Source organism: Salvelinus fontinalis, chromosome 33 (genome assembly GCF_029448725.1).
Source record: "Salvelinus fontinalis isolate EN_2023a chromosome 33, ASM2944872v1, whole genome shotgun sequence".
Taxonomy (NCBI): Eukaryota; Metazoa; Chordata; class Actinopteri; order Salmoniformes; family Salmonidae; genus Salvelinus; species Salvelinus fontinalis.
In genome coordinates, this window is record NC_074697.1 from 49,406,981 (window position 1) to 49,510,431 (window position 103,451).

The following is a 103,451-nucleotide window of genomic DNA, read 5'->3' on the forward strand; positions in this document are numbered from 1 at the left end:
TTTCAACATAACAATAAACAGATGTGGCTGTGGAGAACTATGCATAGCCTTGTCAGTAGAAGTGTAGTATTCAGGACCCATCGTAGGCAACAATAGCACCCGCGTTAGTAGCAGAAGCACATGACTGGCTGCCTCTGCCACACGCACAGCCCACCAGTGAGGGGTAGAGCACTGCTACCAAATAGGATACTGCATTGCCTTTGACATCTATATTAGTAGCCTACACATCCCTGACATTGTGGTTACTCCTAATATTATACATTGAATTCGCGTTTTGAATTCAAATCGACATGAACAGTCTTTGCTAAATACAAAGAAAGACCAATTGGTAAGAAAATGTTGTTATAAACATTAAGTTTATTATAATTGTGTTCCAGCTCTGACCATACAAAATGATTTTGGACCAATGTAGTTGCAGTCCCTGGTATAAAATATTAATGAACACTGACTGATTAAATGAAACTATCCACAAGAGGGAGTGTTAAAATTACTGTCGTCAAATTCTTAACCTGTTTGACCCGGGAGCCCTGTTCTCCATAATAACACATAAAAAATGTGTCCTTGAAAAATATAGCCTATCACAAGAAAACACAACATTAATGTTGCCTATAATCTTAGGGCTGTCCTTTCCTATGTGATATTACTTGGGAATATCATCAAAACCATAACTGATATGATTTTAAGCACAATTTCGCTTCTCCATCTTGCACAGTTATACAATTTTCCTTAGTTAGTAGCTACGGAATGTTCAACTCCGTTCTCTTATCGAGGCGGAGTTTAGAAGGCCTATTGATAACTGGCCGAGTGATTTGATAGCAACACCATTGCGTGACCATCAGTTGATAGTGTAACGGTTTTCTAAATTAGAACCCAGAAGCAGACCAGGACAAGGAGAGTAGGACAAAGGTGAGTATTTATTTACAAGTTTAAACGTAGAGGTAGAATGATCCAGGTGGCGGAGCGGGCAGCGGAGGTGAGTTGATGGGATTGAATAGGCAGATCCAAGGGAGTAACAGAAGCCACCGACGACCAGGCAGGGATGGGGTGAGTGTTCCGGGTGAATGACTGTAGACAGAACAAACGGAGGTAAGTTCAAGGCAAGCAAGACGTACAAAACAACAAAACAAACTCTATCAAACTGGAGGCTGATACGCTGGCACAACATACTGTTCATGGCTAACGATCCGGCAGGGAATGGATGTCAGGTCAGTGCTTATGAAGTGGAGGGGTGATGATCAGGACCAGGTGTGCAGATAGCTGATGGGATACAGGTGCGGGTAATCAGAGATCTCCCAACTAGCTACGTCGCCCGGCAACCAGACAGGGTGCGTTCCAGGACACCGGAAAAACACTCCAGGACAGAACACAGGAAGCGGGAAGCGGGATTCGTGACAGATAGGCCTAACCCACTGGGCACGGTATATTCCACGTCGGTTCAACGTAATTTCATTCAAATGACGTGGAAACAACGTTGATTCAACCAGTGTGTGCGCAGTTGGTAGGCCTACTTGTAAAAATGTAAATTCTGAAAACCCTAACTAGGTTTGTCCTGTACAACTGCAGTCCTTCTGCGGGGAGCTGAAATTCATACTTTTAATATAAACTTTTATCGAATACAACCACCGACCTTTCCCTAATTTGTTTTGCTCAACTGGAGATGTAGAGGCCTTGACATACTATTGTAGTGATCTGACTAGATCATAAAGGAATAATTGTCCAGACAGAGGATTGAGTTTACGAATTGACGGTTTATTAACCCAACTTTACACAGGCTACTGTTTGGCCGTAGCCCACGCCAAATACAAAAGATACCCCGCAAGCCAACCGTGACCTTCTCTTGTGAAGGCCAGACGTAAGAGAAAGAACAATGGCTAAACCTGGTCTTAACTTCCAATGCTCCATCCCCCTGCCCGACCCCCCTCCACGCCACTCCGCCAACCACCAGGATGCCCGGCGTCAGAACATTCCAGGCATTCCCGTGATTGGCAGATAGCAGGTTGATTGGCATGTCGGACCCCGCGAACACTACCCACGCTTCGAACACACTGACTGTATCATTGCGTTTTGATACACCAGAAGTACAATCATTTCCAATGGAACGCTGCGTTTGCCTTGCAGCATTGCGTTGCAGAGGCAGTAGCAGTGCGTTCTGTGTGGTGAATCGAACGTATGCATCAAATTGTATGCGTAGACTTGACAGAAAGTAGCAAAATATGAATGTCGATTTTTTTGCACACATATTCAGTAAAAAAAATGTGGGATTACAAAAACAGTTTGATTGCATAATTTCTTTACATTTTTATTCATTTATTTGCCAAGTACATTATTTATTCGATGACATCCACAAATGAATTGTGAGAGCCTATAACATAATTTCCCCCCAAATCCAGTTTTGGAGCGAAATGCAATAATAAATAGTCAAGATAGCAGAGTAGGCTCTTTCAACAATGAGACCAACGTTGAGGAAGGTGGTCTTGATCACGCTGTTGGGCCGGGACCAGCCCCGCCGAAAGCGCAGGTCTGTGTGGGTTCAGAGATGGTTAAAGTCCCGAAAGCAGGCAGGGGAGTTCCACCGTCTCATTCAAGAGCTTCGACTGTTTGGAGAGGAATTCCGAAGTTATTTTCGGCTGGACCGAAGCCAGTTCGATCACCTGCTCCAGATGGTTGGAGCCAGGATCGCCCGGATGGATGCCAACTACCGGGAGTCCATCAGCCCAGTTGAACGCCTGGCAATTTGTCTCCGGTAAGCTACATTCTAGTACATTTTTAAAGCCTTTGGTACCATAATTGATTGATATTTGATACATTGTTTTTATGTGCAACCTAGCTAGCTAAAGGGCTCTCTAGTTAATAGTCCCTACTTGACATCAGATGTACTTCTACAGAATGTTCATTAGGACTATAACTTTTCCCAAAGTTGGTTTATAATCCTTTTTTAATTATGCAATGTTACCAAATGAAAAGAATGTTGAGGTGCCTTCTGCCCTGATGAAGGCAGGCTAGTCTTCTCCAGGACCCATTGTAGTTTAAGACAGTTACAGTCATTCATTACATTCTTATTGGACTCACATACACTCGTTACAGAATCACCCACCAACCAAGGACCAAGCAGCGTGGGAAAAAGCAGCAGCAGCGATAGCAGGATTTCTGCTATCTGCCGATATTCTCCAGGTTGTGCCCAGGGTCCTTTACCGTCCAGTATTTCCTCCCATGTCCAGAAATCCTGCGATCGCTGCTGCTGCTTTTTCCCACGCTGCTTGGTCCTTGGTTGGTGGGTGATTCTGTAATGATTGTCTATGTCGTCCTCCTCATCGGACGAGGAGAGGCGAGAAGGATCGGACCAATATGCAGAGTGGTTCGTGCTCATGATGATTTTTTAAATCCGAAACTGAACACTGAAATACAAAACAATAAACGAAGTGCAGAAAACCGAAACAGAAAACCGAAAACGTGTGGTGAAAACACTAACACGGAAGACAAACACCCTCAAAACACACGTGAAACCCAGGCTGCCTAAGTATGATTCTCAATCAGGGACAACGATTGACAGCTGCCTCTGATTGAGAATCATACCAGGCCGAACACAAAATCCCAACATAGAAAATCACACATAGACAACCCACCCAACTCACGCCCTGACCATACTAAATAAATACAAAACAAGGGAAAACAGGTCAGGAACGTGACAATGTAACACCAATAATGAATGCTATCCTAAGACTTTATAAACAAATGACTTTATGAATTGACTGAATTTAAACAGAACTGACGTGTGTGAAAAGAAAGGTACAATGAAGGAGGTCAAAACAACACCCAGACAACTCCTCTTCCTGTCCTTCCTCTCCTCTTCCTGTCCTTCCTGTCCTCTTCCTGTCCTTACTCTCCTCTTCCTGTCCTTCCTGTGAGCTGGTTGGCTAAATTGACTCCATCTCTGGAAGGAAAGAGAAAAACAACACATACAAGCTTAACATAATAGAACACCATAAAAGGTGAGATTTATTTCCACTAAATACTGCTTGTATAGTGTAGTTAGTGGCATAAATATTGGAAGTGCGATAAAGTTGGTATTACTTGCTGTTTACTCATGGAATTTGTATTTCAGAGATAAAGATGAATATGTGTTAGGAATTTTATGAATAATGACTAAACAATGTCTACATTTAGATAAAACTATAATTAATTGAACTCTACACTGTATTATTATATCTGATTAAAAATGTTAATTCATAAGGAAGGGATTATGTAGCATGAACAAGGAGTAATTAAAACATAATAAACACCATTCCAACTTAGTTGGAGAGGTATGTGCTGTGGGTTATTAAGTAAGCAAAAAGGATAGTTAACCTATGGTTGAACCGACTCAACTTAGCCCTGGGATGTTTAGATAAGGCAGCGAGTGACTCCCTATGTCTTCCATTATTTTGAGCTGTCTGCTAAAGTGGTAATAAATTATGGTGAAACTTCAGGAGTTCATCTAGTTATATTGTGTGTCATGTGTGTGCGCTGGTGAGTTGGAATGAACTTTTGAACCTGTTTTGTCTTGGTTGAGAGAAGGAGCTTCATTTTGTGACCAATGACGTCATATTTTGTATATAAACTGTGGTTCGTGTTTCAATGGGAGCGCGCTCCGAGAATAAATACTATTATCTCATTTTAATAAGACTGTCTATTTTATGCTAATAAGAATCTTACAAATTCTTAGAAACAGACAGAGTGATTTTAATTAATGAGCACATAAAGAAATTATTAAATTCCCCTAACAATATGACAGGCAAATATTTAGACAGTAAACTTGTTTTGGGATATTATCTAACCTAGAAACAACAGCTATACATTTGCCTCATATTAATACTTTGATCTGAAATACCAATTAGCCTACATGAGTATACTGTAAAAATGACCTACTTTACTCCACTGTCGCAACACTTATGACACAACCTGTGATGTGGAGAAAAAAAAAACGTATCATTGAACTCAGCTTTGAAAGCAGCTGATACATTTTAACATTGACTGCTGCTTTTCTTTGCTGAGGCAGCCTCTTCAGGGTTGGCACCAGGCTCATGGCAAAGAGGGTCTCTTCATCCTCCTTCCTGTGAGCATCAGGTTGTGCTGCATCCCTCTCCACGGCTTGGAGGAGCCTCTGCTGAAATGAGTTGAGTGGCTCTGGGGGCTGGTACCGCCGATGACACCTGGTGTGACGTTGTTCCTCTTCGTTTCTCTGTGTTTCTCTCCTCGTTTGTCTCCACGGACACATCCTGTTCAACGAGGTCCTCAGTGGTCACTTCCGCGAGGTTCATAATAATCTCAGGTGGTCCTAGATCCAGAGGTGCTTTCACCATTTCATCATCTTCCATGGCTGCACCGGTGGTGGTCATACTTGTGGATGATGTAGATGTTGTAGAGGGTCTCGCTGCACCGGTGGAGGCGATGGTCGCACTTGTAGATGACGTTGAAGGTCTTGATGCACCGGTGGCGACAACACTTGTGGATGACGTAATAGTGGGTCTGGCTGTAAAATTGCCACTCGTTGCCATAGGCACAATAAATGGACCCAGAAAAGAAAGAATGTGGCCAAGGCTGCTGGCCTGAAGCTGCTGACTGTGGTGGAATATTTCTGCTTTACCAAATGAGGAGAGTTACACACTTCACACACCAGTCAGAGTTATACTTAAACTACATGTTTTTTAATAAGAGCTTTGCAATAGCCTTTTTGACTTTCAATGATGCGCTATCTCTAATGAAACATTGAAAAACACCAACAGAAAAGTATAAAGATCTTTTATAGCCAAGATACACCCCTCTCAACTTACACTGACGAACCACAGATCTTAGGAACAGTTCACAAAGGTTAAGATTTGTATGAAAGATATCTATAAAACATAGCAGACAGTTACTGCTGTGTCAACAGTTTTCATTGTTAAGACCAGTGTCTGGCCCTCTTACTCCAAAAGTGAACCGTCTCTCCCTGGTACGAAATAGAACAGAACCATTAGCTCATGTTCTCTGGAATGCTCTTTAGGTTTTATCACCGAAAGACATCGTAAATCTCCTCTGTCAGTGTTATCTCCCAGAAGCCCATCCTCAGTAGAACACACACATACACAATAGTTAACAGAATATTCTATTCTGTCGAATGAAACAACCATTATAATGCAATACAAGCATTATAACATAATCTTGCAATTTTCCACGACATTACCCAGACCTCTTATTCTCTTTCTCTGCCCTTCTCTCTCTCTCTGATACCTGTACCTGAGTCCTCTCCACTTCCTCCTAAAATCTTCTTCTACATAGACATGAACATGATAAGCCAAACCATTACCTAGCATAACTATAGTTATTAGATAGCTATCATGAACATGTCACCTACTGTACACTCAGACACACACACACGGTTATCTGACCAAATTATCAGGGGTACAGTAGTATCTACCATTTCTATTGTTATTTATCTGACATACACACTCACACTCTTTCAAACATAATTATTTGGTATTGTTGATAAAACGTTTACTGGAGACAGGAGAACAAGAGGAGTCATAGGACGAGGTGGATAATTTTATAATAAGGCAGATTTATTCAAGTGTAAAAATATTAGGCAAAGCGTGCGGCACGGCTCTTTCTGTCTGATTCGTATGAAATCGTCCGGAAAAGAGGCAGTTTAAACAGTTGTACAGTTTTATATAGACAACAAGCAAAGTAGGTTGATCTGGAAGTCTGGCCTTCCGATTGGTCGATCTGGGTCTTGGGTAGTCCTGATCAGGCCTGGTGTCAACGTTCCATTGGTTCCTGAGATAGTTCTTTGTTTTGTGCTCCAACCTTGAGTTGTGTGTGTCTGTGATTGTCATGGGGGAGGGGAGTTGTGTGTGTCTGTGGTTGTCATCTTAATAAGTCCAGCATATGTCCAAGAGAAATGAGGAGTATGTGTATTTTGTATAAAAGATGGCTTATGTTGAAATGTTGTTATTACTAGTTTCCAGTCTCTTTTACAATTTCTTACAGTATGAGGCGTAGTAACTAGAATAATTTATATTACTATTTCTTTCACACACCTCATTGGCTAGGTTAGCAAGCTACGTTAACTAGCTAACGTTAACTAGCCACATCTAGCACAAGCTCACTACTAAACTGACCTGCCAATCCTACTATCATGGACACTTGTCTCCAAGCAGTATTTTTTGTGTTTATGTCCCTGTAGCTGTCAGCAGTTGTGTCAAAAAGACACGGTTTTGAGGATACTGCGAAAATGATTCTCTCCTCCATGTGTCCAACCACATGCGACCACCTGCAAAAGATACCTGCATCAGTATAGTTGCCTAGCTGCGCAAAATGTTATGCAGCAGTGATGCAAACACAGTCGGTGTGTTCGAAGCATTAGGGTTCAAACACACCAACAGCTTTAACCTGTCTAGGATCAGCGTGGCGCTAGCGGCACACCCCCCCCCCCCCCCACTGAAAAACCAGTGCCGCGAAATTCAAAAAAAATATTTTTTTAAAATATTTAACTTTCACACATTAAAGTCCAATACAGCTAATGAAAGACACAGATCTTGTGAATCCAGTCAACATTTCCGATTTTTAAAATGTTTTACAGGGAAGACACAATATGTAAAGATGTACATCTATTACCTAAAAACACATTAGCATAATCCACCATCTTTTATTTGTCCACCAACACCAGTAGCCATCACCAATTCGGCTAAACTAAGATATTTATAGCCCCTAACCAACAAAAAAACTCATTAGATGACAGTCTGATAACATATTTATGGTATGGGATAGGTTTTGTTAGAAAAAAGTGCATATTTCAGGTAGATGGCATAGTTTACAATTGCACCCACCATCACAAATGGACTAGAATAATTACAATGAGCAACGTGTTTACCTAACTACTAATCATCAAACATTTCGTAAAAATACACAGCATACACGAATCGAAAGACACAGATCCTGTGAATACAGACAATATTTCAGATTTTCTAAGTGTCTTACAGCGAAAACACAATAAATCGTTATATTAGCATAGCACATAGCACATAGCAGCCCAGCATTGATTCTAGCCAAAGTGGGCGATAACGTCAACATCGCCAAAAATATATTAATTTTTTCACTAACCTTCTCAGAATTCTTCAGATGACACTCCTGTAACATCATATTACACAATCCATATAGAGTTTGATCGAAAATGTTTATATTTAGCCACCAAAATCATGGTTAGACAATGTGAAATGTAGCTCAGCTGGTCAGAAAATGTCCTTGCGCCACTTAGACAGTGATCTACTCTTATACATAAATACTCATAAACGTGACTAAAAAATATAGGGTGGACAGGGATTGATAGACAATTTAATTCTTAATACAATTGCGTTATTACATTTTTTAATTTATCCTTACTTTTCAATACAGTTTGCGCCAAGCGAAGCTACGTCAAAAAACATGGCGTCCTAAGCCACTAAAATGTTTCGACAGAAACACGATTTATCATAATAAAAATGTCCTACCTTGAGCTGTTCTTCCATCAGTATCTTGGGCAAAGGATCCTTTCTTGGGAGAAATCGTCTTTTGGTGGAAAGCTGTCCTCTTGCCATGTGGAAATGTCAACTGCGTTCGGGATGAACTGAAAAGCGTGCCCAACTTTTCACATCGTTGCAAAAATAAATGTCCCAAAATCGCACTAAACGGAAATAAATTGCTATAAAACACCTTAAATTAACTACCTTATGATGTTTTTAACTCCTAAAACGAGTGAAAAGATGACCGGAGAAATATAACAGGCTAAACTAACGCTTGGAACAGGTGCGCGCCGGTGTCCTCTAGGCTCATGACGCAGCTCCCAAAGAATGACTAGCTTCAGGGTTTTTTCATTTGTAGGGCCTGTGAACGCGCAATCGACCCCGTTGGAATCGTCATCACGTAAAGGCATCCAGGGGAAGACGTAAGAAGTGTCCGTATAGTCATAGCAACGACAGTGCCCTTTTAAATGACTTCAGAAGAGTGGCCAACATTTCTCAAATCTGACTCCATGTCAGGGAAATTGCTGTAGAATGGGCTCTGTTCCACTTAGAGACAAAATTTCAACTCCTATAGAAACTATAGACTGTTTTCTATCCAATAATAATAATAATATGCATATTGTACGATCAAGGATTTTGTGGGAAGCCGTTTAAAAAATTAGCCAAATTAGCATAAATAGTCTAAACAGCGCCCCCATCCCCAACAGGTTAACACCAGAATTACATTAATTTCCAATGAAACGCTGCGTTTGCCTTGCAGCATTGCGTTGCAGAGGCAGTTGCAGTACGTTCGGTGTGGTGCATACATTGGATTTATCGAACATATGCGTCAAACTGTATGCGTAGACGGCTTGACAGAAATAGTAGCAGAAGGTGAATGTTGAACTTTTGTTGCATTCATATCCAGATGATGCAGAGTATTATTTTGCGCAATAACACTGTCGGTGTGTTGGAAACGTTATGCTAACAACAACATTGATACTTGTAAAAATGTCAATTCTGAAAACGCTTACCTGTACATATGTTTGTCCTGTACAACTTGGGTGCTGAAATTCTAATGTTTAATAAAAACTTGTATCAAATACATCCGCAAAACGAATGGGTTTGTGCCAATTGGGAAAGGGGGCTACCTATCCAATTTATGCACTGCAACTTCCTCTGCAACGCAATGCTGCAAGGCAAACGCAGCGTTTCATTGGAAATGAATGTAAGTCTGATGTACCAAAATGCAAAATCACTGTCGGTGTGTTTGAAGTGTAAGAGAACGTAATCTCAGCTCACCTATTTAGCCTACTATAATGTTTGTATTGTAGGCCTACATCGTGTCTGGCAAATTGAAGATTAGATGCGTATTGTGCAATTCGACGAACAACAACCTGGAGAGAGGCGAGCGTCTTTGTCCATGTATGCTCCTTCAACCCATACACCTCCAGTTGCCGCCGGTCCAGTCTGTGACGTCACATTCTAAACACTGTGGTTGGTTGTGTGCTTGTAAACAAATAGGATACTGATTTCGTCCTGGGCACAAGGCAGGCAAGACACGCGGGAAAGAATAGAACTGGAGAGAGTGAACACATTTTTTTTATGAGCGCAGTGCACACGAAGCGGCGATGCAACAGATGTGTGCTGGTTATTAGGTGGGATATTTTTGTCCTTTTATTGGAGAAAAAAATTCTAGGGGGAATGGAATGTGTTATGGCAGCCTTTTCTGTTAATAACGCCACTGTCACTAACTCCATCATAATGGTAAGAAAACTCTTATTCATTAAACATGAATAACGTGATTGTGACAATGTATTGTGATAATATTGATGGCATTTTCTTTAATGACATATTTTCATCCTTTTATTAAACCTTTATTTAACCAGGCAAGTTGATTATGAGCAAATGCTTATTTACAATGTTGGCCTGGCAAGTTGTGCATTTCTTTCAATGCATTTCTATTAATGAACATGTCTGATCAGCATTTTGCTATCAATCCAATTTAAATCAATCAAATTTATTTATAAAGCCCTTCTTACATCAGCTGATGTCACAAAGTGCTGTACAGAAATCCATCCTAAAACCCCAAACAGCAAGCAATGCAGGTGTAGAAGCACGGTGGCTAGGAAGAACTCCCTAGAAAGGCCAGAACCTATGAAGAAACCTAGAGAGGAACCAGGCTATGAGGGGTGGCCAGTCCTCTTCTGGCTGTGCCGGGTGGAGATCATAACAGAACATGGCCAAGATGTTCAAGTGTTCATAGATGACCAGCAGGGTCAAATAATAATAATCACCAGGTGCAACAGGTCAGGACCTCAGGAGTAAATGACAGTTTGCTTTTCTTAGCCGATCAGTTCTGTTCATCCCAAATTGTTCATCATAATAGGCAGCCTAGACGAGAAGATGAACTGTGATAACCCCTCTACAAATAATGGAAACGCATTATGATTGTGTCAATACTGTGGGAAATACTTTAATAGATGTTTTGCCTTTTCAAATCATGATAATGTCAACATTGATAACAATATTTGTTGATTATTAGGCAACATGACTATATAAGTGTGTGAGTTTCTCATTTAGGCTTTTTGTTTTAATTTATGGCCATAAAAAAAATGCTGGCTTAAAAAGAACCCAATTTGGGTTGTTTGGTAACCCAGGGCTGGGTAAATATTGGAAAGAGCATATGCTGTGTTATTTTGACCAAGACAGGTGGGGTGCGTGAATAACTCAACATGTTGGGTTGTTGGGATTACCCAAACATGTGTTAATATAACCATCAATTGGGTATTTTTAATTTCATGCTGGGTTGACCTAGCAGCTGTGTGTTTTTTTTATGTAACTAGGTTATTTTCAGGAGGCGTGGCTTATTAGGGTGTGGCTTTCTGATAGATATTATTAATGAGAGTAAATGTCATTCCTTCTCACCATGTTATGTTTAGATACTGCAAATAAAATGTTTCCTTAAAATCTTAATTATTTTCGCACATTCTTCTAGAATATTACGATTATTTATTACATATTATAATAAGGTGGTATCTATCCCGACAATGGGATTTGTGTAGGCTTTAAGGGAACTTGTACACTTCTGTAAGGCTCATTGAAGCTACAAAAATGTAAATGTTCTACCATAACATGTGATAACTATACAACAGAACAGATGAACAAGAATGACATTTACTCTTACAACAATCTGAAAGCCACACCCCTACTGGACTACATATAGTACATATCTACACGTCTCAATAACCCAGCACCAATAACCCAATATCAACAACCCAACCTTGCTCTTTTTAAAGAAAACAATCCAACTAAGTGACCCAGTGCCTCTAACCCAGCAGTTGGGTCAACCAAACAACCCAGCATTATTTTGTGTATGAACCATAGATAGAATGGCTGCCCTCATTCTTCGATAATCAATATTGAATTACTCAATTTGCACATGTAGTTAACACATACCATGTAGTTCATCAGTATCAGGCTAATTATTGCATGGCTGTTGTTTTTCTTTGCGCTCAGAGTAAGCTAAGCTTTGTCCGATTGTAACCCCGGCACACTGCATATAGATAGAAACAGATTAGGCGACTCTGCAGTAGCCTACAGTAGCCTATGCCAATATGCACTTTGCTTAAATCGTAATCTGAAAGGTGAAATGAGCAGATATGTACATGTCGTATCAATTAATTGTTTTTTAAGATATCTTTATTGTATTCAAGTTTGATTGTTGTCTGGGATCTGTTCAGTGGTCAAATTACAATTATTGACATTGATTCTTGAAGAATATAACTTATAAATGCCTCTCAGGCTTAACAAAACTGTCTTGGTCTATAATAACCTAAAGTTTTTTTACTCAAATTTTTTTTTATAAGAAGATCGTAAACAAACAATGTATAGCCTCAAATGTTTGAAACTATCATTTAGATGTCATGGACTGTCATTCCTTGCATTACACAAATTGTCTTTGATTGTTATCAAAACAAGTGGTGAGGTGGCCAGTGTAACCTGCCGCACTTTGTTTGCTAACTTTTTGATAATTCAATCATTTTATCCCCCAAACCACCTATTTTACCTCTCTCTCCATCATCACCAGAACACCAATGGGCCTCCTGATCTGATGCTGGACCCCAGAACTGTATGCGTATCTATCGATGAGGTGGTATCCAATCATGTGAGAAGTCAACAGACTCCATTATTACATGGGCATCTCAAGAAAGTGGAGAACAGTCTAACTGAAGCCCAACGTTTTTCCTACCTGCCACGTCGACCAGCAGTTAACATTGAATTCAAAGATGTCTGCTACTCAGTTCCTGAGGGACCATGGTGGGGAAAGAAAGGTGGGTGCATTATAGGTGTTTCTGAGGAATCTTTTCTTTTTTTAATCAAATCAAACAACAGATGTAGACTAACAGTAAAATGCTTATGGGCCCTACCCAACAATGCAGAGAAAAATAGAAAAACAATAAAAAGATAATAACACAAGGAATAAATACAAAATGAGTAACGATAACTTGGCTATATACACAGGGTACCAGTACCGAGTCGATTTGAAGGGGTATGAGGTAATCGAGGTATATATATACATATAGGTAGGGTTAAAGTGACTAGGCAACAGGATACATAATAAGCAGTAGCAGCGGCATATGTGATGAGTCAAAGCTATTTGGTTAAAGTTGCACTATGCAGAAATCCATTCGCCATTTCCTGGTTGCTAAAACTCTAATAGGTCGCCTAATTTCAGTTTATGTGACAAAATAAGCTAGTATAGTGTAGAGAATCATTGTACCATCTGAACCGCTGTGAAATATATTTCCCATAAACCAAAATATTGTTGTTTCAGTTGTTTGAAACTGGTATACAAAATTGAAAGTAAAAGATGCAAAAACAAAACTTAAGAAAGGGAAGCATTGAAATAGTGCTCATAGAACTGATCTACTGCTTCTTAGAATGATATATCTACAATTCACATTTCTATGTGAATTTGGTCCGGTCGCCCAAAAAGTTACATATTGCCACTTTAACTATTTAGGCAGTCTTATAGCTTGGGGGTGTAGAAGTTGTTCAGGGTCCTGTTGGTTCCAGACTTTGTGTATCGGTACCACTTGCCATGCGGCAGCAGAGAGAACAGTCTATGACTTGGGTGGCTGGAGTCTTTGACAATATTTAGGGCCTAAGGTCCTGGTATAGAGGTCCTGGATGGCAGGGAGCTCGGCCCCAGTGATGTACTGGGCCATACGCACTACCCTCTGTAGCGCCTTGCAGTCAGACGCCTAGCAGTTCTCATACCAAGAGGTGACGCAGCCAGTCAATATGTGCAGCTTGTAACGCACGTCATCGGTGGAAGGAAGAGTGGACCAAAGCGCAGCGTGGAAATTTTCATGATATTTATTACAAGAAACACTCAAACAAAAATAACAAATCCAAAAACGAAAGCGAACAGTTCCGTTAGGCACAGACACTAAACAGAAAATAACACCCCACAAAACCCAAACGGAAAATCACAACTTATATATATGATCCCCAGTCAGAGACAACGATAGACAGCTGCCTCTGATTGGGAACCACACTCGGCAAAACCACAAAGAAATAGAAAACATAGATTTTCCCACCCGAGTCACACCCTGACCCAACCAAACATAGAGAATAAAAAGGATCTCTAAGGTCAGGGCGTGACACAGCTGTAGAACCTTTTGAGGATCTGAGGGCCCATGACAAATCTTTTCAGCCTCCTGAGGGGGAAGAGTTGTTGTTGTGTCTTCTTTACAACTGTGTTGGTGTGTGTTTGTGTGGGCCATGTCCTTATTGACGTGTACACCGAGGAACTTGAATCAAAACCCCCTCCACTATAGTCCTGTTGATGATGTGGATGGGGGCGTGCTCGGCCCTCCATTTTCTGTATTCCACGATCAGCTCCTTTGTCTTGCTGATGTTGAGGGAAAGGTTGTTGTCCTGGCACCACACTGCCAGGTCACTGACCTCCTCCCTATAGGCTGTCTCATTGTTGTCTGTGATCAGGCCTACTTACCACCGTCATGTTGTCAGCAAACTTAATGAGGTGTTGGAGTCGTGCACGGCCACGCAGTCGTGGGGCCCCCATGTTGAGGGTCAGCATGGCGGATCTATTGTTGCCTACCCTCACCACCTAGGGGCGGCCCGTCGAGAAGTCCAGGATCCAAATGCAGAGGGAGGTGTTCAGTCCCAGGGTCTTGAGCTTAGTGATGAGCTTGGAGGGCATTATGGGATTGAATGCTTAGCTGTAGTCAGTGACAACAATCTCACATAGGTGTTCCTCTTATCCAGGTGGGAGAGGCCAGTGTGGAGTGCAATAGAGATTGCGTCATCTGTTGATCTGTTGGGGCGGTATGTGAATTGGAGTGGGCCCAAGGTGTCTGGGATGATGGTGTTGATGTGAGTCATGACCAGCCTTTCAAAGCATTTCATCGCTACAGATGTGAGCGCTACTGGGCGATAGTCATTTAGATAGGTTACTTTGGCATTCTTGGGCACAGGGTGGTCTGCTTGAAACATTACAGATCGGGTCAGGGAGAGGTTGAAAATGTCCGTGAAGACACTTGCCAGCTGATCTGCGTAAACTCTCAGTATGCATCCTGGTAATCCATCTTGCCCTACGGCCTCGTGGATGTTAACCTGTTTAAGGTCTTATTCACATTGGATACGGAGAGCGAGATCACACAGTAGTCTGGAACAGTTGATGCTGGTTCAGTGTTGCTTGCTTTGAAGCGAGCATCGAAGACATTTAGCTTGTCTGGTAGGCAGGCATCACCATCAATAATTCCCGACTAAATTTACTGAGCTTGAGCAGTTTTGACAAAAACAATCAATAAATGTTGCCCTAAGAGTTGTGCAAAGTTGGTAGAATCTAATTTGAAATTATTCACAGCTGTAATGGCTGCCAAAGATGCATCCACCAAGTATTAACTGTGGGGTGTGAAGACATACGCAATCAAACATCTTAATATGACTTTTTATTCATTTGAAAAATGTTCTATATTTTCTCTTTCACTTTGAAAATCTGGAGTAGGTTGTGTAGATCGGTAGGAAAAAAAAAAAAGATATTGCCTCTTTAGATGTAATTTTAAGGCAGAAAAATATGAAGATTGTGCAAGGAGTGGGTAAACTTTTACCAGCGACTGTATATCTAGAAACATTTTTACATGGATTCGCAGAGCTGCATGATGTTACGCAATGATTGTTATGTCTAGTGGATTATCATATATAAATGTGGATTTGCCTATTTGTAGGCAGAAATAGCCACTAGATTGATTTTGCAGGGATCTTATTTTAAGGTTCAATGAAGCTTGTAACATCTAGTGTTCAGATAACACATAACACGTATCAGCTCCAGTCAGGGACCCCACATCACCTTTTAGAGGAATAAGCTGCCCGACAACACTCCATCCCACTGACCATTTTAAGAATCACCAACCATTATAAAAGTTGATTTGATGTTGAGAGGGCCGGAAGGCTATTGCTTCAAAGACGCGCCATCATACAAATTACTGTAAACAAAGTAAGCTATTACGAGTTAGCCTTTGAATAGGCACATCCTTACTCCCTCCGGGTAAGTGATTGCTCTCCCACAAGAGCTGAGAGAGAGAGAGAGAGAGAGAGAGTTGTTAGCGAGGTTGCTTTGCATTTGGAATTGGGTGCTGGTGGTACTGTTTCTGGGAATCCGTGTTGACGCGACTGCACAGCTGGCTAGTAGCTCTGGCACTTCGTTACTGGAGGGGCCCTCCTCCCATCATAGCGAGGCACTGTTGTCTTCATTAGCACTCTCCTTCTGGATGTTCATTGGCATGCAGCCCTGCACCTTCTGTCTGTCTGTGCGTCTGTCCGTCTGTCTAGGTCAGAGAAACATACAGACAGCATTAAGATATAGAAGTGAAGAGAATACAAACATGTAACCTAATCTAACATGTAACCTAATCATTAAAAGGCAGCCTACAGTAAGATGCAGTGGCGCACATGTATTCTACTTAAACAAAAAACGCATCAACAATGAGCATGAAGGAGATGTAGGTAATCTAAATTGAATTGACGTTTGATTCAGATGATGGGCACTTCTGTCTGACCTCATGGAATTGACCGTTGTCCCTGCTAGGCTTTAGGCCTCAGCAACATTACAGCCTGTATTGTCCCTGCTTGACGGAAATGGAAACTGGGCCATCAAGCTGTCCAGCAAATATTTGTTGTCAATACGAAAAGGAAACTGACTGCCTGTCTGTCTCTATCTCCTTCTCAAAGCCTAAAAGTGGCAGTGGCAAAATCAGATTGGACAAATATATAGTATCAGAGTTGTATGGTCGAGTTTCTCTGACTAGTCTGTGTGCTGTAGCATCATGTCTGTCATTTTTCTCTCTCTCTCTCTCTCTCTCTCTCTCTCTCTCTCTCTCTCTCTCTCTGTCTCTGTCTCTGTCTCTGTCTCTCTCTCTCTCTCTCTCTCTCTCTCTCTCTCTCTCTCTCTCTCTCTCTCTCTCTCTCTCTCTCTCTCTCTCTCTCTCTCTCTCTCTCTCTCGAGGGATTCAAGACTGTAGGATAATCTGTGCCTCTCATCCAAAATGAATTTGTATCAGAATTGTTTGTGTAATTCATTTAAACGATAAAAGCTAATTAACCGACATTTCTGAAAATGGATATATATTGTTCTGGAATGAAACTCTTCAATTGTCATTTCACTCTCAATATGAAAATACACTATTTTGTACCAAAGGAATCAAAAGTAGTGAATAGTCATTTGTTAAATCATCAAAGCTATATCAAAGCTATTTTTAGTGAGAGGAGGTCCTAACCATGTCCCCTGACAGCAGGTTTAGTCTTCATGTATCTTTCATGTAGAAAGAGATCTGGGCCCGTATTCACAAAGCACCTCAGAGTAGGAGTGCTGATCAAGGATCAGGTTCTCACGCTCATTCATTATGATTTAAAAGGCAAAACTGACCCTAGATCAGCACTCCTACTCTGAGATGCTTTGTGAATACGGGCCCAGATCTCTTTCAATGACATACACGTATTTGTTTAAAATCTATCTCTTGATGGTTTCATTTCAGAGAGACAAATATTCATGTTTTTTATTCAAAATTATACAGTTGAAGTTGGAAGTTTACATACACCTCAGCCAAATACATTTAAACTCAGTTTTTCACAATTCCTGACATTTAATCCTAATAAAAATTCCCTGTCTTAGGTCAGTTAGGATCACCACTTTATTTTAAGAATGTGAAATGTCAGAATAATAGTAGAGAATGATTTATTTCAGCTTTTATTCTTTCATCACATTCCCAGTGGGTCAGAAGTTTGTATACACTCAATTAGTATTTGGTAACATTGCCTTTCAATTGTTTAACTTGGGTCACATGTTTCGGGTAGTCTTCCACAACCTTCCCACAGTAAGTTGGGTGAATTTTGGCCCATTCCTCCTGACAGAGCTGGTGTAACTGAGTCAGGTTTGTAGGCCTCCTTGCTCGCACACGCTTTTTCAGTTCTGCCCACACATTTTCTATAGGATTGAGGTCAGGGCTTTGTGATGGCCACTCCAATACCTTGACTTTGTATTCCTTAAGCCATTTTGCTTCAACTTTGGAAGTATGCTTGGGGTCATTGTCCATTTGGAAGACCCATTTGCGACCAAGCTTTAACTTCCTGACTGATGTCTTGAGATGTTGCTTCAATATATCCACATAATTTTCCGTCCTCACGATGCCATCTATTTTGTAAACTGCACCAGTCGCTTCTGCAGCAAAGCACCCCCACAATATGATGCTGCCACCCCCGTGCTTCACGGTTGGGATGGTGTTCTTCTGCTTGCAAGTCTCCCCCTTTTTCTCCAAACATAACGATGGTCATTATGGCCAAACAGTTCTATTTTTGTTTCATCTGACCAGAGGACATTTCTCTAAAAAGTACGATCTTTGTCCCCATGTGCAGTTGGAAACCGTAGCCTGGCTTTTTTTATGGCGGTTTTGAGCAGTGGCTTCTTCCTTGCTGAGCGGCCTTTCAGGTTATGTCGATATAGGACTCGTTTTACTGTGGATATAGATACTTTTCTACCTGTTTCCTCCAGCATTTTCACAAGGTCCTTTGCTGTTGTTTTGGGATTGATTTGCACTTTTTGCAGCAAAGTACGTTCATCTCAAGGAGACGGAGCACGTTTCCTTGCTGAGCGGTATGATGGCTGCGTGGTACCATGGTGTTTATACTTGCGTACTATTGTTTGTAAAGATGAACGTGGTATCTTCAGGCATTTGGAAATTGCTCCCAAGAATGAACCAGACTTGTGGAGGTCTACAGTTTTATTTCTGGGATCTTGGCTGATTTCTTTTGATTTCCCATTGATGTCAAGCAAAGAGGCACTGAGTTTGAAGGTAGGCCTTGAAATACATCCACAGGTACACCTCCAATTGACTCAAATTATGTCAATTAGCCTATCAGAAGCTTCTAAAGCCATGACATAATTTTCTGGAATTTCCCAAGTGTAACAGCTTTGGTCGGTGGAAGGAGGAGAGGACCAAAGTGCAGCGTGGTTAGTGTTCATCTTAATTTAATAACAATCAAAATGACAGAACACTTCAAAATACAAAACAACAAAAGTGAAAACCGAAAACAGTTCAATCTGGTGCAGACACACAAAGACTGAAGACAGCCACCCACAAAACACAATAGAACCCAGGCTACCTAAATATGGTTCCCAATCAGAGACAATGACTAACACCTGCCTCTGATTGAGAACCATATCAGGCCAAACGAGAAACCCCACATAGAAACAGAAAACATAGATACTACCCACCCAGCTCACGCCCTGACCACACTAAAACAAAGAAAATACAAAAGAACTATGGTCAGAACGTGACACCAAGCTGTTTAAAGGCACAGTCAACTTAGTTTATGTAAACTTCTGACCCACTGGAATTGTGATACAGTGCGTTAGTTATAAGTGAAATAATCTGTCTGTAAACAATTGTTGGGTAAATGACTTGTGTCATGCACAAAGTAGATGTCCTAACCGACTTGCCAAAACTATAGTTTGTTAACAAGAAATTTGTGGAGTGGTTGAAAAATTTGTTTTAATGACTCCAACCTAAGTGTATGTAAACTTCCGACTTCAATCTGCCTTACTCTCAGGTAAATAACTAGTACTGCTAGGTTTTACACAGTGAAATGTAACAAATAACTAAATGTTTTATACATAAATGTCAAATCAGTATTTAAATCTGAAAAAATTATAATAATTAAGTACTGTAATATGAGATCTGTGTATAAAACATTTATATTTTACATTTTTGTAATTTAGCAGGTGCTCTTATCCAGAGCGACTTACAGTAAGTGCACTCATCTTAAGATAGCTACGTGAGACTACCACATATCACAGTCAAATACACAAATTGTATCGAACATTAGGAACACCTGCTCTTTCCATGACATAGACTGACCAGGTGAATCCATGTGAAATCTATGATCCCTTATTGATGTCACCTGTTAAACCCACTTTAATCCGTGAAGATGAAGGCGAGAAGACAGGTTAAAGAAAGATTTCCAGGCCTTGAGACAATTGACAAAGAAAAAATATTTAAGTGCCTTTGAATGGGGTATGGTAGTAGGTTTGAGTGTGTCAAGAACTGCAACGCTGCTGGATTTTTCAAGCTCAACAGTTTCCTGTGTGTTTATCAAGAATGGTCCTCCACCCAAAGGACATCCAGCCAACTTGACACAACTGTGGAAAGCATTGGAGTCAACATGGGCCATTCCCTGTGGAATGTTTTTGACACCTTGTAGTCCATGCCCCAACGAATTGTGGCTGTTCTAAGGGCAAACGGGGTGCAACTCAATATTAGGAAAGTGTTCCTAATGTTTTGTACACTCTGTGTACACAGGATATGAACATTCCATTCCAGCTAAACAATGGACATACACTACCGGTCAAAAGGTTTTAGAACACCTACTCATTCAAGGGTTTTTCTTTATTTTGACTATTTTCTACATTGTAGAATAATAGTGAAGACATCAAAACCATGAAATAACACATATGGAATCATGTAGTTACCAAAAAGTATTAAACAAATCAAAATATATTTTATATTTGAGATTCGCCAAATAGCCACTCTTTGCCTTGATGACAGCTTTGCACCCGCTTGGCATTCTCTCAACCAGCTTCATCTGGAATGCTTTGGTGTGTGAGTGTGTGATTGCAGAGTGTGTGATTTCGACCTTTCTGTATAGCCTCCTCTGTCATTATTTTGCCAAAGGGCAAGAGCATGGGTATTTCAGTGAATGCAACCAATTCAATGAACGGTGATTAATCCTATTGTTTAGATGTGCTCATTGGGTGTAATACAAGTCTTTGCAGAATTTGGTTAGCTGATTTGTTTTTATCAGGTTTGTTTGTAAAACATTTTTGACAATTTCTGTCCGATACCATGCAGAAATGGACATCGACAACTGTGACGTTTCATGGGGTCATGCTTTGGACTCAAATAATTGAAAGGAATTGACTTTGTAAATACATGATATTTGTTTTCCTCCAACTCCCTTTCCGAGTAGGATAGATCGATGGAACTTGAATTTGTTTCTCACATCTTTGTTCAGTTCTCTTGCTGTAACATGCTGACAATTGTCACGACTCAAACCATGTTAGCCTGCTGAGCTAAAGACTAGGCATTAGCTTTAGTCTCAGACAAAAGGTTACTCATCACATGAGTGAACCCGGGTTTGGATATATTTTCACTTGTCTGTTGAAGGATGCAGCTACCATTTATAGTGGGATTTAACACCAACTAGGCATACAGTAACAGTCAAAAGTTTGGACACACCTACTCATTCAAGGGTTTTTCTTTATTTTTTACCATTTTCTACATTGTAGAATAATAGTGAAAACAGCAAAACTATAAAATAAGTGTGCAAAGCTGTCATCAAGACATCTCAAATATATTTTAATTTGTTTAATACTTTTTGGTTACTACATGATTCCATATGTGTTATTTCATAGTGTTGATGTCTTCACTATTATCAATGTAGAACATAGTTGAAATAAAGAAAAAACGTCAAATGAACAAGTTATGAACATGCCCTTCCTTAACCAGTCAATTACTGTCTATGCGCACACTGCATGGCTTACATGCTGTGTCCTCACAAGGGAGAGGTTACTAAAGTGCATCCTCTCCTCCTAGCAGGGAACACTAGGTTCCATTAAAAGAGGACAGAAAAGGTCAGAGGTATTTGTGTATCGCTCTGAAGGATTATAACAGAAAATCCAATTAAACTGGCAGCCACCGCAATCAACTGGATTAGCGTTCAGCTAGCTGTGTCCATTAGGTGAATAGCAGGTTAATATAGGCCATTCCACTCTCTTCTGCATGCGTATGGCTAGGGGATGATTTCATTTCCATTTTATTTACAGTGTTATCGTATATGATTGATTTAGAGTGAGGCAATGTTTCTCGACTCTAGTACTGAGACCTTGGCCACTGGGTTACACATTTTTGTTCTAGCCCAGCACTAACACACCGGATGTAAATAGTCAAGGTCTTGAATCGGGTGTGCTAGTGCTGGGCGAGAAAAACAGTGTGTTCACCGTTGACACAAATGGGCTGTTCTAACGGAATAGATAAGCAGCTCGTGTAAAAAGGGAATGAATTCCAAAAACGTATAAAAATAACTTCATTTATAAAGCATATTTTATAAATGCAGCACAAAAAGCAGCCCAAAAAACGTTACTCCCACAGTGTGGGTTGATTTGAATCACACCATGAGCATGTTTGGGTGGGAACCCTTGTAATACCAAGCATGTTCTGCGGTCTGAAATGTGAGCATGAGGAGATTACAATGTAATAGACACCCATGGGTGCATTCACTCAGAAAATACAAGTACACCCTTTTAACCCGAAACACAGAGGGTTTTATTCGAGGAGGAGGGAATACATGGTTTGGAGACAGATTTAAGTAGGTACTGTGTGAAGCTGAAAGACTGAAGTGCCATTGTGAGGCTGATGGAGGGTTTTATGTGGTTCTGCTTTCTTTTGTACCCGGCTTTCAGGTTACAAGACCCTGCTGAAAGGGATCTCTGGGAAATTTACCAGCGGCTGCCTGGTGGCCATCATGGGTCCCTCAGGAGCTGGGAAATCTACGCTGATGAATATTCTGTCCGGCTACAGGTGAGCTACAGGCCTGACACTTAACACCCAATAGGTGTAAAGGTCGCTGATAGATGAGTAACTTACAAGAATCATGCCACACCTACAGTTCTGGGCATTAAAAAGTTGTAATTATAAAATGCCTTTCTGCAGCTTGGTGTTACCTTGCTGTGACTCTCACAGGGTGACGCCAAGCGGCACGTTCATTCGCAATCATTTAACATTGACCCATGTCATGAAATACATTTTTGAGAACGATTGCTGTATGTATTTTTGTATATATTCCATTTTTATTTGATGTGTATGTTTTCATGTTTGAACTGGTTAGTCCTCTTCCAATCGATGACCACTTCGGAAATAAGTGTTGTTCATGTTGACGTTAATATCTGTTCTCTGTTGTTTCTATTTCTATTCTTCACTTCTTTTTTAAACACAGATATAAATCAAGTGGATCATATGGTTCAAATGCATAACCCAGGTACGGCTTTGCCCTCTGTCTGTAGGGAAACAGGGATGAAGGGGGAGATCTTGATCAATGGACAGCCTCGCGACCTGCGCTCTTTCAGGAAGGTCTCGTGCTACATCATGCAGGACGACATGCTTCTGCCTCACCTCACAGTACAGGAGGCCATGATGGTAATTGTTTTACATTTTATTGAACCTTTATTTATCCAGGAAGTCCCATTGAGGTCAGAATACCTGTTTTACAAAGGAGACCTGGCCAAGAGGGCAAGTCAATAGATCAAATACATTACAGTGCACACACAATGGAAATCCATGCTCCGGAAGTAAACAATAAGTTAAATGGGTGGAACGTTTAGAACGCTGCAGATAGAAATGCTATGTATTAGAGGCATCAGAATTCCTTATTCCACATGATGCCTTTTCTACACAATGCATTTATATGTAACATTGTGTACTCCTAAACTTGGGCTTTCTTTACATGAATAAAATGCATCTTCTCTGCATGGTTGCTTCTGAGACATGAAAGATTGCATGCACCTGCACACGTAGGCTTTGTTTCTCTTATTTGGGACAAAGCCAAAGTGTGAACTAAATCTTCCTCTCTGTCTCCTAGGTGTCTGCTAGTCTGAAGCTCCAGGAAAAGGATGAGGGCAAGAGAGACATGGTAAGAGAGTTGTATGGGAACTGCTTCAGAATCCTCCCTCACCTTATTAATCTCCTGCATGTTTCCTGATCCTCAAACTGGAAACTAGGATCAGTTACTATTTCAGCACTGGGGTGTTGCCACTAGTGCAGTCAGTACTGGCTTTAAACAGGCTGGAATGGATGTAAAGTGATATGATGAGGGTGGCTGGGAAGGAGTTTAAATATGTTGCGACTAACCACTGATACAGGGTCAGATATTATGCCCTCCCCCTTATGCTTAAACAGATTCTTTGGGATTTTGGCAATGAAGCCCTTTATCTACTTCCCCAGAGCCAGATGAGCTAGGAGATACTATTTTTATGTATCTTTGACTCCTTGCTGTCCCCAGTCCACCTGGCCATGCTGCTGCTCCAGTTTCAACTGTTCTGCCTGCGGCTATGGAATCCTGACCTGTTTACCGGATGTGCTACCTGTCCCAGACCTGCTGTTTTCGACTCTCTAGAGACAGCAGGAGCTGTAGAGATACTCTGAATGATCGGCTATGAAAAGCATTTACTCCTGAGGTGCTGACCTGTTGCACCCTCGACATCCACTGTGATTATTATTATTTGACCCTGCTGGTCACCTATGAACATTTGAACATCTTGGCCATGTTCTGTTATAATCTCCATCCGGCACAGCCAGAAGAGGACTGGTCACCACTCATAGCCTGGTTCCTCTCTAGGTTTCTTCCTAGGTTCTGGCCTTTCTTGGGAGTTTTTCTTAGCCACCGTGCTTCTACACCTGCATTGCTTGCTGTTTGGGGTTATAGGCTGGGTTTCTGTACAGCACTTAGAGTTATCAGCTGATGTAAGAAGGGCTTTATAAATACATTTTATTTTATTTGTTCCGTATGAAGGACGTTAGAGGTAGTTTCGCTTGCCAATGCTAACTAGCGTTAGCACAATGAGTGGAAGTCTATGAGTATATGCTAGCTAGCATGCTAGTAAATACCATAGACTTCCAGCTTGCAAAACTACCTCTAACTTCCTTCCTACTGGACACAGAGACATAAAAATAGTATCCACTAGTTCATCTGACTCTGGGCAGTAGAGAAAGGGCCTCATTGCCAAAATCCCAAAGTATTCCTTTAAGGTTTGCAATAAGGGTTGGGTATCTGACCCTAGATCTGTGATTAATGTAGACGTATACGTTAAGTTGCTGAGAGGAAGGAATGTGGTTACAGTGCTTTCGCAAAGTATTCAGACCCCTTGACTTTTTCCACATTTTATGTTAGTCTTATTCTAAAATGGCTTAAATAGTTTTTTGCCCTCATCTATCTACACACAATAGTACATAATGACAAAGCAAAAACAGGTTAGATTTTTTTTGGCAAAAATAAAAGACGGAAATATCACATTTACATAAGTATTCAGACCCTTTATTCAGTACCTTGTTGAAGCACTTTTGGCAGTGATTACAGCCTCGAGTCTTCTTGGGTATGATGCTACAAGCTTTGCACACCTGTATTTGGGTAGTTTCTCCTATTCTTCTCTGCAGATCCTCTCAAGCTCTGTCAGGTTGGATGGGGAGCGTCACTGCACAGCTATTTTCAGGTCTCTCCAGAGATGTTCGATTGGGTTCATGTTCGGGCTCTGGCTGGGCCACTCAAGGACATTCAGAGACTTGTCCCGAAGCCACTCCTGCGTTTTCTTGGCTGTGTGCTGTGGGGATTTTTCTTTATTATCAAATGAGGAGACAAATGTATCACAAGTCAGAGTTCTACTTAAACTAAATCTTCATTCACTTATTAATAAGGAAAGCAGGTCACACCACACACACAAGTGAATGATGTGAGTGCTCTGCAATAACGAGGCTGGTCAACACAACACTCTTGACTGTTGGGTTGAGAGCCCCGACACAAAGAATACCAAGATCTTTTATATGGCAAAGATCAAATCAAACTTTATTTTTTAGATTTTTTTAAATTAGATTTTTTATAATTATTTATTACAAAAAACACAAGGAAGGGGTAACATTAAAGTATTAGAGCATGAAGGACAAACAATACAGCATCAAGACACTATCAAACATGTATCAGTCTTTCCACAACAGAGTCATCCTTATGTGTGAGGGTGCGTGTGCATGATAGTGATATAAAATATGAATATGTGAAACCCAAACCCTCCAAGATCCCCCACAGTTCCCCAATAGCTGTCCCTCAACCATTCGAGATCCCTCCCACAGCCCCCCCGGAAGAAAAAAAATACAATTAATTCCATTCCCCACCCCCAATGCACCAACAACCAAGAGAATGAACTAAAGAGAAAAAAGGAAAAGACAGAAGAAAACAGCAAACCGCAATGCAAAAAATATATATAAAAATAATACATTTAAAAAAAGGACATCAAGGACAACTGAAATCATAACAGTAATGCCTACTTTATATGTTAGTGTGCATGTCTGGCACTATTACATGTATGTGTGTGTTCTTGTATGTGTTTATTTGAATGAGAGTGTGTGTATATGCATGTGTACAAACACCTGCACCTGCATGTGACAGGGACCTCCCGGTCGCGGCCGGCTGCGACAGAGCCTGGGCGCGAACCCAGAGACTCTGGTGGCGCAGTTAGCACTGCGATGCAGTGCCCTAGACCACTGCGCCACCCGGGAGGCCGAACTGTGATGTTTAGTTGTCTAAACGAGATCCTGGTAAGTTCTAATACCTTGCCTTGTATTGAGCTATGCCCCAGGGAACCCAGAGAGCATGTCATAAAGGCAGAAACGCCCCTTTGTGACCCGAGGGTATAAAACATGTAACTAAGTTGACCGTGTGCTGCAGCCGATGTCCACGACTAGTTGTGACCCCAAAACACAACATGAGGTAGAGGACAAAGGAACCTATTAACAATCAAGACTACGGTTGATTACTATATCTAAGAAGGTGAATTCAAGAAGGATCAACCGGTTATTCTCTTCAAGTCATTGGTTGTCTACATGGCCCTCCTACCCAAGCTGGGAGCGTCTACACGGCTGATTAGCCTCCTCAGAAGCCCACTCTCACAGAACGAGGGCAAGGAAACAGACAACCAAGAGAAAGGACATTGTGACATCGGGTGGACAATCAGAGATTTACACCCGGGAACAAAGGAGACGCAGCCATCGAAAGAAATACACAATGGAGACCTTCAATAAGTAAATACATTCATTATAATTCTGACCCATAAGAGCGGCAGTTCGCGGCAGTTCTCTCTCTCTCTCTCTCTCTCTCTCTCTCTCTCTCTCTCTCTCTCTCTCTCTTTAAATCTCCATTTTGTGTAACATGTGTCATATTGTGTTGGTCCGCTAGAGACCTGTTGCCATTGTATGAAGTTCTAACCAATGACCTAGACTGTTTGTGTATGTGTATCTTATATTATCATCTAGCTTGTTAGTAAATAAAGTATCAACTCAATTGGTGTGGTACGGAATGATTTAGTGAGACCTGGTTTTGTGCAGATTTACGAATTATGCGACGTTCAGAATGAGACTGATTAGGAAATTAATTAATTAGTGACTGCTATGATATCGATATTCTCAAATTATTTTAGCTAATTTGGGAAACAGTAACTCATTAAACAAACTTTTCCCATGGTGCACAAGGTTATTGAGTTAATGGTTACCTGATTAATTTAATCAAGTAATTGTAAACATAGTTCATTATTTGATGAATAGCAGTCGTCACATTAATAATACAAACGTCATGACAGTGGTTCGAAACTTTTTTCTTCTAAGAATGATAGAGGCCACTGTGTTCTTATTTCGGAATTCCTTCGACCTCATGGCCTGGTTTTTGCTCTGAAATGCACTGTCAACTGTGGGACCTTATATAGACAGGTGTGTGCCTTTCCAAATCATGTCCAATCAATTGAATTTACCACAGGTGGACTCCAATCATGTTGTAGCATCTCAAGCATCTCAAACATCTCAAGGATGATCAATGGAAACAGGATGCACCTGAGCTCTATTTCGAGTCTCATAGAAAAGGGTCTGAATACTTATGTAAATAAGGTATTTCTGTTTTTCATTTTTAATACATTTGCAAACATATCTAAAAACCTGTTTTCACTTTGTCATTATAGGGTATTGTGTGTAGATTGATGAGAGCAAAAAAGTATTTTAGAATAAGGCTGTAACGTAACAAAATGTGGAAAAGGGGAAGGGGTCTGAATACTTTCCGAATGCAATGTAGGTGTTTGTAACCTTCCCGTGTTGTTTTTAAGGTGAGGGAGATCCTAACGGCCCTGGGCCTGCTTGAGTGTGCGAAAACTCGAACGTCACATCTTTCAGGGGGGCAGAGGAAAAGGCTGGCCATCGCCCTGGAGCTTGTCAACAACCCTCCCATCATGTTCTTTGATGAGCCCACCAGGTCAGAAGGCCGTATTGTACATCGTATAGAACACACGCATGTGTGTCAGTGGCAAGGAAAGTCCTGATGTGACAATGGATTATAACGCCCCACGGTCTAAGCACACTGCAAAGTCCATATTTAGAGTCAATGCCTATTCTTTCACGAGATGTACAGGCAATACAACGTCGTTGTTGAGTGTAGGTGTTAGTTGTGTTCCTTTTTGGGTGTTTTTTTATTCTGTCTTGTTTGTGTTTGTGTCCCCACTGAAAGAAAAATTACAAGGTTAACCTCTTTTGGAAAAGAGGATGCAATTGAATATCGTTTCTCCCAGTTGGCTTCTGATTAGGAAAGACTGTATCTCACCAGGGGCACAGATGAGTCCCAAAGTCCTTAATGGCCAAAAAACAGCCTTTTGTCTTCCTTTGATTTCGATTTGTACAATCTTTATGGATTTGCCTACTCCTGAAGCTCACACTAACTTGTCTCTTGGCACTGTGATAAATCGAGGGTGAAAATGACCTTAGAGTAAAGTACATTTGTTGTTTTTGGTTGTCTGGGATTAGGAATATGATTTGATGTGATTTTTGAATGACTACCCCTCCCTCTGTCCCCCATACATACAACATCTGTAAGGTCCTTCAGTCAAGTATTGCATTTCAAGCACAGATTAAACTACAAAGACCAGGGGTATTTTTTGAAAGCCTAATAAAGAAGGACACTGATTGGTAGATGGGTAACAATAACAAATCAGACATTTGAATATATCTTTAAGCATGGTCAAGTTAATTATGCTGTGGATGGTGTAGTAACCACCCAGACGCATTAAAGATTCCGTCCTCCTTCTGAACTGAGCTGCAGGACAGGAAGGAAACTGCTTAGGGATGTAACCATGAGGCCACTGGTGATTTTAAAACAGCTACAGAGTTCAATGGCTGTGATTGGAGAAAACTGAGGATGGATCAACAACATAGTAGTGACTCCGCAATAATGACCTAAATGAGTGAGTGAAAAGAAGAATGGAAATATACTGAGTAAAAATATTCCAAAACATGCATATGTATGCAACAAGGCACAAAATGAATACTGCAAAGGGATACACTTTTTGGCCTAAAAGCAAAGCCTTCTGTTTGGGGCAAACACAACACATCACTGAGTAAATGCTTCCTTATTTTCAAGCATGGTGTTGGCTAAAACATGATATGGTGAGACTTGACATTGGCACAGACAGGAGTTTAAGCTATGGTGAGACTTGACATTGGCACAGACAGGAGTTTAAGCTATATGGAATTGTTTTAAGATCATACCAAGGATTTTTGCTATTGGATAGCCCTTTGCTATTGGATAGCTACTCACCTGCTCAAAATCACTGACATGATTCATATCAGTGCCCAGTGATAGGACCATTAGATCACAAACAAGAACGTGTGAAGGTGTGCAGAACAAACAATGTCAACTTAAGTAGCTAATGTTAGAGTCATTGTAAAAGCCCCCTTTGTGCCCACTCCGAGCAATTGTTGATCGCAGGCTCCTTGAAACAGATGTAGAAAAAAAGATGAGGGGTAACCAAACACTGGCCATGGAAAGGACTGTACAGGATTCTGTACCAACTCACATTAGTTGTCGGTAACGTTTTCCCCCAAGAAACAGTTCTTCAAGAAAGACATGGACAAGAGGGACTGTTTGTTGCTATGTCATTAACGTGCCAAATAGTGCAAGTTTATGCAATGTTCTTCTCCCAGTTCACTTCACTTGTTTGCTTCTCCTCCGCATTGATGATCTAAGATGTTACTTGAGGTGTGCAAAAGCCAATCTATTCTTTGCTTTGACATTGTCCACCATATACTAACCTTGGCCCCTATACCCTGTTTTGCAGTGGCCTGGACAGTTCCTCCTGTTTCCAGGTGTTGTCTCTGCTGAAGGCCCTGGCCCATGGTGGCCGCACGGTCATCTGCACCATCCACCAGCCCAGCGCCAAGCTCTTTGAGCTCTTCAACAAGGTCAGCCTCCAACCTGGCCTACTGCTAGCCTGAGTTCCAGATCTGTTTGAGTTGTCTTACCAACTCCTACGCCACTGGCATGACAACATAAACAGATCTGGGATTCAAGCAAGCCTACTGCATGGGAATCTATGAAAGGCACAATGAAACCACAGGATCACAGTTAGAAATGTATGGAGGAGCTACACATGTGGCGCAATACTTATGGTCCCTAAATGGATGGTCTGCTAAATGAATGTACTGTATCCTGATTTCTTTGTGCCCCTGTGTTTCCCTCTCTAGCTGTACGTCCTTAGCCAGGGCCAGTGTATCTACAGAGGGAAAGTACCTAACCTGGTCCCTTACCTTAGAGAGCTGGGGCTCAACTGCCCAACATACCACAATCCTGCAGACTTTGGTGAGAAACTCTTACCAGTTTAATGAGAAACAAGTCAAATGTGTTGTCATCATTGTTGTTATCCCCTTATTTCAGTGTATTCAGGAATCTGCATTATTTTCTTACAGTAACTGTCCCAGGAAGTTATTTTTCAGCATACTTTGGTATAAAGCGTTCTACTAACTATTCTATCTATTAGTTCATCCGAAAATACATTTTCTCAGAATAACTTTACAGATGGTTCGTGCTTCTACACCTGCATTGCTTGCTGTTTGGGGTTTTAGGCTGGGTTTCTGTACAGCATTTCGTGACATCAGCAGATGTAAGAAGGGCTTTATAAATAAATGTGATTGATTGATTGATTGAGGGATTGGTTCCTCATGCAGTATTCACTGGGGTTTCTGTGACATGCGTACCCCTTTCTCCATTTGATCCCAGTGATGGAGGTGGCGTCTGGGGAGTACGGAGATCAGACGGCTCGTCTGGTGAAAGCCGTGCAGGAGGGGAAATGTGAGCAGGTCTACAAGACAGACATGAACGATGGACCCCTCAAACCCTTCCTGTGGCACAAATCTTCTGAGGAGGTAAAAGGGGGATTAGTGTATTACTACAGCTCTCAATGGGTTGAAATGAAGAATCTCTCGCTCTCACTCTCTCTCTCACTCTCACTCTCACTCTCACTCAGGACTCCCCTTCCGGTGAGGGCTGCCACAGTTTCTCGGCCAGTTGTCTGACTCAGTTCTGCATCCTGTTCAAAAGGACGTTTCAATGCATCATTAGAGATACAGTAAGACATACTGCCCCCCAGTGATTTGATTTTGTACTGCAACAGCTTCCGCCTCCCTTTAAAAACAACTAAATGTTACATCATGAACCCCAAAACACTTTAATAAAATTCAAAGCATATGAAAAAAAAAAAAAAAAATCTATTCATACTACACTCTGCTCATCCTCGACTATTACATCCACTCCATTTTCCCTTCTCATCTCCTCTTCTCCGCCCTCCTCCTTTCTCTTCCTCTCAATCAAATGTATTTTATAAAGGCCTTTTTACAGCAGCAGTTGTCACAAAGGGCTTTACAGATACCCAGCCTAAAACCCCAAAGAGCAAGCAATGCAGATGCAGAAGCACAATGGATAGGAAAATATATAAACCAAATGTTTTTTTCTCCTCCTCTCTTCTCCTCCTGTTCTGGTCCTACAGGTGCTGACTCACCTAAGAATCACCTCTCACATTGGGATTGGGATTCTGATTGGCCTGCTCTACCTGGGCATCGGCAACGACGCCAAGAAAGTGCTCAGCAACTCCGGCTTCCTCTTCTTCTCCATGCTCTTCCTCATGTTTGCTGCCCTAATGCCTACCGTTCTGACGTGTGAGCATTCCCAGCTCTTCTGAACGACAGACATCTGCATGCGTTGATTTAGTGCATGAATTCACAACAGTCACACGCCATCGCATACAGTATGTTAGGAGTGGACTGTGCCGAGATGTACAGTACCTTGCACTGTTTCTGATTTCCGAAATGAGATTACTATGCGCCTGTTTTCTCCATCTCTCCAATGCAGTCCCTTTGGAGATGGGAGTGTTCCTAAGAGAGCACTTGAACTACTGGTACAGTCTGAAGGCGTACTATCTGGCCAAGACTATGGCGGACCTCCCCTTCCAGGTAATAACAATGTCACAAAGAACCCTGGAGGGTCATTTTTAGTAGTGTGTTGTGTCCCAAAAAGTCTGTAAGTTGGTATTTCACCAAAATGCAAGAATAGAGGGAAAAAACACACAAAAAAAAACATTACGATTCTATCATTTACTGAAAAGAGCAAAGGTATTGTATCTATAGAAACCTGTTATAGGAGCTCAAAGGGGCTTTAGCGTCGAGGTCAAAAAGTAATTATGTTTCAGATTTAGACAAATCCCACAATAACATTACATAAGGAGGCTTTTGGGGCGGCAGGTAGCCTCGTGGTTAGAGCGTTGGGCCAGTAACCGGAAAGTTGCTGGATCGAATTCCGAGCTGACAAGGTAAAAATCTGTCGTTCTGCACCGGAACAAGGCAGTTTTTATTTATTTATTTTTATTTCACCTTTATTTAACCAGGTAGGCAAGTTGAGAACAAGTTCTCATTTACAATTGCGACCTGGCCAAGTTAACCCACTGTTCCCCGGTAGGCCGTCATTGCAAATAAGAATTTGTTCTGAACTGGCTTGCCTAGTTAAATAAAGGTTAAATACATTTCTTTATAGTTTACGCTTCACCAGACATCCCCTGTGCTCTAAATCAAAAGTTACAGAAAGGTTTACTGCATGTTTTCATTTATTGTATTGAATTACATCTAATTTGGCTTTTTTAAACAATTCAAAATTATTATTTCAAAGCACAAAAAGCTTGGCTTTGTATTTAAGTTTTATGCTTCCATGGTGAGGTACTGTTGGCTGAACATGAGGAATGTGATGTGGCCATATCACAATCCTAGACAGCAACAGCTTCTCCTGCTGTTGTGCCCTTCAGCAAGGTACTTAACCACCTACACGACCCTGGGGGTGCTGCACTGACACTGTCCTTCCAATCTGTCAATGTGTAGTTGGGCGTGTATGCAACTGTGCATGCATGTGTTGGTGGTCGAGAAAATAAAGCTGACAAGACAATTTCTGTGTCCACAAATACACAATCAAGGATTTGTCTTATTTTGCTTCACAGATAGTGTTCCCAGTCGCCTACTGCAGCATCGTCTACTGGATGACGTCCCAGCCGCCTGACGCCGTGCGTTTCATCCTTTTCTTGGCACTGGGAGTCCTCACCTCTCTTGTGGCCCAGTCTCTGGGCCTGCTGATAGGAGCGGCTTCCACCTCGCTACAGGCATGTCCTCCATTCTCGTTGGGGAGTTGCAGCGATGAAAAAAGATCGAAATTGGGGAGAAAAAAGGGGGTCAAGTAAAAATATATATATTTTGTCCTTGGGGCTGGTTTAAGCATAGTGCCGCCCCTGTACCACATACTGTATGCCCCTGAAGGCAGCGTTTTGATCCCCTGTTCCACCAGTCACACTCTCCGCTGTATCCCTCTCACCTGTCCCCATCTACATTTCTAATTTGAATCTGTATATACAACTTTTTAAAATTAATTCAACAAATCTTTATATATTTTTTACTATATTTCATATTTACACAGTACCAACCTATAATATATGCATATAATTATGTTTCTCAGGGTGGTACCCAATTGTATTCTAAGCAGACGATTAACCTCAATATGCACATGTAAGATGGTTACAGTGAGTCACGTGCTGCCTCTGATTTTGTGCTTGTCCATATCTCAGGTTGCCACGTTTGTAGGTCCGGTGACTGCCATACCCGTACTGCTTTTCTCTGGCTTCTTCGTCAGTTTCGACACAATTCCGTGGTATCTTCAGTGGATGTCATACATTTCATATGTCAGGTAACTCGTTTTTCAGATACTTTTCAGACTTACAAGGGCCCTGATATTTTTTCCTAACCATGTGACCTGCCCCTAATACTGAGAAAGTACAATGTGTTTGGCACTTGAACAGTAGGGGGAAGTGGGTTATGTTGTTTCTAGGAAACCATACACAAAATGAATAATGTGACCCAATATTTAGGAAGATATCATGGAGGCTGTGAAGGATGAAACCATATGGTAAAAGTGGTAAACAAGTTAGGCCCCAAAAAATGTCACATAGATACAAACAATACATTAATTTGACTAAACCAAAGTAGATAGCTTTACGATTGTTTTATACCTCTGTTGGGGTCTATTTAAGCTACAATATGAGGTCCTAAACCTAGCATGAAAGTGCATCCTTATAACTGTGTGCGCTAATATAGTCACAATGTTTGCTTTGGGGTAAGTTGAGCCAAAGGCCATGGGGTAAATTGAGCCAATGGCCACCATACCCCATACAAATGATTACATACAAAAAATCTGTTTAATGCATGGTATTTTTGCAATGTGTCATGCATATGAATTCAACAGAGTGCATTTTATTGTTAAAGAGCATCATGCCCCTTGTATACAAATGTAAAACAAGTCCCAATTGAGGGTCTTGAGAGAGCAGCCAAGGAAGTGAGATGAAAAAATAGACTGATAGACTGAATGGCACTAAAGAGTTACATTGACAAAAAAAGAAAATGAAAATCTGTGTGAAAGAGAGGCTATGATAGAGGAGGAGAGACACAGAAGGTCTAATCTGATGACATGGAGTCTGTGCTTGCTAAAACGTATCAAGAATCTCACGAACGAGTTCCATGGCCTTGGAAGCCTCAAATTCAGAGAACTTGCCTACGAATTGGCACATCGAAACAACATCCCTGGCTCGGACAACTGGTCAAGAAATGAAAGGGTATAGAATGGAGCTGAGAGATGTATATCTGAATGTAGGCATACATTTAAGATATACAACATACCACATTCAACTTTGACCTACTGGGACCCACAGTCACATGAAACCATTACCCACTTACTACAAGGCGGCTCAACTTACCCTGACCCTTACTTACCCCATACCTGGACAAACTAGGTTTTCAAAACTGTTATGTTTACATGAAGTATGATTATTTACAGGGATACACAACATCCTGAAATATATGTCGATATCTTTCTTAGAAATAATTATACATTTACATTGACGTAGGGATGCTGAATGTAATAAAATGGCTCAACTTACCCCACTTTCTCCTACTGTTAATCCTCCTCTACAGCACCATAAAACAGTTCCTATTATTTTGTAGGTATGGCTTTGAAGGTGTCATCCTCTCCATCTACGGGCTGGACCGGAAGGACCTCCACTGCGACAAGGATGAAACATGTCACTTCCAGAAGTCGGAGGCCATCTTGAAAGAGCTTGACGTGGAAGATGCCAAACTGTACCTTGACTTCATAGTCCTCGGCATGTTCTTTGTGACCCTCCGCCTCCTTGCGTACTTTGTGCTGCGCTATAAGATCAGTGCAGAGAGGTAAACTGGGGAGTGGGGGTAGGAGGAAGAAGGCCCAGATCGCTTGCAAGCTGGAATACCGCTTCTAGAAACCTCCAGGCAGTGGCCCAGAGATACACCATGCACACCAAACTTTTGGCCAAAGACTACAGAATATCGACAACTGTTGTGTGAGAGTGTGCATGCAGTATGAATCTACTTAGCTTAAACAAACAAATATGGCAGAGAGGAGCTCAGTGCCTAAGGCCATGGGGTGATTCCCAATATTACAAGAATGTTCTTGTTTAAAAACCAAAACCATTGGCTTATTGAAGGCAAGGCTCCTGTCACAGTAGGAATCTAGATGTAATCGCCTTGTGCAAGGGAACCAACTGTAAGTAATGTAAGAGTTTGTTGTTGATAGGCTCTTGTCTAGTCTGTAGTTCCAGACTGGTTTGTATGACCACTGTGAAACCAAATAAATGAAATGGCTTGGTGGAAGGACAATGGGAAGACAGGGCCACACTTAAACAGGAGCTGGTTTCCTCCAATGTGTCTTTTATTATATAGGACTGCCAGATCAAATGGGTCTCTAATCTGGGACCCTCGGTCAATAAAGGGAAAGGCACAATATTGCTTGTTGCTAATGTGGGATAAAGCAATCACATACATTCCAAGCATGTGAGAGACTATACAGTACCGATACATCCTGTCGTTTATCCTGGGTGAGTTTCACAGTCAGTCATGTGAAATAGAATTGAGAATGAAGAGCATTTTACACTGGTTCATGTTCTGTCACACAATCAAATCATAAGAGACATGGCAGCCTAGGTTGGGGCTTGTTTTATCTGTCAACCATACCAAAGGGATATAGTGCTACCAGATTTCTGTAAGAGACTAGGGGCTCTATTTTATCAAACTAAATGCAATGGTAAGTCTTAGTGCTGTTGGTAGGGCTTTGGTCCGGGGGTGTTTTTTTGCTATTTTCACTGCAGAAATTATGGGCGCAGTAGCTGGCAGATGTGTGAAAGGGCTAGATTTTGATGAATAAATAAGTTGGGAGGCTTGTCCCCTCACTGGCCAAACAGAACGTGATCCATGGCTAAATATGTGGGTGCTTCTAGTTGTGTATTTACGGTCTTTCATGTTTTAAGTTGTCATCAAAGCCAATTTGTATGTTAGTCCGCTATAGCCTATAGTTTGTTAAATAGCCTACAGAAACAAAATAACAACATGTAGGCATATTCCATTCCTTTGCTAAATACATTGAACATGTTTGCAGTCCATATTGTTCTAAGTATATATATATATTGTTCTTTTGCCAGCAGCATACCACCCTGCGTACCACTGCTGGCTTGCTTCTGAAGCTAAGCAGGGTTGGTCCTGGTCAGTCCCTGGATGGGAGACCAGATGCTGCTGGAAGTGGTGTTGGAGGGCCAGTAGGAGGCACTCTTTCCTCTGGTCTAAAAAATATCCCAATGCCCCAGGGCAGTGATTGGGGACACTGCCCTGTGTAGGGTGCCGTCTTTCGGATGGGATGGGATAAACGGGTGTCCTGACTCTCTGAGGTCATTAAAGATCCCATGGCACTTATCGTAAGAGTAGGGGTGTTAACCCCGGTGTCCTGGCTTAATTCCCAATCTGGCCCTCAAACCATCATGGTCACCTAATAATCCCCAGTTTACAATTGGCTCATTCATCCCCCTCCTCTCCCCTGTAACTATTCCCCAGGTTGTTGCTGCAAATGAGAACGTGTTCTCAGTCAACTTACCTGGTAAAATAAATAAATCAATAAATAAAGTATTTGCATTGCTTCAATATGGAAATACACTACCGTTCAAAAGTTTGGGTCACTGAGAAGTGTCCTTGTTTTTGAAAGAAAAGCAAATTTTTTGTCCATTAAAATAACATAAAATTGATCAGAAATACAATGTAGACATTGTTAATGTTGTAAATGACTATTGTATCTGGAAACGGCAGATTATTTATGGAATATTTACATAGACGTAGAGGCCCATTATCAGCAACCATCACTCCTGTGTTCCAATGGCATGTTGTGTTAGCTAATCCCAAGTTTATAATTTTAAAAGGCTAATTGATCATTAGAAAACCCTTTTGCAATTATGTTAGCACAGCTGAAAACTGTTGTGCTAATTAAAGAAGCAATAAAACTGTCCTTCTTTAGACTAGTTGACTATCTGGAGCATCAGCATTTGTGGGTTCGATTACAGGCTCAAAATGGCCAGAAACAAAGACCTTTCTTCCGAAACTCGTCAGTCTATTCTTGTTCTGAGAAATGAAGGCTATTCTATGCGAGAAATTGCCAAGAAACTGAAGATCTCATACAACACTGTATACTACTCCCTTCACAGAACAGTGCAAACTGGCTCAAACCAAAATAGAAAGATGAGTGGGAGGCCCCGGTGCACAACTGAGCAAGAAGACAAGTACATTAGAGTGTCTTGTTTGAGAAACAGATGCCTCCCAAGTCCTCAACTGGCAGCTTCATTAAATAGTACCTGCAAAACACCAGTCTCAACGTCAACCGTAAAGAGGCGACTCCGGGATGCTGGCCTTCTTCTCATCGAATCACAGCCTACTTTCGCCAAACAGGTGATAATTTAACAAGTGCATTCGCGAAAAAGCACTGTCGTTGCACCAATGTGTACCTAACCATAAACATCAATGCCTTTCTTTAAAATCAATACACAAGTATATATTTTTAAACCTGCATATTTAGTCAATATTGCCTGCTAACATGAATATCTTTTAACTAGGGAAATTGTGCCACTTCTCTTGCGTTCCGTGCAAGCATAGTCAGCGTATATGCAGCAGTTTGGACCGCCTGGCTCGTTGCGAACTATGTGAAGACCATTTCTTCCTAACAAAGACCGTAATTAATTTGCCAGAATTGTACATAATTATAACATAACATTGAAGGTTGTGCAATGTAACAGCAATATTTAGACTTAGGGATGCAACCCGTTCTTTCAGTGAAATACGGAACGGTTGCGTATTTCACTGAAAGAATAAACGTTTTGTTTTCGAAATGATAGTTTCCGGATTTGAACATATTAATGACCTAAGGCTCGTATTTCTGTGTATTATTATGTTATAGTCTATGATTTGATATTTGATAGAGCAGTCTGACTGAGCGGTGGTAGACAGCAGTAGGCTCGTAAGTATTCATTCAAACAGCACTTTCGTGCATTTGCCAGCAGCTCTTCGCTGTGCTTCAAGCATTGAGCTGTTTATGACTTCAAGCCTATCATCTCCCGAGATTAGGCTGGTGTAACCGATATGAAATGTCTAGCTAGTTAGCGGGGTGCGCGCTAATAGCATTTCAATCGGTGACGTCACTCGCTCTGAGACCTTGAAGTAGTTGTTCCCCTTGCCCTGGAGCGATGGTTAAGGATGCTTCGAGGGTGGCTGTTGTCGATGTGTCCCTGGTTTGAGCCCTGGTAGGGGCTAGTACAGGGACGGAAGCTATACTGTGACACTGGCAATACTATTGTGCCTATAAGAACATCCAATAGTCAAAGGTGTATATGAAATACAAATGGTATAGAGAGAAATAAGTCCTATAATTGTCACGATTGTTGTAATGATGAGACCAAGGCGCAGTGTGCATAGAGTTCCACATAATTCTAATAAAGAGAAACTCACTAAACAAAACAACAAAAGCCCAAACGAAACGTGAAGCTACTGGAGTGCACAAATGCAACTTACTGTAGATAAGATCCCACAACACAAACGAGGAAAATGGCTACCTAAATATGATCCCCAATCAGAGACAACGATAAACAGCTGTCTCTGATTGGGAATCATATCAGGTCAACATAGACATACAAAAACCCCTAGACATACAAAACCCCTAGACATACAAAAACCTACATGGCACATGGCACATATTGCACTTTTCCTTCTTTGGACTTTATATGGCGATTGGCATCTAACTTTCGTAATAAGGTGTATTACCACAGCCGACCGACCGACCTCAGTTCATCTTTCAATCACCCACGTGGGTATAACCAATGACGAGATGGCATGTGGGTATATGCTTCTATAAACTAATGAGGAGATGACAGCCTACCCCGGCCACACCCGGATGACAGTGGGCCAAGTTAAATCAAAGACAGTGGTTAAATGTTCTGACTATATTTATTTTGTTCAAGTATCTCAGTTTTTATCCCACCCAGTTGGTGGCGGCAATACATCTTTCTGGATGTAGTCCGCCAATAAAATCTTGAAGAAGAAGAAGCAGCATGTTCTGACTAGAGGTGAGGCCAAATGTAAGATCAGAGCCTTTTTGATAGACATGTGGCAGGAGAGATAGGTCTCTGAGCCCAAGGGCCGGCATTTATATACCCTCCAAGGAAGGTCGGTGGACCAAAATTCAAAGGTCAGATTAGCAAGGAAGAGGTGGCATTTGCAAGATTGCGCCTAGGACATTGTACAATTAGCTCATCATTAGTTCTGGTTGGCAAGCATGTGAATGGCAGATAGAACAACGAGACAGATATTTCACTGGATGCATAAATATTGTAACGACCCGGTATTGTGTTCTGTGTTTGTGGGTGTGTTATGGTTCTCATGGCTACTAGCAGGGGTTAAATATGTCAGGACAGATGGAAAGGTTGGGGGGGTATGATGGGTAATCTCGCGAGGTTTGGAAATGCATAAATAGGGATTACTGTCTCATCTCTCTCTCTTCTGTTCGGGCCTTGATCTGTTCCTATGAGAGTGACCCTTAACTCGACATGGTATAATTGTGTACGTTCGGCATTTAGCGGCGTGGGCTGTGGCCTGAACAATAGCCCAGTTTAGGAATAAACCTGTGTTCTGACCTGCACACCTAGAGTCCGTCTTTTTTCTCTTTATGACCCAGCCGGGTCATTACATTGGCGTCAGAAGTGCTTTCGAACTACGGGATCGAGACTATGCGAGTTAGCTGTTCAGTATAGGCCGGGTTGGCTTTAGCGTGACTCGCATCTACGGTCATGATGCTTGGGGCGAGGCGGATAATTAAGGAAGAGTCGGACAAAGTGTCCGTTGTGGGCTCGGGGGTACCCGGTCGGGAGGGTCGGGCGGCGACTGCCGTAGAAGAGCTGGAGAGCCACATGGCGGGAGTTAAATTGTCAGTCAGCAAGATGGCAGAACTGGCGGGTTTTCCTTCACACCGCTCGAGAGCAGACGTCACGGCGACGGGGATATCGACGTCACCGGGTGCGGAAATGGCTGGGCCTGCTTATGTAAACAGAGATGGCAGCGGCCTATTGCCATTAGCCACGGTAGCGGCTAAACTACCAAAGTTCAATGGACAAGGTAAATGGGAAGTTTTTTTTCACTCAATTCGAGTTGTTGGCTAGAGCCGGGAGGTGGTCTGACGAGACGAAAGCGTTACAGCTTGCCCTGAGCCTGGCAGAGGAGGCGTCGGAATGCCTGTTAACGCTAGCCCCGGACGAGAGGGGCGACTACGGTGCGCTAGTGGAGGCATTGGGGGGGCGTTTCGGCAGCGACGCGCAGCCCAACATGCTGCGGATTGAACTGAGTAACAAAAAGAGACTTCAGGGGGAATCATTAAAGGCGTTGGCAAGTGGCATTCTGAGCCTGACCAGGCGGGCTTATGCAACTATGCCGATTGGGGTGCAAGACGAGCTGGCACGGGACAGTTTTATTAGAGCGCTCTCTTCCACCGAACTGGGTAAGCATGTTCAGATGGCGGACCCACCATCTCTGCGGGCTGCAGTAGAGATAGCCAGGAAGAGGGAGCTGATCTGGGGTGAGGGAGTGAGAGTGGAAGTTGCCAGTCAACCAGAGGTGAGAGCAGCGGTGGCTGGGGTGCCAGGGGTCACAAAACCAGAGTGGGTTGACGAGTTGGGCGGGCTAGTCAAGACTGCTTCGCTTGTCATGGAGAGGGGCTCCAGGCAACGTGGCAGTGTCAGCTCAACTCCTATTGTCTGCTGGGGTTGTGGCCAGCCTGGCCACATTCAGCGGGAGTGTGGCAGATTCTCCCGTCACCACGGAAACGACAGCGGGTTCTCGCGTAGGGGGCAGCGCGGGCCCACCCCCCGCCCCCGAACCCACTGTAAGCAAAAGAGGTACCCAGCAGCGCAGACAAGAGGGTGGGGACCTGCTCCCCCAGGGTGTAGCTGCCGCCGTGTTTCCTAGTCCGGTAGTTGTGGTGGGACGTACCACCGTTGGGGACTTCTGCAATGTCATCGTCAAGGTAGAGGGGGTGGAATGTTTGGCCCTGGTCGACACGGGCTCTACAGTAACCCTGGTGAGACCAGACATACTACCTGTTGGGGTGCGGGTGGAGCCGACCCTTGTCCAGCTACGGACTGTCACGGGGGAGCTAGCCCCCATGTTAGGGAAGTGTCAGCTATCTGTGACTGTGGGGGGGGAGAACTGTGGGGTGTCCGGTGTGGGTAGCAGCGGTGCAGGACCCCTGTATACTGGGAATGGACTTTTTGAAAAACTGTGGGGCTCAGTTGGACTTAGCGTCGGGCACTTTGAGGCTGCCGGGGGGGCCCACAGTGGGAATGTCGCCTTCGGGAGGGCCATCAGGGGGCAGGGCTCCGTCTTCCTCCAAGCTTGCAGAAACTCCACCGGTCGTCCCGGCTGCTCCCTTGGTCGTTGTGCCATCCCAGCAGCTGTCTCCGGCAGCGACGGCCTTCACTCCCCATCATGGTGCAAGCACAGGCAGCCCAGTAGCCCAAAACACACTGGCTCCTTCACCCCATCAGCCCGACGGGGGGAAGGAGGAAGCTATCGACGCCGTCGAGGCTGTGTGGCTGAAGAACTGTCAGGGTCTGGATGAGAGACAACAGAGACAGTTAAAGCAGCTGCTGTTGGACTTTAAAGATAGCTTCGCTTGGGGGGAAGATGAGGTAGGACAAACGCACCTAGTTCAGCACGAAATAGACACTGGGGACGCCCGACCCATTAAAATTCGGCCCCGTCGTATTCCCCTTGCCAGGAGGGAAGCAGCAGACACAGCTATTGTTGACATGCTGCGGGCTGATTTCATTGAGCCATCAGATAGCCCATGGTCCGCGCCGGTCGTCATGGTGCCTAAGAAAGGGGGTAAACTTAGGTTTTGTGTTGACTACAGGGGTCTAAATTATATTGATGAGTCGCTAGACCACGTGAGTGGGTCCTCGTGGTTCTCCTCCCTTGATCTGCGCAGTGGCTACTGGCAGGTGCCCCTCTCGCCAGGGGCACGTGAAAAAACGGCCTTCTCCACAGATAGGGGCCATTGGCAGTTCAAGGTGCTGTGCTTCGGGCTCTGTAATGCTCCTGCCACCTTTGAGAGGCTCATGGACAGAGTGCTGGCGGGGGTTCCGAGAGACGAGTGTGTTGTGTACCTCGACGACATATTGGTGCACGGCACATCGTTTGAGGGGGCACTGGGGGCAAGTAGGCGAGTGTTAGAGAGAATCTCGGGGGCGGGGCTAAAATTACATCCGGGAAAGTGCCATTTCATGCAAAGGGAGGTGGCGTTCCTGGGGCATCAGCTGGGTGGTGAGGGCATCAGCACGATGCCAGACAAAGTAGAGGCTGTGAGGGGGTGGCCAGTTCCAGGGGGGAAAAAAGAGGTTAAGAGCTTCCTGGGGCTAGCATTCTACTATCGTAGGTTTGTGAAGGGGTTTGCGGGGGTAGCGGCTCCTTTGAACCACCTTCTCAAGGAGGACACTGTTTTTCAGTGGACCGAAGAGCACCAGCGGGCGTTTGAGGCCCTCAAACGTGCCCTGATGGAGGCCCCTGTCCTGGCCTCACCAGACCCGAACCGTCCGTTCATCCTGGACACCGACGCAAGCAATGAGGGTTTGGGGGCTGTGCTGGCTCAGCGTGGTCCTGATGGGGATCACGTAGTAGCTTATTACAGCAGAACTTTTGATAAGGCTGAAAAACGCTACTGCGAGACAAGGAGAGAGCTTTTGGCTGTCGTAGCAGCAGTACGCCATTTCAAGTACTACCTGGGGGGCCTGCCGTTTGTGGTCCGGACGGATCACTCCGCCCTGCAGTGGCTTCTCTCCTTCAAGGAGCCAGAGGGTCAGATTTCCCGCTGGCTGGAGGAGCTGCAACCCTACGACTTCCAGGTGGAGCACAGAGCCGGCCTTCGCCACAGCAATGCAGACGCCTTGTCCCGCCGCCCGTGTGCTGAGGATGGCTGTGGGTACTGCGCCAAACGGGTGGAGCGAGAGAGAGAACTGTGCAGGGAGGAGGGAGTCACCGCCACGGTGAGTCAGCTGAGTGTGACAGAGTGCCGGGAGCTTGAGGCTGTGGAAGTTGGGGAGTGAAGGCGTCGCCAGGAGGAGGACGCAGAGCTGCGTCCTGTGCTGCGGTGGGTGGAAGAGAGAAGACGACCGCCGTGGGGGGAAGTAGCCCCTCTATCACCAGTCACCAAAGGACTGTGGGCTAAATTCACAGTCCTTAGAGTGGCTGAGGGAGTGCTCCAGAGGGGGTGGACAAAGCCAGCGACTGGAGAAATTACGTGGCAGGTAGTGGTGCCCAAAAGGCTGCAGGGGAGCGTGTTACAGCAGCTTCATGGGGGAGTAGGCGCAGGGCATTTTGGGGTCTCCAAAACGTTAAAGCGCGTGCGTAAAGGCTTCTATTGGGCCAGGCACAGGAGGGATGTTGAGGACTTTTGTAGGCAGTGCGACGAGTGTGCTGCTAAAAAAGGACCTCCAGGTCAGTCACACGCCCTCCTACAACAATTCCCAGTAGGGGAGCCCATGGAGAGACTGGGGGTAGACATAGTAGGGCCGTTTCCAATCACAGACAGCGGTAACAGGTGGATTCTAACCGCTATGGACTACTTCACCAAGTGGCCGGAGGCTTACGCTCTCCCAGACCAGGAGGCAGAGACAGTAGCTGATGCGTTGGTGGGGGGAATAATCAGTCGGTTTGGGGTGCCACAGTCTATTCACAGCGACCAGGGGAGAAACTTCGAGTCACGGGTGTTCTCAGAGTTGTGTAGACGGTTAGGCGCGGAGAAGACACGCACTACTCCGCTTCACCCCCAGAGTGATGGGCTGGTGGAAAGATTTAACAGAACATTAGCACAGCAGCTGGCCATCGTTACCTCAAAACACCAGAGAGATTGGGACACCCACTTACCGTTTATTCTTATGGCGTGTAGGTCGGCTGTTCAAGAATCGACTGCGTGCTCCCCAGCACTACTAATGTTAGGTCGTGAGTTGCGCACCCCAGCCGAACTGACGTTTGGCCACCCTCCTGATAATGACAACGGGGTTTTGCCTGGCCCGAACTATGTGTGTCGTCTGCAGAACCGGTTAGAAGCGGCTCACACCTTCGCAAGAGAGCAACTCGAGAACGCAGGGGTGCGCCAAAAGCGCCACTACGACTCGCGCGCTAGGGGGAAGCACTTTGGAGCGGGAGAATGTGTGTGGCTTCACAACCCCACGCGCAAGAAGGGGCGGTGCCCAAAATTGGACAGTGCATGGGTGGGGCCGTGTCTGGTGATAGAGAGAGTGGGGGAGGTGACGTACCGGGTGGAGGTCCCCCCACGGAGCAGGAAGGTGGTGGTCCACCGGGATCGATTGGCACCCTACAGAGGGAGGAAAACGGTAGGGAATGGGAGTGAGGTCTCTGATCCCACGGGAACAGTCTAATGAGGAGACTCTAGCGCAACCTGAGCCTGGGGAGGGGGCTGCTTCTTCGGAGGGCGCTGGAAATGACATTGGGGCAGAGGAGTGTTCTGGGGGTTCACCGGGGAGGCCCAAGAGACTGATGCGACCTCCGGGTCGTTTTAAGGATTTTGTTGTGTAACCCTAGGGGCTAGGGTTTAGAAAGGAGGGGGCTATGTAACGACCCAGTATTGTGTTCTGTGTTTGTGGGTGTGTTATGGTTCTCATGGCTACTAGCAGGGGTTAAATATGTCAGGACAGATGGAAAGGTTGGGGGGGTATGATAGGTAATCTCGTGGGGTTTGGAAATGCATAAATAGGGATTACTGTCTCATCTCTCTCTCTTCTGTTCGGGCCTTGATCTGCTCCTATGAGAGTGACCCTTAACTCGACATGGTATAATTGTGTACGTTCGGCATTTAGCGGCGTGGGCTGTGGCCTGAACAATAGCCCAGTTTAGGAATAAACCTGTGTTCTGACCTGCACACCTAGAGTCCGTCTCTTTTCTCTTTATGACCCAGCCGGGTCATTACAATATGAAGCATCCGCTTGGCGTTTCCACCAAATATAGTAGTGAAAGGAGGCCCAGCGGCCAGCAGTGGGAGAAGATGGATTTTGGCCTACATTCTGCAAATATCATAGATGAAACATTTGATATCAATAGTTTTCTGTTAACAAAACTAGAATATGTTATGAACAGAGTTGACTACGTTTTGTAGACTTTAGCTGTTGCCAAAGTTTTTACAAATTGCGTTATTTAGGAGTGCAAAGACGAATTGAATTATTGAACACGCGCATTTCAGACTAGGTGTTCCCCAACAGAAGTATGCAGATGTCTGCTAGAACGGGCCAATAAAATACAAGCACTAACTAGCGAGATCTTATTGGCCCGTTTGTGCTTGCCTTTGCCCACCTCCTTGATTGTTTTGCACACGAGGACTTATTTGTTCTCATTGGAAACGACAGGATGTGGTCTATCTTGGTTTAGTTATAAAACATATTTGTTAATGTGTCGTTATATTGTTGTAAGTATTTTTATGAGAATGAAAGATTGAAGTGTAGGATCACTGAGGTAGGACGGGATTTTGGGGATGGGCCTATTTGAAGAGTAGTTTATTTTTTTATTTTTTCAGAAGTACTGAGTTAGGTAGGAGGATTTTGAAATGTGGCGCTAATGTTGTAAATCGTAATTGACCCACACACTCCAGCACAGTAGGTTGTCGGCATGCACCTTAAACGTATGTTTGCTGATCGCCATTGCACCATAGAAAAATAAGGTTCTGACAAACATGTTACGTTACGTTATTAAGCAGTCAAAGGAAGTCATAGCTATCGGTCTGTTTTCTGTGTAAGGACTGCTAGCTCCAGTGCACACTCCCGTTGACCCCTGCTGTGAGAAGAACAAGACACATTTGTTATGTAACGTTAATGTTTTTCTATCTCTTGCACCTAGCGTAGCTTGCTAGCTGTCCATCACGTTTTATCAGTGTTGGTTTGTTGTTAGCTATCTAGCTAGTTAACGTTAGATGTCTTTATGTTACGTTACCAAGCTAGTTAAATCTTCATATCGTTAACTTTTTTAACTTTAGATAGCTAACGTTAGCTATCTAGCTATCTAGCTAAATATGGACTAACAGTTAGTAGTAACAACTCCTTGTGACTTTATCAGGTTTATCAGTTAACTACTGAGCTAGGTGCGTTTAGCAACGCTAGTATTTAACTTACAAACTAGAGTTGTTGGGAATTTGCTTGCAAACCCCCCCCCCCCTCGAAAAGTCTGCCGGAAGCCAGAAGTAAAATACAATTCAATTTACTATGTGGATTGTGTATATAGTTGATCATTATGCAGGGGGAATATGGAACATATACCGTGGGTCTTGCAGTTCCTCAGGGAGGTCAGTTCCTAACTGCTTACCTCAAGTCAAAGTCCCCCACAATTTCTTGCTTTTTTTGCGCAGTTATGGCGCACTTGCAGGACTGTTATTGACATGAGGTAAGCGGAGAGGAAGTGGGTCTACAACTGACCCATGTTTGGAAAGTTTAATTCATGTTCTATTATATGCTTTTTCTCAATTTCCCCCCATCATAAGGACTAACCTTACGGACAATCGGCAGAATAAGTTGAAATTACATTTTATTTAACTTCTGGCTATGGAACGCCGTTTGGGTATTTGCGTGTCAAACAATATAGACGACAAGAAATATGTCTTGTTTTGCACACTTTGTACAAAATAATAAAATGCAGTACTACAGGATATTTCTTAACGTAGCTCTTTATTATCTAGCTATAGCTGTCATGTTCACGTATCACCAACCAGGATCAATCTGACCTAACCATTTTGGTGGTCTTAACCAATCATATCACAGTATGATATGGCGGTAAAATGCATCCAATTATAATTCAGTATGTTTACACATATGAATATTACAATATACACGTCAAAACACTATTTGACTCAAATAACACAATTCTATTATAGAATGTGTGTACTGAATTTGCTCGTGCAAGCCAAGCGCCACCACTACGATCAGTAGTGCTGTCAAAGCTGTACAAAAAAGAAGTCTGCAAACAAGTACACCATCCACGAACGATATGTTTACCATACCGCGTTGGTAATAAGTAATTATTTGTTCGACCGAATGGAATAACGTCTGTGTGAGCATTTTAAATAAGATCAGGATCAAACGAACATGATCGATATTTGTAAGTATATTTGATAAGGATGTTATGAGCAACTTCTGGGGTAGCTAGCTTTAGCTTGGTACCTAGCTTGCACCAATGCAACCAGCTTGAAAACAATGACCAGTAGAAACTGCAGTCATTATACATTTTCTTAGCAATGATTTGGGAATCGATCTATTGAAATAGATCTTCAGTTCATGAAAATAACTAGCTAGCCAGCTACTTAACCCTGTTGGCCGAAGCTAACGTTATAAACAGCCAGCTAGCTGAATTTGGCTAGTGAGGCTTGTGTTGTGAAGTTAGCCACAAGTGGAATTTGCTTTTCGCCCCTTTTTGAAAGTGACGCAGAAGGTTACAATTGGTGGAATCATGCTATATTTAGACAAAACAATGTTAAACAAGGTTGGAATGTGGAGCAATGAAATGGGGTATTAGTCTTCGGTGACACCCACAGAACACAAATGAAGAGTTGACGCAAATATTAGCATCATAGCTCTTATTAAATTAAAGGTTAAATAAAATATAAGTAAAACATACAACAACAAAAATGCAGGATTTTGACTGTGTGAAATTACCTCCCCAGTCAGCTTATTGACATTCACATTGTATTGTTTTTTCCTCTGAAATAGTGTTCAATACACATAGTAGGTTGACTGGTACAATAAATGTGGCTCAATTCAGTGGTTTCAGAGTCCCGCAATAATAACTACAGCGTTAATGTTCTCTGGTTGTCACTGAATAGACTGATAACCCATGTCATTGATCCACAATCCATAGGTAAGGCTGTACAGTGAAATAAGTATGCCCCCAATGGAACTTGAGAGTTTAATACATCCATTGTGATTTCAACAGATTGTCAAATTAACAAATTGTCTTGTTTAATTTATATAACATTCCAACCTCGTCCTTTTCCATTATGGCATGATACCACTATTTGTATTCATTTGTATCACTTTTAATGAGACTTATTTTTAAGCGAACTGCAAATTCCACTATTGTGGCGTGCTTCACATAGGTGGGTCGGACCACCATTAATCAAATAACAACTGTCTTAATAAATTAGGGGTATTTTAGATGACACCCAGCTAGATAGTTGGCTAACTATAGCTACTGAAACAGATTGTGGTTTCGCTATGTTTTTTGGGAAGAACAATGTTTGCATCCATCAGCTAGCTAACTTTTTTTATGACCAGCACTGTCCAGAGTTTGGGAAGTGTCTGCTTTCTTGCGGCAGGTGCATGAGACAACTTTACCAGCATCATAGCATTCGTATCCTGACTCGTTGTGACAATTGAAATACTAGTGATGGTGTAATGAATGTATAACAACTACGTAAAACATTTATGAATGTGTTAAATTATGTGACGTGCAGTCAATCACCACATCCTCATCGGCAGACTCGACAGCCTTGGTTTCTCAAATGATTGCCTTGCCTGGTTCACCAACTACTTCTCTGATAGAGTTCAGTGTGTCAAATCGGAGGGTCTGTTGTCCGGGCCTCTGGCAGTCTCTATGGGGGTGCCACAGGGTTCAATTCTTGGACCGACTCTCTTCTCTGTATACATCAATGATGTCGTTCTTGCTGCTGGTGAGTCTCTGATCCACCTCTACGCAGACGACACCATTCTGTATACTTCTGGCCCTTCTTTGGACACTGTGTTAACAACCCTCCAGGCGAGCTTCAATGCCATACAACTCTCCTTCCATGGCCTCCAATTGCTCTTAAATACAAGTAAAACTAAATGCATGCTCTTCAACCGATCGCTGCCTGCACCTGCCCGCCTGTCCAGCATCACTACTCTGGGCGGCTCTGACTTAGAATATGTCGACAACTACAAATACCTAGGTGTCTGGTTAGACTGTAAACTCTCCTTCCAGACTCACATCAAACATCTCCAATCCAAAGTTAAATCTAGAATTGGCTTCCTATTCCGCAACAAAGCATCCTTCACTCATGCTGCCAAACATACCCTTGTAAAACTGACCATACTACCAATCGTCGACTTCGGTGATGTCATTTACAAAATAGTCTCCAACACCCTACTCAATAAATTGGATGCAGTCTATCACAGTGCCATCCGTTTTGTCCCCAAGGCCCCATATACTACCCACCACTGCGACCTGTACGCTCTCGTTGGCTGGCCCTCGCTTCATACTCGTCGCCAAACCCACTGGCTCCAGGTCATCTACAAGACCCTGCTAGGTAAAGTCCCCCTTTATCTCAGCTCGCTGGTGACCATAGCAGCACCAACCTGTAGCACACGCTCCAGCAGGTATATCTCTCTGGTCACCCCCAAAACCAATTCTTCCTTTGGCCGCCTTTCCTTCCAGTTCTCGGCTGCCAATGACTGGAACGAACTACAAAAATCTCTGAAACTGGAAACATTTATCTCCCGCACTAGCTTTAAGGACCAGCTGTCAGAGCAGCTCACAGATTACTATGTGGATTGCCCAAACAACTACCTCTTTCCCTACTGTATTTATTTATTTCGCTCCTTTGCACCCCATTATTTCTATCTCTACCTTACACATTCTTCCACTGCAAAGCTACCATTCCAGTGTTTTACTTGCTATATTGTATTTACTTCGCCACCATGGCCTTTAAAAAAATAAATAAAATTGCCTTCACCTCCCTTATCTCACCTCACTTGCTCACATTGTATATAGACTTATTTTTCTACTGTATTATTGACTGTATGTTTGTTTTACTCCATGTGTAACTCTGTGTTGTTGTATGTGTCGAACTGCTTTGCTTTATCTTGGCCAGGTCGCAATTGTAAATGAGAACTTGTTCTCAACTTGCCTACCTGGTGAAATAAAATAAATAAAAATATTCAGGTCCTGATTAGTCAACAAGCTTATATGACGAGTCAAATAGTGTTCTTTAATGTCTTTTTTGACACGCAAAGACCAGAACGTTGTAATATTAGCGTTTCTCAAAGTATCTATCAGTTAGCTAATGTTAGCAAGCTAACTACCTGAGTGCTTGCCTTGTAAACATCATGCAGCGAGGTAGCTAGCAAACCAACCTGGTCTCAGCATTTCATATGATTCTGTACGTAAATCCGGGACATCACACTAAATAAACTGTTACATTTCATATGGTATGTATTATTTTGTGAATGTTTATCACAATTCGTATTATGTTCCAAATTTGAAAAATGTACAATATGTACATTTGCAAAACATATGTTACAAATTCTAGCTAGGTGGCTGAGGTTAGCTGATGTTAGCTAGAGATAAGGGCTAGCTAACATGCTAAGTAGTTGCAAAGTATCTAAAAAGTTGCTAATAAAATGCTAAAGTTGTCTGTTATGAGATTCTAACTTGCAAGACGTTACCGTTATATGCCCACCGACCAACCATCCAGTAACCATTTGTCTTATGTTATGTTACATCTGGTATGGTTACATATCAAACTAATTTGAGTGTCCCGGATTTACATTTACTATGTTACGTCTCGTCTATAAGACCAGGCTGAGCAAACAGCTGGCTTGCCACAGAGTGTATTCAGAAAGTAGTGAGACCCCTTGACTTATTCCACATTTTATGTTACAGCCTTATTCGAAAATGGATTAAATAGTTGCCCCCCCCCCCCCCCATTTACACAAGTATTCAGACCCTTTACTCAGTACTTTGTTGAAGCACCTTCTGGCAGTGATTACAGCCTTGGGCCTTCTTGGGTATGACACTACAACCTTGGCACACCTGAATTTTGGGAATTTCTACCATTCTTCTCTGCAGATTCTCAGATCCTCTTGTCAGGTTGAATGGGGAGTGTTGCTGCTCAGCTATTTTCAGGTCTCTCCAGAGATGTTAGAACATTGAGACTTTTCCTGAAGCCACTTCTGCATTTCTTGGCTGTGTGCTTAGGGTCGTTGTCCTTTTGGAAGATGAACCTTTGCCCCAGTCTGAGGTCCTGAGCAGGTTTTCATTAAGGACCTCTGTACTTTGCTCTGTTCATCTTTGCCTTGATCCTGACTAGTCTCCTAATCCATGCAGCAGAAAAACATCCCCACAGCATGATGCTGCCACCACCATGCTTCACCATAGCAATGGTGCCAGGTTTCTTCGAAGTGACGCTTGGCATTCAGGCCAAAGAGCTCAACCTTGGTTTCATCAGACCAGAGAATATTTTTTTTCTTGGTCTGAGGGTCCTTTAGGTGCCTTTCTCGCAAACTCCAAGCAGGCTGTCATGTGCCTTTTACTGACAAATGGTTTCCGTCTGGCCACTCTACCATAAAGGCCTGATTGGTGGGGTGCTGCGGAGATGGTTGACTTTCTGGAAGGTTCTCCCATCTCCACAGAAGAACTCTGGTCACTCAGTTCCACCGGGTTCTTGGTCACCTCTCTGACCAAGGCCCTTCTCCCCCGATTGCTCAGTTTGGCCGGGCGGCCAGCTGTAAGAAGAGTCTTGGTGGTTCCAAACTTCTTCCATTTAAAGAATGATGGAGGCCAATGTGTTCTTGGGGACCTTCAATGCTGCAGACATTTTTTTGGTACCCTTCCCCAGATCTGTGCCTCGACACAATCCTGTCTCAGAACTCTATAGACAATTCCTTCGACCTCATGGCTTGGTTTTTGCTCTGACATACACTGTCAACTGTGGGCCCTTAAATAGACAGGTGTATGCTTTTCCAAATCATGTACAATCATCATAATTTACCATCTCAAGGATGATCAATGGAAACAAGATGCAACTGAGGTCAATTTTGAGTCTCATGGCAAAGGGTCTGAATACTTACAGTACCAATCAAAAGTTTGAATACCTACTCATTCAAGTTTAAAAAAACGTTTTTACTATTTTCTAAATTGTAGAATAATTGTAAAGACATCAAAACTACGAAATATCACATATGGAATCATGTTGTAACCAAGAAAGTGTTAAACAAAGCAAAATATATTTTATATTTGAGATTCTTGAAAGTAGCCACCCTTTGCCTTGATGATAGTTTGCACACTCTTGGCATTCTCTCAACCAGCTTCACCTAGAATGCTTTTCCAACTGTCTTGAAGGAGTTCCCACATAAGCTGAGCACTTGTAGGCTGCTTTTCCTAAACTCTACGGTCCAACTAATCACAAACCATCTCAATTGGGTTGAGGTGTGGTGATTGTGGAGAACAGGTCATCTGATGCAGCACTCCATCACTCTCCTTCTTGGTCAAGTAGCCCTTACACAGCCTGGAGTCAAATGATAGTCCCACTAACCGCAAACCAGATGGGATTACTTATTGCTGCAGAATGCTATGGTAGCCATGCTGGTTAAGTGTGCCTTGAATTCTAAATAAATCACTGACAATGTCACCAGCAAAGCACCACCACCTCAATGCATCACGGTGGGAACCACACATGTGGAGATTATCCATTCACCTACCCTGCGTCACAGGCACGGTGGTTGGAACCAAAAATCTCAAATTTGGAGTCAACAGGCCAAAGCACAGATTTTCACCGGTCTAATGTTAATTGCTTGTTTCTTGACCCAAGCAAGTCTCTTATTGCTGTCCTTTAGTAGTGGCTTCTTTGAATCAATTTTACTGGGAAGGCCTGTTCCACACAGTCTCCTCTGAACAGTTGATGTCGATGTGTCTGTTACTTGAACTCTGAAGCATTTATCTGAGCTGCAATTTCTTGAGGCTGGTAACTATTGAACGTATCCTCTATAGCAGAGTTAACTCTGGGTCTTCCTGTCCTGTGGCGGTCCTCATTAAAGCCAGTTTGATCATAGCGCTTGATGGTTTTTGCGACTGCACTTGAAGAAACTTTAAAAGTTCTTAATGTTCTGCCTTGACTGACCTTAATATCTTCAAGTAATGATGCTGTCGTTTCTCTTTGCTTATTTGAGCTGTTCTTGCCATAATATGGACTTGGTCTTTTACCAAATAGGGCTCTTCTGTATACCAACCCTACCTTGTCATCAAACAACTGATTGGCTCAAACGCATTAAGAAGGAAAGAAATCCCACCAATTAACTTTTAACACCTGTTAATTGAAATGCATTCCACATGAATACCTCATGAAGCTGGTTGAGAGAATGCCAAGAGTGCAAATCTGTCAAGGCAAAGTGTGGCTACTTTGAAGAATCTCAAATATAAAATATATTTGGATGTGTTTAACACTTTTTTTGGTTAATAGTTTCTACAAAGTGGAAAATGTAAAAATAAATTAAAAAATACCTTGAATGAGTAGGTGTCAACTTTTGACTGGTACTGTATTTAAATAAGGTCTATGTTTTTATTAATGTGCAAAAATGTCTGAACTTGTTTTCGCTTTGTCATTATGGGGTAGTGTGCTTAGATTGCCGAAACATTTTGAATTTATTCAAGTTTAGAATAAGGCTGTAAAATAACAATGTGGAAAGTCAAAGGGTCTGAATAGTTTGCGACTGCACTGTAGGTTTGCCAGTCGTAAATGCTGCATATAGACTATCTATTTGCTTATCTAGCTAAGTAAACTTTAATATTCGACTCGTTTCAGGCATACCACAGATGACCTAAGACATGGACAAAAGGAGAAACATGTTTGATGCTTTCAAGGATCAAATATGGGAAGGTAGCTAGCCATGTTTTTAACTTTGCATCTCCTTTTCTCATTCATATTGATGTACCTGCTAGCAATGATATTGTCATATCATTTATACTGACTCTTCTGTATTTTATATCCTCTCAATGAAGAGTTGGGACCTCTGAACCCAAACTGGTTTGAGGAACTCACTGCAAAAGCTTCCAGTTGGGATTGGGGTGATACAGAGAAAGAGAATCCCAGCACTGCAATATCTTGTGGACAAGATGGCAGTTTCAAAACACCATTGGGGAAATGTCCCCTTGATGGTGATATGTTCTCTACCCCGAAGATTTTCAGGCAGAGAAGACCACAGTCTCCTGAGACATTGACAGAAGATGCACTTTTTTCCCCTGATCAAGGTAGAGAGAGATATTCTGTTTGCGCTGTTAAAACAAACTATTCTAAGTTTCATTCACTTACCCTAGCCCAAAATGTACTGTTATGGATTGTTGGCAAGCCTACTCCTTTCGCATCCAAGGACCTACGTTACTGTTTAAATTTTTGGGATCACTTAGAAATGTCCTTGTTTTTTTTTATTTGAAAGAAAAGCATAACAATTTTGTCCATTTTAAAATAACATATTGATCATAAATACAGTGTAGACATTGTTAAAGTTGTAAATGCCTATTGTAGCTAGAAACGGCTTTTAATTTAATTTGATAGAATATCTAAATAGGCGTACAGAGGCCCATTATCAGCAACCATCACTCCTGTGTTCCAATGGCACCTTGTGTTAGCTAATCCAAGATGATAATTTTAAGAGGCTAGTTGATCATTAGAAAACCCTTTTGCAATTATGTTAGCACAGCTGGAAACTCTTCTCCTGATTAGAAACGCAATAAAACTATTGAGATGAGACTTACATCTTGATGTTGGTCACACAGAAAACATTGGTGAAGTGAAATTAAGATAACTTATTTAAAAAATAATAAACGGAAAAGTGATGCGTGCATATATACTTCTTTGCTATGAAGTCCCTAAATACGATCTGGTGCAACCAATTACCTTCAGAAGTCACAATTAGTTAGATTGCACACAGGTGGACTTTATTTAAGTGTCACATGATCTCAGTGTATATAGTTGAAGTCAGAAGTTTACATACATCTTAGCCAAACACATTTAAACTCAGTTTTTCACAGTTCATGAAATGTAATCCTAGTAAAAATTCCCTGTCTTAGGTCAGTTAGGATCACCACTTAATTATTCTGACATTTCACATTCTTAAAATAGAGTGATTTCGTTCAGCTTTTATTTCTTTCATCACATTCCCAGTGGGTCAAAAGTTTACATACACTCAATTTGTATTTGGTAGCATTGCCTTTAAATTGTTTAACTTGGGTCAAAGGTTTCGGGTAGCCTTCCACAAGCTTCCCACAATAAGTTGGGTGAATTTTGGCCCATTCCTCCTGACAGAGAGAGCTGGTGTAACTGATTCAGGTTTGCAGGCCTCCTTGCTCACACACGCTTTTTCAGTTCTGCCCACACATTTTCTATAGGATTGAGGTCAGAGCTTTGTGATGGCCACTCCAATACCTGGACTTTGTTGTCCTTAAGCCATTATGCCACAACTTATGGAAGTATGCTTGGGGTCATTGTCCATTTGGAAGACCCATTTGCGACCAAGCTTTCATTTCTTGACTGATGTCTTGAGATGTTGCGTCAATATATCCACATGATTTCCCTTCCTCATGAAGCCATGTATTTTGTGAAGTGCACCAGTCGGTGCCTGCAACAAAGCACCCCCACAACATGATGCTGCCACCCCCATGCTTCACGGTTGGGATGGTGTTCTTCGGCTTGCAAGCCTCACCCTTTTCCCCCCATACATATCAATGGTAATTATGGCCAAACAGTTCTATTTTTGTTTCATCAGACCAGATCAGACTTTTTTCTCCAAAAAGTACGATCTTTGTCCCCATGTGCAGTTGCAAACCGTAGTCTGGCTTTTTTATGGCTGTTTTGGAGCAGTAGCTTCTTCCTTGCTGAGCGGCCTTTCAGGTTATGTCGATATAGGACTCGCTTTACAGTGGATATAGATACTTTTGTACCTGTTTCCTCCAGCATCTTCACAAGGTCCTTTGCTGTTGCCTGGGATTGATTTGCACTTTTCGCATTGAAGTACGTTAATCTCTAGGAGACAGTCTCCTTCCTGAGCGGTATGATGGCTGCGTGGTCCCATGGTGTTTATACTTGTGTACTATTGTTTGTACAGATGAACGTGGTACCTTCAGGCGTTTGGAAATTGCTCCCAAGGATGAACCAGATTTGTGGAGGTCTACAATTTTTTTCTCTCCCTGAAGTCTTGGCTGATTTCTTTTTTGAATTTTCCATGATGTCACGCAAAGAGGCACTGAGTTTGAAGGTAGGCCTTGAAATATAGCCGCAAGTATACCTCCAATTGACTCAAATGATGCCATGACATCATTTTCTGGAATTTTCCAAGCTGTTTATAAAGGCACAGTCAACTTAGTGTATGTAAACTTCTGACCCACTGGAATTGTGATACAGTGAAATAGTCTGTCTGTAAACAATTGTTGGAAAAATGACTTGTGTCATGCACAAAGTAGATGTCCTATCCGAATTGCCAAAACTAGTTTGTTAACAAGAAATTTGTGGAGTGGTTGGAAGACGAGTTTTAATGACTCCAACCTAAGTGTATGTAAACTTCCGACTTCAACTGTAGCTAATTGGAACTGATGGGCGCCTCTCTTCCGTGAAGCTTTAACATGGAAATATTCCTTTGTGGGAATCTTGTTAAAGGTGTAGTAATTTTACATTTTGTTTCATGAAAATAAATGAAAGTGAAATTCCAAAAGTTTCCAAAACCGTATCGCTAGTGAGGATTGTTAACGTGTGGACAGAGCGTCGGAACAGTTGTACAAATTCCCGCTCCGTCATAAGTTCTTTAACTGAGAACCCTTCTTTGGTGAACGAGTGCTAGACCTACCTCTAACCAGTTGGCCTATCTCCTTTTTCTGATTTTTTTCTATGTTATCCCTGATTACGTGGCTGCGGAATGTGTGCACTGATATTTTCCGTTTTGCTGCTCAGGAACCTCTGCAACAGAAAAAATGGACACAAGCCCATGTTTATTTGGAAAATCAATAGACAGGTGAGAGTGTCTCTTTTTTTGTGCTGATACGTTGGCTTTTCACAATTTTGCTAATCTAAAAGTATATATTGCTTTGCTAATGCCTGGATCCTGATATTCTGACCACCTGCTCAGAATGTGATGTCAGAACACCTGCTCTTGTGATGGTTGACATCAGTGGTTCTATTTTCAGCGAGACCCCCAGTAAATCCTATAGAACAAGGCTGCATGGAGACAGTTTTGGTAAGCTGACTGGTGACTTTTCAGTGTTGATCGATGTTGATATTTATTATATTGGTATTTATTGTTTTGATTTAAAATATGCACAACTTTCTTTTTACAGGGCTGCTTGACACACCGAAACCCTCTATGGTAGGTGCAACTGTTCTTGGCGAGATCTTTTTAAAACCAAACTAGTGTTTTTAAAGTTCCATTACACACTTTTTATTTCAGCAGGCACACTCTGCCAAACGTATATCTGAAAGTCTTGGTGCACAGTTAGACCCTGATATGTCCTGGACCAGTTCTCTCAATACACCTGTCATGTCGCCCACCATCATTTTGAGTAAGTATGATACTGTATGAATTTGGGGTTTTATCATAATGGGAGTTTTACATTGGTTGTCTAAAATGGCATGTCCTCACCCTTGCAGCTAAAAGTGAGGAGCATAGGACTATGTGCCCAGTAAGAATTGCTACCGAAGAGCAGGTTATGGTGAGTATTCCATACAATCCTAGAAAAACTCATGGCAGGTTAAGCATAAACAGACTTGTCTTCTTCTAAGGATGTCGAATGCTATTGACTTGCTATAATTTTCTAAACTAAATTAGATAAATAGTACAATATTGCTCCAGTACATTGGTGTCCCCTTGATTACACTTGGATACTCAACCCATGCTCAAGGCATTTGTGTATCAGACTTGTAGAGAAGGATTTGTCTTCCCTCATATAGTTTGTGCGAAAGCTTTTCCCCTCGGCCATGGAGTCTGGAAGCACAATGCTGTCACCAGAACAGAATGATAGACCTCTCTGTCAACACAATGGTGAGTATTTGTTGAATGGTAACTACAGTAGTAAATATTGTAGAAGTTACTCTGCACATTAACACTGTGTAACAGATACAAGTACTGATTATTTCTCTGGTATACCAAAAGGACCGGATTCCCACTTGCCTGGTGTGATTGACATCTCCCCTGGCTTTCAAGACACGCTACCTGGTGACAGTGGCAGCCATTGGAAACAGACTTTACCAGACGCTATTGAGGACGGAGAAATCCGCAGCACTGTGGCCGGTGTCCTAGATGGAGCTGAGGATGTCCTCTCCATATTCTTCAGCAACAGAAGTTTGGCTCTACAAAGGGTGAAGACCAAAGAGAGAATCAAAAGGAAGCAAAGTGGCGCAACTAAGGAACACGTACCTACTTCTACAATGGAACATGACAAAGTATCCAGTGAGAGAGCAGGAGAATACCAACACACTAGGGAAACCTCTGAGCCTCTTGAGTCCAGGACTGACATGAAGTCTGGGGATTTGGCGACTTCTCAGTGGACTCCAATAAATGTACCTGACATTTCAGGCTATGATATGGATTCATTTCACCATGAGGGGTCTTCCTCTACTAAACACATAATTCCACAAGATGGCATAAGTGAAACATTCCGTGACTACACTGGGAGCCAGCAGCCGGATCGCGGTTTCTCTAAGCAGACTGTCCAGGTGGAGTCTGCCCTTTCCAGAAGAACATTACCATACACCAGCCAGCCAGAGGGATCTCAATTGACAGGGTCTGTAGTCGAAAGCTCTCTGGAACACACCTTTCCCAGGAAAACAAGGACATTTGTTTACTGTGTCAAAAATCCACTTCTGTCAGTGCAAGAAAAAAATGTTACTCAGATGTTACCTGCATCACCTGGAACTGCTCCCAGAGGTAAGATTGTAATATCGTTTTTAATCTCATTCCAATTATATTACTGATTTCTTTCATTCAATGAAATGATTTCACTGATATATATATTGATGCATATGCCTTTATTCTCTTTATCATGTTAGGTGAAAATCAGAACATAAAACAAAGTGAAACCATACCAAATGAAGCGGAGTTCAATCATCTTAACAAAACTGCCTTGGATGGGGGAAAGCCGCTAGTTCAGCAGAAAAGTGCAACTGAAGAAAATATTGTTTCACAAGCACCGACCAAAGACCCTGATCTTGATATGTCACAGCTTTGCAGGGTATTTGCGCAAGATTTTAGCCAAGTCGTTGACTACAGTCAACCATGCAGCAAAAGAGCAGATGCTATTAAAAATGGCTTCTCTGCATCAGCTTGTCGCTTAGCAATGAGACTAAGGAACAGAAAACAGTTGAATAAACTAGAATGGGGCCAGAAACATGAACATCTTAACTCTGGCATCAGTGATGAAATGCATATTTCTGGTGCTCAGTTTAGCAACTCTGCAAACACGTCTAGAATGAAGAGTACATTGTGTGATAGCGGCTTCCCCCCCTCCACCCTTTCTGATGTCACACAAACAGAATCATCCCATGTTCACCCTAGCTCTGAAAAAAGTTATGGAAATCAGTCATCTAGAGGGTTTGAAACGGGTAACAACTGGATTATCTCTTTGCCTCCAGAAGCAATAAAGAAACCAAAAGCATCATTGGATGACTTAACTGAGGAAAATATGACTGATGTTGTTACTGCTGCCAGTGAAGTGAAAGGTGAGTTGTCATGTGTGACAGGAAGCCAACTGTCCACAGAAGTGAAGTTCATTAGTCCACTCAACATTGCCAAAAGGTCAAAGCAAACCAGCGTAAAATTGAATGGTCAAGTTCATGTTCAGACCCCTCGGAGCGTCAATGTTTCGGTTTCCTCACACCCTGGGTCTGGTTTCAAAATGGCCTCCAATAAGAAGATACATTTTTTTTCAGCAAATCTGGAGAAAGACAAGGATCTGTTTAAGGAGATTGAGGATGAAATACCTGCAGTCAATATTCCTGAGATAAGCCTTCCTGAGGAAGGTAACATGTCATGTGGATTGGAGCTTGTTGATGGATCTCATTTGCCACCTCTACTCTATACACACCAGAGGTCTGTTGATAGCCAAGGTCCGTTGACAGCCTCACAGAGAGCTGATGTTTCAGAATTGTGCAGTCTCTTAGAAGCTGCAGACAGCCAATTTGAGTTACCACAGTTTAAACCAGCAAAGCTGAACTTCTATGTACCAGATGGTAGCCCCCCTCGTCAATCTGAGAAAGAATTGGGTCCTGACTTTCTCACTGGCATAGATTTCGATGACAGTTTCAACTCTGATGTTGAGAAGCAATCTGTGAAGATGGCCACCCCTGACAAAAATACAACTATTTCTCATTGCAAGGAAATTTGCCAAGTAACAACCACCAAAATTAAATCTAGTGGGGCATCATCCAGCAATTCAACAGAGAAACCCAAAGAACATGTTATCCACAGAAGAGTACTTTACATTCCCAGTTATAGCTCTGAAAACATAGCTGAGCGTTCCTTTGGTTTGTTGACAAAAACCACAAACAAGAACCATCTACTCGATATGGATACGAACACCAGTGGAATGGAGTGTGAAAGCAAAAATCTCCCCAAGTTGGGTGTGGGATTTAAAACTGCTGGCGGAAATGCTGTGATAGTTTCAGAGAAGTGTCTGAGCAAAGCAAGGGCCTTGTTTGCAGATTTTGAGGAAAAAAACTGTGCACCCAAGTGTGCAGTAAAAAATCCGGAACAAGTTGAAACGTCACCTGTTCAATATAGAGGCGAAGTTGATACAAATGTTGATTCAAATGTGACACATTTTCATGGCCCTGAAAAGAAAGTAGATCTGAAGGAACCACGTGATGAATACATTGACAAGATTAAAGTGGACTTTACACATTCTCACAAACATGGGGGTGGTGGATTCCAGACAGCCAGTGGTAAAGGAGTGACCATCTCGGCAAAGGCCCTTCAAAAAGCAAATGCAGTCTTCAAAGACTGTGACGCTATGGAAGGTTCAGGTTGTGCATCAGAAAAGCTGAGCAAAACAAGTGTTGTATCAGAGACTGGCAGTAATAATTTTGAGAGAAACAATTGTGGCTTCAGTACTGCTCGAGGGAAGAGAGTTGATGTTTCTGCAAAATCTCTACTGAAGGCAAGGACTCTCCTGAATGACTGTCATGAATTGGAAAATTCTAAGCCAGGGAAAATCCCCAGCTTGAATGCAAAGATACCAAGTCAGAATATTCAGCAGAAAAGTGACTGTGATTTTAAGAAACCCAGTAGTAAAGCAGCCTCCATATCAGCAAAGATCCCTTTTACAGCAGAAACTCCATTTGATGGTGGCACGTCACATGATGTTCTAGGGGCAAAGGGCAAAATGCTCGAACCAGAAAATTCTCAAACCCATGCCAAAGATCCTTTGAAAAATGGATGTGGGTTCAGCACTGCCAGTGGTAAAAGAGTGTCTGTGTCCGAAGGGGCACTGTTGAAAGCACATGCTCTTTTGAGTGAATGTCATGTAGATGGAGAGGAACTTTCTAAACCAAAGAAAAAGATCACAGTAGATCTTCATACCATTCAGAATCCAACACAGAAGAACAGTGGATTTAAGACTGCAACTGTCTCAGAAGTTACCGTATCACCTAAGGCCCATGAGCAAACAAAGTCTGTTTTCAACAACTGCGATTCCAATATGGACAGTTTAATCAGTGCTGAAGCAAAGCAAGGGAATATAGACGTAAAGTCGGCGGATGGTCTGATGAACAATCCAGGGACAAGCTATTGTGCCTTCATGACAGCTGGTGGAAAGAATGTGCAGGTATCAGAAAAGGGTATTTTGAAGGCGAAGAGCATTCTGAATGAAAACCTTGATAACTGCACAGACTCAAATGCCATTGAGGAGGCTTGGTTTTCAGATGGTAGATTTTCGTTACTCACTGAAGATGGTACAGGTGTCAAAAAAGGAGCAAGGAACAAATCAAATTCTTCTGACCTCAACGGTGATGAAAAGAGCTGTGATTTCAGCACTGCCGATGGAGCACTCCAGAAAGCAAAGTCTATTCTGAACGAATGTGATGTAATTGAAAATCCACAACCTGAGACTGGCCACAAAGTGCATCTGGAAAAGATTCCAAAAAAGGAAACGCATGAAATCTCTCATGGTAGCACAGCCAGTGGGAAAGAGGTGTTTATTTCAGAGAAGGCACTTCAAGAAGCATGTGATGATACCCTTGCCAGTGATACTGACCCTCACAAAAGATCTGAAGCAAATAGGCCACTGAAGGTCCCTACTCCCCATATTAATGTTCAGCGTGTGCCGGTCAAAGCAGTCCGACTGGAGGACCGCGAAGTGATCCAGACCATTGTTGGAATGGCATGTCAGTCTTCATCTGTGGAATGTCAAGCGGAGTCTTCCTTGTTACATTTTGAATCCCTTGGATTCAGTGGCTGCTCTGTGACTCAGAGGAGGTACTTTGCCCAGGAGGCCATGGATTGTACCAAGGCTCTTTTAGAGGACGAAGACTTGACCGATCATTGTCCTGGAACACCAATCCAAGCTAACCCCATGTCCTGCAAGGGGGGTTTTGAGATGAGAAGTGGAATTGTGAAAAGGTCGGCAGAGGATTTAGGGATGACAGGTAAGATATACAGTACCAGTCAAAAGTTTGGAAACACATACTCATTCAAGGGTTAGTGTTATTTTTACAATTTTCTACATTGTAGAATAATAGTGACTACATCAAAACGATGAAATGCCACATATGGAATCATGTAGTAACCAAAAAAAGTGTTAATTAAATCAAAATATACTTCAAAGTAGGGTTCGTTCCTTGTCAATCATTGGCTCATTTGTGAAATTAGCATTCAGACGATTTCTTTAATTAAATCATTCTAAAACCTTTATTAATGTAATTGCAGACAGAAGTTGACAACAGGAACATAGCATGCATGTTTCCGAGTAAGTGCTGGAAAATAGAAAGGGGTCCGAGTTGTTTTGTTATTCCTACAGTCATATCTTAGTGATGTCACTGCCTACGTCATTACCTTCTACTCATGAGACCAAAACCATGCCAACACAGCTATATAAACAAGTGTTTGAGTGTTATCTATAAGCTCAGCAGTAAATGTCCACTCCCCACATTGATTTTTATAGTGGAATGTCTGACTAGTCTCTTATCTCTTAAACTCCCCTGCAGAGTTCTGTCTCAGTTACACATTTCTCAGACAGTTTCTTTATAAGTGGCAGAGATTAGAAAAGACTGTGGGTTCTGATAACCCCTCCCCTTCTATTAATACAACATAAGCGTAATAAATTATTATAATAGATCAAACATTTGGTACAGCCCCTATCATGATCCCAAGGTGAACCCGACAGTAGCCACCCCTTGCCTTGATGACATCTTTGCACACTCTTGTCATTCTCACAACCAGCTTCACCTGGAATGCTTTTCCAACACTCTTGAAAGAGTTCCCACATGCTGAGCTCTTGTTAGCTGCTTTTCCTTCACTCTGCGGTCCAACTCATTCCAAACCATCTCAATTGGGTTGAAATTGGGTGATTGTGGAGACCAGGTCATCTGATGCAGCATTCCATCACTCTCCTTCTTGGTCAAATAGCCCTTACACAGCCTGGGGTTGTGTTGGGTCATTGTCCTGTTGAAAAACAAATGATAGTCCCACTAAGCGCAAACCAGATGGGATGGTGTATCGCTGCAGAATGCTGTGGTAGCTATGCTTATTACGTGTTCCTTGAATTCTAAATAAATCACAGACAGTGTCACCAGCAAAACACCATCACACCACCACCTCCATGCTTCACGGTAGGAACCACACGTGCGGAGATCATCCGTTCACCTACTTTGCGTCTCACAAAGATACGGTGATTGGAACCAAACATCTCAAATTTAGACTCATCTGACCAAAGAACAGATTTCCACTGGTCTAATGTCTATTGCTCGTGTTTCTTGGCCCAAGCAAGTCTCTCCTTATTATTGGTGTCCTTTAGTAGTGGTTTCTTTACAGCGATTCGACCATGAAGGCCTGATCCACGCAGTCTCCTCTGAACAGTTGATGTTGTGTCTGTTACTTAAACTCTGTGAAGCATTTATTTGGGCTGAAATTTCTGAGGCTGGTAACTCTAATGAACTTATCCTGTGCAGCAGAGGTAACTCTGGGTCTTCCATTCCTGTGGCGGTCCTCATGAGAGCCAGTTTCATCATAGCGGTTTAGTTTTTGCGACTGCACTTTCAAAGTTCTTGAAATTTTCCGTATAGACTGACCTTCATGTCTTAAAGTAATGATGGACTGTCGTTTCTGTTTGCTTATTTGAGCTGTTCTTGCCATAATATGGACTTGGTCTTTTACCAAGTAGGTCACAACTGTTGTGGTAATTTCCTATACTACTATATGAGTTGAGTTTACAAACCACACACAAGTCAGAGTTATATTTTAAACTCCATCTTTAATTATATTAGCTTCACCATAGCCCATTTGACTCTCAGATCAATTCAGTGTCTATAAATGAATTCTCTATAAATGAGTCCTTACAAAACAATTCTTAGTTTCTTTTATAAAAATGATACACCCCTCTCAACTTACATGACGAATAACAGATCTTAGGAACATTACAAAGAACCTTTTACTTGAAAGAGGAGTCTCCCATCCAGATAGCATTAGCTATAAATTATCGTTCAGTTTCTTTAGACGAGATTCTAATCTCGTTCTTGGTACCACTTAGGACCAAAACATTACCTCATCCAATGGCATATATCAATTGTCAATTCTAGATACCCCCATCTCAAATACACCCCCTCTTCTCCCCACCCTGGAGAAGCTCACTAAGGGGAGTGAATCTCTAGGTCATATACTATCTCAAGATTCATCAACACATCAGAGGGATAATACAATGATTCCAGACACTGCCATACTACACCTAATGGGAAAAGGGAGTGACTAGCGTACAGACATAGTGGAGCCTTTCTGATATTCTGCATATTATGAAAGTAAATAAAACATCTTATCTATGTTACCTAACTAATTCTGATTCGTCTACGACACAACTGATTGGCTCAAACGCATTCAGAAAAAAATTCCACAAATGTACTTTTATCAAGGCACACCTGTTAATTGAAATGCATTCCATGTGACTACCTCGTGAAGCTGTTTGAGAGAATGCCAAGAGTGCAAAGCTATCAAGGCAAAGGGTGGTTACTTTGAAGAATCCAAGATATATTTGGATTTGTTTAACACTTTTTTTACTACATGATTCCATATTTGTTATTTCATAGTTTTAATGTCATCTAATATTCTACATTGTAGAAAATAGTAAAAATAAACAAAAACCCTTGCATGTGTAGGTGTGTCCAAACTTAACTGGGACTGTGTGTGTGTGTGTACACTGTGTATCTATCAGATCTAAAATAACAAAAATGTGATCAGATATTGTGATTGGGAGGACTAATGTTAGACATAACTTTTTACTTGCATATGAAAGTTACAGGGTTGTGTGTTTACCAATCTAATATCGTTATGAAGAAAATGATTTACAACATTGTCCTTTTATGTGATATTATATTCAATAGACCAGCCTCCTCTGAAAAGAAGACTCTTGACCAAATTCGACAGAACTGTGGATTGTAGTAGACGGTCTCAACTCACTCCAGCTAAAAGCAGTTCAGATGGTAAGACAGTTGACCTTTTCGAAGTAACAAATTGCCAAGTAACAAAGTCACCAGTACGGTGAAAATGAACATTGACAAGATGGTTCATCAATGCATAATTTGATTGTTTCAGGTATATTTAAAGACAGGAGAGTCTTCAAATATAATGTGGCTCTTCAACCTAATGTCACCAGGCCATATCGGTAGGTAATCAATTTAAAACAAAGGTATTTCTGAACTAGAGTACAGTACCTGTGTGTGTTTGTTGTGTTCACATAGTTCAAACAACATATCTATTTTGAAATTATTTATCAAATAAAATGCATTCATTTATTCATTCACCTAGCATGAACTCTGTGTCATAGATTCTCATCACCTATGTTTGTCTTTCCAGCGCTAACCAGAGATGTGTAGACACAAGGCTGAATAAGACCGAGCCACAGAAGACAACGTCAGATCCAACCGCCGAAGACCGTAAACCAGTTAGCTCCAAGACAGCTGTATTTGTCCCCCCATTCCGGAAGAATGTCAAGCTTGAGCCACAGAGGAGCAGTGGTCTTCAGGACAAGACTAGAGCACCTGGTGTGTTTGTTTCCCCGTTTCGGAAAGACAACCGCGTAACCAGGGAGGGTCCCTTTAAACCTTCAGAAGATAATCATTCTCCCTTCATCTCTGAAATGCCTTCCAAGACCACATCTGTTCCACTTCCTGAGTACAACCCCATCACTGACACTGGTAGTGATAACGCAAAGGAGTCCATTAAGGAACAGGACCCACAAAATATTGACAAAACGGATCTAGGCGATGATGGTGGCCATTGCCTTCCTGTCACCCTAGGAGGAGAGGATGCCACTGCAGAGGAGTCTATTGCAGGTCAGCTAGCCCCTGATGCCACCGGTACCCTTCTAGACGTTGTTTATGATACAAATATAATAATTTGTCTGACCTTTTTAACCATTGTCATCTTTGGGATATTGTAGACAATATTATTAGTTTCAACATGGTGTGACAACACGTGAAAGAGATTATGCTGATCAATTCACTGGCTTGGGACTAAATGTGTGTACTGAATCAGAACATGCATTTTATCCGAAAGTAATTAACAAGAAGGCATTTGAATCGGGACTGATACATTTTAACCGATGTGCACTTATCAGGAGTCGACTTAATATGAAAAAGTAATGTGTGTGTGTGCAGATGCAGAGTGCTTGCAGCTGGCCCGAGACATGCAGGACATGAGAATCAAGAAGAAGAAGCGACAGACCATTAGACCTCTCCCTGGCAGCCTGTACCTGGCCAAGACATCTGGGGTGGCCAGGCTGACCCTCAGGGAGGCTGTTGGAGGTCGGCACCCGGTACAACACACACACAAACAGGTACTGTAACTAACACAAACATACTTTTTCTTGACACTGTATGTGAACCCTTTGGAATGATCTGGATTTCTGCGTAAATTGGTCATAACATTTGAATCTGATCTTCATCTAAGTCACAACAACAGACAAACAGTCTGCTTATAATAACGCATAAATGATTGTATTTGTTTCTTGTCTATATTGAATACATCATTTAAACATTCACAGTGTAGTTTGGGAAAAGTACGTGAACCCCTAGGCTAACGACATTTCCAAAAGCTAATTGGAGTCAGGAGTCCGCTAACCTGGAGAACAATCGATGAGATGAGATTGGAGATGTTGGTTAGAGATGCCCTGCCCTGTAAAAAACACTCACAAAATTTGAGTTTGCTATTCACAGGAAGCATTACCTGATGTGAACCATGCCTCGACAAAAGAGATCTCAGAAGACCCAACATTAAGAATTGTGGACTTGCATAAAGCTGGAAAGGGTTACGAAAGTATCTCTAAAAGCCTTGATGTTCATCAGTCCATGGTAAGAGGAATTGCCTATACATGGAGAAAGTTCAGCACTGTTGCTACTCCATAGGAGTGGCCGTCCTGCAAAGATGACTGCAAGAGCATGCTCAATGAGGTTAAGAAGTGTCAGCTAAAGACTTACAGACATCTCTGGAACATGCTAACATCTCTGTTGACAAGTCTATGATACGTAAAACACTAAACAAGAATGGTGTTCATGGGAGAACACCACGGAAGAAGCCACTGCTGTCCAATAAACAAACATTGCTACATGTCTGAAGTTCGCAAAAGAGCATCTTTATGTTCCACAGCGCTACTGGCAAAATATTCTTTGGACAGATGAAACTACATTTGAGTTTGTTTGGAAGGAACACACAACACTGTAGGGAAAAAAAGGTACTGCACACCAACATCAAAACCTCATCCCAACTGTAAAGTATGCTGGAGGGAGCATCATGGTTTGGAGCTGCTTTGCTGCCTCAGGGCCTGGACAGCTTGCTATCATAAACTTGGGAATTCATTTTTCCGTTGATCAAGACATTTTGCAGGAGAATGTTAGGCTATCTGTCCTCCAGTTGAAGCTCAACAGATGTTTGCTAACGCAACAGGACAACGACCCAAAACACAGCAGTTAATCAACAACAGAATGGCTTCAACAGAAGAAAATATGCCTTCTGGAGTGGCCCAGTCAGTCCTGACCTCAACTCAATTTGAGATGCTGTGGCATGACCTCGAGCAGTTCACACCAGACATCCCAAGAATATTGCTGAACTGAAACAGTTTTGTAAAGAGGAATGGTCCAAAATTCCTCATGACTGTTGTGCAGGTCTGATCCGCAACTACAGAAAACGTTTGTTAGGTTATTGCTGCCAAAGGAGGGTTAACCAGTTATTAAATCCAAGGGTTCACATACTTTTTCCACCCAGCACTGTGAATGTTTTACACATTGTGTTCAATAAAGATATAAACAGGTATAATTGTTTGTGTTATATGTTTAAGCAGACTGTGTTTGTCTATTGTTGTGACTTAGATGAAGATCAGATGAAATTTTATGACCAATTTATGCAGAAGTCCAGGTAATTCCAAAGGGTTTACATACTTTTTCTTGCCACTGTATACTGTAACACACACAAACAGATACTGTAACCTACACATACGAACATACTGAAACACACAGACAAACAGGTAGTGGAACACAGACTGACAAATAGGTGTTGGAAGACACACACACACACAGACTGATACTGTAAAAACAGACTGATAAACACACTGGATTGGTAGAGGTGGAACAGGGCTGTTGAAGTCTGATTTAGAATATGAACAATGGTGGGGGGCTGGGGGCTTGTCTGTTGAACTTGTTAAGTGTGTTTTTTGGAGGGTAATGACTGATGTCTAATCCTCATTGTGGATATTACTCAGCTGTATGGCTACGGAGTGCACCGGCATGTTTCGGATATCAGCAGTGAGAGTGCCGAGGCGTTCCGCTTTGTCTGCCGACACTTCTTCAGACGCGAGGCGTTTGTAGAGGGGTGCGTTCAGCTGGCCGACGGGGGTTGGCTCATCCCTCGCAACGATGGAACCGCAGGGAAACATGAGTTCCACAGGTACTGTTTTATTGATTGTTTGGGACACATAGCATTCGTTCCAACTGATGAAGTTGTTAATTTTCAACTTTGCCATGTATTCCCTTGAACATATTTATTATTCATTTGGATGAATGTATGTATAACAGGTATACTGATGCTCCATCTACCACTATATCGAAATACTTTTGAGAAACAAATGAAATAAATGTGTATTTAAATAACTAGTTAATCAACTTGAATAAATATTTGGTTTATAGGTCACATCACTGATGCTGCAGTTAACACTACATCGCAATACTTGATGAAAATGTATACATTTTTAAATAATGAATTAAACCGAACATACGCTCCCCCTCTACTTCAGAGCGTTGTGTGACAGCCCTGGCGTGGACCCCAAGCTGATCAGTGAAGCCTGGGTGTTCAACAACTACCGCTGGGTGGTGTGGAAACGAGCCTGCATGGAGAGGGCATTCCCAGCGGTGATGGGCAGCCTCTGTCTCACACCAGAACAGGTGCTCCTACAACTGAAATACAGGTACGGCAGCAACCAAAAAGGTAGCTCTGGTGCAGGTTGTTGGGTGCACTTTCCTTCACTAACGACCTGTATCAATGTGCGCACATCAATACAGGACGATAGTAGAGGAACGTGCACTCACGCCCTGGACCAGAGCTACCAGCAAGTAACCTCATACTGCGTAAGCACATGAAATGATTTTGGATAAAGGTTGTGTATGTGTTTTGTGTAATATCCATGCCTATTCAGCCTTTTATGTGACCAGGATGTTTCAATTTCTGTTTTTATATGGCGAACCCATAACAATGTGTACGGTGCAGTGAGGTTGAAGAGAGACTTGCATACATCAACTGCAGACAAAACAAATGTATCGTGCGAACTAAATGTAACACGTTTTTGTGTGTGCCACATACAATGTGGAGCTGAACCACAGCAGCAAGTAGCAAGGCTATTGAATGTGTGTGTGTTTGTGTCAGGTACGACTTGGAGGTGGACAACAGCAAGAGGTCCGCTCTAAGGAAGATCATGGAGAGAGACGACACGGCAGTCAAGACCATGGTGCTTTGTGTATGTGGTGTTGTCACCAAAGGCCATAACCCAACAAGGTGAAACAGAGTAGAAAAAGAAATGACTTTGTTCAATGTGCAGTTTGTCAAAATAATGTGATTGATTTCATGTCATATAGTTCTTAAATTCTTATGTTCTTATTGTTTATAACCTCGGTTCTATGAAGGTCGAGAAGGAAATGCAACAAACCGGTATGGAGCTTGCCTCCCCATGAGTGTGTTGCATTTAGGAAGCCGACTGAAAGAGAACCCTATGTGTATCACACAGGCAGAGCTGGAGTGAGACCAAGACCAAAACACCACCCGGGAGTGCCGTAGGGTCTAAAGCCACGTCGTCCCCTGTAGGCTTGATCTGGCTGACGGATGGCTGGTACGCCATCAAGGCCCAGCTGGACGTCCCACTGACCGCCATGCTCCACCGGGGCCGCCTGGCGATTGGGGGGAAGGTGATGGTCCACGGGGCCGAGCTGGTGGGATCTCAGGATGCCTGCTCCCCACTAGAGGCTCCCGACTCCCTCATGCTGAAGGTAAGAACTGGGTTGTGTTCATTAGGCACCAACCAGAAGAAAAGAGACGGTAACTGGGAGGAACTACTTGTACTTGTCAAATTAGAAACGCTGGTTTCCATTGCGCTCAAATGTAATGAACTCAAATGTAAGAAGACAATATAGCCGATATGGGCTTAGAAGACACTCAGTATTCAGAATGATATATTTCAACTACATATTACTGCATGTAAATGTACTGTAAATTCCTTTAGAATTCAGTCCGACTCTGCTACCAGTAGGGCTGGCACGGTAATTGTCTAATTGTGTAACCGACGATTATGGAACGTGATAAATCTTTGTTGCGCCTTGTTTTAGCAAGGTGTTGTAGCAAACGAGTCTTCGGTTGCCTAGGCAACGCACCTCGCCCTGCAGCAGCACATGCAGCCAGGAGTGGAGGAGAGTAGAAAATGTGTGTAAACCAGGCTTTGTTGGTTTAAAAAAAAATATATTTAAAATTGTTCAAAGAGCAATTATTAACTGTGACCGACAAATAATTCATCCAAAATTCCAGAACTGTCACATCCCTAACTACCAATAACAGCTAGTGTCACTACTACTACTACGGATCTTCCCGGGTCATTTTCAGTAGGGCACACGAGTCCTGCACAGGCATGATTTTTAAGCCCTACCCATGCCCGATTGCTTCTGCCAAATTTAAGGCCCGGCCTTGCCTAAAATCAAAAATAACTTCCTCTGTTAGTAAATCCATTAGCTGTTCCTCTCTGTCACTCGCTCTCTGCACACAGCTCGCTCTGCTCATGGATGCTCTGAGTATCCATAGCAACGGCTCCACTGGGGCTGCTCTGCTCAATGACGAGACATGAGAGAGCAGTTAGCTGTTAGCTACTTTTCGTCACTCTAAAATCGGACAACTCAAGGACCGTTATTCTTTTCTGTGAAATAATCTGTCCTGTTTTATACTGTATTTGACGAGGTTAAAGCACTTCTGACACCATGTCATGATCTTAGTCAGAAAAGACTGTACTGCGCAGCAGAGCACGAGCAAAAATCTTCAAAATGTTAGGGATGAATTTAGTGATATCCGAGCCCTACATGGCCATAAACCGATGTATAATGTCAGGCTCAGTTCGAGTAGCAGAGCTCTAGGGCATACTGTAACAAAACATTTTGCCACTGCTGTCGGCGTATGCACTCTAGGGACCCCAATGGTATAGCAACAAGTTGGGTTGTACCCACCCTCAGCCTGTATTTCCATTAACAGTATTGTCCCAAACACACTCCTTTTGGATTCATTTGGGATTGGGCATAACCTAAAGCGAAACATTTTTGTTTTGTTTCAGCAGCGATTTTGAATGCAATTGCTTTTACCTAGCTCCGGGGACGGAAGCAGTTGATAGGCTACAGGGGGAAGCTGTAAGAGAATGAATTTAACTGATTGGAAGTGTTTCTTATTGGTTAAGTTCCGGTGGTACCTCCGCATTACACTCCATTTTGGACTTATTTCTTCTGTTTTGTGCCTAATGAACACGACCCTGATGTATGTGGTTTCAGATTGGGGCCAACGGCACCAGAGCGGCGCGTTGGTACACCAGGCTAGGATTCTACAGCAACCCTAGTCCGTTCCTCCTCCCCCTCTCCTCCCTCTACAGCAACGGAGGCCCCGTGGGCTGTGTGGACATTGTGGTGCTGAGGAGCTACCCTACCCAGGTGTGTTTCACTGTACACGTTAGCTCTGGTCCATTGTGTTAGTTTGCATTTAGTGGAGGAACATGCACTAACGACATGAACCACAGCTAGGCACACATCATCCACTTAATGAATCCCCTAAGAAGGCATTGCTAGGGCCAGGAATTTTTCCCAGATCACGTAATCTGAACAAAGAGAAACTCTGGACCCCTAGCTGTGAGTGATGTACTCGGAGAGGGCGTGTTACATATGTATAACTTAGGCCCATGTAACACGCCTGGCCCTTGGTGAGAGGTTTATTCAGAGAGGTTGTGTGTGTGTGTCCCTCCAGTGGATGGAGAAGAAGTCGGACGGAGGGTTTGTGTTCCGCGCAGGCCGTGCAGAGGAGAGGGAGGCGCGGCGTCACGGAGACGCCAAACACAAAGCCATGGAGATCCTGTTCGCCAAGATCCAGGCCCAGTTTGAGAAGGAGGACGGTAGGAAATCCTGGTTCCATCTCAAATGGCAACCTATTCCCTATACAGTGCACTACTTTTGATCAGGGTCCATAAGGAATAGGGTGCCCCTATTACTGACAGGGATTGTTGAGGTTAGATAAGATCTGTCAATCATATTACCAGTTACATTTTCTAGTTTGATTTAGTTCATAGACCTGTTCAGGTTCCTATATCTCAAATACAAATTATTTTCATGTTCCTGCATGTATTATGTATTGCAAATTCTTATAGAATTTAGTCTTGACTGCTACCAATAACATCAACTACTACTAATACTAATCTTCCAGAGTCATTTTCAGCAGGGCACACTGTAGCAAAACATTTTGCGGTGTACATCTGTGTAAGTTCAGGTCCCGCCTCCCCGTTTCACTCAGTTACAAAACCTTTTCCGCCTACTGAACATGACCCAACAGTTTGCGGTAAACCCAGAGGCCGGAGACGGACCCTGCGTGGTCGAGACATTGAGACACTGCTGGACGGGGAGGAGCTGTACGACGCGGTGGAGAATGACCCAGTTTATCTGGAGGTGACCATAATCACACTGTCCAAATCCATTTTGATCAACATTGGTGGGTTTAAATAAAGCATAAGCCTAATGGGACCTGATCAGAAGTGGTGCACTAAATATACAATAGGGTGCCATTTGGGGCATAGCCCTTGCTAGGAAGGAGTCTTAGTTATGGTTAAGGATACATGACTGACCAAATCAGTTATGTAATAGTCACTTTTATATGATGCTTTATTTCAATCCCACCAATGTTGATCAAACTGATTTGGTTAGATGGATGTCCAAAACAAGTGTAAAAAAAAACTAATGATGACAGACAACCATCCATGATTCTGGTGTTTGATTTTGACAAAACATGATTCTTTTTGGTCTCTTTGTGTCAGTATATCGTCATAACAGTTGAGCAAAACATAATAATTTCATACATTTATTTATACAGGGAAAAATGCCAAGTGTACAGTTAAAAATATAAATTGGGAATTAAAAGATCTTGAGCCCTAAGTAGACCTACTGACTCATATTGTTTTGTGCTAGGGCCGTCTGAGTAAGCAGCAACGGGAGGCGTTGAACAGCTATAGGCGTTGTGTCGGTGAGAGGAGGCAAGCGGCACTGCAGGAGCGGTTCCGCCAGGCTCTGGAAAGCACCCAGGAGGGCGAGGGCGGGAGCTGTCACAACCGAGACGTGACCCCCATCTGGAAGCTCAGCGTCGCTGACTCCAGGGCCAAGCCGGGCAGCAATGGTGTGAATGGATCTTTGTATATAGCACAATCAGGGATGTAGTGGAGCCTTTTTTTCCCCAAACTTTATTCAGACCAAGGAGAAAGTAAAAGGGATACAGATATGGGAAAAGAGGAAGTTAGAAGGTCAACACAGGGATTTAACCCCGGACTCCGAAGGGGTAGTAGACCAGCGTTCGTCTTTGTTTCATTCCTGGTTCCTCACCCAACCAACACCCTCCTTCCAGCAGTGTACCTGTTGAATATCTGGCGCCCCTCCATGGATCTGCAGTCCTTGCTGAAGGAGGGCTGTCGATACAAGGCCTACAAACTATCCACGTCGGAGGGCAAGAAACGAGCCGGTAACACCTCCATTCAGCTCACCGCCACCAAGAAAACCCAGTTCCAGAATTTACAGGTAACACTGAACTTAAACGACATAGTGTGTGAATACGAATGTAAATTCTAAAATTCTTTCCCAATCTCAAATCAACCCTAAACTATACCCTAGGCACTTCTGTATACACTCACTGGCCATTTTTTAAGGTACACCCATCTAGTATTGGGTCGGGCCTCCAGAGCAGCCTGAATTCTTTGTGGCATGGATTCCTGCCAGGAAAACATTCCCCACACCAGTAAACCACCAGCCTGTACCAGGCAGGATGGGTCCATGGACTCGTGCTGCTTACGCCAAATCCTGACTCTGCTGTTATTATGATGCAACAGGAACTGGGATTCGTCAGACCAGGCAACGTTTTTCCACTCCTCAATTGTCCAGTGTTGGTGATCGTGTTTCCACTGGAGCCGCTTCGTGTTTTTAGCTGATAGGAGTGGAACCCAGTGTGTTAATTTTCTGCAATAGCTCATCCGTGACAAGGATCGATGAGTTGTGTGTTCCGAGATTCCGTTCTGCGCACCGCGGTTGTATTACACTGTTGTCTGTCTGTTTGGGGCCCGCCTGTTAACTTGCACGATTTTTGCCATTCTCCTTCGACCTCTCATCAACGAGCTGTTTTTGCCCACAGGACTGCCACTGACTCTTTTCTTTTCGTTGCACCATTATCGGTAAACCCGAGACAGTCGTGCGTGAAAAGCCTAGGAGGGCGCCCTTTTCTAACGATCAATCGAACAGTAACTGAATGCCTTGATGCCTGTCCGCCTGCTTTATATAGGAAGCCACGGCCACGTGACTCACCGCCGTGAACGGGGGGGTGTATGTAGTAAACTGGCCAGTAAGTGTAATAAACTGTCCGTTAAGTATAAACAACCCTTTACTTTTTCCACATTTTGTTGTTCCTAGGTGGAATTAAGTCTCTAAGAGTGTTCCACACATGGATTGTGCAAAATGTGTTCATTGTTGACCAGTAGCTAGGTTTAACTCCAATTGACTACAGATTTTCATGCGTAAATACAATATGGTTATATCATTATTTGCGCATAAAAGCAGTTCCACTGCCATAGATTTAAGTCAAAACACATTGTAGAAGTCTAGCAAATTTTACTCGGCCACTCACAAACATTCACGATCTTCTTGGTGAGCAACTCCAGTGTAGACTTGGCCTAGAGTTTTAGGTTATTGTTCTGCTGAAAGGGGAATTCCTCTCCCAGTGTCTTGTGGAAAGCAGACTGAACCAGGTTTTTCTCTAGGATTCCTTTTATTATTTTTTATCATGGAAAAACTACCCAGTCCTTAACAATTACTAGCATACCCATAACATGATGCAGCAACCACTGCTTGAAAATATGGAGAGTTGTACTTACTAATGTGTTGTATTGGATTTGCCCCAAACATAACACTTTTGTATTCAGGACAAAAAGTGAATTGCAACAAGGCATTAAAGTAATACTGCAAAAAATGTGGCTAAGCAAACAGGATGCATATTTTTGAATATTTGTTTTCTATACAGGCTTCCTTTTCACTCTGTCAATTAGGTTAGTATTGTGTAGAAACTATTGTTGATCCATCCTAAATGTATTTTCATTAAACTCTAACTGTTTTGAAGTCACAGTTGGTCTCATGGTGAAATCCCTGAGCGGTTTCTTCCGACAACGGAGTTAGGAAGGATGCCTATCTTTGTAGTGACTGGGTGTATTGATGCACCATCCAAAGTGTAATTAATAACTTCACCATGCTCAAAGGGAAATTCAATGTCTTTTTTTGTTTTACCCATCTACCAATAGGTGCCCTTTGAGGTATTGGAAAACCTCCCTGGTCTTTGTGGTTGAATGCGTTTTGAAATTCACTGTATGTGTGGGGGGGTACTAACAGAGATAAGGTAGTCATTAAAAAATCATGTTAAACACCATTATTGCGCACAGTGAGTCCATGCAACTTATGTAACTTGTTAAGCAAATGTTTACTCCTGAACTCATTTAGGCTTGCCATAACAAAGGGGTTGAATACTGACTCAAGGCATTTCAGCTTTTCATTTGTAAACATTAAAAAAAAACATCAATCCACTTTGACATTGTGTGTGTGTAGGCCAGGGACAAGAAAAATCAAAATGTATCCATTTTGAATTCTGTCTGACACAACAAAATGTGGAATAAGTCAAGGGGTGTGAATACTTTCTGAAGACACTGTATTACACTGATTTAATCCTCACAAGTGCCTAGTGGCAAGTGTTTTAGGGATTGATTTGAAATTGGTTGTCTCGTGTCATTTTCTCCATCACCCAGGCTTCTGCAGGGTGGTTGTCTGAGCGTTTCCAAGCCCGAGAGGCGGTTGGCTTTCGCGTTCTCCTGAACCGGGACTTAAAGCCGCTCTGTGGAGAGGTGGATCTGGTAGGCTACGTCATCTCCATCACAGACAGACAAGGTGGGTTGTTCATCAGGGCACACAACTGAAATGTTTTGTGACAAATTAGCGTCTCTAAATGTCCCTCCCTATTTAAGTCCGTTTTCTTATTTTTGGTGCCTGATGGACAGGACCCTGTTTGGTCTGTAAAGAGTTCAGTTCTCAACTGATTTTATTCATCCCCCAAAGGGCTTATAAAGTGACAGGCAGACAAAATATAACAATATTCAAATCAGACCTGGATTTAAATACGTGCATATTTAAAGATCCAAATGCAGCTTATATATATGCGTGTGTGTATATATATATTTGTGTATGTGTAAATATGTATTCATATGTGTGTAACGATTAAGTACCTTGTAATGTGATTGCTTTTCAGCAAAAAGCAATTTCTCAAGCAAGAATTTTGCCAGCACCGTCTGGGAGTGGTCTGAGTGGGGAGGGGAAAACTGAAAACTAGCTGTTATTGGCAGAGATGTTTGGAACTCTTTCTTATTGGTCTATTAACTAATTTAATGCCTGGTGATGTCAGCAGTCCGGCCAAAACGCCGTCCCACCAAGACAGGCTAAAATTTCAGGCGGTCTTTCTAAACCGTTCTTATTCTAAAAAGGCATAGTCATTTATTATTATTATTCCAACCTCGTAGTATGGAAATATATGTAGAACACAGGAAAATCACATTTTTGACTGCACTGGGCTTTTACGTACTTTGGTGTGAGCATTTTTTTTATGTTCAACTATAATTAGTTGTAAATACATGCCAATACTTTCCACATGTGTTTTTCCAAATACATTCCAATGTTCAACTACTTGTATTTTCAAAGATACTTTGTCTAAATACTTACTTCAAAATGTATTTTAAGGTAATTTAAATAAATAGTATTTGAACACAGGCCTGGAACAAATACATAACCAACAACCTATATGGCAATGGTATATCAGAACAAGCGTGAACAGATGGATTTGACCAACTCTGTTGACATGCTGTGCCTGCAGGTCACTCTCCAGTGGTGTATCTAGTGGATGGCTGGCTGGACTTTGTCAAGGTGCGCTGCTGCAGCAGTCTGGTCCAGCAGGGCTTGGAGGAGGTGGTCAAGCCTCTGGCTCTGGTGGCTCTCAGTAACCTTCAGCTCAGAGCCCATCCCTCCTCCCCCACCCCTATCCGCAGCACCATCCCTGGCCTATACGCTGGAGAACTGGTCTCGTTTTCCACCAACCCCAAGGAGCCACATCTACAGGAGGCTGCCACTCAACTCAGAACCCTTGTCCAGGTAGCTAGGGATTGAGGGCATTTGAAGGTTTCGAAACGTCACAATCAAAACTGGAGTGTGATAGACAGAAAAGCTGTTATACAGGGAAATTGGACACGTTATTCCTGTGAGGTCAAGATTTGTCTTCCTCACTGCCACTGATTTGAGGATGTTTGAATTTATTGTGTGTGGTTTGAGCAGGGCCAGGAACACTTCTTCAGGACTGCAGAGGAGAGGTTATCTAACTTAGTCCAGGGGTCTGTCCAGTGTCTTCCTCCGCCGCCATGGACTCCAGATGCCAAACCAGATGCCAGGACTACTGTGAGTTTTTGTTGGTTTCCCAATCAGACAACTATTCTGGTCAAGCTGGAATGACAGTTGATTTATAAAAATTAAAAAAACATGTACATTCCTATGTACACAACACAAGTCTGTATCAATGTTATTCACCACTACACATCAAGTCACATCTACACATTGTACATTAAATTAACAAAGAATGTGTGTCAGGGTTTGCGGAAGGCGCTTGAGGTGCTTAAAGTACTGGAATTTGGCACTCTGAAATGGAATACTTTGAAAATTAGACATTTTCACACGTTGGTAATTGAAAAGTGCTTGAATTAAAATGACAGAACATACCAAAATGTTTTTTTTATGAAAAATGTATTGGTCTTGCAAATTAATTTCCCGGGCAGAGTGCCGAGTATTATTTCTTCGTGCTGTGGTTGCCAGGCGAGCACTGCCACTCAGCCAGGAAGGTACAGAACTGACTGATTAGGTGCCGCCAAATGTCACATCGATAGCTAAAATGCTGGGTAGATTCAATCCTGCCTTTTTATGGGTATGAAAAATGTCTGGGATCTTTCATTTCAGCTCATGAAACATGGGACCAACCCTTTACATGTTGCGTCTTATATTTTTGTTTTGCGAGCATGGGTGAAGAGTCTGAAGAGTCACATGAAGGGGGGAAAAAGACAAACTGTGACTTTCTCTAAAACAACCTCCTGAGATTTTTTGCCAATCGCCTCATTCATATATCAAGCGGGTTCTGGTGGCTGTTCACATGCCGTTTTTCTCACACATCCCACCCGCCCGGCGACACTAAAGCTGCCACTCGGAAGCTAGATGCTATTAAGCAGGAGATTCCCAAATGCCCAATAAAAAGTAATTAAGCTGTAATTGTGTAGTCATTTTTAATTTATTTTTATTTAACTAGGCAAGTCAGTTAATAACCAATTCTTATTTACAATGACTGCCTAGCCCGGCCAAACCCGGACGACACTGGGCCAATTGTGCGCCGCCCTATGGGACTCCCAATCACGGCCGGTTGTGATACAGCCTGGAATTGAACCATGGTCTGTAGTGACGTCTCTAGCACCGAGATGCAGTGTCTAAGACCGCTGCGCCTCTCGGGAGTAATGCAAATAGGAAATGTGTGTTCATCAGTAGGCATCTCCCATAATCATCAGTACCGACTTAACACTCATGTATATGTAGTGAAGCAACGTATTATTGAGTAGAACTTTTAAGGTAGTGATGAATCGTTCGAATATTTTCTTATGAGGTTGTGGCGATCTACTGCCATCTGGCGGCAACTAGAAACAATTGCATAGTACTAACTATTACAAATTGATGGTCCTTGAAAATAAATATTAGTGCTTGAAAAAGTACTTAAGTCCTTGAATTTGACTTGCCACTCTCTGTACGAACTTTTAGTGTGTGTTGTCTTCCAGATGACACCCCAGGAGTCAGTTCGAAGCGTTGGCCCCTTCACCCCCCTGAACAGGGTCGTCCCCCCTCCACCCGCCTGCTCCTCCGGGGGGGACAACAAGAGCCTGAAAAGAAAGAGGGGCCTGGAGTACCTGTGTCGTGTCCCCTCTCCCCCTCCACTCTGCCCCTTGGGCACCATGACCTTACTCTCGCCGTCCGTCAACAAGACCTTCAACACCCCTCGCAGGACCGAGACCCACCGGATCCTAAAGACACCTCTGGCCCCCGCTCCACAGCATGTCCACCTGCCCCAAGAGGATGAGTGGGTGGAGGATGAAGAGCTGGTCATGATTGACACTCAGGCCCTACACGATGGCATAGGGATAGACACGTGACAGAGAATGTATTGGATTGTTATTGGGAATCCATCTGGAAAGATGTAGGTTCTTTTTTAAGCTGGGGGGGGGGGGATTTTAGAGAGGCTAACCATGACATGATTGGTGCCAGGTGAATGTTAACAATAGCGAAATGTTGGAAAATTATCATATGGAGTTGTTTGTAACATCAGGCTGAATCAAGTTAGGATTTGGTCCATCTTGCCTTTTTGGGCAAAAATATTGATGCCAACAAAATGCATCAGACAGAAAAGGGGTTGTCTTGGAGAACTCCTGAAATAGTTTAGTGAAATGGCATTAGAAGAACTGTCACGAACTGTATAATATAAATGAAAAGATACTAAAATTGTTGTCCTTGTGTTTATGACCTCTTGTCGCTCACATCTGCATGTTCACAATAAATGTTCTAATGTATTGGTAATATGAGTATTTTGTGTAATTTATAAACAGGATTTTAACTGGTGTGGTCAAACCCTTAAAAAGCAACAGCAGGTGGCGATGTCGCTGCGAAACTGCCTCCATTTTTTTCACAAACAGTCGGTCTTCATGTTAATTTCCATAAACAAAATGTTACCTAGCTAATTTAAAATCATGAAAATGTATCATAACATGTAATACTTCAACTTCATCACTTTATGGTAAGTAGCTAATTCATTAGCACAATTCTAGCGGCTGCCTATGGCTATTTTATCAGTTACCAAATCTTGCCAAGCAGTAACTTTGCAAGACTTGCTTTAACATTGGCTAGCTTGCTAATGTTTGTAGCGGTATACTCTTAGTTTCATCTAGATTGTATATTTTGAATTGCTTAAAATAATATAAAATACATTTTCTCATGTTGGCTTGCTAGCCATCTATTTAGCATTGTTTTGTCTAGTTAACTTACCTCAGCCATTCTTTGAAACTAGCTATAGTTAAAGCTTGATGCTTGTCAATGAAGTGCAGAAATAATATTTCTTTAAAAAGTATCTTAACTTTCTGGCACTGATTTCAGATTTACTGCCAAGCTAACTTGCTTGGCAAGTATTTGCAAAGTATTGCTAATCAAAACCCATGAACTACGATGTGCGGTAAATCCTTTGCATGTTGATTCAAAGGATTTACCCCAACTTCTCGTTGGTATTTCCGTGAGACAAGTCTGGAACTTCTCTCACTGGAAGAAATGGAGAACGACTGGAGTGTTTAAAAGTGGAGACAAATGGAGCCTCTGCAACAGACAGAGTGCTGCCAGTGAGAATTGGAGGTCCCGGCATAAAGGGCAGAGACAGTGATCAAAAAGCTGGGTACCAGCAGCGCTGCCTTCATTGGACCTGTACAGTTGAAGTCGGAAGTTTACATACCTTAGCCAAATACATTTAAACTCAGTTTTTCACAATTCCTGACATTTAGTCGTTGTAAAAAAATCCCTGTCTTGGGTCAGTTAGGATCACCACTTTATTTTAAGAATGTGAAATGTCAGAATAATAGTAGAGAGAATGATTTCTTTCAGCTTTTATTTCTTTCATCACATTCCCAGTGGGTCAGAAGTTTACATACACTCAATTAGTATTGCCTTAATTGTTTAACTTGGGTCAAATGTTTCGGGTAGCCTTCCACAAGCTTCCCACAATAAGTTGGGTGAATTTTGGCCCATTCCTCCTGACAGAGCTGGCGTAACTGAGTCAGGTTGTAGGCCTCCTTGTTCGCACACGCTTTTTCAGTTCTGCCCACAAATTTTCTATGGGATTGAGTTCAGGGCTTTGTGATGACCACTCCAATACCTTGACTTTGTTGTCCTTAAGCCATTTGCCACAACTTTGGAAGTATGCTTGGGGTCATTGTCCATTTGGAAGACCCATTTGCGACCAAGCTTTCATCTCCTGACTGATGTTGCTTCAATATATCCACATAATTTTCCTCATCTATTTTGTGAAGTGCACCAGTCCCTCATGCAGCAAAGCACCCCCACAACGTGATGCTGCCACCCCCGTGCTTCACGGTTGGAATGGTGTTCTTCGGCTTGCAACCCTCCCCCTTTTTCCTCCAAACAAAACGATGATCCTTATGACCTAACAGTTCTATTTTTGTTTCATCAGACCAGAGGACATTTCTCCAAAAAGTACGATCTTTGTCCCCATGCTCAGTTTCAAACCGTAGTCTGGCTTTTTTTATGGCGGTTTTAAAGCAGTGGCTTCTTACTTGCCGAGTGGCCTTTCAGGTTATGTCGATATAGGACTCGTTTACTGTGGTTATAGATACTTGTGTACCTGTTTCCTCCAGCATCTTCACAAGGTCTTTTGCTGATGTTCTGGGATTGATTTGCACTTTTTGAAACAAAGTACGTTTATTCTTAGGAAACAGAACGCGTCTCCTTCCTGAGGGGTATAATGGCTGCATGGTCCCATGGTGTTTAATAGCGTACTATTGTTTGTACAGATGAACGTGGTACCTTCAGGCGTTTGGAAATTTCTCCCAAGGATGAACCAGACTTGTGGAGGATTACATTTTTTTTTACCATAACAGACCTACTGTAATAACGCACCTTGCCCACACTGGTATGACAACGAGCCATACCAGCCCAGGAGACCGATGCCTTGGGGGCCCAGCTATGGTCCCAACTCAGATCACAATCACTGGTAACCTCCCCTTTCCACACTCAGCCATACCCCAGGTTCCACAGACCTCCACACAGCCTCCCGCTGACCACCAGTATCACCCCCAAAGAGAGGGCTTTCAACAGGTCCTACGTTGGCACAAGTTCCCTGTCCCTGGGTACAGAAACTCTCCAGACTTGGATGACCATGGCTTTCCCCCACAGCACTCTAAAAGAGACAAAGGGGGCTATGGTTGGAGTGATGATGAGTATGAACAGCAGGTTAATGACCAGCAAAGTTCTTCTGAATGGCATCAGAGGTTTGACAGAGGATGCGCACCAACCACCAGAAGATACAACATATGACTATGATCCCGAATATAACCCCCACCGTGGCAATTTATCTTCAGACCATGCTTCTCTCAATTATGAGAGGGCTAAGGTTTGAGTAGAGACCAGCTTACCTCGATAACCACGAGAGGGCTAAGGTTTGAGTCATTGCTGAATTCTTAACCATACCACGTGGTTAAACTCTGAGACTATCAAACCGACAGAATAAGAACAAATCTTTGATACTAATTAGTCTGCAGCTAGGAATTCGGTATCATTGAACGCGAAGACCGACAACCGCCGAAACATCTATCATATAACAACATTGCTAAATGTTACTCTGAACTATCCATTCTAACCACGACAGAGAGAGAGAGGGCGGACAAACTCTCCAACAGAAACAAACTTTCCAACAGAGATCCCGACGACACACTGTGCGTAAATATACACTGCTCAAAAAAATAAAGGGAACACTTAAACAACACAATGTAACTCCAAGTCAATCACACTTCTGTGAAATGAAACTGTCCACTTAGGAAGCAACACTGATTGACAATAAATTTCACATGCTGTTGTGCAAATGGAATAGACAACAGGTGGAAATGATAGGCAATTAGCAAGACACCCCCAATAAAGGAGTGGTTCTGCAGCTCTTAAACATAGGAGGAAACGCCTTCTGACAAACGAGATGACAAACCAGCACAGGTGTAAAACATACTAACGAGGTGACACCAATCGGTGCGGCCAACGTGCTAACATCCAACCGCGAAATATAAATGGGAAAACCAAAGCCTGTAATAGGGGGTATGGTATTTATGCCTCTAACTTTCTCACTCATTAACGATTCATTCAGGATGATCCGTAATCACGGTAGCATCCACATTAATGCAGAAGTGTTTAGAAACATTCTATTCTTATTACAATAAAAGTGACTCCAAAATGATAATACATTATTTACCATTCAATTTTTTTTGTGCCCAATAGAAATTAAACAACCAAAACAAACAGCAAATGCATCCAATAAATGTGTAGAGTCACAAGCTTGATGTAGTCATTGCGTGCTATTATTATGGGATCAAATACTTAACCTTTTACTACACATACTGTAAGTGAATTGTTCCCATTTACTTTTGGTCCCCTAAAATTGGGGGACTATGTACAAAAAGTGCTGCAATTTCTAAACGTTTCACCCGATATGGATGAAAATACCCTCAAACTAAAGTTGACAATCTGCACTTTAAACTCTGTCATTGTATCATTTCAAATTCAAAGTGCAAAAAACATGTTTTGTCACCGTTACAATAGTTTGACCACACTGGATTTAGCATACCCCACCCTACCATGACACATCTATATCTTCACCACTGAAAAAAATACTGTTGAGTTTGATATCATTTGAAAGTTTACAAACAGTTGTACACTTTCTTAAATTACAAAGATAAAATGTAATTTATTAACCTTTGACATCAATTATCTAAATGCGTAAACAAATTATTTTCCTGGTCAAAATTAGTGCACTACATAGGGGGCCATTTGGGAAGCAAATCCCTGGACATGAAACCCAATACATGTATAGTATTACAGAGAATCATTGACTTGAGCAATGTCAGTTCTGAGGATAGCCAGTGAGCTTAAGGACCTATGCATTCCGTGTTTTCTCCCACAATCAGGCTAAGACTTTTTTATGTTTTTATCAACTGTTTTTCCTGTGAGGTAGAAATGTAATTCAGACATGCCAAAGTTCTACTGATAAACACAACATTATTGTTTGTTTTGTGGGTTAGTTGAGACTCATATTCCCTGGCTGCTAGAGACGTTTCGTCCAGACCTGGTACTGTACGATGCTGGAGTCGACCCTCACCGGGATGACAAGCTGGGAAGCCTGCAGCTGACTGAGCAGGGTGAGTTGGATCAGTGTTTCCCAATCCTGGGGAACCAAACGGTTGCACGTTTTAGTTTTTTCCCTAATGTAAAGGACGTCACGGTCAAGCTGCTTGCTTAGAGAGTACCGACTTCCACATGGCCGGCTCATACCGAGACTAGAACTCAGGACCTCTGCCTCGCAAACACACGGACTGCCTTCCTGAAGCATTCCAACCCATTGCAAAAGGCCTTCTTCAATGGTGCCAGGGTCAACAGTTCAGGCTGAGGAGTGAGTTTCACAGAGTTTCCCCATCTGCTACATTCACACCCCAAACTCACTCCACAGCAACCCCAACAGTCGAGCGGAGTGTAGATCCGAGTCTAGCAGCACCATTGTAAAGGATGTCACGCTGCTTGCTTAGCAAGTACCTCTTTCCCCTGTTTCCATGCTGGTCATTTATGAACATTTGAACATCTTGGCCATGTTCTGTTATACCCGGCACAGCCTGAAGAGGACTGGCCACCCCTCATAGCCTGGTTTCTTCCTAGGTTTTGGCCTTTCTAGGGAGTTTTTCCTAGCCACCGTGCTTCCACACCTGCATTTGCTTGCTGTTTGGGGTTTTAGGCTGGGTTTCTGTACAGCACTTTGAGATATCAGCTGATGTAAGGGCTATATAAATAAATTTGATTTGATTCAGCTCATACCGAGATTCGAACTCAGGACCTCTGCCTCGCAAAAACAGACGTGACCGCCCTAATAAAGCATTTCAACCCACCGCGCTATTAAAAAACACTTCAGGCTGAGAAATGAATTTCATAGATCCCCAGCTACACTAGCACACTTGATTCAACTAATCTTTAAGCCTTTATTTGAATCAGTTGTGTTAGTGCTAATGTAAAAGTATTGCTTCCATCTCTCTTCTTGCCCCAACCTGGACTCAAACCAAGGACCTTCTGCACACATCGACAACTGCCTTCCCACAAAGCATCGTTACCTATCGCTCCACAAAAGCCGTGACCCTTGCATAGCAAGAAAAAAAACTGCCTGCAATGACAAGCTCAGTCTTATGATGCTGCGACACACCGCCCCAGACCATGACGGACCCTCCACCTCCAAATCGATCCCGCTCCAGAGTACAGGCCTCGGTGTAACGCTCATTCCTTAGACCACAGGTGTCAAACTCATTCCACGGGGGGCCGAGTGTCTGCGGGTTTTCGCTCCTCCCTTGTACTTGATTGATGTATTAACATCACTAATTAGTTAGGAACTCCCCACACCTGGTTGTCTAGGGCTTTATTGAAAGGAAAAACCAAAAACCTGCAGACACAAGGCCCTCCTTGGAATGAGTTTGACACCCCTGCCTTAGACGATAAACGCGAATCCGACCATCACCCCTGGTGAGACAAAACCGCGACTCGTTAGTTAAGAGCACTTTTTGCCAGTCCTGTCTGGTCCAGCGACGGTGGGTTAGTGCCCATAGGCGATGTTGTTGCCGGTGATGTCTGGTGAGGACCTGCCTTACAACAGGCCAACCTCTGTCTATTGCAGACAGCCTGAGCACTGATGGAGGGATTGTGCATTCCTGGTGTAACTCGGGCAGTTGTTGTTGCCATCCTGTACCTGTCTCGGATGTACCGATCCTGTGTTGTTACACGTGGTCTGCCACTGCGAGGACGATCTCCTGTCTCCCTGTAGCGCTGTCTTAGGCATCTCACAGTACGGACATTGCAATTTATTGCCCTTGCCACATCTGCAGTCCTCATGCCTCCTTGCAGCATGCCTAAGGCACATTCACGCAGATGAGCAAGGATCCTGGGCATCTTTCTTTTGGTGTTTTTAGAGTCAGTAGAAAGGCCTCTTTAGTGTCCTAAGTTTTCATAACTGTGACCTTAATTGCCTGCTGTTAGTGTCTTAACGACCGTTCCACAGGTGCATGTTCATTATTGTTTATGGTTCATTGAAACAGTGTTTAAACCCTTTACAATGAAGATCTGTGAAGTTATTTGGATTTCTACAAATTATCTTTGAAAGACAGGGTCCTGAAAAGGGTACTTTTCTTTTTTTGCTGAGTTTATGTAGTTCCCTGGCTTGCCATAGGATGGTACTAACAGTATTATGTAGTGTAGTCTATTAAATTTGTTTGACAGTTAATGTTGTTCTGTACCCGCATCCTTGGCCACGGCGTATCAGGAAATTGGTAGAATAAACATTTGATTAGAACCAGTAAATCAATCATAAGGAGATTCATAAAAATAATTTATTAAAAATGGGGTAAACAAAAACATACACGGACAAATGATACTTAAACATTTTAAAAAGTAAACCTTACATTTTTTTTTACTAAAATAACGTATGCTAGGTGATATCAATCTCTATACCAGTAACATAGAAGTGGGTCTAGAACAGTTGCACGGCTTATGCCTGGTTCACTGACTACAGAAATGTTTCAAGTTGTCCCGAGAACTATTCATGTGCGAACCACTGACATTCAGCAAGCAGCAACATACCTACAATGCAACGTTTCACAGTATCATCTAGGACGTGTCTGTTCATTTGACCAAAAAATTCTTAGTTCAGCCGGACAAAATATTAACACATCACACAGACAGTATTGAAATGATAGCACTTGCCTTAAGCATTCTTAATAACAACACATGGCTCCTTAGAACATGACCCATTATACACAGGTGGCCCATAGAAAGGGATACCAACATCACAGAACGTTGCCGCAAGGTTGATTCCCCTTGTATATTGCGGAATATTTGAAGACAAATACAGGCAGAATTTGCATATATGAGAGACCCATTCCACCACTAATGGTCTCAAGGGTTGTGGCGAAAAACAGAAGAAGAAAAGCTTGGAGGGGGAAAACTGAAATGACGCACATCCTTGGCAGACATTTTCCATTGATTGTTATTGGTGGTGCATTGGAACGGAGCATGGAAGTCTTTGGAATAGGGTGCCATTTGGGACGCAGTATCCTGGCCCTCTGGATACTGCTTTTAGGTGCTATTAATTTGCGATACACAGTAACTCTTAAAACACCGTAAGAATGTGAACAGTACCTTCAAAATCTCTTTAAAAAGTGTTTCTTTTTTACATTTGAGGCACAAAATGAATAAATTATTTAAAAAATACAAATCAAACTTATTAAAACCAAGTCATATCTTCCAAACCTGGACTTTCTCGGCCACCACGCACCAGTTGGCGTGGTCAAAGCAAGAGTAAAGGACGTGGAGCTCTTCGACGTGGCTCTTGATCAGCTCCGCCAGCTCGCCCTCCCGGAACACGTGGTAATAGCGCAGACACGAGGCAGCCTCTGGCTCCCCTTCACTATCCTGGGGGCTCTGACTGCTGTCCTGTTTGAGGTCTCCTGGTGGGCCTGCTTCCCTCTCCCCTGGCCGCCCTTGTCCCTCTGTGTGCTCCATCTGGTAGGAGGTGACCAAGTCAGGCAGGGCCATCAAGCCACACTCCTGGACCAAGGCGGTAGAGGGAGGGGGAGTGGTTGTCTCTGTGGAGGGGGAGTGGTTGTCGTTGGCCCTGGAGATGGTCAGGCTGCCAAAGTCAAAGACTGAGTCCAGGGAGCGAGAGAAGAACCACAGCCTCTGTTGGGGACTGCAGGCCATCTCTTCATCCAGCATGAACGATGTGCTTTTCACCTTCCTGTGCTCGTCTTTGCTGTCGCTGTAGAGGTATTCTTGGATAGATAAGAATAGAATAGTACTTGGTTAGTCCAAGCTCTCACACATGCGCATGCACACACATTCAAACACTATTTTAGTAGTGCCTTGCTCAAAGGGACAACAGCAGGAGATTGTACCTGGGATTAACAACAAAAAACAGCAGCCTTCCAGATATTACCAGCTTTTCTCTTACATTGCCCTGCCTGGAATTTGAACCAGCAACCTTCTGGCACCTCCCTTACCCGTAAATAGCTACCTACCGCTCACACTCTGTGCTGCGCCCCTCCACCGGGGTGTGGGCCGCTCCCCGCCCAGGTTGGGGGACGGGGGGTTGGGGTTCCAGGGCACAAAGATGTCCTGCTTCTGAAACTTCCGCCGTGTCTGCTCCATGGCCCACACGTAGATCATGATGCGCCCGCCCACACGCAGGGTCCTTGCCATTTCTTTAATTGCTCGAATACGACGCTCTTTGGTGGACAGATGATGGATGACTAGTAGGAGAAAAAAAAACATTTGAAAGTCGGAAAGTTTAAGTTCAGCAGTGCAACTGGGACAGCGGTGGATGTTGGAGCTTCTTGTACAGTAGTGTCATGTTCAACAGATCTTTCTGAAGGGCTGGGGGGAATATTGAGAGTGAAGAGAGAAGAGCAAAATTAAAAGGAGGGTGGTCAAAAGGGCATAAGGCTACAGGGTTGGGTTCAATTCCAATTGCGGCAATCAACTCAGGAATTAAACTGAAATTCCAGTTCAATAATAGCATAACGGGTATCTAAGTATTTAATCATTTCAAATGTTTTTGGTCAATTTTAAATTCGAATGTCTTCCTGAATTGATTTATTTCAATTTGAATTGACCCCAACCCTGATGGACTAGATTTAAACCCACGCCAACACAATACATGTGCTCTGAAGGCAGTGGCAGCAACTGTTCTACCACCCGAGGCCACTGAAGGGCTAGTGTTTATTAATACTGTCCTAGGGCAAATGAGCACCCGAATCCTGCCTACTCACAGCGTTGGTAATTAGACACCACTTTACCTGCAATAAAACCATTGATTATTTCCCAAACATACTCTTGTTACCTTGGTGACCCAGCTGCCTAGGCAACTAGGGCAGCTGTGCCAGGAAATGCTTATCTCATGTCACCTGGTAACCCGCCTTGATTTCATCATTTCATTCATGTCACTCAACTACTTTGATATGAAGTGAAGCACTTAACATGAACAGCTACATGATACCCAAGAAGAGGCAGTTGCCCGTATGCTAAATGAGCAATCTGGGATTCAAACAAAATGGCACCAGATACTTTTTGGGGTAAAACAGCAGAGGGATGGAGCTGTAGAAATGTAATTCAGACAGAGCTATGGTTGCAAGGACTGACTAAAATGAGATAAAAATGATTTTTAACCGTGTTGTAAAGATGTACAGTGTTTGTAAACAAACAATGGAGTAAAACCAGCTGGAAAATATAATGGGTGATGGGTTAAGACAGTTTAACTAAGCTCATGCGGCATGCGTACACACACATCATTCACTTAAAAATCGAGAAATGTACAGTACCAGTTAAAAGTTGAAACCTACTCATTCAAGGGTTTCTTTGTTTTGACTTTTCTACATTGTAGAATAATAGTGAAGACATCAAAACTATGAAATAACACATACGGAATCATGTAGTAAACAAAAAGAGTTAAACAAATCAAAATATATATAGCCACCCTTTGCTATGATGATAGCTTTTCACACTCTTGGCATTCTCTCAACCAGCTTCACCTGGAATACTTTCCCAACAGTCTTGAAGGAGTTCCCACATATACTGACCACTTGTTGGCTGCTTTTCCTTCACTCTGCAGTCCAAATCATCCCAAACCATCTCAATTGGGTGGGAGGTCAGGTGATTGTGGAGGCCAGTTCATCTAATGCAGCACTCCATCACTCTCCTTCTTGATCAAATAGCCCTTACACAGCCTGGAGGTGTGTTTTTTAACTGAGGTGCAGTTAACTCTAATGAACACATCATCTGCAGCAGAGGTAACTCTGGGTCTTCCTTTCCCGTTTCATCATAGCGCTTGATGGTTTTTGCGACTGCCCTTGAAGAAACTTCCAAATTCTCTAAATTTTGCAGATTGGCTGCCCTTCGTATCTTAAAGGAATGATGGACTGTTGTTTCTCTTTACTTATTTAAGCTGTTCTTAACATAATATGGACTTGGTCTTTTACCAAACAGGGCTCTTCTGTATACCACCCCTACCAGCCGGAGCGCCGTACCGGCACTTATACATATTTTGAGTAACGGTTCAACGGCTCTTCTATTAAACAAAGTAGCCCATCACTGGCCCAGATTCACACAATAATGGCTTTATTACTGGCTAAATAGCTAACGTTAGTTTACGTTAATTTATTTAACTGGCCTCTGGCAGTGGCCCACTCGCACTGGCACACACGGACCTGCACTGAATGGTCATTACGATAATGGCTTAAGTGGTTGATAATAGTAATCCTGACTTAATGAAGTGGTGATTTAAAGAGCTCAGCCATGTGCTCCTTGTCAGTAACAACCACATCATCAACATTACGGGACATGGGCAGCTGTGAGGAGGAGGCTTTATTCTCCAGAGGGCGATATTTCAGCAGCATGTATATTTTTTATTTATTTAACTGGCCTTCTGGATAGCCTGAATACATGCTGCTGAAATATCGCACCCTCTCCTCTGCTGAATGCACTTATTTCTCATTTGCCTGAACAAGAGCCAGTCAGCCTGAGTATGCGTAATGACCATTCACTGCAGGTCCGTGTGTGCCAGTGCGAGTGGGCCACTGCCAGAGGAGAGGGTGCGCTATTTAATTCAGTGCAGGTCCGTGTGTGCCTGATTAAAGAGCTCAGCCATGTGCTCCTTGTCAGTAACAACCACATCATGGACATGGGTAGCTGTGAGGAGGAGGCTTTATTCTCCAGGTCTTTAACCGTTTTCCAGAACTTCCTGGGATTAGACCCACAGGGAGAGAACTGCTCCTTAAAGTAACTCACTTTGGCCTTCTGGATAGCCTGAGTGCACTTATTTCTCATTTGCCTGAACAAGAGCCAGTCAGCCTGAGTATGCGTTTGTCGAGCGATTTGCCAAATGGAATTCTTGAGGTGGAGTAATTCTGCCAGATCACGGTCGAACCAGGGGCTGAACCGGTTTAATTCTCATATTCTTTATAATGGAATAACACTGAAAATATAAAAAAAAAGGTCCAAGCGTCTAACAGAGATCAAGCTGATTCGATTTGTGTTTTTTTTTAAATTTAACCTTTATTTAACCAGGTAAGCTAGTTGAGAACAAGTTCTCATTTACAACTGCGACCTGGCCAAGATAAAGAAAAGCAGTGCGACAAAAACAACAGAGTTACACATGGAATAAACAAGCGTACAGTCAATAACACAATAGAAAAAAAGAAAGTCTATATAAAGTGTGTGCAAATGGCGTATAGTAGTAGCGAAATAATTACAATTTAGCAGATTAACACTGGAGTGATAAATGAGCAGATGATGATATGCAAGTAGAGATACTGGTGTGCAAAAGAGCAGAAAAGTAAATAAAAACAATATGGGGATGAGATAGGTAGATTGGGTGGGCTATTCACAGATGGACTATGTACAGCTGCAGCGATCGGTTAGCTGATGTTTAAAGTTAGTGAGGCAAATATGTCTCCAAGCTTCAGCGATTTTTGCAATTCGTCACTGGCAGCAGAGAACTGGAAGGAAAAGAGGCCAAAGGAGGTGTTGGCTTTGGGGATGACCAGTGAGATATACCTGCTGGAGCACGTGTTATGGATGGGCGTTGTTATCGTGACCAGTGAGCTGAGATAAGGCGGAGCTTTACCTAGCATAGACTTATAGATGACCTGGAGCCAGTGGGTCTGGCGACGAATATGTAGCGAGGGCCAGCCGACTAGAGCACACAGGTCGCAGCGGTGGGTGGTATACGGGGCTTTGGTAACAAAACGGATGGCACTGTGATAGACTGCATCCAGTTTGCTGAGTAAAGTATTGGAGGCTATTTTGTAGATGACGTCGCCGAAGTTGAGGATCGGTTGGATAGTCCGTTTTACCAGGGTAAGTTTGGCGGCGTGAGTGAAGGAGGCTTTGTTGCGAAATCGAAATCCGATTCTAGATTTGATTTTGGATTGGAGATGTTTGATATGAGTCTGGAAGAAGAGTTTAGTCTAGCCAGACACCTAGGTATTTGTAGTTGTCCACATATTCTAGGTCAGAACCGTCCAGAGTAGTGATGCTTGTCGGGCGGGCAGCGAATGGTTGAAAAGCATGCATTTGGTTTTATTAGCATTTAAGAGCAGTTGGAGGCCATGGAAGGAGTGTTGTATGGCATTGAAGCTCATTTGGAGGGTAGTTAACACAGTGTCCAAAGAAGGGCCAGATGTATACAGAATGGTGTCGTCTGCGTAGAGGTGGATCAGGGAATCACCCGCAGCAAGAGCGACATCATTGATATATACAGAGAAAAGAGTTGGCCCGAGAATTGAACCCTGTGGTACCCCCATAGAGACTGCCAGAGGTCCGGACAACAGGATTGCACAGCGGAGAAGTACACCTATCCAGACCCTTCCGATATGCAAACATTGTAGGGTTACGCCCGAGGAGTGAGTGAGGGGCACAGTGAAAATAAGACTGTAATGGTAGCAGGAGTTGGAATGCAAGCCTGTTTGCCGGATTCAAACCCATTCTGATTGAACTGGGGTCAGACACACTAACCGCTAGACCACTACCCTCCCATGTTGAGTGAAGTATAGGCCTACCTGCGATGGAAAGGACACCGTCAAAGCAGCTGTCCCTGTAGGGCAGCCTGAGGCAGTCACACAGCTGCACCTCGTGGCCCTGGCTCCGGGCTGAGTCCACAAGGGGGAAACACACATCACAGCCCAGCTTGAACACACTGCCGTTGACGTGCAGGTACTTGCCATTGCCACAGCCTGTGATGTGGAGGATGGCAGACAATCAACAACAAACACCAGGTCCCAGTTCTCTACCCTTCTACCAAAGTGTGCACTTGCCATAATGGATTTTAAAGAATTGGATTGGTGTAAACATTGGCTGTAGGGAGTTTCCCACCATGGTTTATCTCTGACTGGAAATGTGCATGTGCACCCTTTGGGAGAATGGCGGAGAATCAGGATGCAGCCTAGATGTCAACCCCAGAAGAAAGACATGCATGAGGCCAATACAAAATGGCACCCTATTCGATTGCCTATATAGTGCACTACTTTTGGAGTGCTACTTGTGTTTTGACATTGACATCATGACTTGAAGCAAGGCCTCAAAATCAGAATGACTGGTACTTTCGAGTGTGAAAACCAATTCCTTAGCGTGAAATGAAAGATATCACAACATCTTACAGTAGCTGACTGCAAGCGTAAAAAAAATACCAATTAGCTTGACGACAACGAAACATTGCATCAAGAAATCAATCAATAGCAGGTAGAAAACCTGTATGTTATTGGCCTTTTTGTTCGTTTCAATTAAACTCGGGCCACAACAAGACAGACAAAGGCCAGTAAAAAGCCAGACACATACCCACTTAATGCATGTCCGTCAGTAGTAGAACAGACACCGTAGCGTACATACCCACGTCAGCGATGATACTGCCAGGCTCATGCTCCAGTAGGAACTGGCGCACCTTGGGCCAGGCCTTGTAGCGGCTGTCGTTAAAATAGGGAGCAATCTTCTCGTAGACGCTGTGCACATGCTCCCTCTCCAGCCGAGTGGCCGCGTCCTCCATCACAGTCATCCAGGCTCGCTCATAAAACCAGCCCACCTCAGCCGCACAGCTACAGGGAAGACAATAATAACGGGTTGGATTTTCAAGGCAGAGGCTGCTTCCCATATGGTGCTCCTATTCCCGAAATAGGATGCCATTAGGGACATAACCAGTGTTCTTATGGGCTAGGTTCAGGACAGGTAGTCCCTTGTCCCATTTCCACCCCAAAAAATATGTTGTGTGTACAAAACCTTGGCCTTTTAGCTCAGGACAGGTAGTCCCCTTGTTCCGTTTCAAAACATTTTCTGCATTTCAAAACATTTGTTCCTACAGAACACAACCCTGGCCTTTTAATGTTCCTACATGATGAACAAAAGTATTCTTAAATCATTCAATATAATGATCGGTGTGAGAATTACAATGTCAGTACAGATGTCAAACCCAGCAACATCACAGCAGCTTTAGCATGATTGCTAGAGGTCAAGCAAGGCTAAAGGATAACCAAAAGAGATTGTGTCATTCGGGACAGACCGAAATGTACAGAACGGTTACCTGGAGGTTTTACTATAAAAAAAATATCTAATCCAAGGGAGGGTCATGTAGTTTGTAATGAATGAAATTGTGATATTTCTGTGTTTCAGAATGAATTGCATATTAGAATATTATATATATATATATATATATATATATATATATATATATATATATATATATATATATATACACACACACACATAATAATAATAAATAAATATATATATATACCCACATAATAATAATAAAAAAATATACAGTTGAAGTCGGAAGTTTACGTACACTTCGATTGGAGTCATTAAAACTCGTTTTTCAACCACTCCACAAATTTCTTTTTAACAAACTATAATTTTGGCAAGTCGGTTAGGACATCTACTTTGTGCATGACACAAGTCATTTTTCCAACAATTGTTTACAGACAGATTATTTCACTGTGTCACAATTCCAGTGGGTCAGAAGTTTACATACACTAAGTTGACTGTGCCTTTAAACAGCTTGGAAAATTCCAGAAAATTATGTCATGGCTTTAAAAGCTTCTGATAGGCTAATTGACATCATTTGAGTCAATTGGAGGTGTACCTGTAGATGCATTTCAAGGCCTACCTTCAAACTCAGTGCATCTTTGCTTGACATTATGGGAAAATCAAAAGAAATCAGCCAAGACCTCAGAAAAACAATTGTAGACCTCCACAAGTCTGGTTCATCCTTGGGAGCAATTTCCAAACAACTGAAGGTACCACATTCATCTGTACAAACAATAGTACGCAAGTATAAACACTATGGGACCATGCAGCTGTCATACCGCTAAGGAAGGAGACGCATTCTGTCTCCTAGAGATGAATGTACTATGGTGCAAATCAATCCCAGAACAACAGCAAAGGACCTTGAAGATGCTGGAGGAAACAGGTACAAAAGTATCTATATCCACTGTAAAACGAGTCCTATATCGACATAACCTGAAAGGCCGCTCAGCAAGGAAGAAGTCACTGCTCCAAAACCGCCATAAAAAAGCCAGACTACAGTTTACAACTGCACATGGGGACAAAGATCGTACTTTTTGGAGAAATGTCCTCTGGTCTGATGAAACAAAATTAGAACTGTTTGGCCATAATGATCATCATTAAGATTGGAGGAAAAAGGGGGAGGCTTGCAAGCCGAAGAACATCATCCCAACCGTGAAGCACGGGGGTGGCAGCATCATGTTGTGGGGGTGCTTTGCTACAGAAGGGACTGGTGCACTTCACAAAATAGATGGCACTATGAGGAAGAAAGTGATGTGGATATATTGAAACAACATTTCAAGACATCAGTCAGGAAGTTAAAGCTTGGTCGCAAATGGGTCTTCCAAATGGACAATGACCCCAAGCATACTTCCAACGTTGTGGCAAAATGGCTTAAGGACAACAAAGTCAGGGTATTGGAGTGGCCATCATAAAACTCTGACCTCAATACTATAGAAAATTTGTGGGCAGAACTGAAAAAGCGGGTGCGAGCAAGGAGGCCTTCAACCTGACTCAGTTACACCAGCTCTGTCAGGAGGAATGGGCCAAAATTATCCCAACTTATTGTGGGTAACTTGTGGAAGGCTACCCGAAACGTTTGACCCAAGTTGAACAATTTAAAGGCTATGCTACCAAATACTAATTGAGTGTATGTAAACTTCTGACCCACTGGGAATGTGATGAAAGAAATAAAAGCTGAAATAAAAAATTCTCTACTATTATTCTGACATTTCACATTCTTAAAATAAAGTGGTGATCTAACTGACCTAAAACAGGGAATTTTACTAGGATCAAATGTCAGGAATTGTGAAAAACTGAGTTTAAATGTATTTGACTAAGGTGTATGTAAACTTCCGACTTCAACTGTAAACAATGAGCTGTAATCAACTGAGGTTTACTTCTAGGCCGGCGAGCCAACCGCATCACCCTCCCCATCATCAACCCTATATCATCCAAATCTAGTAGGTTGCCACTACCAGCACAAGCAGTCTTCACCATGAGCACTAAGCAGACACACACTGTTGTGAAGGCACCTTCTGAAACTGGCTAGACCCTTCATCGCTGTCCTTTCCCCTCCATCTGTAGGCCTATACTGTAATTCCAACGTTCAGCCGCAAATGTGCACAAGATGAAATGAACATTCAACACCAACTCTCAATACATACAGTTCCAAATATGATGCGATATTCCTCTCAGAATCAAAAGTTTCATTATTTGAACCATAGAGAATGAGAGACCTCTAGTGGCCAAAAGGCTATTTTAGCATGGGCAGCGCCATTGAATGCTTCCGCCATGCTTACACCATTTTAAAGTAGCCAAAGTAGTCAACTGGGTGAGGATTCCTGTGTTGTAGCCTCAATGGCGCTACCCAAGCTGTCACAGATTCTATAATAGCACAGATATAAAGATGCACCCTCCATCTATCTCTATGATTTGAACAGAAACAGCCTACTGAACTTTAAATCTCAGCCGTTACTGAAGGCTTTCTGCTGTGCAATGCGAGTCAGTTAGGTTAATGACGATACAAGGCCATTCACAGCCAGCTAGTGTTACTTCCTCTGCAGAGTAGCGATTAAAGAGGAACAGCCAGAGCGGGGCTTGAGCCAGCAATCCTGCAGTTATAGGGAACATGCACAACAGGTCTCCTGGACACATTAAGCCTAGTCCTGGACTAAAAGCTATGTCAATGGCTATTCTCTGTTGAACATGCTTTTTAGTCCAGGACTAGGCTTAATCTGTGCCCTGGAAACTGACCCTAAATGTTCAGACCCTTTGGTAGAGGCTACACAGTCACATTAGAGGCTACACAAATCACTGGAAGAGGGAGAGCACAATACTAAGTCTCATAAACCACAACAGAACCGGTTTTTCAGTGAAGCATGCCGCTTAGATAGAGACAGTTGGTGACTCATTACCCAACGATTGACTGTGGTCCCTGGAGTTCCATAGGGCAATTCCTCTCACAGAGTGAATAAGATTCAGATTTCTCACTTTAAAACAAAAACCAAGGAGTGCAAAGTTAAACAAACCACACAACTCTATGCAGGACTACATTTAACAATGTTCACTGAATATTGTACAAAACCATATTGACTTGTACAGTGCAGATATAAAGTTTAGTAACAGAATAAAGGTTTGTGCCATTATTCTGTTACCAAACTTTGCATCGGAGTCTCAGTGTCACTCTGTTAATGTGGAATTTCCCCATACAGTACTTACAAACAGATTATTTGACTTCTATTAGGCTGATAACGCTATAGAGGGACTCAGGGACCACAATAGAGATCAATATTTTAGATCTGGGTTGATTACATTGATGTACCCTTACCCTACGAAATTATATTTTTTCATTTTATTTAACTAGGCAAGTCAGTTAAGAACTAATTCTTATTTACAATGACGGCCTACCAAAAGGCAAAAGTCCTCCTGCGGGGACGGGGGTTGGGATTAAAAATAAAAATATTGGACAACACACACATCACGACAAGAGAGACAGAACAACACTACATAAAGAGAGACCTAAGACAACAACCCAGCATGGTAGCAACACAACATGGTAGGAGCACAAATCATGGTACAAACATTATTCTGCACAGACAACAGCACAAAGGGCAAGCAGTTTGAGACAACAATACATCACACAAAGCAGCCACAACTGTCAGTAAGAGTGTCCATGATTGAGTCTTTGAATGAAGATATAAAACTGTCCAGTTTTAGTGTTTGTTGCAGCTCGTTCCAGTCGTTAGCTGCAGCGAACTTAAAAGATGAGCGACCCAGGGATGTGTGTGCTTTGGGGACCTGGCAGAACGGCTGCAGTAGCTGCAGTAGATATCTCAGACAGGGGGGAGTGAGGCCTGTGAGGGTTTTATAAATAAGCATCACCATTGGGTCTTCCGACAGGTATACAGAGATGACTAGTTTACAGAGGATTATAGAGTGCAGTGATGTGTCCTATAAGGAGCATTGGTGGCAAATATGATGGCAGAATGGTAAAGAACATCTAGCCGCTCGAGAGAACGCTTACCTGCCAATCTATAAATTATGTCTCCATAATCTAGCATGGGTAGGATGGTAATCTAAATCAGGGTTAGTTTGGCAGTTTGGGTGAAAGAGGAGTGGTTACGATAGAGGAAACCAAGTCTAGATTTAACTTTAGCAGAATGGTAGTTGATAATTGATTCACGTTCAGATGGAGTATTTGTCTGCTAGTCTATCTCTGAAAATAACAAAGGTCCTTGACCCTTAAAGTAAGGTCACATAAGAGTACATCTTGGGCTAAGTGGTTCCCAACCTTTTTTGGTTACTGTACCACTGTTGGGTAACTGAATTTTGGTCTGCCTGGAGTACCCCCTCAAATGCATTTTACCAATAGGCTGATGGTCTCATGAGACTTCTCAATCACCAACTGTGGGTAGGCCAAGTACCCTCGAAGGGACCTAGTACCCCTGGTTGGGAACCACCGCATAAGTACATATACCCTAACTAGGCTAAAGAAACCGCTCTACTGAAAAAATATTACCACAAATTCAAAAGAACGATTCTTCGCGTAGCATAGTCAAATTTGTATCCCGTTCAATCGGCAACGTTATAACAATTTAACATGCATCATATTTACCGTATATTCTTCTGCCGGCCAATTTTTCGTTTCGGTTACATGTCAGCAACAACAGCAAGATGTACAAATAGGACGGCTTCGTTGATAAACGCTGAGTGAAATTGGCGTTCTAACCTGTTTTGACTAGATGGGGTACAGTTTATGTCAGAATTGAGTTTCCGGAGCATGTTAAAACAAAGGTTCGGGTTAGCTCCAATGCGAACTAATTCAACTACCATTCTGTCTGTGACCAAGCCACACTGGCGGCGTCTAATCCATGATTGCCATTGGTTAGCTGTCTCACATGACCAACACACATAGAGTGACAAAAGTCTACACGCCCTAGAATTTCTTTCACATTTTGTTGTGTTACAAAGCGGGATTGAAATATATTTAATTGTCGTTTCTTGTCACGGATCTACACAAAATACTCCACAATGTCAGAGTGAAAATAAAATAAATATTCTGAGAACATGGCAACCATGTTCTGTGTATTGTTGGTGGAATGTTGATGGATTATTCTCATAACCCACAGAAAACTGGACACATGAATGTTCTTGCAACGTTCCACTGAAACGTGTCCAGAACATTAATATCTTAAATTCTGAGAACATGGTAATCACGTTCTAGGTAAATTATAATTGACATTAAGGGGATGGTCTCTTGGAAACATTCCTTGCACATCAGGGGAATATTCCTATTAAAATGATAGTTAATGACCTAATGAGACTCTTAAAGGAATGTTCTCTCAAATTGGGGGAACTTTGTTAACTGGGAGCTCACATGTCTTGTCAGACAACTGTTCAAAGGAGCATGGTCTGAATGCACAATCATCACAATACTACAGGAACAATAAACAAATCACTGCTATTATACACAAAGGTGCTTTTCCATGAACCAGTTGGACTGGGGACAGTTGGACTGGGATTACATGTTGTGTCCCTTGTAATTTCAGTGATGTGGTAGGTGTTCAGAACAGGTTGCTTCCCAAATTGCACCCTATGTACCCTGAGCATGCCAAACATCAGGAACACTTTCTTAATATTGAGTGGGTACGCTTTATTATTATTTTGCCCTCAGAACAGCCTCAATTTGTCAGGGCATGGACTCTACAAGGTGTCAAAAGCATTCCACAGGGATGCTGGCTCATTTTGAGTCCAATGCTTCCCACAGTTGTGTGAAGTTGGCTGAATGTCCTTTGAGTGGTGGACTATTCTTGATACACACGGGAAACTGTTGAGCGTTAAAAAAATCCAGTAGCATTGCAGTTCTTGACACAAACCGGTGAGTCTGGCACCTACTACCATACCCCCTTGTTCAAAGGCACTTCAATATTTTCTTGTCCATTCATCCTCTTAATGGTACACATACACAATCCATATATCAATCGTCTCAAGGCTTTACAAAAATACTTTTTTAACCTGTCTCCTCCCTTTCATCTACACTGATTAAAGTGGATTTAACAAGTGACCGCGTCAGTGTGCATGCTCCACAGGAGTCGCTACAGCGCAATGGGACAAGAACATCCCAAACCCTACCCTAACCTGCACGACGCTGGGTCAATTGTGTGTCGCCTCATGGGTCTCCTGATTGTGGCCGGCTGCGACACAGACCGGTATCGAACCAGGATCTGTAGTGACATGGAAAGAGTTCTTAATGTTTTATATACTCAGTGCACTACTTTTGACAAAAGCACCCTAGTCCTTATATATTGGACTCCCGAGTGGCACAGCGGTCAAAGACACTGTATCTCAGTGCTAGAGGCGTCACTACAGACACCCTGGTTCGAATCCAGGCTCTATTACAACCGGCTGTGATTGGGAGTCCCATAGGGCAGCGCACAATTGGCCCAGTGTTGTCTGGGTGTGGCCGCTGTAGGCCGTCATTGGTAACAAGAATTTGTTCTTAACTGACTTGCCTAGGTAAATAAATGTTTAATGAAAAAAAAATATTTAGTGCACTACTTTTGACAGAGACCTGACAGTGTGGTGCCAGGACAACCTCTCCCTCAGCATTAGCAAGACAAAGGAGCTGATCGTTGGCTACAAGAAACGGAGGGGCGAACACACCCCCATCGATGGGGCTGTAGTGGAGTGGTTCGTGAACTTCAAGTTCCTCAGTGTCCACATCACGAAGGAATTAACATCGTCCACACACACAGTTGTGAAGAGGGCACGACAGTGCCCACCCAAGCCATAGACTGTTCTCTCTGCTACCGCAAGGCAAGTGGTACCAGTGCACCAAGTCTGTGAACCAACAGGAGACTGATTATGTTCTACCCCCAAGCCATAAGACTGCTAAATAGCTAAGAAAATGGCTACACGGACTGCCTACATAGACCCTTTTTTGCACTAACTCTCTTACACACACTTACAATGACACCCCAACACACACACACATGCATACGGACACCACACACTGTAACGGATTTCGTCGGGAGAAGGAGAAGACCAAGGTGCAGGCAAGTGGTACCAGTGCACCAAGTCTGTGAACCAACAGGAGACTGATTATGTTCTACCCCCAAGCCATAAGACTGCTAAATAGCTAAGAAAATGGCTACACGGACTGCCTACATAGACCCTTTTTTGCACTAACTCTCTTACACACACTTACAATGACACCCCAACACACACACACATGCATACGGACACCACACACTGTAACGGATTTCGTCGGGAGAAGGAGAAGACCAAGGTGCAGCGTGGTAAGTGTTCATTTTAATGATATTGAATAAACTGAACACTGAATGAACAAAATACAACAAAGAGAGAGAACGAAACAAAACAGTCCTGTAAGGTATACACACACACAAAACAGAAAACAACCACCCACAAACACAGGTGGGAACAGGCTACCTAAGTATGGTTCTCAGAGACAACGATAGACAGCTGCCTCTGATTGGGAACCATACCAGGCCAAACACATAGAAATACAAAACAAGGACAACATAGAACACCAGACATAGAATGCCCACCCCAACTCACGCCCTGACCAACCAAAATAGAGACATAAAAAGGATCTCTACGGTCAAGGGCGTGACACACACACTCACCACATACGCTGCTGCTACGGTCTTATCTATCCTGTTGCCTAGTCCCTATACCCCTACTGATATGTACAGTACTGTACATCTACTTCAATTACCTCGTACCCCTGCCCATCGACTCGGTACTGGTACTCCCTGTATATAGCCATGTTATTTTAACTCGTTGTTCACTGTGTATATATTCCTCATGTCACTACTTTTATGTTTTTTTTTTATCTTTAGGGAACTGTAAGTAAGCAGTTCACTGTTAGTCTACACCTGTTGTTTATGAAGCATGTGATAAATACATTTTTATTTGGGACACAGCCATCATGCAGCATGACCAATACTCCTGGTAGGACTTCCATATTCCACAGAGGAATATGAAGGAAACACATTTCATATAGAATATTTT

The 103,451-nt window shown here is 42.7% G+C and overlaps 3 protein-coding genes across 7 annotated transcripts; 2 read left to right on the plus strand and 1 right to left on the minus strand.

Annotated features, from left to right (window-relative positions):
* The first annotated feature begins 9,712 nt into the window (after positions 1–9,712).
* LOC129832470 (ATP-binding cassette sub-family G member 1-like) lies at positions 9,713–38,603 on the plus strand. 2 transcript variants are annotated; one of them, XM_055896557.1, is made up of 15 exons: positions 9,713–10,259; positions 12,583–12,826; positions 22,537–22,654; positions 23,137–23,269; positions 23,712–23,762; positions 27,985–28,130; positions 29,986–30,109; positions 30,392–30,506; positions 30,924–31,069; positions 31,171–31,272; positions 31,690–31,858; positions 32,052–32,152; positions 33,184–33,342; positions 33,802–33,920; positions 35,231–38,603. In XM_055896557.1, exons 1-15 carry the CDS (start codon positions 10,098–10,100, stop codon positions 35,457–35,459), a joined length of 2,118 nt encoding a protein of 705 aa, XP_055752532.1. In that variant the 5' UTR covers positions 9,713–10,097; the 3' UTR covers positions 35,460–38,603. The 2 variants fall into 2 exon arrangements, with proteins under 2 accessions (XP_055752532.1, XP_055752533.1); XM_055896558.1 differs by lacking the exon at positions 31,171–31,272.
* A 7,967-nt stretch (positions 38,604–46,570) lies between these two features.
* On the plus strand, positions 46,571–81,098 carry brca2 (BRCA2 DNA repair associated). Of its 3 annotated transcripts, none has more exons than XM_055896560.1 (28): positions 46,571–47,773; positions 54,228–54,302; positions 54,425–54,673; positions 57,366–57,426; positions 57,599–57,648; positions 57,749–57,777; positions 57,862–57,970; positions 58,059–58,120; positions 58,359–58,449; positions 58,561–59,334; positions 59,457–63,047; positions 65,991–66,089; positions 66,202–66,271; positions 66,463–66,941; positions 67,266–67,444; positions 69,362–69,546; positions 69,893–70,063; positions 70,519–70,647; positions 70,877–71,135; positions 72,669–72,824; positions 73,135–73,279; positions 73,714–73,826; positions 74,343–74,547; positions 74,773–74,942; positions 77,204–77,342; positions 78,319–78,593; positions 78,774–78,893; positions 80,306–81,098. In XM_055896560.1, the coding sequence occupies exons 2-28, from the start codon at positions 54,251–54,253 to the stop codon at positions 80,675–80,677; spliced, it is 8,334 nt and encodes a 2,777-aa protein (XP_055752535.1). In that variant the 5' UTR covers positions 46,571–47,773; positions 54,228–54,250; the 3' UTR covers positions 80,678–81,098. The 3 variants fall into 3 exon arrangements, with proteins under 3 accessions (XP_055752535.1, XP_055752534.1, XP_055752536.1); XM_055896559.1 differs by having other exon boundaries at positions 46,572–47,773; positions 57,859–57,970; XM_055896561.1 differs by lacking the exons at positions 46,571–47,773; positions 54,228–54,302; positions 54,425–54,673 and having other exon boundaries at positions 57,369–57,426; positions 57,541–57,648; positions 57,859–57,970.
* Positions 81,099–87,682: 6,584 nt separating this feature from the next.
* On the minus strand, positions 87,683–100,300 carry LOC129832472 (probable tRNA methyltransferase 9B). 2 transcript variants are annotated; one of them, XM_055896563.1, is made up of 5 exons: positions 100,033–100,300; positions 94,749–94,951; positions 93,923–94,012; positions 89,387–89,617; positions 87,683–89,140 (listed from the first exon to the last, which is right to left on the minus strand). In XM_055896563.1, exons 2-5 carry the CDS (start codon positions 94,909–94,911, stop codon positions 88,605–88,607), a joined length of 1,020 nt encoding a protein of 339 aa, XP_055752538.1. In that variant the 5' UTR covers positions 94,912–94,951; positions 100,033–100,300; the 3' UTR covers positions 87,683–88,604. The 2 variants fall into 2 exon arrangements, with proteins under 2 accessions (XP_055752538.1, XP_055752537.1); XM_055896562.1 differs by having other exon boundaries at positions 93,923–94,096; positions 100,033–100,299.
* Positions 100,301–103,451: the final 3,151 nt, after the last annotated feature.

Bases quoted from the DNA above. Each gene is read 5' to 3' on its own strand.
- brca2 (XM_055896559.1), top strand. From the start codon at position 54,251: ATGGACAAAAGGAGAAACATGTTTGATGCTTTCAAGGATCAAATATGG. The intron at 58,121-58,358 runs GTGAGTATTCCA...TCCCTCATATAG, and splicing joins CTACCGAAGAGCAGGTTATG to TTTGTGCGAAAGCTTTTCCC. The intron at 70,064-70,518 runs GTACGGCAGCAA...TGTTTGTGTCAG, and splicing joins CTCCTACAACTGAAATACAG to GTACGACTTGGAGGTGGACA.
- LOC129832472 (XM_055896562.1), bottom strand. From the start codon at position 94,911: ATGACTGTGATGGAGGACGCGGCCACTCGGCTGGAGAGGGAGCATGTG. The intron at 94,097-94,748 runs GTATGTACGCTA...TCCACATCACAG, and splicing joins CAGTATCATCGCTGACGTGG to GCTGTGGCAATGGCAAGTAC. The intron at 89,618-93,922 runs GTAGGCCTATAC...TTCTCCTACTAG, and splicing joins CGGTGTCCTTTCCATCGCAG to TCATCCATCATCTGTCCACC.
- LOC129832470 (XM_055896557.1), top strand. From the start codon at position 10,098: ATGAGCGCAGTGCACACGAAGCGGCGATGCAACAGATGTGTGCTGGTT. The intron at 22,655-23,136 runs GTGAGCTACAGG...CTCTGTCTGTAG, and splicing joins AATATTCTGTCCGGCTACAG to GGAAACAGGGATGAAGGGGG. The intron at 23,763-27,984 runs GTAAGAGAGTTG...GTTGTTTTTAAG, and splicing joins ATGAGGGCAAGAGAGACATG to GTGAGGGAGATCCTAACGGC.